At 49.3% G+C, this 140,574-nt stretch overlaps 6 protein-coding genes and 2 long non-coding RNA genes across 17 annotated transcripts in view; 6 read left to right on the forward strand and 2 right to left on the reverse strand.

The window, feature by feature from the left end:
- Window positions 1-9,224: 9,224 nt before the first annotated feature.
- Window positions 9,225-11,391, forward strand: MRFAP1 (Morf4 family associated protein 1). 2 transcript variants are annotated; one of them, XM_046657485.1, is made up of 3 exons: window positions 9,225-9,370; window positions 9,489-9,920; window positions 10,381-11,391. In XM_046657485.1, exon 2 carries the CDS (start codon window positions 9,525-9,527, stop codon window positions 9,906-9,908), a length of 384 nt encoding a protein of 127 aa, XP_046513441.1. In that variant the 5' UTR covers window positions 9,225-9,370; window positions 9,489-9,524; the 3' UTR covers window positions 9,909-9,920; window positions 10,381-11,391. The 2 variants fall into 2 exon arrangements, with proteins under 2 accessions (XP_046513441.1, XP_046513442.1); XM_046657486.1 differs by having other exon boundaries at window positions 9,277-9,370; window positions 9,492-9,920.
- A 9,836-nt stretch (window positions 11,392-21,227) lies between these two features.
- On the forward strand, window positions 21,228-50,323 carry LOC124237552 (putative MORF4 family-associated protein 1-like protein UPP). 2 transcript variants are annotated; one of them, XM_046657319.1, is made up of 2 exons: window positions 21,228-22,726; window positions 48,784-50,323. In XM_046657319.1, the coding sequence occupies exon 1, from the start codon at window positions 22,368-22,370 to the stop codon at window positions 22,707-22,709; it is 342 nt and encodes a 113-aa protein (XP_046513275.1). In that variant the 5' UTR covers window positions 21,228-22,367; the 3' UTR covers window positions 22,710-22,726; window positions 48,784-50,323. The 2 variants fall into 2 exon arrangements, 1 of the variants encoding a protein (XP_046513275.1); XR_006888031.1 differs by lacking the exon at window positions 48,784-50,323 and adding an exon at window positions 23,754-24,278 and having other exon boundaries at window positions 21,805-22,772.
- On the forward strand, window positions 47,069-50,323 carry LOC124237551 (putative MORF4 family-associated protein 1-like protein UPP). Of its 3 annotated transcripts, none has more exons than XM_046657316.1 (3): window positions 47,069-48,756; window positions 49,270-49,298; window positions 49,647-50,323. In XM_046657316.1, the coding sequence occupies exons 1-3, from the start codon at window positions 48,140-48,142 to the stop codon at window positions 49,748-49,750; spliced, it is 750 nt and encodes a 249-aa protein (XP_046513272.1). In that variant the 5' UTR covers window positions 47,069-48,139; the 3' UTR covers window positions 49,751-50,323. The 3 variants fall into 3 exon arrangements, with proteins under 3 accessions (XP_046513272.1, XP_046513273.1, XP_046513274.1); XM_046657318.1 differs by having other exon boundaries at window positions 47,087-48,778; window positions 49,647-49,757; XM_046657317.1 differs by having other exon boundaries at window positions 47,077-48,756; window positions 49,270-50,323.
- Window positions 50,324-67,603: 17,280 nt separating this feature from the next.
- On the forward strand, window positions 67,604-70,361 carry S100P (S100 calcium binding protein P). Its single transcript, XM_046655708.1, has 2 exons — window positions 67,604-67,829; window positions 70,083-70,361. The coding sequence occupies exons 1-2, from the start codon at window positions 67,692-67,694 to the stop codon at window positions 70,230-70,232; spliced, it is 288 nt and encodes a 95-aa protein (XP_046511664.1). The 5' UTR covers window positions 67,604-67,691; the 3' UTR covers window positions 70,233-70,361.
- An 8,845-nt stretch (window positions 70,362-79,206) lies between these two features.
- On the reverse strand, window positions 79,207-84,997 carry LOC124237392 (MORF4 family-associated protein 1-like). Of its 4 annotated transcripts, none has more exons than XM_046656954.1 (6): window positions 84,861-84,997; window positions 83,050-83,209; window positions 82,333-82,387; window positions 80,578-81,937; window positions 79,580-80,173; window positions 79,207-79,479 (listed from the first exon to the last, which is right to left on the reverse strand). In XM_046656954.1, the coding sequence occupies exon 4, from the start codon at window positions 81,127-81,129 to the stop codon at window positions 80,746-80,748; it is 384 nt and encodes a 127-aa protein (XP_046512910.1). In that variant the 5' UTR covers window positions 81,130-81,937; window positions 82,333-82,387; window positions 83,050-83,209; window positions 84,861-84,997; the 3' UTR covers window positions 79,207-79,479; window positions 79,580-80,173; window positions 80,578-80,745. The 4 variants fall into 4 exon arrangements, with proteins under 4 accessions (XP_046512910.1, XP_046512913.1, XP_046512912.1 ...); XM_046656957.1 differs by having other exon boundaries at window positions 79,580-79,859; window positions 80,085-80,173; window positions 82,333-83,209; XM_046656956.1 differs by having other exon boundaries at window positions 79,580-79,859; window positions 80,048-80,173; window positions 82,333-83,209.
- A 60-nt stretch (window positions 84,998-85,057) lies between these two features.
- Window positions 85,058-86,398, forward strand: BLOC1S4 (biogenesis of lysosomal organelles complex 1 subunit 4). Its single transcript, XM_046656953.1, has one exon. It carries the CDS (start codon window positions 85,119-85,121, stop codon window positions 85,764-85,766), a length of 648 nt encoding a protein of 215 aa, XP_046512909.1. The 5' UTR covers window positions 85,058-85,118; the 3' UTR covers window positions 85,767-86,398.
- Window positions 86,399-101,237: 14,839 nt separating this feature from the next.
- LOC124236930 (uncharacterized) lies at window positions 101,238-107,166 on the forward strand. Of its 3 annotated transcripts, none has more exons than XR_006887886.1 (3): window positions 101,238-101,373; window positions 101,470-101,624; window positions 106,852-107,166. It is a non-coding gene; the product is annotated as an uncharacterized LOC124236930 (long non-coding RNA). The 3 variants fall into 3 exon arrangements; XR_006887887.1 differs by having other exon boundaries at window positions 101,262-101,373; window positions 101,487-101,624; XR_006887888.1 differs by having other exon boundaries at window positions 101,263-101,373; window positions 101,490-101,624.
- Window positions 107,167-134,076: 26,910 nt separating this feature from the next.
- Window positions 134,077-140,574, reverse strand: part of LOC124236934 (uncharacterized) — a 9,280-nt gene continuing 2,782 nt past the window's right edge. Inside the window, exons 2-4 of the long non-coding RNA XR_006887889.1 lie at window positions 138,995-139,073; window positions 137,522-137,757; window positions 134,077-135,974 (exon numbers count right to left, since the gene is read on the reverse strand). This is a non-coding gene — a long non-coding RNA (uncharacterized LOC124236934). The remainder of the gene's footprint in view (window positions 135,975-137,521; window positions 137,758-138,994; window positions 139,074-140,574) is intronic.

Consider the following 140,574-nt stretch of genomic DNA (forward strand, 5'->3'; position numbering starts at 1 on the left):
GTGGGGTGGGCTGAAGAACAGCCCCCAAAGATGTGCCACTCCTAGTCCCCTAAACCTGTAAATGTCATCTCACATATGGCCAAAGGGATTTTGCAGACGTGATTACATTAAGGATCTTGAGATGGAGGGGGTTATCCTGGATTATCACGGTGGGCTCCGTGTAGTCACAAGGGTCCCTATAAGAAGGACGTAGGTGATCAGAGTCAGAGAAGGAGATGGAGATGTGACAATGGAAGCAAGAGGTTGGAGTGATTTGAGGAAGGGATTAGGAGCCAAAGAATGCGGGCAGCCTCTAGAAGCTAAAAAAAGCAAGGAAACAGATACTCCCCCGAAACTTCCAGGAGGACCACAGCCGTGCTGACATCTTGATTTAGATTTCTGACCTCCAGACCTGTAATAGAATGAAGGTGGGGTGTTTTAAGCCACTAAGGTTGTGATAATTTGTTACAGCAGCTGCCAGAGACTAACACGGTATGTAAGCTTCAAATTAGCTCAATCTAAGGGTGTTTTTCCTTTAGTAAACATTTATTCTACATAGAAGTTAATTCAGAGGCTTCCAATTGTAGAGTTGCCCCTGACACATAAGGACTCAGCTCCAGGCATCCTTTTGAGAGTAAGTGCACAATGGCCCAAAGGTATTCACACCGGCTTTGGGCACAGTTCACACCTTCAGTGCTTATCGTGCCATGATTTCTGCATTTAACAAAACAAACAATGACAACCTAGGTATTGTAAAGATGAAGAAACAAAACCTCACGTACTTTTATTCTATCATTCTATGTGACCACTTACACTATTAATTTATGTTTATAATTTAAAACACAGTGAGTTTCTTTTTTGGTAAGTGCAAACTTTAGCTTGTACACTAAATATTTAATTTTTGTGAAATCTTTAAAACATATTCTTTTTTTAATGTTTTAAAACTAAAGAACTAATCAAGAAAATAAAATGTTACATCAGTGGTATAATTTACTGTTTGCCTAAATTGCACCTTCTGCAGAGATTTTGGTTTCATTAAAATTCACTGACTAATTATTAGACACTTAGTTACATAAAATATTATTGTATCAGACTGATGGGCAAAGAAAACCTCACTCTGGTGTTTCTCCTTTGCTTTCACACTAGTGTTACCAGCTCGCAGTTAACATGAGCCCTGATGTTGGTTCCCCTACAGTGAACCCAGCAAATACGGGTTAAAACTAAAAGCACACACTTCCAGGTCCCTGGGTGTTTAGTGACACTCATATGTAAATGCTTCTTTCTTTAACCTCTGACCCCCTGAGCTATAGAGCCAAGCAGAAGTTACAAATTGTTAAAGCACAGATGGCCTCACCCTGGGCTCCCACTAAAGTTGCGGCTGATCCCAGGACCTTGAAGTTCTTTTACAGAGAAACGAATGTCCAGAGAACATCAAGAAACCGAAACTTCCTAGGCCCAGCTCCTCAGCTTCCTGACGTCAGAGTCTGCCTTCCACCATGGAGATGAACAGCCAAGGACACTCATCTAAGAGATCCTTTGTCTCCTCCGCTGGAAGCAGCCCCAGACACAGGCCGATGGGAAAATATGGACCAAGAAGTCCACGGCCCCCCTCCCCTACCTAAAACCCCATATAAAGACCCCTACCAGTTTCTTAACAGGGAGCAAGCAACTTTGGGGACACTAGCCCTTGCTTTGCTCTCTCTGCCTGGTAAAGTAAAGCTTTCCCTTTTCTCCCAAGACTCTATTCTCGTTATGTGGATTGGCATCGGGATCAGAGACCGAACTTTCGGTCACACTTGTACTCACACTCACAACGCCTCACTGCACTTCTGCCACCACTTGTGTGGGTTTTCCACACGTCAAGCAATTCTCTGCGACTCCAGGTGGGTGTCCTATACTTCACTTCGATTCTGACACTATCTACCTAGAATTAGCATCAGATCCCACAAGTGAAAGGCTCAGTGCCATAAGACTGCCCCACTGCAGACAGCAATCAAAAGTCCCAGCTTGTGGGCCGGCCCGGTGGTGTAGTGGTTGAGTCGTGTGCTCCACTTCAGCAGCCTGGGGTTCACAGGTTTGGATCCCATGCACAGACCTACACACCGCTCATCAAGCCATGCTTGGCGGCATCCCACAGGCAAAGTAGAGAAAGGTTGGCACTGATATTACTTCAGGGTCAATCTTCCTCAAGCAAAAAGAGGGAGATTGGCAACAGATGTTCACTGAGGGCCAATCTTCCTCACCAAAAAAAAAAAAAAAAAAAAAAAAAAAACCAGGTTGACCCCTGTACTTCTAACTGGCTGGCTATAAACCAGGGTTCCCTGACCCCCTCCTTGGGTTGGATAATTCACTAGAATGGCTCACAGAACTCAGGCTACTTATGTTACTTATGTTTACTGGTTTATTATAAAAGACGTAACAAAGGATACAAGTGAACAGCCAGATGAGGAGAAACAAGGGTCCTGAGCACAAGAGCTTCTGTCCCCAGGGTGTTGGGAGGCACCACCCTCCAGCATGTAGACCTGTTCACCAACCCAGAAGTTCTTTGAACCCCATACTCTTGGGATTTCTAGGAAGGCTTCATCACGTAGACATAATCAACTATTAACTCCACTTCCAGCCCCTCCCCACTCTCTGCAGAATGGGGAGTGGGGCTGAGAATTCCAAGCTTCTAATCATGACCTGGTCTTTCTGGATGGGTGAACAGCCCCTATCCAGGAGGCCCCCAGAGTCACACCATTAGAACAAAAGGCACCACCTTCACTCAGGAAAGACCAAGGGATCTAGGAGTTTCGCATCAAGAACCAGGGTCAGAGACCAAATATAAGAACAAGAGAGCTCCCAGCGCTCTTATCACTTAGGGAATTGCTAGGGCTTTAGGAGATCCGTGCCCGGAACCCAGGGCAGAGATCGCTATAGATATTTCCTATTATTTCACAAATCACAAGAGCAAAGATCAAACTATTAGGGAGCTATCAAAACTCCTGAATCAATAGGGGCCGGTCCCATGGCAGGGTGGTTAAGTTCACGCACTCCGCTTCGGCAGCCCAGGGTTTCACCGGTTTGGATCCTGGGCGCGGACATGGCACCTCTCATCGGGCCATGCTGGGGCGGCGTCCCACATGCCACGGCTGGAAGGACCCACAACTGAAATATACAACTATGTACCGGGGGGATTTGGAGAGAAAAGGCAGAAAAAAAATTTTTAAAAACAAAAAAACTACTGAATAAATAGTTGTGCTTGTCCTTTAGGAACCTGGAGGAACTCAAAGCCTTTTGTATTGTGAAATCAGCAACTGTTCCATAATTATTGCGAATTTCATTAAGAAATGTGAAGGGGGCACCCTCAAAGACATCGACCCCATGGAGCTTACTTAAAAGAAAAGTGTTAAGTAAAAGAGGAGGCAGTTGAAGAAATATATGAATCTATTTTGAAATGTGAAATGCCTATGACATCACATATCGTTTTATTTCACATTTATTACTGCAAATAACTTGTCATAGAGAGGAGGGAGTATGAGAAAATTATCCCTCCGGGTGTCACATATGGTAGATGCTCCACCAGGAGGGGGAAGGGTGACCCATGAGCCTCCACCCCATTAGCTTCATGAGCCCGACCCTGCCAGGTTTCCACTTTGAAAGGGAGCAAGGCTGGACTTGCTGGTCTCCAGGTTCTCACACTGCCAATGGCTTAGGTTTCCCTGAGCGCCCTCTTCTTCACTGTCCTGGGAAGGAGTTAAGCCCTAGTGTCCTGGAAGTCCTGCTGTCCTTGTGACTTCTCAGCCCAGCACTGAAACAGGATGCAAGAGGAGGAAAGGGAGGCTGGAGGGTCCACCTGCTTCTGGAGATCAGGTGGAGAAGACACTCTCTGATGCTCCTCTGCCACACCCAGAGGCTGCATAGATTACCACACACCGTCCTTCACTTGCATTGCTGAGCTTGCAAGTATGTAAGAGAAACGGCCAAAGGTGGTGAGGAGGGAACTGAACACTGAAACCAGAGAGGTGAGCCGAGGTCAATCCAGAGTTACCAACAGCAGAAACACAGGGGATGCAAGGCTAAGTCTTGGAGGGGTTGAACCAACCCTGCCGTTGAAAATCTTCCAACCTGGGCAGAGGTACCAGAAAGAATCCAGTTTGTGTGTTCTGGTTATACGTGGAAAAAAATAATAGAAACATAAATACAAATTTGAAAAAAGAATTCTGAGAATTTGTAATTGTGGAATCACTCTCAACCGAGTCTAGGAGTTTGTCTGTGCCCAATAGGAGCATCCAGAGATCCCTGTTGGAGAAGCTTTCTCAACCAAGCCTCTTAGGATTCCCTCGAAGTAAGTTCAGGCAAATATTACACACACACACACACACACGCAAAGAAACAAAGGGCCATGAGTGAGTCAGCAGAAACAAAAAGCAACTGATATTGGAATTATCTGATATAGAATATAAAAGGACTATTTATTAAATATTTAAAGAAATGAAAAGTAATTGAAGAAAAAAAAATCAAGAAACAAAATACTATCAAAATTAGCTAGGCAGTGTTAGGAACAGCTGTGGCCCCCACCCACTAGGTGCCAATAGCAGCCCTTCCCCCCAAGCTGACAGTCAAAAGTCTCCAGATATTGCCAAATATATCCTGGGGGACAAAATCATCTGCAGTTGAGAACATCCTGTTCCAGGGTAAGGTACAAGATCAGATACTATACAAGCAAGTTAGACAACTGAGAAAGCAGCAAAATAACATTAGAATTTTGAAATAATACAGGATTTTGTAAAATCTAAGGATACATCAATTTTAAGACTCACCATTATTCTAGATAACGCTAAGAATGAGAATACACTACAATTAAAGTGTAAATCAATGCTTATTTTCACAGCAATTGAAAGGTGCAGCACAATTTCAGAGAATTTAAATGTGAAAAAGGTGCAATGAGAATCTATGAAAAATATTACTTTAATAAAACAACAACAAAAAAAATCAGCCAGGCAGACTTGAAAAAAAAATACAAATTGAACTTCCTGAAACTTCAAGTGATAAGAAGTATGTAATGATTCTACTCTCTGTGCACTGAATATAATTGCTATATGTGTAAGTTACATGTGTGCAAAAAAGTGACAGAATTACAAGGAGAAGTTAACAAATCCATCAATATAATAAGATAATTGATAGGTCAAGCAGACAAATTAACATGGTTATAGAAAATATGAACAAGACTATTAAGTTTGGGATTTTCACTTATTCAGCAAATGATCAAAGATTTTAGGAAGCTAAGAGTAGAAATTCATGTTGATATCTGGGAGAAGAGCCTTTCAGGCAAAGGAAATGGAAAGTGCAAAGGCCCTGAGGTGAGAGGCTGCCTGCCATGTACCAGAAATAGCATGGAGACTGATACAACTAGAGTGGAGTAAGTGAGGGGAATGATGGTAGAAGACATGGTCAGAGGGGCAGGACTAGGACCAGGATGAGGCACAGCAGGCACTCAATTTCAGGGTTGTGCAACTGCTGAGCCTGCAGAGAGGAATGTGGGTGGGCAGAGCAGTAGGATCATGTAGACCGTTGTAAGGACCTGGGTTGTTTTGTTTTGTTTTTTGAGGAAGATTAGCCCTGAGCTAACATCTGCTGCCAATCCTCCTCTTTTTGCTGAGGAAGACTGGCCCTGAGCTAACATCCGTGCCCATCTTCCTCTACGTGGGACGCCTGCCACAGCATGGCGTGCTGAGCGGTGCCATGTCCGCACCCGGGATCCGAACCAGCGAACCCTGAGCCGCCTAAGCAGAACGTGTGCACTTAACTGCTGCGCCCCCCGGCTGGCCCCAGGACCTGGGTTTTTACTCTGCTTGAAACAGAGTAAAAAGTATAAAGTTCCGAATCCAAAGAGTGACATGTTCTGCTTTGTGTTTCAAAAGACCCTCTGGAAGCTGGGCAGAGCTTAGACTGTAGGGGAACAACAGCAAAAACAGGAAGCTATTGCAGTAACAGAGAGAGGAGTCCGCAGACACGTATAAGATCCTGCTCCCAACAATGGGAGAATGCCTGTTCTTCTCAAGCACACACACGAAATTGACAAAAATTGACCAGGCCATAAAGAAGTCTTAACAAACTTTAAAGAATTACTATCAAACAGAACTCCATTTCTAAGCAAAATACAACTGTTGACACAAATAATCCATAACCAATCTATAAATCGCAAGTGGGGTGAGTTTATTATGAGCCAGACATGAGGACCAGCCCAGGGCCTTCCTTCCCCAAGGAGGGCAGGGCACCAAAGAAGTGGGGTGCACAGAGTGGTTACATACCGCCAAAGAGCATGTATCACATATGATTGGAATGTCCCTTTTACAACAGTCACAAGATTGCCTAGCCGGCATAGCGATTCACCCAGCAGGTAGCAGGTCTCTTGTCTTGAGCTGGGTGGGCACAGGTGAGCACAGCAATCAGTTCCTAGCCTAGGGAGAGATGCTTATCCTTAAGGAAATGCCAGTGTGGGGGAAGTTGCACCTTTATCTTAAGGGCATTTGTTCTTGTCTGCGGGACATACTAAATACTCAAAGCAGACATACAGTTCATGCTCAATGGCCATGTCAGGCCCTTTTGGGAAAACAAAGTCAGGCTAAATTAGTTTTACACCAAATGGCTTCCTCATATACTCCACTATATGCTATTGCTTGCCATTTATTTATCACAATTAAGTTAGAAGTCAGTAAAAGACGAGCATAGCAGCCCCCAAGTGGTTGAAAATTTAAAAACATAGTTCTAATAACTTATGGATCAAAAAATCATAGCTGGAATAAGAGTATACATAGAACCAAATAATAAGGAAACTATAAATACTGTATCAAAAGTTGTGGGATGCAGCTAAAGCCACACCTGATGGGAATTTAAGATCTTAAATGCTTATATTAGGAAAAAAAAGGAAAGTATTAACAGGTTACAACTATAACCTAAGAAGTTAAAAAAGGAACATGGAATAAATCAAAGAAAGTAGAAGGAAGGAGATAATAAAGATAAGAACGGAAGCTAATAGAAGAGAAAACAAGGAAATGCTCGGGATCAGGCTTCCAAATGAAGGTTAGGCACCCTGGGCTTTCTGCTCTGCCCAAAAGCACCTGGCTCAGTGGGGCCAAGCTAATCTCATCGTAGAAACAGGCAGTGCTTTTCAATTCATCTATCTAGTGGGAGCCATTTACTTTTTCCCCCTTTAAATAGACTTGATTTTTTAGAGCAATTTCAGATTTGTAGCAAAATTAAGCGGAAAGCAGAGTTCCCCTATACGCCTTGCCCCCACACTTGCACAGTTTCCCCCACTATCAAGCACCAGAGTGGCACGTTCGTTACAATCAATGAATCTACATTGTCACATTATCCTCACTCAAAGTCCATAGTTTACACGAGGGTTCTCTCTTGGTTTGGTACATTCTATGGGTTTTGACAAATGTATAATGACACGTATCCATCAATATAGTATCACACAGAATAGTTCCACTGCCCTAAAAAGCCCCTGTGCTCCACCTGTTCACCCCTCCCTCCCCCTAACCCCTGGCAAGCACTCATCTTTTTACTGTCTCCATAGTTTTGCCTTTTCCAGAATGTCATATAGTTGGAATGATATATTAAGTAGCCTTTTCAGATTGGCTTTTTTCACTTAGTAAATATGCATATGAGCTTCCTCCATGTATTTTCATGGTTTGATGGTTTATTTCTTTTCAGCAGTGAATAAAAATCCATTGTCGGGATGTTCTGCCGTTTATTTATCCATTTACCTACTGAAGGATATCTCGATTGCTGCCAAGTTTTGGCAATTATGAATAAAACTGCTATAAACATCTGTGTGCAGTTTTTTGTGCAGATGTAAGTTTTCAACTTATTTGGGTAAATATCAAGGAACACAATTGCTGGATCATACAGGAAGAGTATGTTTAGTTTTGTAAGAAACTTGCAAATCGTCTTTCAAAGTGACTGTGCCATTTTGGGTTCTCCCAGGACCGAATGAGAGTTCCTGTTGCTCCATATCCTCCCCAGCATTTGGTGTTACCAGTGTTCTGGATTTTGGACATTCTAATAGGTATGCAGTGGTATCTCATTGTTGTTTGGCCATTTGTTTTTATTCATACAAAAAAATTTATGAGCTCTCTGCCTCTGACATATCAAGAAAGCCCAAAAGTTGGATTTTTACAAGAGCAACCAAAATATTAAGAACTGGAGAAAAGTCTAAACCAAAGATATACATTTTGCATATGTCTAAGCTTGGTATTTACAAAGCATTGTCATAACTATTGTTTTTCTTAATCCTTCACTCTGCCATATTCAAAACTAAGACTTGTATCCATTTAACGGACTGAAAAACAGAAGCCAAACATGCGGCATTTGTGCAAGCAGGAAGATCGGCCCTAAGCTAACATGTTGCCAATCTTCCTCTTTTTTTTTTCCTCCCCAAAGCCCCAGTACAGAGTTACATATCCCAGTTCTTCTCGCGGGGTGCCACCACAGCATGGCTTGAGGAGCAGTGGGTAGGATCGGAACCACCGAACCCCAGGCCACTGAAGCAGAACGCGCCAACTTAACCACTCAGCCACGGTCGGCCCCCAAGGACTCCTGATGTTTTTATTGTTCTATTGTGATTAGGTCAACAGGCTAGAAAGTTAACTCATCTTCTTTAAAAGCTTATGTTGAGTGACTGTTAAATCTAACGCGTGCCAAGCTCTGCTCAGGGCATTAGGGTAAGGAGACTCCAGGACCCCTCGCTGCAGTAAAAGCTGGGAAGGGTAGTCAACAACGCCTCTTTCAACATCAACTGAGCCTGGGGTCTGGTGGGGCCTCAAGAGGAACCAGACCAGACCTTTCCCCCTGAGGCATGGGGGGCTTGGTCTGCTGGAGAGACACGCAGACACTTCTGACTGTAATCCAGGGAAGAACGGAAATGAGGCTTTAAGACGGCTGAGAGGGGTCCAGTCACGTGCTCAAGAGGAACGGGTCATTAGCCCGGGGATATCATGGACTTTCAGTCCATTATGACGTAGGATCTTCCCCGTTTGGCGTAGGAAGACCGCATCTACATCTTAAAAATACGTAAACCCGGCACTCGACAAGTTCCCTAATAGGAGGATGCACCCACAAGCGCTCACCCCAAAAAGCCAAACTAGCAGAGGGGCGGAGCACTGGAGGGTGAAGGGCGGAGCAGAGGGAACCACGGCGAGCGTGCGCGCTCGTGCGTGCGTGCGTGCGCGCGCGCGAACGCGGCCGAGCTGTTGTGCGCTGCGTTGACGTGCGCGCGCTCGCAACTTGATCTCTCGGCGGCGTGACCGTAAAGAGTCACGGCCGTGTCGTGAAAGGGGCTGCAACACGCAGGGCGCTGGTTGACGGCGGGGACTCCATTTTGTTCGCCGCTTCTCTGCTCGTAAGTCGCTTGTTTCAGTGGCTTCTCCGACGCGAAAAGTTTAAAAAGGGTAAAAGTTTTCAGGAATATTCTGGAACTCTGTTGATAAGCCTAGCGAGTCTCCATTTTGTCTCCGCAGCAGACGTCGGTCGTGCGGTTCCGGAGAGCGGGCGAAATGCGGCCCTTGGACATCGTCGAGCTGGCAGAGCCGGAGGAAGTGGAGGTGCTGGAGCCCGAGGAGGACTTCGAGCAGTTCCTGCTGCCCGTCATCCACGAGATGCGCGAGGACATCGCGGCGCTGAGCCGGCAGCGCGGCCGGGCGCCCCTGCGGAACCGCAGCAAGCTGTGGGAGATGGACAATATGCTCATCCAGATCAAGACGCAGGTGGAGGCCTCGGAGGAGAGCGCGCTGAACCACCTGCAGAGCGCGGGCGACGGCGGCGAGGGCCGGGCGGCCAGGCGGGGCGAGCGGGCCGAGGAGAAGGCCCGGGAGGTGGCGAAGATGGCCGAGATGCTGGTGGAGCTGGTGCGGCGGATAGAGCGGAGCGAGTCGTCGTGAGGAGCGGCGGCGGTGAGGCGGCGGGCGCCGTGCGCGGGGGGACCTTAGAGGGGCTCGCTTGACGGCGGGCCGCGCGGGAGGAAGCGAGGGGCAGAGGGTGGAAGCGGGCTCGGCTTCTACCCCAGGAGGCGTTAGTAGCTCCCGTTAAGGGTTCTTTTACGTTGGTAATTAGGGAAAAATAGGTTGGTGTCTCTGGGTTGATACGCGTGTGTTTGTAACTGGCGTCATGGGCCAAGGGGTAATCGTGGGGCAACAAACCTGAAAGTGGCTAAGGGAGCAGCGTGACAGCGGGCCGTTGAGCAAGCGCGGGGAGAATGAGCGTTTTCAGAGGGAGGGTCGTTAGGACGATGACGGCTTTGCTCGATTTCTGGCTGGGACGAGGCGGCGTCCGTACAGTTGCCTGTGAGGGGTTTGGTTTGTTCCCCCCCAGGACTGATGTCTTAACGATGGGTTTCTCCCGCTTGCGCTTCAGGTTTACAGCCAATGGATTCGGGTCCACTGGTGGAGATTGGCTGACACCCTGGAGAAGCTGAAACCGGAGAGCCTTTTGTTTTCTCTTTTTCCTCTGTCTACACTCTGTCCTCACTTACACTACGTTTCTGCTATGGTCTGTGGTTGACGACCTCAACATGAGTTCCGACTGTTCAATGTTTTCGTTTCGGGAAGTTACTTTTATTTGGGGAACGCGCTCACATACGGGAATTAGGGCCCAGATTGTAAGCTCTTGCGGCAGTCACTCGTGTTCCTGGGTTTTGGTTGTTTCTGGATTTTGAGATGCTTTGCTCTTTCTTGTGTGACCTGATAGCTCCCTGGGACTTTGGGTCCGTGTGTGACACGGGACTCGGAGTTGGAGTCTCCGCTCTGGAGGTGCTGGAGGAGCTGCACTGCTTCTGGAAGACAACTCTGCAGCAGCTGCCGGCGAAGCTGAAGAAGGGACCCGGCGTCAACTGGAGTGTGAACGGGCCGACCTGGCTAGGACTGATGAGTCAGAGGGCTGGAGGGTGGCATTGCCTGTGTGTTGGGACTCTAATTTCTGTGTGAGACCAAAGGAGGAGAGACGTATTTTGTTCAAACTTTAAATGTTATGTGGCACACTATCTGACGTAACCTGTCTGGTCAGTCTGTTTGGACAACCTAATTCAGTTTTATTTGACCTGGAACCTAGGATAGGAGATGAGATCTTAGTATTTTCTACAAGTTGATGCAATACCCTGGTACATTTCAGGGGATTCTGGGCATAAAGTGAAAGGTATCTGCAATGGCCCTTGAGGGGTTGGGGAAGGAGAGCAAGGACTGGCTGCATTGGACCCAAAACTGGACAGAGGCTAGGCATCTTCAAGGTTCATGAGTTGTCCAGCTATAAATTCATTTGAGTAGCAGACCTGACAAGTTTTTGAGGTCAAAACCCTACCATGTGTAAAAAAAGAAATTACCATGTTAATAAAAGTATTCATTTCGCTTGGAAAGACAAAAGACATAAGAAGTTATTGGTTAAGTTTTGTTTCTTTCAGAATGAGATCTTTCTCCTTGAGTGTCATCATTGCCAAATGGAAGATGAATTTCTTAGGGTTTTTGAGGCCCTCAGTAAGCCTCTAGTCATAGGGAAGACTTACCTTTACATGCGCCTGTGGAACTGGGTGAGGAAGGAACATCCTCAGTTCTTAGTGCAGGAAGGGACTTAAACAATCCTGTGGTCCAGGCCCCGGCCTTCAGGAGCAGAAGGACTTCAGCCGTTCAACCTAGAAAATCGGAACACATTCTCTAGTCCTTGCACTAGGAACGTAGTGGTAAGACATAATTATGGTGGGGTGGCGGACCACTTCCCTTCAGAAATGAAGGACTGTATTACTCCCCTAGCTGCTGGAAGTGTTGGTGACAGATGGCTCTCAGTTGCTCTGCCCTCTGAGAAGTGCCTCTGCTTAAGAGCTGCCTTAGCCAAGGTCACACCCCCTTTGGTGGCCCATATCCTGGGAATAATGGGCTGGGGGTCTAAGGGCCCCATCCCTCTCACTGCAGCTTGGAGCAGCTTTGAAGGGCATGTCAGCTTCAGAGCTCCCTGCGGGGTCTGCTGAGACTTTTGCTAGGACTTTATCATAGCCCTGCTTTTCCCTCTGCTCAGTCTTGTGTCTCTTCCACAGGGATTCATCCCTAATCAGTTTATTTGCAGTGTAATTTTCTGCTACCCGAGGAACCCAGTTGATAAATGTAAAACAGTAGAAAACGGTGTCACCAGCTAGATCCCATGTCTTAGAGCACTGGGTGGGGGGGGGGGGGGGGGGGGGGGGGGGGCGTTTCAGAGCGGGGGGGGGGTGCGGGACGCATTTCAGAGCAAGTAACTGGTGAACTTAGCCTTGAAGGGTGACTGTTCCTTGTTCGAAGGACAAGGAGAGAATAAGGGACATCCCGGGCACACAACAGTGAGAAAATGCCAGAGGTTCAAAAATCTGTGTGTGTCTTGCAGTAGTAGGGCAAAGTGGGTAGGATGGAGTTATGAATCGGGAAACAACCACCAAAAAAGCTACATTTGGTACATGTGCCCAAAGTGGAAAATTGACACGCGTACAATACTACTAACTAGACTACAGACTTTATTCTGATTTCACCAACTTTCCACTAAGGCCCTTTTTCGGTTTCGGGATACCACACTGCATTTGGTAGTAGGTTTTTAAAATAGGTGATAGAAATGGGAAAATTCAAAAGAGAAAAGTGATTCCTCTCTCCAGCTTCCCAGTTCCCCTGGGATGACAAGCATTTACCAGTGTCATATATCCTTCCCAATACTATGCATGTTTGAGCATATACATGTATCACTCTCCCCAACCTTTTTTTATGTAAATGGTAGCACACTACATAACCTGAGTGTCCTTTGTGTGTTGTTTCTTTGAAAGTCTTACTTTATCTAAATATCTAGATCCGTGTTCCTTTTTTTTTTTGAGGAAGATTAGTCCTGAGCTAACATCTACCGGCCAATCCTCCTCTTTTTTTGCTGAGGAAGACTGGCCCTGAGCTAACATCCATGCCCATCTTCCTCTACTTTATATGTGGGACGCCTACCCACAGCATGGCTTGCCAGGCAGTGCCATGTCCGCACCCGGGATCCAAACCAGCGAACCCCAGGCCGCTGAAGCAGAACGTGTGAATTTAACCACTACGCCACCAGGCCAGCCCCTAGATCCACATTCTTAACGGCTTTGTAGTACTCATTGTTCATTATACTGTAAGTTGTTAGAGGTGATTCTTAAACAAAAGTTTGAGGACTATTGTCTCAAGTTCTGTTCAGTTACTCCTTAGTTCCTCTGGTGATTTCAGTCACAGTTGCAAAGCCACCAATTCTCAATTTCCCTAGTTCCTGAGGTCTGTCTTGGCTTGTTAGCAATTGGAGGAGCAATCACATCTTGCATTTTCTAAGCAAAGAATGTGATAAGGAGCCGTTCTGAGAGTCAGCCTTACTCAGTAATCACTAAATTGAGTATGGCTAGAGTTGCCAGAATCTTTTACTATAGATCCATATGTCTCTCCTGAGCCCCAGGCGGTCTGTCCCTTTCCTGGCTGGCCTTCAGAGGTCAGGTCAAGCACGGCTGTGCAGAAAGGCCTGCTGGGGTTCTTAGACGCGTTCCTGACACTGCAGACGCCACCTGAAGCTGGGACCTATCTTTGCTCAGTTGTGTCAAGTGTGACAAGTGTCCCTTCATGTCAAAGTGCTATTACAGAAAAGCATCGGGGCTGTGGGAGCATGGAGGATTATACAACAAGCTCTGATGAAAAATGGAGGCTAATTATGCAGAATGCTCAAAATCCAGTGGTCCCACACTTGGTCAGTCAGGCTGGGGAGACGGCAAAGTAGTAAAAACGGCAAAGTAGAGGCTTTTGTGAAAGCCTCTGCATCTGGATGTTTCATCAGCTGAGGTGACCCTGGGGAAAAGCAAACTGAATTCCAGTGGACAGCATGGTAGGACCAGCAACAGCCAAGGACACAGTCAACACTTGGGGGAGCATTAACGAAAGTCTCACTCCAGGTGAAGGTGAGGACAGTCCAAAGAGCTCTTAACCTTGCTGAAGATGAAACCTCGGAGTCCAGGCTGCCATGGAACAAGGGGGAAAACGAGACCTGGCTCCCAGTCATCCTGCCACTGTCATTGTGTGATCTTGAGCAGACACTGAGTTGTCCCTGAGGTTCTTTCCAGCCCTGGCCTTCTGTATGACTTTAGAACTAAAGCTTATCTGAGATAAACTGATCACCAGATTCAGTTCTTCAGCATCCAGGCGCATAGTAGGCTTGTACTTCCTAGGCCTCTGGTGGTGGTGGTGATGGTGGGGTGGGGGGGTGTGTGTGAGACTAATTCTGGCCAATGAGTTGTGAGAGGAAGTAATATATGTCACGTCCAAGCCGGAACCTCCAACTGAGACCCTCCAGGGCTCTCTTTCCTCTGGCAGAAGGACCAGCAACATCCAAGATGGTGGTTCATCATCAGCCTATTCCTCTGATGAGCATAGTTCCCCGCTAACCTACGATGAACATGTAGCACAAACAAGGAAAAAGCTTCGTTATTTTAAGCCACTGAGATTTGGGGATTGCTCGTTATGATGACATAACCTAGACTAAGATGACTGATACTTTCATCCTTTCCTTGTCTTTTGATGAAAGCGTTGTCCTTCCTTCTCGCTGAGGCCTATATCCTCATTTGTCATTGCATCCCTCTCACTCGCGCAGGGCATCGTCCAATAAATGATCTCCGTTCTCATTCATTCACTTTCCTCTGCCCTCTGATGACTCCAAGGTGAAAGCAAGCCCAAATTCCAATGCCTGGCCCTGGACACCCTCCCCCTTCCAGGCAGCAGATAAATATGGAATGACTTGAGTTTCCATCATCTTTCAAAGATAAGTGGGGATCTGTTTTCTGGCTACCACTGTGACCAGATAAATCCAAATCCATCCATGGCTTGCTTCAGCCACTGGAAAATAAGACCCTCCCCTGGTCAATTCCATGTTCCCCTTCTCTGATCCCCATAATGTTATGTAGTTCCTTTATCCTGATTTATACCCCCGTTCTTCCTTCAAACTCTCCATTCCTAGATTCACAAAATCCTCCATTCTATTATTCTCAAACTCATCCATATTATTCTTTGCCTCTTCAAAGAACGTTTCTTTACAACCTGTAACAGCTGGGCTTTCCTGCAGCCTCGTTGGTGATGGTCCCTAGCAGCACTCAGCTGACAAAGGGCTGCATTGTTGAGAGTGGAGTGAAGGAAAAAAAGGAAACAAAAGAGGAGTAAGAGGTTAGGGTTTTGACAAGGGCATTATTGCAGTAATGGACCATGTACACTAAATGGATAAGTGGAGAAATGAAGAGTAGGAAAGCTACTGGAGAAAGTAGCTGTTAAAGTGAATTGAGGGGTCAGTGAGTGCTAACAAGGTGTTAGTGACTGTAGTGCAAGTGTCACCTGGAAGGATGGGGATGTGGTCAGAAAAGAGGAGGGCTGAGCAATTTTGAGGCAGCAGCAAGCAAGCCCCAAGTCACCCTTGGGAATGAGTGGCCAAGGGGCATGGAGGAGCTCCTAGGATATGAGGAGGCCAAGGGCCTGGGGGCTCAGGTGTGGGATGGTAGCCATGTGAGCATGGAACTTACCCAGGATGATGGCAGAACAAGAGGTGGAGAGGAAGGCCAGCAGCCAGGTGCCAAAACCTGCAATGAATGAGGGCGATCCAGTGGAGGGGGTTAGAGGATGTCAAAAGTGTGGGGGGGGGGGGGAAAGTGGTCAGATGAACAGCCAGCACTCCAAGGAGGGCTGCTTTAGACAAGAGGGAGGGCAAAGAGCGGTGTAGCAATGGCCAGAGGAGAAGGCTGGCCCAGCTCCTGACAGAGGCACGAGGGACGTGGGGAAATGAGTGGCTTTCCCTTCCCAGACCTGAAGACAAAGTGGCACAATTCTCTGGGGACAGTCTAGCAAGGGCAAAACAGAGGTAGAGGCCAGAACTTTGCCAAGAAGTGGGGCACGTGCTGGCACTGGCTCACCAGTTCCTACAGGCCCAGGAACGGGTTACGGGGTAGAGAGGAGTGGAGAGCATTACGGGAAACTTGTCATAAGAATAGCACCGTAGGCTCATTTCTACTTGGTTCATCAATGGGAGAAACAGCTGACAGGCATGGGAAAGTTAGTCCTGAACTTGGTCTCTCTGAGGGAGGCTCGGCATGACCTTGGCATGACCACGATGGTAGAGCCAAAGAAGCGGCAGCTGGAGTTGTCACTCAACTATGCTTCCTGCAGTAGCTTCTTTGAAGATCTGAGAGGCCACCAGTACCGATCATTTGGGGTTGAAAACAGCAAGAGTTTCTGCATCTCAAACTGAAACAGTTATAAGAGATGGCTCCAGAAGAAGCCTTCTCAAAGATAAAACTGAGGCCCCCAGGTCTTTCTCAAGCACCTCCTTTAAGAGTTCCTCCTCAATAGTGGCTGCCAGTCAAGCAGCAAAGACCAGATTACAACTGTCACCTTCCTATTCAAAGCAACTTGTTCCACATGGACACCACTCAGTTGAGAGAGTAGAGGAAGGACCGAACACAGAGACCAGTGAATAAAAACTAGAGTCTTCACGAGATTTTTGGCTATGATTACCTACACGTTGGAACTGACTGAAAGTAAACAGGAAGCATCCCAGGGTTTTGAAGAAATTATACTGCCAAAGAAACTCCAAGCCGGGGATGCTAAATCCTGTGGTTGTTCAACCTCTGGAGGAACTCCTGAGCCCAGCGCCTGCAGCAGCAGGAGGCAGGCTTCAGAAGCTGCTTTGCCCTCAAAATGGCGCCCTTTCCAAGGCATATTTCCTATGTGGCCTGGGAGGATAATAGACAAGGAAGTCTCCCTGAGTAGGTCCTCCTCCTGGCGGTTCTAAGCGGGCGCGGCTGGGAGCGCTGCACTCCTGCCTGTGGCCTCTGATGCCTCCTGCAGGCCAGGGGTGCTGTGTGCATCCCATTCTTCCCTTTTCCAAGTGGGAGTTTTATACGGTTGTCCTATACCAACTCCTTGCCACATGGACCTCTCCTTAGGGAAGCTCGAGACACAGCAACTGGCTTCCCCCAGAGGGAGTGATCCAAAAGAGACGGAGACAGCGAGGGTGACAGCTGCAGTCTTCTTACACCTCAATATGACAAGCAAGACGCTTCATTTCTGCTGTAGTCCATTTGTTAGCAAGTCCAGCCCACATTCCAGGAGAGGGGAATCAGGTTCCAACTCGACAAGAGAAGTAGCAAAGAATCTGTGGACATGTTTTTAAAACCCCCACAGCTATTCTCATTACATTCCAATGATAGGATGTTTTTGAAACATCATAGATTTGAAAGAATCTAAAGATAAATCGTCAGCATTAGTAGTAGAGTTTAGCAAGGTTTCTAGAAACAAAATACATAAAAGTAGTGTTTCTATTCACCAGGAATAAAGAGAAAATATATTTTCTAAAAGCTATCGTTTCTAATAGGACCAAAAACTTTTTAAATTCTGTATTATTTTCCTAGGGATATTGTAATTTCCACAAACTGGGGGGTTTAAGACAAGAGAAATTTATTCTCTCCCAGTTCTAGAGGGTAGAAGTCAGAAATCAAGGTGTTGGCAGGGCCGTGCTCCCCTGAAGGCTCTAGGAAAGAATCTTTCCTTGTCTCTCCCAGCATCTGGTGATCGTGGGCAATCTTTGTCATTCCTTATCTTGTAGCTGCATCAGCCCCATCCCTGCCTCCATTGTCACATAGCCATCTTCCCTGTGTCTGTCTGCACGTGGCCTTCACATACCATGTCGTTGGATTTTGGGTCCATTCTAATCCAGTATGATCTCATATCAACTAATGACATCTGCAAAGACACTATTTCAATAAGGTCACATTCTGAGGGTCAGAGTGCACATGAATTTGGGTGGGAAGGACACTATTCAACCCAGAATAAATGGTAACTAGGAACATTTTAACATAATATATGTAAAAGATTTATGAATAAAATTATTAAATTATATTGAAATACATTAAAGAACAAGTGAATAGATTGACAGAATTAGTATTGTAATTGTTCTCCGAATCAATCCAATGAGTCAATTCAATCCCAATAAAAATCTCATCAGGTGGGTCTGTTTGATCACTTTGGTCAAACTTAAAAAACTAATTGAAAATTTAGATGAACAAGCAGAAAAACCAGGACATTCCTGAGGAAGGACCAGGTGGGAGGACTTGCCATACTTAACCAGATATCAATACTCACTATAAAGCTAATTTATATATTAAGTATTAATATATAAATTATATATTATTATTAATATATTAATATTTATATATTAAGTGATTAAGTCAATGTAATATTAGCCTAGAGATGGTGACCAATGGAAGAGAACAGACAGCCCAGATAGAGACACAAGCAGATACAGAGACACGACATATGGCAGCTGTTACATTGCAGACTAGAAGGAATGGATGAAACATTCAGTAAGCAGGGCTAGGATACCTAGCTATACATATGGGGGGAGTGCAATTAGACCCCTGCCTAAAACCTCATTTCCAGATTTATCATCCACAAATATGAAAAACAAAACACTAAGTATTTTAGAAGAAAATATAAAGGAACATTTTTTATGACCTCAGGGTAGAGAAGGATTTCTTGAAATAAGACAAACAAAAAAAGCATAAAAGGAGAGTATGATGTTTTATTTTCATCAAAAATAAAATATTAACTTGTATAAGAATGTTTAGGGCAGCATCATTCATAATAGCCAAAGGTGGAAACAACCAACCCAAATGGCCATCGATAGATGAATGGAAAAACATTGTATATCCATACAATGAAAAAGGAATGAGGTACAGACACATGCTACAACTTGGATGAACCTTGAAAATATTATGCTAAGCGAAGGAAGCCAAACATGAAAGGCACATGTTGCATGATTCCTTTTACATGATGTTATGGACTGAACTGTGTCCCCTAAAATTCGTATGTCAAAGCTCTAACTCCCAATATGACTGTATTTGGAGATAGGGCCTTTGTCTTAGTCTGTTCAGGCTGTTATAACAAAATACCACAGACTGGGTAGCTTATAAACAACAGAAATTTATTTCTCACAGTTCATTGATTTGAGAGAATCTAAAGATAAATCATCAGCATTAGTAGTAGAGTTTAGTAAGGTTTCTAGAGACAAAATTGGCTAGAAGTCCAAGATCAAGGCAGCAGGATGGTCAAGTTCGGGTGAGAGCTCTCTTTCTAGTTCATAGCCAGTACCTTCTTACTGAGTCCTCGAATGGTGGAAGGGGCCAGGAAGCTCTGTGAGCATTAATACAAGAGCATTAATCCCATTCATGGAGGCTCCTCCCTCATGACCTAAGCACCTCCCAAAGACCCACCTTCTAACTCCACCACTTTAGGAGTTAAGATTTCAACATATGAATTTGAGGGGAGAGGGGACACAAATATTCAGACCATAGTAGCCTTTAAAGAGGTAATTAGATTAAATGAGGTCATAAGGTGGGTCCTAATCCAATATGACTGATGTCCTTATAAGAAGAGGAAGAGATACAGGGATGCTCAAGTACAGAGAAAAGTCCACGTGAGGACAGAGTGAGAAGGTAGCCATCTGCGAGCCAAGGAGAGAGGCCCAGGAGAAATCAAACCAGCCAACACCTTGATCTTGGACTTCCAGCCTTCAGAACTATGAGAAAATACATTTCTGTTGTTTAAAACACTCATTCTGTGGTATTCCATTGTAGCAGCTGTAGCAGACTAAAACCTATGAAATACCCAGAATAGGCAAATTCATAGAGACAGAAATTAGATTTGTGGTTGCCAGGGGATGAGGAGGGGAGGAATGTGGAGTAATTACTAAATGGGTAATGAGTGTTTTTATGGGGTGATGAAAAACTTTTAAAACTAGAGAGAGCTGGTGGTTGCATAACATTGTGGAGACACTAAATATCACTGAATTGTACACTTCAAAGTGGTTAATTGTATGCTCCATGAATTTCAGCTCAATTTTTTAAAAAAGCTAGAGCATTCAAATTCATAGATACAGAAAGTAGAATAGTGGTTGACAGTGGCTGGGGGAGAGGAGAATGGGGAATTATTGTTTAATGGAATGGGTACAGAGTTTCAGTTGAGGAAGATGAAAAAGTTCTGAATGTCAACACAAATAATCAATAATCAATCTATAGGAAAGAACAGAAGAGAGTTTTATTCTGGCCAAGCTGAGGACTAGCCCAGGAGTGCAGTCTTCAGCAAGGGAGGAAGCTCCCCAGAGAAGCGTGGTTATCAGCACAGTTTATATACCATTTCAGAACAAAGAACATACACTGAGCAAGACAGGAGAACATTCTTTCAAGGTTTCAAGGAGATATTTTTGTTATAGATTAGCACGTACTCAGCAGGCTGACATGATGACTGTGGGAAGGGAGACCATAATCAGGCTTCTTTTGTTCACGTAAAGTTCAGGCCAAATCAGGTATAAACCAGAAGGGCTTCCCCATAGACCTCCATGTGTGAACATTTCTTGTATTGTGAAGTTGGATGGTGGTGATGTTTGAACAACAACGTGAATGTATTTAATGCCACTGAACCATACACTTTTAAATGGTTAAAATGGTAAATTTTACGTCATGCATATTTACAACTAAAAAAGAATTTTTTTAAGTAAAATCTTGTGTTTATCAAGGGAACCAGAATCAAAGTGAAAAGGTGAGCCACACACTCTCCATACTATCTTCTCAATTTTTCTGTATACCTAAAACTGTTGTAAAAAAATAGAACAGGTTGGCTTAGCAGGTTTCTCTGCTCTGGGTCTGACCAGACCAAAATCAACACGTTAGCTGGCTGGGCTCTTATCGGGAGGTTCTGGGAAGAATCTGCATCCAAGCTCATTCAGGGTGTTGGCAGAATCCAGTTCCTTGGGATTGTAGTACTGAGGTCCCAATTCCTTGCTGGCTGTTGGCTTGAGGCTACCCTTAGTTCCTAGAGGCCTCTCTCTTGTCCTTGCACAGGGTCACCTGCATCTCTGAACCAGCAGTAATAAGTCAAGTCCTTCTCATGCTTTACATTTGCCCAAAGTCTCCCAGCCAAATCCCCTTACATCTTAGGGCCAGCATGGGGCTGGGGGGTGAGGGGCTGGGGCTGGGGTGGGGGGGGGGGGTGGCGTCCAAGCATCTCATGCTTTCCTTTTCTACTACACCTCTCTAAATCCAGCCCAAGAACATTCTCTGCTTTTAAGGGCAGAGATTACACCCACTTGGATGATCCAGGTTAATCTCCTTATTTTGAGGCCCTAAAATTTAATTGCATCGGCCATCTTGGATGTGGCTTTCACTATTTTAAGGCAAAAATTACAAAATATGTTATGTAATTCATAACATAATGACAGGGTCCAGGGATTAGGATGCAGACATCTCTCAGGGCCATTCTGCCTATTACAGCTCCCTCGAGGTCTTGGTGCTCAACCCCACTAAACACAAGTGGGGACAGTGAGGCCCAGAAAGCCAGCTTCAGGCTGTTTACCCAAAGTCTCCCAACCAGCATGTTGTGAAGCTAGGAACAAATGCCAGATCTAATTGCAATATTTTGCCGTCCATTACCAGATTACACACGCTAGTAACACCGGGATCTGCCCGGAGCTCTATCAGGTCTACAATGCACTTTCGAGCCCGTTTTCTCACTTTATCCTCTCAAAATCCCGGACAGGTATTCAGAAGTGGAATTACTGGGTCTCCTTGATCCACCAGAACACTGAGTCCCAAACTGCAGCACTTGTGCAAGCAGGATCTCCCCAGTCTTTCCCGTTAGAGTGTCTACAACATAAACCTACCCACTTATCCCTTCCAGACAGCACATGTCAGGGTAAAGTAAAATGTCTCGAGGCCTTGCTGGGAGGCAGGCCCTGGGAGGGACGTGGGGACCCAGGGAGGCGAGGAACTGTTGTCTCGTGGCCCTAGATCACGGTGTTTGGTGTAACTGCATTTCTGGTAAAAGCCACTTTTGCAACTCTGTGTTAAAACCCATGCCCTGAAAACTTGGTAGGCATGCCGGCCTCCGCCTGAAGTACCCCTGAACACTGGCAAAAAGGTGAGCCAACGGGAAGGACGAGGAGCGTAGACAACTGCGCATGCGCGACCCCCGAAACCCGGCACGAGACCCGCAGGGGCGCGCGCGCGCGCGCTCCAGCTTGAGGTTTTTCCACCGGGGGCGTGAACGTAAAGGGGTCCCGGTCTGTCGTGAAACGGGCAGCAAAGAAGCAGAGCGCTGGTTGACGGCTAGGGGGCCATCTTGGACGTGGCTTTCACAATTTTCAGGCGAAAAGTTTTGGAAAGTAAAGTTTTATTAAAAAGTGGACAAAACTCAAGAACTGTTGCTCGTCACGGTGGCCCTTCCGCCGCGCTCGGCGCTCGCTGCCGGCCGGCCGGCCTCTCGGGCGCGCTGACCGGGCCGCGGGGCGGTGGCGGCGGCGGCGCGATGCGGCCCGTGGACGCGGACGACGGCCGGGAGCCCGAGCGGGAGTGGGAGACGCTCCCGAGGCCCCCGCTCGACGCCGCCCGCCGGGACGCCGCCGCCCTCGAGCGCGAGCACGTGCGCGCGCACCTGCGGGCCCGCCGGAAGCTGCTGGAGATCGAGAGCCTGCTGGACGCCCTCAAGAGCGAGGTGGAGGCGTCGCAGGAGAGCGCCGTGGGCGCCGGGGCGGAGGAGAGGGTGATGAGGCTGTGCGAGAAGGTGGAGAGGAAGGCGGCGGAGGCGGCGCTGATGGGGCAGAGGCTCGTGGAGCTCCACCGGCAGATCGACGGCTGCGGGTGCGGCTGAAGGACGGGGCCGGTGAGGCCGCGCTCAGCTTTTCGCTTGGACGGTTTCCCTCCTTTTACGTTGGTAATTAGAGAAAAGTAATTTCAGTTTTTTTAAAAAATGAAATGTAAAAGTTATTAGTCGAACAGTAAGGGGTGTAGACCTGTCAAGTGGCCAAAGGGGTTGAACCAAAGAAATCCCTAGGCCGTAGAATAAAATGTGGGGGGAGGAGCGCAAAGTTTAAAGGTGTGAAACAGAGGACCGTTATTGGATATTTTTAAATTTTGCTGGGAGTTTGGAGAGTTTCACTTGCCCGTTTCTGCAGGAGTTGGCATTCTGATGCCTGACTGCAGGTTTAACCCCGGGACAATCGGTTCTCGCTCACAGGTGTCCGAGGTAAACGAAGCCGGGCGCTAGCGTGGTAAGGATGGGTTTTACTCAGGAAGCGCTATCGCAGAGGGGAAGAGAGTCCAGCGTGACCTGAGCTCGGCTTCGCCAAAACAAAGGGCACCAGACTTTTTCAAGGCTTCGGTGCGGGGGCCCGGGCCCAGGAGGGCAGAAGGGCGTCTGGGCCGCGTGACTAGGCCATCTGGATTTGCTAATTGGAGCATGTGCAGGGGAGAAACAAGCGTCTATCTTTGCCATAGGAGCGAAGGTACAAGTCGCACCAAGGCGCCCACCGGCTCTTCCCACAGAGACGAGGAGTGAGAGGCCAGAGAGACGCTTGCAGGGCCTTGAGACAGTTTCGGGTAGTAGAAGATTTGCATTTCAGGGGGCAGAGAGAGGACTTATAATTGCAAGCTTTTTTAAAGTAACTGCTCCATGAAGGGGTTCAGGGGTCTGTCCTCCTATCATCAGGTTTTGGTTGGAACAAACAGTAAGTTTTCCTGGCAACCTTTGAGCTTTCCCGGGCAGGCACTTTAGAGGGTGGTGCTGGCCGCTAAGCTGGACCGTTCTGGCTTGGTCCAGTCTCAGAGAGCCAGGGTTTGGACAGAGCAATTGTGTGCTGAGGGTTCTTTTGCAGTTCTCACAGGTAACCTCTTGCTAATAAATTCTCCCCATTAGGTTCACTGTCAGGCTCTGGTTGACTGGTTGGCTGACGCCCTGGAAAAGCTGAAACCTGAGAGCCTTTTTTTCACTTTTTGGTTTGCTGCCTGTATCCTTTCTGCGTAGAACTCTAAGACCCATGTGGTCTGTGGTGACACTGTGTGGATAATGATTGCCAAATGTATTCGGTTCTGGAAAGAACTTTTACTTGGGAAAGGCTCTCAAGGGAATTTGAAACTACATTGTAAATTAATGAGTGGTCATGTTTTTTATTCTTGGAATTTCTCAATGTTTTAAAATGTTGCTGCTTCTGTGACCTAATCACTGCTGGAAACCTTGGGACAAGCAAAACACGTGTCTGTTTTCAAACAGTGGAGTTATCAGAGGAGCTCTGCCTGCGTCATTGGAAGATGCCCCTGGAAAAGGGCTGGGAGATGGTTTTGTGTATTAAGTGTTTGCTTAAGATCTAAGACCCATATATATTGATCCAGATAAACCGAAGCCCTTTAACTTTGCTAGGAAAAAGACAATAAAAAATCTTCCTCAGGATTATAGTTTGTGCTTCATTGCCATCGTCATCAAATGTGGTAAATTGCTTGTGGCTTATAAGGCACTCAGTAAGCCCAATATTGGGAAGGACCAGTAATCCCCTGACACCATAGTGGGATTGGGGTGAGGAATGAATGGGCACAGTTCTTACAGCAGGAAAGGTCCTCGTGGAACCTGCTGGTCCAGGCCTCTGACTTTAAGCCCTGAAACACATATGATCAAAATCATTGACTGCATGATGTGCTCCAGACCCTAAGGTAGGAATATGGAGATGAGACCTGATGGGGAAGACACGTAACAAAATAACTCAGGTACTGTGTGCCAAGTGTCATACGTGCAGGCAGTAACTCTTCTGGGCATACTACGTGCCAGGTGTTGTTCTGAAATAAAACAGTAGAACAGTGTCCCTGCTCTAATGAAGCTTTCATTTTAGAGTGGGGAGGCTTCAGAAAACATATGAATATATCATATGGTGATATGTTCTGTGGGTAAAAAAAATGCACGGTGCTGGTAGGCATGTAAGATGCAAGATTTTGGTGGACAGTGAGGATGCCCTGGACCAGACTGCAGTTGGGATCCCAGGTCCACTACTAACTGACGATGTAAGCTTTAGCAAGTCTTCACCTCGCTGTACCTTTTCTGTAAAATAGGTATACTTATGTTACCCTCCTCATGGGGATGTTGTGAGAATTAAGTGATTCGATACTATGTAAAGCGCTTACAACAGTGCCTGACATAGTAAGGACAAGTACTAGCTGTTATTGGAAATGGAGTGTGAGGAAAGGGCTCACCAATGACTTTAAGGTTTTTAGCCTTAAAACTAAACTAAAAGGTATTTTAAGATTTTTGGCCTCAAGATCTTTTATGAAGTTTCACAACTGTATATGTCATGTCTTTTGGAAGCATTGAGGAGGCTGTCAGCTGTGCAGGGGTGCAGACACCTGGAAGCCTTGTCAGATAGCTGCTTCTTGAGATGGGCTCTTGGAGGAGGAGCAGAATCTCCCAAGGCAAAGGAGAGAGGAAAGGGTGTTGTAGGCATAGGGAACAGCATGAGGAAAGGTGAGGAATTCATAACTGGTGTGATGGGTTTTTGCAATGGGACAGGTCTGGTTGGATCGTAAACCATGAAACTACAAAGATTTGTTATTTGTAAAGTTTGCCTGTCACCCAGAATTCTTGTTTTAAGCTATTTGGCATTGAAATCCATTGATGAAAAAGTTAAATGAACTGTTAAATGAGTTAAATTGGGATCCATGGAAAGGTTTTGAGCAGGGAAATAGTAGACATATTCACGTTTGTATAGCCTTAGGGGTAGCAGGTTTGTGTGGCTATCTTCTTCTTCTAGTTTTTTTTTAAGGCATAGTTTTACTTTTAAACTTTTTTTGCTGCAGAAGATTAGCCCTCAGCTAACACCTGTGCCAGTCTTCCTCTACTTTATATGTGGGTCACTGCCATAGCATGGCTGATGAGTGGTGTGAGTCCACGCCCAGGATCCAAACCTGCGAACCTAGGCTGCTGAAGTGGAACCTCAGTGTGCCGAACTTAACCACTAGGGCAGCCCCCTATGTGGCTATCTGCTATTAGACCTAGGATCAGCAAGTTTTTTCTGTAAAAGGCCAGATTATAAATGTCTTAGGTTGTTAGGCCATACAATCTCTCTCGTAACCACTTGTTTCTGCCACTGTAGCTCGAAAACAGCCAGATAATACCTAAACAAATGGTTCTGGCTGCATTTCCAATGAAACTATTCATGATAACAGGAGATGAGCTGCATTTGGCCCTTGGGGTGGGCATCAGACTCCTGGTCTTAGACTTCCACTGCAGCAGAGCTTTCTGTAAGGTGTTTGGTAGTTAGCAGGACATTCATTAGTGAGTGCTCTTGGGAGCAACACCTGTGGAAGGGAAAGAAGTGGGATAGGGCAGAAGGGAGAGTAGGGTTGTGATGAAGTCTCAACAGGAAACTTATCCAGCTCTTGAGAGTTCTGAAGACTGGTAGGCAGCCTTTAAGATGGCCCTCAATGATCCCTGCCACCTGGCATTCCTGCTTTTGTAGAATCCCTTTGCTTTGAGTGTGAGCCAGACTTACTGACTTGCTTCTAATGAATAGAATTCCGCAGATGTGATGGGATGTTGCCTTCAAGGTTGCGATATGAGAAAACCATAGTTTCCATCTGGGACACTGTCTCTCCCTCTTAGAATTGTTTATCCCAGGGAAAGCCAGCACCATGTTATGAAGCAGCCCTGTGTAGGGGCCCATGTGGTGAGGGACTGAAGCGTGGCAACAACCACAAGAGTGATCTGGGAAACAGATCCTGCTCCTATCCCAGTCAAGCCTTCAGATGAGACTGGAGCTGCTCAGCCAATAGCTTGACTACAACCTCATGAGAGACCTTGAGCCGGAGGCATCCCACTAAGTTATACACAGACCCCTGACCCACAGAAACTGAGAAAGTACATGTTTGTTGTTTTAAGCTCCTAAGTTTTATGGAAATGTGTTATGCAGCAATAGATAACTAAGACAGGTTTGGTAACGCTCCAGAGCTCTCCCCCAGTTGGGATGAGAGGACCAGGCTTTATATCTCTATGGATCAGCCATTGAATGCAGGTGCCCCAGGAGGAGCATCCTGACATTGGGTGAGACAGAGCCCTTCAAATGAGGCAGCACCCTTCAAATGAGGCAGCCTCTGAAGATGACTGCCAGCTTAGGGCTGCCTCCTAGAAGCTGTCACAGCAGCTAGGATAATAAGATCTTCATTTCTGAAGGGAGATCAAGCCATGTGCCCCATAACTCCCAACTTTATGAGGCCCTAGACCGGCCCTGTCAAGTTCGCCAAGGCTTATAGATGCCTCCAGAGCCAAGGCTGGCTTGTATGTTCACATCCCTGGGTTACCTGCTTTTCCTTTTCCATTTTTAGCCTCTAAGGATTCCACACTTTTTTTTCCAGCTCAGCAATGCATTTAAACAGAAATCTTTATCTTAAAGTTTTATTCAGTATTCTACATGTTTTCAGAGGGAGGTTCTTTTAGGATGTCTAGTGAGTGAGTCCCACTAAAATGTAAGCTCTGTAGTGGTGAGAATTTTGTTTGGTTCACTGCTTTATCTCCAGAGATTAGAGTATCTGTCAAGTTAATAACTTGCTTTACTGCCCACAAGTGAAAATGAGCAGATTGTTGGAAATGGGCCCTGAAGAGTCTGAGGTGCTGTGATTTTACTGTAGACCCATGTCCGTTCATAGAGAGAGAACACCCTACTCTGGGCCCTTTTTTTTTTTAAGGATCGCCCTGTGCTAGCAACTGTTGTCAATGTTTCTCTTTTTGTTTTCCCTCCCCAAAGCCCCAGCACATAGTTGTATATCCTTGTTGTAAGTCCTTCCAGTTCTATGTGAGCGGCTGCCACAGCATGGCTGCTGACAGGCGAGTGGTGTGGTTCCGCACCTGGGAACCAAACTCAGGCCGCCGAAGCAGAGAGTGCTGAATTTTAAGCACTAGGCCATCGGGGCTGGAAGTCTGGGCTCTTTAACTGTCTCTGCATCTCTCAGCCTCCAGGAATCCATCAAAACTGGCTGGTGGTGCAGTAGTGAAGAGAACCAACCAGGAGATGTCTTGCCCTTAAGTACATTCCAGTGGATGAGACAGATGACAAGCAAGGGAATCTGTGCCATACTGTCCAGTTGTGCTACATGTTCTGAAGAAAAGCGAAGTGGGGTCAGAGATTTGAGACAGTGAAGGAGAGTGCTGTTTCAGGTCTGACAGTCAGAGAAGGCAGGCCTCTGGGGAGGTGGCATCTGAAGTGACCTGAGTGATGTGAGGAATGACAGGAGAGGGAGGATGTGATCTGATTTGTACTCTCAGGGATCATGCTGGCTCCTGGTGGAGAGTGTAGAGGCGAGCAGGAGACCAGGAGGAGGTGCTGCAGTGAGAGAACAGTGGCCCTGGGTGGATTTGAGAGTGATTGGGAAGTGGAGTTGACAGAGGATGCTCTTGGACTGCATGAGGGCAGCAAGGGAAAGGGGTCAGTGAGCTGGCTCACCGAGATGGGTATTGGGACAGATTCCTGGGAAGGGGAGATGCAGATGGCATATTTTCTCTCTACCCTTGACCCACCCAAGTCAAGTAGGGAGGAGGCTCCTCAGGTACAGCCCCTAACTACTACTTCTCTTCATATACAGACCTGTGAACTAGTAAGATGTGTTATCCACCCCTTACACCCAATGTGCAGTGGTGGGACCAGCATCCTCTAATTGCTGTAGAAACTTTGAACCAAAAAGAGGGAAAACAGAAAGCATATAATAATCACTTGTCTGTAGCAATTCTGAAACCCAGCTGGGCCGTTTCCAGTTCCTTGATTAGGGCTCATTCTTACTGCTTGGTAACGATTTTCTATGAATCTGGCTCCATTCTGGGCTCTCAGTTCCAACCTCCGAATTAACTTTTCCATAAAATGAACCTTGGAATTGCAGCTGAATAGTTTTTTTTTCAGCCTGCTTGTGCCTGTAAAAATTTTGGTTTCCAAAATTCCCCTTTCATTTTGTATTGTGTCTGTCTCCTTTAGGTTAAACTGATGTAATTCTTTTTAAAACTTTGTGAGTTTCTTATTCATTTATTTATAATTGATTAACAGATATACCCACAAAAGCCACGTTCAGGAAACTCATTGAGATAAACCCTTCTCTACCTTGGGCTTCCAGTGATAGTTGCAGGGACAGTGCCCTTGAGATTCTTAGGAACTCTGTTGTTTAAAAGAGATCAAGAGTAGTGTCAGCATCATGGCAGAGTGAGTGATTCCCTTTGTTTCTCCTCTAAGTTATAACCAATCAGACATCCGTTAACCAACACAGGACTCCCTTCCAACCACAAGAGGATGCCTAAGAGATCTATGCATCTATATGTCTGAAGATGGGTGGACTGGACCTTTGGGAGGCAGTGGAGCTAGGGGAGCAGCCTCCTCCCCCTCCCTGGGCAATCCAAGGCCCAAATCCTCACACAGCCATGTGCACCTGCAAACAGGCTGCAGGGGCAGGCACGGCAGGTGTGGCTTAGCCCCCCACCCTGCAACTGGCGGTGGTAGGTGGCACACATGCCCTGAGAATTCAGGACACAGAGTGGAGCTGGTGACCCAGTCCCTTTCCCCCTCCCCCTCCTCCAGCAGTGGCCTGGTCTTTCCAACAGTAGGGACAGTATACAAACCTCAGATTTTTCCAGCTAGGGCAAGGTGCCCTTCCCTAAGTTTTCAAAACACATTGGTTCATGCCAGAGACCAGAGGCTGCACAAGCAAGCAGCAATGGCAGTCTCTCACTGCTTAGCCCCTGCCCCCCCCCCCAGGAGTGACAGCTGGAACCTGCGACCAGAGGCTTTGAGAACCGCAGCAGAACCAGTGACCCAGCCCACAGTGCTGGCACCCCCAACACCAGCTCTACCAGCAGTGAGGGCTGCATACAATTTCCCAGGTCCCCAGGCCCCTGGAGATGACAGTGACACCTGTGAATCCAGTGCCACTCACAGCAGTGCAGCCAGCACCCCCAGACAACCCAGAAGCAGCAGCACAGGTGGTGCACAGGGCAGCAGCATCCAAGCCTGTGGAGAGCCTGTGGCGAGCCAGTGAGGGAATAGGAGACCCTGAAAGCAGCAGAAGTGCTGCATCCTGGTGACCCTGGTGGCAACACCTGAGACTGCAATGAGATCGTAAGCAGCGAGGCACCAGCAATCTCAGAGGCATAAGCAGCACAAGGAGGGCACTGATGATGCCTCTAGCACAGGCAATACAGGGTGGAAAATGCAGACTCTCAAACAGAACGAGAAGCAGCTCAGAACCAAAGTAACCAAAGCTTTACCCAAATAAGAAAGGTGGTTACTACCACAAATGCACTGGCAGAGGATAAACTCATCAGTACCATGAAGAACTGCAGTAACAGGGCAGAACAGAAAGAAAATTGCAACTCTCCGGAAACCAAACTGAAGTCACAGGAGATTACAGTCTGACAGGGAATTCAATAACTGTAATGGAGAAACTCAACAAGTTACAAGAAAGCTCAGAAAGAGACAGTTCAATGAACTCAGGAATAAAATTAATAAACAGAAGGAGTACTTCACCAAACAGATTTAAACTCTAAAACACCAAAGGAAACAAATTCTGGAGATGAAGAACACAATTAATGGGATGAAAAATAAAGTAGAAAGCATTAATAATAGAGCAGACCATATGGAAGAGAGAATTAGTGAGCTCAAAGGTAGAAATCTAGAAATTATTCAGGTGGCAGAGGAGAGAAAACTAAGACATTTTAAAAATGAAGAAATTCTATGGTGTCTGACTCAGGAAAAGTAACATAAGGATCATAGGTATCCCAGAAGGAGAAGAGAGGGAGAAAGGAGCAGAGAGTCTATTCAAAGAAATAATAGCTGACAACTTCCAAATCCTAGGGAAGAACTGGGTGTTCAAGTACATGAAGTTAATAAAACTCCTAAGTATCTCAATGCAAAAAGACCTTCCCCAAGGCATATAATATTAAAACTGTCAAAACTCAATGACAAAGAAAGAATATTAAGAGCAGCCAGAGAGAAGAAGATAACTTATAAAAGAACCCCCATCAAGCTTTTAGCAGATTTTCTCAACAGTAACCCTACAGGCTAGGAGAGTGGAATGATCTGTCCAAAATACTGAAAAACAAAAACTATCAGCCAAGAATATCCTACCCAGCAAAATTGTCCTTCAGATATGAAGGAGAAATAAAAGCTTTTCCAGACAAGCAAAAGCTGAAGGAGTTCAGTGCCACTAGACCTGACTTATAAGAAATGTTGAAAGGCGCCCTTCTACCTGAAACAAAAAGGCAAAGGTTTACACAGCTTTGAGCAGGCTGATAAATAGAATCAGCAAATTGCAGCTCTATATCAGAATAGGTTAGTAAACAACTATCAGGACAAAGGGAAAGAAAGCATCAAAAATAACTATACCCACTTCAATTTGGTCATGAACTCACAACGCAAAAAAGAATAATTTTCAACAACAAAAACAGAAGTGAGGGTGCCAGCCCCATGGCCTAGTGGTTAAGTTCTGCATTCTCTGCTTTGGCGGCTCAGGTTTGATTCCTGGGCACAGACCTAAATCACTCATTTGCATCCATGTTGTGGTGGTGACCCACATGCAAAATAGAGGAAGATTGGCACAGATGTTAGCTCAGGGCAAATCTTCCTCAAGCAAAAAGAGGAAGACTGGCAACAGGGTTAGCTCAGGGTGAATCTTCATCAGCAAAAAAAAAAGGGGGGGGAGAAGAAAAGACACAACTCGCATAGGCTAGTCGAGATAAGATGCTATCAGCAGAAAAAGGGCTATCACCTATGAGATCTTCTATACAAACCTCATGGTAACCACAAAACAAAAATAGCTGAGTCACACATTAAAGAGAAAGAAAAAAACTAAAAAAAAATCACAGAAAACCACCAAACTGAAATGGCAGACAGTAATACAAGGAAAAAGAAACAATGGAAATAACAACCAGGAAACAAAAGATAAAATGGCAGCATTAAGCCGTCATATATCAATAATCACTCTAAATGTAAAAGGATTGAATTCCACCATCAAGACACAGAGTGCCTGGATGGATTAAAAAACAACACCCAACAATATGCTGCCTCCAGGAGACACATCTCAACTCTAAAGACAAACACAGGTTCAGAGTAAAGGATTGAAATGATAATTCAAGCAAATGGCCACAAAAGCAAAATGGGTGTAGCATTCTTATATCAGAGAAAACAGACTTAAAGACAAAAAAGGTAACAAGAGACAGAGATGGACATTATATAATGATAAAAGGACATCCCACAAAGAAGACATAATTCTTATTAATATATATGGACCTAACACAGGAGCACCAAAGTATGTAAAGCGACTATTAACAGACCAAAAGGGAGAAGTTGACAGCAACACAATACCAGTAGGGGACTGTAATGCCCCACGTACAACAGTGGATTGATCATCCAGACAGAAAATCAGTGAGAAAACAGTGGCCTTAAATGAATGAGACAAGATGGACTTAACAGATATATATAGGAAATTCCATCCAAAAGCATCATAATATATATTTGTCTCAAGTGCTCATGGAACATTCTCAAAGAGATCATATGTTGGGAAAGAAAGCAGGCCACAGTAAATTTAAGAAGACTGAAATCATATCAAGCATCTTTTCTGAACACAATGGTATGAAACAAGTCAACGACAAGAAAAACAGCTGAAAAGTCACAAATATGTGGAAACTAAACAACATGCTATGGAGCAACTGTTGTGTCAATAAATAAATCAAAGGAGAAATCAAAAAATACATGGAGACAGATGAAAATCAAAACACAATATACCAAAACTTACAGGATGCAGCAAAAACCATACTAAGAGTGAAGTTTGTACTAATAGAGGCCTACCTAAAGGAATAAGAAAAATCTCAAATAAACAGTATAACACTATACCAAAAAGAACAAAGCCCAAAATCAGTAGAAGGAAGGAAGTAATGAAAATCAGAGCAAAAATAAATGAAATAGAGACTAAGAAAATAATAGGATCAATGAAACGAAGAGCTGGTTCTTTGAAAAGATTAACAAAATTGACAAATCCTTAGACTCACTAAGAAAAAAAGAAGGCCCAAATAAGATCAGAAATGAAAGAGGAGAAATAACTACAGATATCACAGAAATGCAAAGGATTATAAGAGAATAATATGAAAACCTATATGCTAACAAATTGGACAACTTAGAAGAAATGGATAAATTCTTAGAATCATACAACCTCCCAAAACTGAATCAAGAAGAAATAAACAACTTTAATAGACAAATCATAAGAGATTGAAACAATAATCAAAGAGCTCCCAAAAAACAAGTCCAGGACCACATGGTTTCTTTGCTGAATTCCAGAAACATTCAAAGAATACTTAATACCTGTCCTTCTCAAACTCTTCCAAAAAATTGAAGAAGACAGGACACTTTCTAACTCATCCTATGAGGCCAATATTACCTTGATACCAAAACCAGACAAGGACAAAACAAAAAAAGTAAATTACAGGCCAATATTGCTGATGAACATAGATGCAAAAATCTTCAACAAAATATTAGCAAATCAAATACAACAACACATTAAATGAATCATACACCGTGATCAAGTAGGATTTATTCCACAGTTGCAGGGATGGTTCAACATTCACAAATCAATCAGTGTGATAGACCATGTTAACAAAATGAAGAATAAAAATCACATGATCTTCTCAATAGACACAGAGAAAACATTTGACAAGACCCAACATCCATTTATGGTAAAAACTCTCAATAAAATGGGTATGGAAGGAAAGTACCTCAACATAATGAAGGTCATATATGACAAACCCACAGCCAACATCATACTCAATGGGGAAAAACTGAAAGCTTTTTCTCTGAGGACAGGAACAAGACAAGGATGCCCACTCTCGCCACTCTTATTTAACTTAGTATTGGAAGTTTTGGCCAGACCAGTTAGGCAAGAAAAAGAAATAAAAGGCATCCAAATTGGAAAGGAAGAAGTAAAACTGTCACTATTTGCAGATGACGTGATTCCATGTATGAAAACCCTAAGGAATCCACCAAAAGCCTGTTAGAAATAATTAATGAATACAGTAAAATTGCAGGATACAAAATCAACATACAAAAATCAGTTGCATTTCTGTGCACTAATAATGAACTTGCAGAAAAAGAAATCAAGAATACAATCCCAGGAGCTGGCCCTGGCCCAAGTCATTAAAGTTCTGCGTGCTCTGCTTTGGCAGGCCAGGTTTATGGATTTGGATCCCAGGTGTGGACATAGTCCACTCATCAGCCATGCTGTGGAGGCATCCCACATACAAAGTAGAGGAAGATTCGTGCAAATGATAGATCAGGGCTAATCTTTCTCAAACAAACAAACAAAAAAAGGATTGGCAATGAATGTTAGCTCAGGGCGAGTCTTCCTCACACAAAAAAAGAAAAGAATACAATCCCAACAAAAATAGTAAAATACCTAGGAATAAATTTAACCAAAGAGTTGAAAGACCTATGCACTGAAAACTATAAGATGTAATTGAAAGAAATTCAGGAAGACATAAAGAAATGGAAAGCTATTCCATGCTCATGGATTGGAAGAATAAACATAGTTAAAATGCCCATGTTACTTAAAGCAATCTACAGATTCAGTACAATCCCAATTAGAATACCAATGACATTCTTCATGGAAATAGAATGAAGAATCCTAAAGTTTATGTGGAACAACAAAAGACCCTGAATAACCAAACCAATCCTGAGAAAAAAGAATATAGCTAGGGCTCTCACACTTCCTGAATTCTAGATATATTACAAAGCTATAGTAAACAAAGCAGCATGGTATTGGCAGAAAAACAGACACACAGATCAGTGGGACAGAACTGAGAGCCCATAAATAAATCCACACATCTGTGGACCACTAATCTTTGACAAAGGAGCCAAGAACAAGCAATAGAGAAGGGAGCGGCTCTTCAATAAATGGTGTCGGGAAAACTGGATAACCACATGCAAAAGAATGAAAGTAGACCATTATCTTACACCGTGCACAAAAATTATCTCAAAATGGATTAAAGACTTGAAGGTAAGACCTGAAACCATAAAACTCCCAGGAAAAAAAGTAGTACTCTCTTTGACATTGGTCTAGCATTGGTATTCTTTTTGAATACCATGGCTCCTCGGGCAAAGGGATAAAAAAGAAAAAATAAACAAATGGACTCTATCAAACTAAAAAACTTCTGCAGGGCAAAGGAAACCATCAACAAAACAAAAACACAACCCACCAACTGGGAGAAAATATTTGCAAATAATATATCCAACGAGGGATTAATTTCCAAAATATATAAAGAACTCATACAACTCAACAATAACAAAAATGAACAACTCAATCAAAAACTGGGCAGAGGAGGAGTGACATCAGCATCATGGCAGAGTGAGCTCTCCCTGTAAACTCTCCCCTCAAAGATACAACAAAAAGGACATTCATCTTCCCACAGAGGACATCCTGACAACACAAAAGACGTTGAGACACCCATACAGCCATATGTTGGAAGGTGGAGATGCTAGAGCCCCTCCCTGCCAAGGAAGTGGAAGGAGGTAAAAGAACACTTCTGTTCCTCCCCAAAGGACAGTGACTCAGGGAGTGCAGGTGGCCTCCAGGAGAAAAGCAGGGAAGAAGTGGTGGCCCTCTGCAGGAACAACGTAGATCTCTGAGGTCCCTCACAGAGCAGGGGAAAGACCACAACAGAGGTGACTGGCTATTGCAGGGGTGTCTTCACCAAGCAACACCCCAGGACAGCAGATAGCGAGGACAGAGTGAGAAGCCCCCAAGATCGCACAGGAGAAGGAAAGTGCCCCTCCCCCACCCAGCTCCCTAGCCCAGCACCTGGGAGCTGTCCCCACAGATTGCAGTGGGCTCAAAATACACAGCTCTTGACCCCCACCCAGTGGCAACAGGTGGAAACAACAATCAAATACTACCACAGTGCAGATGCACAAATCCACACTGTCTAGTAGTATGAAAGAAGACATTAAATTTCCAGACCAGAAGGAAAATGACAAATACCCAGAAATCAGTCCCGAAGACACAGAAATCTAGACCTAAATGACAGAGAATTCAAAATAGCTATCATTAAAATATTCAGCAAGTTAAAAGAGAATGCATATTGACAATTCATTGAGTTCAGGAGGTAGTTCACAAAAGAGATTGAAACTATAAAGAAGAACAAATAAGAAATATTGGAGATGAAAAATACAATGGATGAGATAAAGCAGAATATGGATTCCCTGAATGGTAGACCTGATAGCATGGAGGAACAAATCAGTAACATTGAGGACAGAAATATAGAAATGCTTCAGATGGAGGAGGAGAGAGAACTAAGACTAAAAAGAAATGAAGAAAGTCTCGGAGAGATATCCAACTCAATTAAGAAATACAACATAAGGATTATAGACACTCCAAAGGGAGAACAGGAGGAGGATGGAGCAGAAAGCTTGTTCAAAGAAATGATAGCGGAGAACGTCCCAAACCTGGGGAGAGAGATAGAAATCCATATGAAAGAGACCACCAGATCTCCTAACTATAACAATGTAAAAAGACCTATTGCAAGGAATATAGTAGTGAAGCTGGCAAAACTCAGTGACAAAGGAAAAAGCACAAAGGGCAGCAAGGCAGAAGAAAATAACTTACAAAGGAACATCTATGAGACTTTCAACGAATTTCTCAGCAGAAACCTTACTGGCTAGGACAGAATGGAATGATATAGCCAAATCTTTGAAAGACAGAAACTTTCAGCCAAGAATACTCTATCCAATGAAAATATCCTTCAGATATGGTGGAGAAATAAAAACTTACCCAGATAAGCAAAAGCTAAGGGAGTTCATCGCCCCAAGTCCCGCACTACAAGAAATCCTCAAGAAGTCCCTCATACCTAAAAAAAAAAAAGAAGAAAGGGGTTACAAAGCCCTGAGCAAGGAGATAAATAAGTAGACAGAATCAGAAAATTGTAACTATCCATCAGAACAGGTTAGCAAATACTCAGGTAAAACATTAAAGATAAAGAGAAGGAAAACACCAAAAACAAAGGTAATCTTGTCATTTTAACCACAAACTCATAACACAAGATAGAATAAAATGTGACCCAAAAAACTTAGGAGGGGAAGAGGAAAGGAACTGAATCAGCTTAGTCAAAGGAAATGAGGTCATCAGAAACTGGACTATCTCATCTATGAGGTTTTGCATACAAACCTCATGGTAACCACTAAACAAAAAGGTAGAACAGAGACACAAATAATAAATATGGAGAATAAAATGGGAAAAAAATAAGGAATCCAGCATAAAAAACTACAAACCCAAATTGATAGTCTGAAAGACACAGGACAAGAAACGAAGGAAATGCAGGAAAACCAGAAAACGAGTGATAAAATGGCAGCATTAAGCCTTCGTGTGTCAATAATCACTCTAAATGTAAGTGGATTGAATTCTCCAATAAAAAGACACAGAGTGGTGAGATGGATTAAAGAACAGCACCCAATAATATGGTTGCTCCAGGAAACACATCTCAGCTCCAGTGACAAACACAGGCTTAGAGTGAAGGGATGGAAGACGATACTCCAAGCTAATGATAAACAAGAAAGCAGGTGTTGCAATACTTATATGAGACAAAGTAGACCTCAAGATAAGACAGGTAAAGAGAGACAAAGAGAGGAAGTATATAATGATCAAATGGACACCCCACCAAGAAGACATAACACTTATAAATGTCTATGCACCCAACACAGGAGCATCAAAGTACATAAAGCAACCATTAACAAACCTAAAAGGAGACATTAACAACAACACATTAATAGTAGGGGACCTCCACACTCCACTCACGTCGATAGATAGATCATCCAGACAGAAAGTCAACAAGGAAACAGTGGAATTAAATGAAAAGCTAGAACAGTTGGGCTTAATAGATTTATATAGAACACTCCATCCAAAAACAGTAGAATACACATTCTTCTCAAGTGTGCATGAAACAGTCTCAAGGACAGACCATCTGTTGGAAAACAAGGCAAGCCTCAATAAGTTTAAGAAGATTGAACTGACAATAGCATCTTTTCTGACCACAGTGTTATTAAACTAGAAATTAATTACAAGAATAAAGCTGAGAAATGGACAAAGATGTGGAGACTAAACATGCTACTGAACAGCCAGTGGATCACTGAAGAAATTAAAGTAGAAATCAAAACATATCTGGAGACAAATGAAAATGAAAACATACCATACCAACCCATGTGAGATGCAGCAAAAGTGATACTGAGTGAAATTCATCGCAATACAGGCTCACCTTAACAAACAAGAAAAATCCCAAGTAAGCAATCTCAAACTACACGTAACTGAATTAGAAAAAGAGCAAACAAAGCCCAAAGTCAGCAGAAGGAGGGAAATAAAAATCAAAGCAGAAATAAATGCAACTGAAACAAAAAAGAAAGTAGAAAGAATCAGTGAAACAAAGAGCTGGTTCTTTAAGAAGACAAAGAAAATTGACAAACCCTTAGCCAAACTTACAAAGAAAAAAAGCTCAGCTAAATAAAATTAGAAATGAAAAGGGAGAAATTACAACAGATACCAGAGAAATACATAGGATTATAAGAAATTGTAAGAAAAGATTACTATGAAAAGCTATATGCCAACAAATTGGACAATCTAGAAGAAATGGATAAACTTTTAGACTCTTACAAACTCCCATAACTGAATCAAGAAGAAATGGAGGGGCTGGCCCCATGGCCAAGTGGTTAAGTTCACATGCTCTGCTTTGGCGGCCCAGGGTTTCACTGGTTTAGATCCTGGGCATGGACATGGCACCACTCATCATAGCACCAGAGGCGCTCACAACTAGAATATACAACTATGTACCAGGGGGCTTTGGGGAGAAGAAGAAGAAAAAAAGAGAAGATTGGCAACAGATTTTAGCTCAGGTGCCAATCTTTAAAAGAAATGGGGACTCTGAATAGACCAATCATAAGTAAAGAGATTGAAACAGTAATCAAAAACCTCCCAAAAAATAAAAGTCCAGGACCAGATCGCTTCTCTGGAGAATTCTACCAAACATTCAAAGAGGATTTAATACCTATCCTTCTCAAACTATTCCAAAAAATTAGGGAAGACAGAACACTTCCTAACACATTCTACAAGGCCAACATCATCCTGATCCCAAAGCCAGACAAGGACAACACAAAGCAGGAAAATTGCAGGCTAATATCGCTGATGAATGTGATCCAAAAATCTTCAGCAAAATATTGGCAAACTGAATATGGCAGTATATTAAAAGAATCATAAATCATGATCAAGTGGGATTTATACCAGGGACACAGGGATGGTTCAACATCTGCATGTCAATCAAGTGATATGCCACATTAACAAATAGAGGAGATAGAAACCACATGATCATCTCAGTAGACACAGAGAAAGCATTTGACAAGATCCAGCATCCATTTATGTTAAAAACTCTCAAGATGGGTATAGAAGGAAAGTACCTCAACATAATAAACGCCATATATGACAAACCCACAGTCAACGTCATACTCAACAGGGAAAAACTTAAAACTATCCCTCTGAGAACAGGAACAAGACAAGGGTGCCCACTCTCACCACTCTTATTCAACACAGTACTGGAGTTTTTGGCCAGACCAATTAGGCAAGAAAAAAGAATAAAAGGAATCCAAATAGACAGTGAAGAAGTGAAACTCTTGCTGTTTGCAGACAACGTGATTTTATATATAAAAAACCCTAAAGAATCCATCGGAAAACTATTAGAAATAATCAACAACTACAGTAAAGTTGCAGGATACAAAATCAACTCATAATAATCAGTGGCATTTTTATATGTTAATAACAAACTAACAGAAAGAGGACTCAAGAATAGAATCCATTTACTATCGCAATAAAAAGAATAAAATATCTAGGAATAAATTTAACCAAGGAGGTGAAAGACCTATACAATTAAAACTTAAGACATTATTGAAAGAAATCAAAGATGACATAAAGAAGTGGAAAGATATTCCACATACGTGGATTGGAAGCATAAACATAGTTAAAATGTCCATACTACCTAAAGCAATCTACAGATTCAGTGCAATCCCAATCAGAATCCCAATGACATTCTTCACAGAAATAGAACAAAGAATCCTAAAGTTCATATGGGGCAACAAAAGACTCTGAATAGCTAAAGCAATCATGTGAAAAAAGAACAAAGCTGGAGGCATCACAATCCCTGACTTCAAAATGTACTACAAAGCCATAGTGATCAAAACAGCGTGGTACTGGTACAAAAACAGACACACAGATCAATGGAACAGAGTTGAAAGCCCAGAAATAAAACCACATATTTACGTTCAGCTAATCTTCAACAAAGGAGCCAAGAACATACAATGGAGAAAGGAAAGTCTCTTCAATAAATGTCGTTGGGAAAAATGAACGGTGACATTCAAACAAGTGAAAGTAAACCATTATCTTAGGCCATACACAAAAATCAACTCAAAATGGGTTAAAGACTTGAAGGTAAGAGATGAAACCATAAAACTCTAGAAGAAAATATAGGCAGTGTGCTCTTTGACATGGGTCTTAGAAGCATGTTTTTGAATACCATGTCTACTCAGGCAAGGGAAACAAAAGAAGAAATAAGCAAATGGGACTGCATGAGATTTAAGAGCTTCTGCAAGGCAAAGGAAACCAGGAAAAAAATGAAAAGACAACCTGCCAACTGGGAGAAAATATTTGCAAATCATACATCTGGCAAGGGGTTAATCTCCAAAATATATAAAGAACTCATACAACTCAACAACAAAAAAACAACCTGGTCAAAAATTGAGCAGAGGATATGAACAGACATTTTTCCAAAGTAGATATACAGATGGCCAATAGGCACATGAAAAGATGTTCAACGTCACTAATCATTAGGGAAATGCAAATCAAAAGTACAATGAGGGGCAGGCCCCGTGGCTGAGTAGTTGAGTTTGCATGCTCTGCTTCAGCAGCCCAGGGTTTTACCAGTTCGGGTCCTGGGCACAGACATGGCACCGCTCATCAAACCATGCTGAGGTGGCGTCCCACATGCCACAACTAGAGGGACCCACAATTAAAAATATACACCTGTGTACCAGGGGGCTTGTGAGACAAAAAGGAAAAATAAAATCTTTAAAAGAAAAAAAAAACTACAATGAGAAGTCACCTTACACCTGTCAGAATGGCTATAATTAACAAGACAAAAAATAACAAATGTTGAAGGTGTGGAGAAAAGGGAATGCTCATACACTCCTGGTGGTAATGTAAACTGGTGCAGCCACTATGGAAAACAGTATGGAGATTTCTCAAAAAATTAAAAATAGAAATACCTTTTGACCCAGCTATTCCACTACTGAGTATTTATCCAAAGAACTTGAAATCAACAATTCAAAGAGACTTACACACCCATATGTTCATTGCAGCATTATTCACAATAGCCAAGACATGGGAGCAACCTAAGTGCCCATCAACTGATGCGTAGATAAAGAAGCTGTGGTATATATATACAATGGAATACTACTCAGCCATAAAAAAGAACAAAATCCTCCCATTTGCAACAACGTGTATGGACCTTGAGGGTACTATGTTAAGTGAAATAAGCCAGACATAGAAAGACAAATACTGCATGATTCCATTCATATGTGGAAGATAAACAAACACATGGATAAAGAGAATAGATTAGTGGTTACCAGAGAAGAAGTGAGGAGGAGGGTGAAAGGGGTAAAGGGTCACATATATATGTGACTGACAAATAATAATGAACACCTGAAGTTTTGCAATGGTATAGACTATTATGACCTCAGTAAAATCAGGAAAGAAAATTACTATGAGATATCACTTCACCACCCATCAGAATGGCTCTTATTAAAAAGACAAGAAATAACAAATGTTGGAGAGGATGTGGAAAAGAGGAAACCCTCATACTGCTGGCAGGAAGGCAAACTGGTGCAACCACTATGGAAAACAGTATGAAGATTTCTCAAAAAAGTTAAAAATAGAAATACCACATGATACAGCTATTCCACTTTTGGGTATTTATCCAAAGAAAATGAAAACACTAATTCAAAAAGATATATGCACCCCTATGTTCATTGCAGCATTATTCATAATAGCCCAGACTTGGAAGCAACTCAAGTGCTCATCAACAGATGAATGGATAAAGAAGATGTGGTGTGTATTTATACACAATGGAATGCTACTCTGCCATAAAAAAGACAAAATCATGCCATTTACAACATGGATGGACCCTGAGGGTATTATGATAAGTGAAATAAGTCAGACAGAGAAAGACAAATACAGTATGACTTCACTCATATGTGGAAGATAAACAAACAAACAAACACATAGATAAGGAGAACAGATTGGTGGTTACCAGAGGGGAAGACGGTAGTGGGAAGATGAAAGGGGTAAAGGGCACATATGTATGGTGACAGATGGAAACTAGACTTTTGGTGGTAAACATGATGCAGTCTGTACAGAAGCTGAAATATAATAATGTACACCTTAAATTTTCAAAATATGACCTCAATAGAATAACTTTTTTAAAAAAGAGAAGATGAGGCATGCTTTTAAGATCCTTGGGCCTTTTGTATGTTTCAAAGGTTCTATGAGGCAACATGATCAATCTTCCTGAGGTTTTAACAAATTTACAATCACCCGTTTGGGTCTTATCTTTAAGCCATGTTTTCCTGACAGCAGCCTGCATTTGCGCTCTGGCTGGAAGCCCTTTCTTAGTGTTAGCATTGTTTGTCATCGAGAGGCTAGGAATGAGAAACAATTTTGTTTGCAAACCCAGCAAGTCCTGGCTCTTTTACGTCTAACGGTTTTTTCTGTAGCTTCTCTCTCTGGGATTTTACTACAAGCAACTGGAAGAATCCAGGTAACACCATCCACGCTGCCCTCGAATCTCCTTCGTTCCATCACCCAGTGCATTAGGTGCATATCCTCTTTTTCACTTTCTGCAGGTAATAGTGTCACCAAATTCTCTGCTGCTGTATTACACGGATCTCCTTTCCTCCCGAGTCCTCACTTTTCTTTCAGCCTTCACTGAAAGCCTTTTCAAAGGCCGTCAAGCTTTCTCTGTCTCTTCAGTGTCCTTCCATCTCTGCTTACTGCCCAGTCCCGGTCACTCCCGTGTTTTAGATTTTGTTTCAGCAGCACCCCATTTCCAGATGCTGGTATATCTTCCAGTTTTTCACTGCTGTGTGAAAAACCACTTGAAAACTTAGTGGCTTAAAACAACCACCGTTTATTTCTTGCTCTTCCTGTGGGTCAAGAGTTGGGAGCAGCCTAGCGGGGCAGTTCAGGCTCAGGATCTCCCATCAAGTTGCAGTCAAATGGTGACTGGGGTCATCTCGAAGGTTTCTCTACTCACATGTCTGTTGTTTGACCAGTTATTACAGGAGAAAAGTGTTAAGCGTTGATTGTGTGGAACTTACCCAAATTTTCTACATTAACTCTGATAGAAATAAATGCCCCTTTATAAGTCTTTACACTGTTGCTTACATAAACCACACTCCCTGTGCCGTAATTAATCACTTGGTGGAAGACTTCTTCCAAGTGGGTTTTAAGTTCAGAGACTGGGGATCGCAATAATTAACAGGAACTGAATGGCGTTGGGAAAAGCTAGAATCAAGGACTTCTTTTTCCTTTCTCTCCTGTTAGCTCTGTCCATCTCCCATTTCCTCATAGTCTGATGTCGACAGCTGGCAATAGCAATGTCATCTTGATTGTAAAATGTGCAAGGTTCTGAGAACATAATTTTTGCTTGTGGTGATATTTAAAAGTGGCTGTAGTGGTGGTTGATTTTTGTTTTCTAAAAATTGTGAGTCTGGTGCCACACCATCCAGAAAAATAGGACACAGAAGAAACTTGTGTTTGGGGTGAAAGTGAGATCAGAAGAAGCTTTCAAAATGGGGTGACAATGAGATACAGAAGCAGCTTTGGAAGTGCAAAAGGGCTAAATACTGTTTCCTGAAGAAGATACTCCAGGCTGAAGTTCTAAAGAAAAAGAGTGAGAACCTCTGGGCATCAGGGTGAGATTCCTCCATCTGAGACTGAGCTAAATAAAAACACGGAGGAAAGGAGTTTGGCATTTTAATTTATCTGGGCCTCTAATTTCACCTAGAAAGGCTGACACTAAGTTTATCATTTATCTTTTGATGCAGAAGCCACCCTAAATCCCAGTAACGCCAATAAACACTGCCCAGGTGTCTGCAGCCTGGCTGCGAGCAGGATGATCTAGACCGGCTCCATAATGTGTCTGTGGGCCAGCTGATCTAGGCTGGGCATGGCTAGGGCAGCTTGGTTTAATGTTTCTCTCATTTTCCTCCTCAGACCAGCGAGACAACCCAGCATGTTCTTCTAATGGCAAAGGCAGAGAGCCACAAGAGTAAGAGGGCCCACGGTGTCAGCATGCTTCAAGCGTGTGCTCGTGTCATGTTTGCTAACATCTCATTGGCCAAAGCTAGATACATGGCAAAGGACATGGATACAGGAAGGGATGGAGAATTGGGGTCATTTATACCATCTACTGCAATATGCTCCCACTGCCCCCAATTACTCATGTAAAATTTCCTCATGTTCATCTGAGGATCCCCGCCAGATTTCTTCCAATCATAGTATCAGGCCAGAAGTCCAGATCTTGTGATCCACATCAGGTTTAAATATGGCATTTCATGGTCTGGGGGCCTCTGAACTTTTTCAAAAACAAGTTATTGCCCACTGTCTTAGTTCAGGCCACTGCACAAATACCATAGACTGAGTGGCTTAAAACAACATTTACTTCTTGCAGTTCGAGAGGCTGGAAGTCCAAGATCGGGGTACTGGCAGATTTGGGGTCTGGTGAGAGCCCTCCTGCTGGCTTGCAGATGGCTGCCTGCTCCCTGTATCCTCACATGGTGGAGAGGTGGTGAGCTAGCTGGCTCTCTGGCGTCTCTTCTTTTAAGGGCACTAATCTCATAGGAGCTCCACCTTCATGACCTAATTACCTCCCAGAACGCCCCACCTCCAAATATCATCTAATTGGGGATTGGGGTTTTAACATATGAATTTTGGGGAAATACAAACATGCAGTCCATAACAGCCACACGGTAGTGAGACAGGCCAGGATAATGCCCATTTGGAAGGGAAAGATGAGTTCATGGAATTACAGCAATTTTGACATTCTGTGGGGCGAATATTGCCAGGCCTCTCTACTTTAAGAATAGGGAATATTTCTCGATTAGGCCTTGATTTTGCAACCTAGAAGTGGTTCACTAGTGCGGGTGGGAGCAAAGATTTCCTGTAAAGGGCCAGAGAGTTTCAGCAGACTGTCTCTGGAAATACCCGTCTCACTACTAGGGTATTGGGAGAATTTAATTAAAAATGTACATAAATGCAATTTGAAAAAAAAATTTTAGGCTTTGTGGGCTACATGCAGTCTGTGTCACATAATCCTGTTCTTCGTCTTTTTTTTACAACTCTTTAATAATGTGAAAACCATTCTTAGTTGAAGGGCTGTAGTTTGCAGACCCTTGCCCTTGTGCGTTGTTCTCCGCAATGCTTGTCTGTGATGTTCTTCCTTTTCCACCACACTCCTTGGCCACTTCTGAGGAGGGCATTGAAAAACATGTTAGTTTTGGCTACTGAGCCTGCTTTCTGCTGGTAGAAAATTGAGAGTCTAGAAGTCTTTCTACATTTTGAACAGTCTCAGTCTCTTTTCATCCAGGCTGGCAGTATTTTTGCTAATATGGCTGCCTCAAAAATTTTGTGGGGTTCCTATGTATTTTATTCCATTCCACTCATGTACCAAAAGCCAGACAATTCTTGTTGAGATACTTTAGCTCTCTAGACTTAATTAATGCTACTTTTGTCATATCAGGCTGCTGTGAGAGCACTTTCTTAGGATTCCTAGGAGCCTGTGGTAGGCAGAATGTTAAGATGGCCCACCACAGAGGGCTGGCCTGGTGGCATAATGGTGAAGTTTGTGCACTCTGCTTCTGTGGCCTGGGGTTCACAGGTTCAGATCCCAGGCATGGACTTATGCACCGCTCATCAAGCCATGCTGTGGCAGCGCCCCACATACAAAATAGAGGAAGATTGCCACAGATGTTAGCTCAGTAATAATCTTCTTCAAGCAAAAAGAGGAAGATTGGCAACAAATGTTAGCCCAGGGACAATCTTCCTCACCATCACCACCAACAAAAAGATGGCCCGTCATGATCTTGGCTCCTTGGTATTATTCCTGTGATTATGTTACATTATATTGCAAAAGGGAGATCATTCAGATACATCTAATCTAATCATGTGAACTCCTTAAAAGGAGAATTTTCTCTGGCTAGGAGAAGTAGATGTCAAAGAGAGTCAAAGGATGAAAAGGATTTGACATATGTTGCTGGCTTTGAAGATGGAGGGGGTCATGCACAAGGAACAGCCATAGGAGCTGAAAGTGACCCCTGGCTAACCAACAAGGAGGGTATCCCCAATATTTCCTGCTAGAGTACACAGTGTGAACAAGCATCATCCAGCCACAATAACAAGATAGGGGGTGCCTAAAAAAATACCTGTTGGGAAATAATGTTAAAGCAACACTTACTGAGCTCTTGCTGTATGCCAAGCCCAGTGCGGCTTGTTGGGAAATAGAGGACTAAGGACTAAGTACCTGCCCCCAGGGCCTGTTTTCTTATAGAGGTGCTAATATAGCCCAGTAAAGAATGAATTATTTCAAAATTATTCCCCAAAGACATACTCGGCGCTAGGTGGGGCTGAGGAAACATGACTGAATCAGACCTACACTACAGTCTGGTAAAGCGAGCTGCAGACATGCAACCAAAATCCAAGGCAGAGTGAAACTTACCCTTTAGACAAAAGGAGAACAGGGCCATTAGCATCAGCACTGGGACATCCAAGTTCTCAACTAGTGTTTGGGGAAGGTAACTGCCCAAGAGGCAAGAGTGAGTGGTGATTAAGAGGATGGCCTTGTTACTGCACAAAATTGGGGTTCTCTGCCAATTAATTATGGCATCAGCCTTGGAGGGGAGAAATCAGCTTTTATTCTGCAAGATGGACCTGCGGGGAGACAGGGGGCGTATGCCCTCAGTTCTGTCTCCCTGATTCAGGATTTGGGGCAAAGTGTACGAGGTTAGGGAGAACAGGTTGGCACCCGGAAACACTGGTGGGACAGGTTTTGATTGGTGGGCTTCAGGCATTTACGGTGAGGTGTTAACCATTTATGATGAGGTTCTGAACATAATGATGGCATTCTAAAAATTTTGCATGAGGTGGGGAAGGAATTATAACACTGGATCTTCCTGAATGAGGGACCCCTCGCTTCTGAAGAGTCCAGCTTTCAAGTTCCGGTCGTCTCCCGGTCCTTGGGTTGCGGGGGAAGGAGGATCTTTGGTTCTGAGGTCGTTTCGGGCCACGATTTCTTCTTCTGCGCATGCCCTGGCTAGGTGACTTTGCAGCTTTTCTAAAAGACAATCCTTAATCACTGTGTTGATAAGAGATGGGATCTGTTCGAACTGGCTCTAAATGGGCCGGTGGGTACAGCCTTGGCCTAGACTGTCGACCAATTATGAGGTAAATTCTGACAGACTTTAACAAAAAGAAGTTTATTTGGGGTTTGTTGGGACTGCAGCTCAGGAAAAGCACAAATTCAAGTAGCCCTTGAATTTCTCTTTCCTCTGCTGAAAAGGAGAAGGAAGCTTTCATAGTCGTGGCTAACAAATAGGCAAAGGAAAAAGGAGCGAAGGAAAGTCCGTTAACAAGCTCCAGGTACAAGGTACTATCAGAGTGAGGGTCGGCGGAAACAAGCCACTAACCCTAGGACTGTGGGAGATGCCTCCGACAGGAACGAGGGCTCTGTCCCCATCAGCACGTCGGCCCTGAGAACACTCGCACATCGTTTCACACATCGAGCGAGTTCAGTTCGTCCTGAAGGAGGAATCTGTTCCTCTCCTCTTCACGTCCGCACGGGTCCATTTTAGCGCCTCAACGCGAGAGACCATCTGTTTTCAACTGCGCAAGACTGAAATCCTGACACTGGGCAAGCCACCTCGTTTCTCGGTGCGCTAAAAGATTCGGACATACCACGGTAATTCCGTGATTTATGCTTTAGAAGGTCAAGAGCTTAGAGCACTGCGCAGTCAGCGCTGTGCTGATAGTAAGCTACTTTATTTACTACAGCAGAGAAGCCGACTTTAAAATTCAAGAAGCCTTACAACCTCTACACTAAGCCCGCAGGGAGCCGGCCGCTGGAGCAGAGGGACTGCGCGAGCCGGTACGGGGTGCGCGCGCCTGCAGATGTGTGCGCGTGCGCGCACGGCCGCGGCGGGCGGGCGTCCGAAACTTTGGTCCCACCAGCTGCGTGGCCGTAAAGGAACTGTGGCGTGTCGTAAAAAAGCCGCAAGTAAGCCGAGCTTTGGTAGAGGGCTGCGAATCCATTTTGGACGCCGTCTCTGCTGCGAAAAGTTGGGGGAACCTGTTGCTCGTCACGGTGGCGCTTCCGCTGCGCTCGGCGCTCGCTGGCGGCCGGCCGGCCTCTCGGGCGCGCTGACCGGGCCGCGGGGCGGTGGCGGCGGCGGCGCGATGCGGCCCGTGGACGCGGACGACGGCCGGGAGCCCGAGCGGGAGTGGGAGACGCTCCCGAACCCCCCGCTCGACGCCGCCCGCCGGGACGCCGCCGCCCTCGAGCGCGAGCACGTGCGCGCGCACCTGCGGGCCCGCCGGAAGCTGCTGGAGATCGAGAGCCTGCTGGACGCCCTCAAGAGCGAGGTGGAGGCGTCGCAGGAGAGCGCCGTGGGCGCCGGGGCGGAGGAGAGGGTGATGAGGCTGTGCGAGAAGGTGGAGAGGAAGGCGGCGGAGGCGGCGCTGATGGGGCAGAGGCTCGTGGAGCTCCACCGGCAGATCGACGGCTGCGGGTGCGGCTGAAGGACGGGGCCGGTGAGGCTCGGTCGGCGAGGGGTCGCGGGGAGCTGGCCTGCTGCGGAGTCGTGTGTAGTGCCCTGCGTCCAAGTGCATCGACTCTGGGCGGTGGGAGGCGGCTGGGGGATGAGGGGACAAGACAGCGCTAAGCCTTTAGGTTAGACGACGTGTTTTAAACGTTGGTGATTGGAAGACGGTAGTTTGTTATGTGGTAAAAGCGTAAAGATCACTTATGGGAAAATATTTGCAGAATGTGGACCAGCTCAGTCACTAGAGTGAAACTCTAGGCCGTCAGGCCAAAAAAAGGAAGAGGGTGTGCTTTAGAGAAGTGTTGAAGCAGAAGTACAGGATGGAAACGTGTAAATGCTGTGATGAGATTGGAGCGTTTCAGACGTCCTTACGGCAGGGGGTGCCATTTGCACGGGTGGTTGGGTCTATTTGTTTGACCCCAGGACATGAGTGTCATAGAATTTACTTTAAGATGATGAATTTCCCCCACTTTACCCCAGGTTACCCACTCATGGACTCCATTCAGCTGGTAAGGAGGACTGACTGCTTGGAGAGGCTGAAACCGAGAGAGCTTGTCGTTTTCTCTCCCGTGTTTTTCTGTCTACGTTTTCGCCATGTGAAACACTGAATCTCCAGTACTATTCTGGTAGATGATTTTACTATTGTTCTCAATCTGGATTTCGGTTACTAGGTGCGTTCAGTTTGGGAAAGACAGCTTTTAATTAGATATTCTCACATAAAGGAATAGGGCCTAGATTGTAAACCGTTGTGTAGCCGTATTTGTTACTGTCACTTAATTGTATTTTTAAAATTTGGAAGTATATTGTTGTGCTTTGCTCTTTTTTTATTCTTACTGGAATTTGGGGACCCATGAGAGACTTGAGGTCAGAGTTCTGCAGGAGAGAAGACACTACTTGGCTGCAGCTGCTGTCGCAAGAACCCAGACCCCATCCAGGGGGCAGATGCCACTACTTTGGATGAGGTTGAGAAGGCCCAAGGGACCGCTGGGCATGGAGGGTGGAGGGTGTATGCATTCTGGGGTTTTGCAGTCTGTCAGATCTGAGGAGGAGAGCTGTGTTCTTCTGGCTTTCTTTGTTTCTTTTTTTCAGAAATGTAGTTTTTCTGTGGCATGTTAACTGGTGCACATCATGTAACCTGTCTGGTGAGTAACTAGGACAAGGGATGAGTTCTAGGTGCTACATGTATTTGCTGACTTGGGGTAAACTGTTTAAATGTAATACAGTAAAGCACTTCAGGAGCTTCTCTGGCAAAATGTGCACGACCCCTGCAAGGGTCTGGGGGGTTGGGGAGGACAGCGTGGAGCTGGCCACTGTGGGCCCCAAAGTGATAGCACGAGGCACCTTCAGATGATGCTCGCCTTTGTCACCAGAGCAGACCTCATAGGGACTGGGATCAGAATCTAACTTGTTATGATGAAATTCATTTGCCTGGAAAAACCAATGCTGAAAGCCAGTTTTTAAAATGTGCAAATGACGGAAGCCATTGACTTGGCCAGGAAAAGGTGAGATAAATAAACTTTTTTCAGAATAAAAATTTCTCCTTGATTGTCATCATTGTCACTTGGAAGTTTAATACTTATGATTTAGGAACGAGTTCAAAAGCTGTAGCCCAGAGGGAAGTCTGATCTGCAGTGCCTGTAAAAAGAGCAAGGAGGAGGCAGGAGGGTGCCTCAGGAAAGCGTCTGGTCTTGCCCCTGCCTGCAGGGAGCTAAAGTTCATTCAGTCACTCAGCCTTCCCTGGGAGCACATGCTACTCCAGACTCTGCTGGGTGTTAGGAATTTCCAGGAGAGGCCATCTAGTGGGTCGAGACACACCTGTAAATGCAGAGTTACAGTCTGGTGCCGCTAGTGCTGGTCTTTGATTTGACGCATGAATGGAGTGCCTTCAGATGCTTGGGCACATCAGGGGACAAAGTGCTGGGACACGCGGATCTGATGTTTGTAAGAAGCTTCAGAGTGCCTGGCTGCAGGAAGGCAGGAAAGAGAATTATATATATCAGATAGTGGTAAGTTCCATAGGAAAAATGGAGGTGTTGGAAGATAGGGTGTTGGGGGGAGGCGTTGCCGTTCTATAGAGGATGGTCAGGTGGTATCTCTGGTATAGTGACATTTGAGCAAAGATGGATGTGTGAAATATACACAAGCATATCTAAGGAAGGAATATTCCAGGAGGTGGAAGAAACAGGATAAAGAAGTGAGGAGCAGCATGAGGCCCACGTGGTAGACAGTGAGGTCAGAAGGAGGAACAATCGCTCTGCCTCCAAATGACATGGAAAGCAGCTTGAGGGTGTAAGCAGAGGAGTGACAGGATCTGACCACATAGGAAGAGGCTGAGGGGCTGCTATGTTTAAAATTGACACTTGGGGGCAGAGCAAGGATGAGAATAGGGGAGCAACCCGCAGACAGCTGGGGGCACTTGGGGCAAAGTGGTCACTAGGTGCTGGTGAGTGTGGCCTGCGTTAGGTGCTGGCGGGATGTGGATGTGTAAGGACTCAACCGTGGTTCTGAGGCTCGTGACCCGAGCACCTGTTTAGTGTAGCCACATCATTTGTCAAACAAACCAGGGCAGTTGTGAAAGTGAAAGGTGGCCCTGGTGATTAGTCTGGGGCCACAAGTGTAAACCAGGACTGCCACAGGCAGATGCGCATACCCTGTGCTTACACTTGTGGGAGTCGCCTGAGCGGCAGGGAGTTTGACAGAGCCTTTCAGACCTAGCGACTCGTGTGGACCTGGACGCATGAGCACAGCTTCCTGAACAGCACTCCAGGCACAGGGAACAGTCCGGAACTGACCCCGGAGTCTGTCAGCAGGTAGAAATGTGGCGCGGTGGAGACGGTTTGTGGATGTTGGAAGGGACAAGGAGGTAATGAGGGAGGTAGGAGGTGTGCTTGTGGAGATCTTGGCATGACATTGAGGAGTGTAGACTTGATCCTGTGCGTTTGTGCTCCTCCAGCTGGGGTCTCTGTGCTCCGAGCTGTATCTAGACATGCTGTAGAGTACCTGATGCCAAGGGATATGTTGGTGCATGCTGAATAGTCAGCTTTTTGGATGCTTGACAGGAAAAATGTTTTTTAATTTTTAAAATGACGTACCACTGGCTGAAGAAGTCTCCCACTTGAGGCTGCTTCTGGCTGTCCTGAGCCCTGGAGCAGTGCTGTTCAAACTTACAAGTGCCTGTGAACCCCTGGGGTCTCATTAAAATGCAGGTTTCGATCCTGTAGTTAAGGACCTGACCTGCATTTCTAACAAGCTCCCAAGTGATGCCTGTGTTGCTGGTCCGGGTACCACACTCTGAGCAGCAGGGCCCTCTGAGGTTAAGGGTGGTTTGCTGAAAACTTTTGGGAAGCAGAGTACTGGGGAGCCATGGAACGGTTTGAGCAGCTACACTTTCATATTTGTGGTTTAGGAAATGCATGTGTCATTGTGGAAGATGGTCCGGGCAAGGGTGTGAAATGAGGTTGGCAGTATCACCGGTGAAACTACAGAAGGGACACGAGGACCCGACTCCCCTCCCTGCCTCAGCTTCCTTTACTTGCTCGTGACATCTGACAGTGTTGGCATTGCAGCCACCAATTTCAGATCCGACCCCCACGCTCCCCTTCAGGTCTATAGTCCTTGCTTATTAGAAGGCCGATTGTACCTTGTGCCATAGCTTAACCAGCGCATAATACCCAGGACCATTGTAAACGCAGCCTAACAGGGCTGGGGGTGCCAGAGTTGAGGACTGAGGGTCTGCACATCCCCTGTCTAGGAGTGGCAGCCTCTGAGGTCCCTTTCTTGGCTGTACCCAGAGGCCAGACCAAGGGTGACTGCAGCAGCGTCAGATGAAGCAGGGCAAGGAGTGGAGATAGGGAAATTCTTTGGGAATCCCTTTCTTTGAGTATGGTGTGTCTGTTAAGGTGAACGTGATTTTAGTTCAAAGAAATACATTTCCTTTTTAAAATAATTATCATTGGGATAGTTACCTTTGCTTTCGGCACACTCCTAAGAGGAAGGTCACTCTAGGATACGAGTGGGATGGAGTAGGTCAAATTCTAAGGTCACGCAAGGGGCCAAGAGCAAACCCGGCATGCGTTGATCCCGTTTCTGCTGTTGCCCCACAGCTGAGTTCCTATAGCTCCTGGCCAACAGCAGGACATTGGGTGTGTGAAAATGAGAAAACAAACATCTGAATTACAAGAACCTACTCGGGATTAGAAACTTAATATACCTTATCTAATTTTCCCAAATTTCAGAGGTCATTTTATCCTCATTGTTCAGGTGAGGAAATCGGCTGAAAAAACGCTCAGAAACTTGCCCGGGAGCATTGGACTGAGTGGTGCCAGGGCTCTTCCCACAACTTCAGCCAGCGCCTGCTGTGCCATCTGCCTCTTCTCTCAGCAGCCAAGTCCTTGGCAGTTTTCTAAATAACAGTCCACAGTGCTGAGCCCTCTAGAGAGGGATGCAGCAGCAAGCACAGGATTGAGTTTCTGGCCTCTAGGATGTTCCAGGAAGCATCGGCCATGACAGACCATCTCTAGCCCGAGGAGAAGTGTGAGGAGTCCCGCCAGGCTGGGTGGGATTAGGGAGCCCAAGTGCAGGCATCCCACATTCCAGATGTCTTCTAAGTCTCCAGCAAGCACTGTCCAGCCGATTTCATAGAATGGATTCGCGTATGTGTTTGTTCACTTATTCATTCAACACATATTTTGCTGGTGATGTACTAAGTCCTTGGGACACAGAAGAGCAGCTGGCTTCCTTGTGACAGTCACTGACCCATTCATTCACACATTTGAGTATATATTGAAGGGTTAATCTGTGCTAGACCCTGGACTAGACATTGTAGCCACACCTCTTCCACGGTCACTGCCTTCAAAGGGCTTGCATCCTAGTGGGTGAGGTGGCCAGCTTAACAGGCCCCACACACTGAGTGAGAGGTGCTGAGACTGAGGAAGTACAGGGGCTGGGGGCATGGAGGCGGTATTTAACCCAGCCAGGGAACGGGGAAGGCTGCCCAGAGGGATCGCAGACCATGTGTTAGATGACTGAAGCTATATGGAGAGACGGGCAAGGGGGAGGAGAGGGTCTGTGCAAGTTTCCATTCCGACTGGTACCCGTCCTGCGTCAGTATAGAACTGAGGTCTCTCCATCTGGACGTTTCCTCAGCTAAGCTAACCCCTTGGATGAAGGCATTTTGGATCTTGGGCACTATGATGGTAAACTAGTGACAGCCAAGTGCGTGAAATATGCGCCTTGGGATCCAAAGTGCAACATCTGCTGTCTGAGCCCAGAGAAGGGGAAGACGCCAGGGAGAAAGAGCTCCTGACTGTGCTGAAGTTAGAACAGACAGTGGATGGCACGGAAGGCATGGGCTGCGCTCAGGAGGGCCCGTTCCACTCCTGGCTCTGTCGCTTGCTCACTCTGTGCCCTTAAGCAAGTGACTGTCTCTTTCTGGGCCACCATAAGAGGACGGTTTTGCACTCTCTTGTCTTTGAGCTTCCTTGAGGCTTTGACATTCCATTTGTCTCAGATTCATAAAAAGTAACCAGCCACCTCTTGGACAATTTCAGCCCTGCCCCTTGAGGCAGAGCTGTGAGGACAGGTGTCCCAGGCCCTCTCATAGTCTTTCGGAATTTAATGTTATGGTCCAGCTACACTGGGACTTCCAGTTCGGTCCTGTGTTTGGACTAAGAGTCTCATTAGGCAGCAGAAGATGCCTGGGTTTCAGAGAGAGGCCCTGAGACATTCTCTACAACTAGAAAGAGGCTACTGAACAAATGAAATTCATCTTTGATCTTTGTCCCCATAGTCGTGTGGTAACACCCACAACGGAATTCTTGGGGATCAAAGGCGTTCTGAACTTGGGTTTTGCAAAGAGTCAGTCTTGTCATTTGTTCACTGTCCGGCAAGTCACACACATTTCACCCACTTGGCTTAACTCCCACAGTCATGGTTGCAGAAGTACTGAGAATCAGAAAAGAATGAATGAGGGGTTCCTTGATGTGGCCCCTGAAGTCACGCCTGGCTGACAATGCAGTCCTTTCGTGTGCTCAAGTGTCAGTCGCCCAGAGAGAGGTTTGTTGAACTCGATTCTGGATTGAGACAGTTTGAAGCTACGTGATTAAGTGCATGCAAGTTTAGAAATGTACTCTCTTCCTGTTGAATTAAAACTTGTCATTATGTAGGCAGCTATTTCTAGTACTACTTTTTGTCTGCTCCAATGTAAGCTACCTCGGCTTTCTTTTGGATAGTATTTGCCCTGTAATCATTTACCATTTTATTTTCAATTTTTCTGAGCCCTTATGTTTTAAGTATGTTCCTTGTAAACTACATACAGCTGGATTTGGGGATTTTTTTTCTTCTTTATCCAGGTCAACAGTCTGTCTTTTGACATGAGAATTTAATCCTTATACATTTATTATAATTAATAATATATTTGGATTTATTTTTGCCATCTTATTTTGACCTATCCCACTTTTTCCATTTCCTTTTTTTTCTTCCTTTCTTGCCTTATTATGAACTAAGAGTTTTTCATTTCTCCCCCCCGTACTAGTTTAGAAGTTGTGTATTCTTTTTCTATTCCTTTATTATTCTCAAAATTTTAACAGGCATAATTAGGAAAAATTTAAAGTTTACCAATATCTTTACCCTCCTCCCAGAACACGTAAGGATCTAAGAACTTCTGATATGCTATAGTTTTTTTTTGAGCTGACACCTTGGAAACAAGTATTGTTTTATTTAATCCATTTTTGTTTCTATTTACCCACACATTTGTCGATCTCTGCTCGCGGCTCTCCCTTGCGTGTCTTCCTCCCTCGGAGGTCGTTGGGCCCCCCCGGACCCGTGTCCCAGGGTGACCTGTGGGGAGCGATGATGGTGAACATCCCTGGCTTTACTGTGCCCTTTCCCTTGCAAGACAGCTGTGAGGGTCTATAATTTTAGGTTGGCAAATGTTCTCTCTCGGTGCCTGTAAGATACTATTCAGTACCTTCCTGGCATCTATTAAGAATTCAGCTGTCACTCCCTCTTCTGGCCCTCGGAACAAACTCCAGAGTGTGGGCTGCAGACTGCGAAGTGCGGAGTGAGCAGACCTCTGCAGCCTCCCAGCCTGGTTTCCTCAGGGCTCCTTCGCTGCTTCTGGCCACAAAGGCTGCCTTGCTGTTCCCTGACCGTGACAAGCACATGAGGGCCTCAGGGCCTTTGCCCATGTTGATTCCTTTGACTGGGACGCTCCACTGTACCTGAAAGGTGGTAAAAATGGAGAGAAAACCTGCAGCATTCTTTGAAGGAATACTGCTGTGAAGTAGAGCACAGAAAGGAGGTGCCTGGAGAGGTGGCCGGAGGGAGTTTCTTCCTCAGTTTGATGATGTGTGATATGGAGATAGGCACCCACTGATGGGACCAACCTGGTGTGGCATGACACATGGATGCTGCAGGCCGGGCACAGCCCTGGACGGCAGTTTGCCCCCCGGGCTCTCCATGCCAGGTTCCCGCCTCCCTCTTCGCCCCCTCAGAACTCAAGTGTTCCAGCCGCCTCTGGCTGTCAGTTAACGTAAGCTTCCCCCGGTTTGCTCTGAAGCCAACAGCCAGAGGCGCACCAGCTGACACCCCATTTCTAGAACATTTCCTTTGGGAATATTCCAGCCACAGTCCAAATGCCTCTTCCCCAACACCCAGCACCCTCCCTGCTTCCCCCCAGGAGTCCTGAACTCCAAGTGCTAGTTACCTCCAGCCCAGCTTAGGCACGCCTGGTGTCCCTCATTCGGTGCACCCCAGGGTGGACCCTGTCCTATCCCACTGACCCTTCCATGGCCCCTGGGTCCCTCTCCCTCCTGGAGCAATCTCCTTTATTCTCAGATTCTGTGTTGGATAATAATGGGTTTAAAAACCAAGATCCACAGGCCCTTTCCCCCCAGGTCTCCTGGGGCGGTGGCCTAGAATGCTCACACAAGAAGGCAGCGCTGCAGATTTCTGGTCAAACAGCCACTCTCCTGAGCTCCCCAGCAGTGCTGGTGCCCCCTCAGAGCCACCGCCAGCCCCTGAGCAGCCCTCTGCCGACAGTTCAGAGCCTCACCCCATTCAGCGGTCTCAGGCTGTAACGGCCCCAGCGATGCCCAGCAGGCGTGCTGGCGGGGAAGTATGTGGGCAGGTCCAGCACGTAACGGCAGGGAGGTCGCGCTGTTAGCCGAGCTCCCAGAGTCCCGTGTTCGCTGCAGAGCTTGTCTGTGTAGAGTCCACATCCACGAGTCTGTCCCTTCCCATCCTCCCACGGAAGGGCAGCCCCTGGTGATAGCCACGTGCTTGCCCCGTGTGCTCTGAACCCAGGCGGCCTGCCTCTCAAGGCGCTTCCCAGGGAGCACAGACTGGTGGTGAGGACTTCCGGAGCCTTCTCAGTGCCCCGTCTTGGAGAGAGATGCTTGGTGCACTGGTGTTCTGGAAGAACCATTCTATGTGCTGCTTAAGTTCCGCGAAGGTTGGTTCAGAGGACTGTGGCCCCCGTGTCCCACTTCACCAGGACGAGGAGCCAGAGTTCTCCTCAGTGACCAGTCAGGGGAGTTTCCCCAGCATTTTCAGTAATCTGCTTAGGACGCTCCAGTCAGGCCCCCCCAAGATGTCTAATTACTGCATTATTAAAACGTTTCTTTTGTTACTGGAAGAGGGGAAGAGCTCGCTAAAAGGACACGTTCCTGGCCGTCATCCCAGACGCACTTACACACATTCTCCTGGAGGCTCTGGCTCTGGCCCTGAGGGGTTGGAGGAGAGGAGTCTGGTTCCAGTCGTGGCTTCTGCATCTGTGTGGCCCTGGGAGAGGCACCAGACGTTCCTGAATCTCACTTTGCCCATCCCTAACGTGGGGATGCTCAGCCCTGCCTGATTTCCAGAACGGCTGGGAGATCTGTTCAGTTGGAGGGAACTTCGCCCTAGGCCGGGGTCAGCAGGCGTTTTTTGTAAGGAGCCACACAGTAAACAGCAGTCCATTACTGCAGTTCACCTCGTTGGCAGATTAGGGAGGAAAAAACACACGAAGGTCTTACAAGACGCAGAAGCAGCATTTCATGCATTCCAGTGCAACACCCATTAAAAACGTGTGCTTACAGTAGGAGGATAAAGGCATCCACTTAAAATCTACAGCAAACATCTTCCTTAAGCTGGAAGACAATGAAACGATGTCAAATATGGAAGAAGGCCAAGACATTTGCAGCTGGAGCACAAGGGTGGAGGATGGGAAGTGGTGGGACAAGGAAGTAGTTTGTTGGTTTTAAATCTTTACAGCCAAGTACCTGGGGAACCACTTTTAATCGCGGAAACACTAGCCAGCTCGCCTCAGCTAGTTGCAGAGAGCTCCGCAAGCCTGGCAAGGGCAGCAGAATTTGACAGGATGCTGGCCCTGTGGCTCAACCTGGCCCTCACCTTGACCCTGATCCCTTCAGCCTTGGCTTCTGATGTCAGTCTCCAGCCCTGCCCTGACACCACCCACAGCTCCAGGAAAGGGGGCCCTGCCCTGGGTTGGGCTCTGGCACTCAGAGGAGGGCTGCACCCCTCACCCCCAGCCTTTGCAGAGCTCCCAGGCCACGGGTGGGGCAGTACTGTGGCACGAGCGACAGTGGAGAAGGAGGCTCTCCAGGGAGGCTGGAGAAGCTAAGGAGGCTGCTCAGAGAGGTGTTCTTGCCAAAGGGACCGAGAAGAAGGACGAGGTGGCCTTGTGGTGAAGGGGAGCGTGCCGGGAGGGGTTAGGTGGAAAAGCAGGCTGCAGAGAGGGGTGATGGCGATGGCTCTCGCGGACCTGACAAGGAAGGAGATGCTGCACATACGTATGCCGATTCCTAGAAGCTGGGGCCCACGTGCACATTCTTCTGGAAGGAATCGCAAGCAGCCATAGGTGTTTCCCTTGGAGTAGGGGCTGGGTCGGGCAGTGGTTGTCAGTCTCATCATGTGCCTTCTAGTCTTGCTGGAATTTTCTAAACCTACTCAGGAGCCACTTTATCTAATGGTTAATGTCACAATTAACAATTGAGTGGGAAGGTCAGGGTCCATTTTTTGTTTTGTTTTTTACACTTCCCTATATTTAAAAAACTAATAAAATAATACTAAAATAATATAAATATTTTTAAATGAAATAATTAAAAAGTGAAGTGAAGATTAAAGGTAAACATTAGCAGTCTTGAAAACACTCAGCCCCTTTGGCGAGGGAGTCCTTGAAGGAGGGAGGGAGGGAGAGGGTACCGGTTGTGGCTGTGGCGGAGCGGCTGCTGCACTCCTGGGAATAAGTGAAGTGCTGAGCTGCTGCGTCCCTGCTCACAGTCCCGGCACTGACTTTCACTGTGTCTTCACGAGGCCTGTGAGGCAGGCGCCGGCCCCATGGGTGAGACCGGGGCTGCAGACAGTAGCGGAGGTGCCAGCCCCTCCCGGCGCTGCCCTGCGCACACTCCTCGCATGAGGAGGACAGGGCAGGGGCTGCTGAGGACACTGGGCCTGGGGTCGGCGGCGCGCCTCCTTCCTCAGCCCCTCTGTCTCCCGCTGGAGGGCTGACCCCTGGAGAGTCCAGGGAGGAGGAGGAGCGAGCACAGCGTGGCCCCAGCTCCGAGGTGGCGTCTCCAGTGCAGCCCTCCCATGAACAGAAGCTCCGGTCCCTGGCTCGGTGTCCCCAGGAGGGGCGGCAAGTGCTCAGGGCACCCCAGGCCTCACTTGCTTCTCTCCCACTCTGCCCCCATTCTGAACATGGCTGATGTGTTGGTCCTCCTGACAGGATGCCATGCCACCTCCTCCAGGCAGGGACCAGATCTGATGCTCCATGTGGCCAGCACTCAGTGGGAGGATCTGTCTCTCCAAAGGTTACGTGGACTGGGCCCGGAGCTGGCCTGATCCTGGGAAAACACAATGCCCTGGGGCAGGCGGGGGGAGCGGGTGGAGGCTGGGCTGCTCAGCTCTGCGTGCCCGCAGTCCTGGTCTCGTTGTCTCGTTTCCAAGTTAGGAGTCCACATTCTTTTTGATGAAATCTCCCAATTTTAAACATTAATAACGTTCTTTTTTTTAACACTATGTTGGCCAATAAAGTCTATAGGCTGGATTCAGTCCACTGGCTGTTGTATTAATCAGGCTTCTCCAGAGAAACAGAACCTGTAGAGGGAGGGAGAGACAGACACACAGACTTTACGGAATTGGCTCCCATGATGGTGAGGGCTGGCAAGTCCGAAATCTGCAGGCCAGGCCAGCAGGCTGGAGATCCAGGAAAGAGCTGATGTCACAGTCTTGAGTCCAAGTTCTGAAGGCTGGAAACAGGAGGGTTTCTATGTTGCCGTCTTGAGGCAGACTTCCTCCTTCTGGAAGCCTCAGTCGGTTCTCTTGAGGCTATCAACTGATTGGATGAGGCCCACCCACGCTATGGAGAGTCATCTGCTTTACTCAAAGTCCACTGATTTAAATGTTAATCACATCTAAAAAAAATATCTTCACGGGGCCAGCCCGATGGTGCAGCGGTTAAGATCGCATGTTCCACTTCGGCAGCCCGGGGTTCAAGGGTTCAGATCCCAGGTGCAGAGCTATGCACCACTTGGCAAGCCATGCTGTGGCAGGCATCCCACATATAAAGTAGAGGAAGATGGGCACAGATGTTAGCTCAGGCCAGTCTTCCCTCAGCAAAAAAAGAGGAGGATTGACAGCTGATGTTAGTTCAGGGCTGATCTCACTCAAAAAATACGTAAATAAAAATAAAAATAAAAACCTCTCTTCACAGCAGCATCTAGACTGGTGTTTGACCAAACACCTGGGCCGATAGCCTAGCCAAGTTGACATGTAACGTTAACCATCACAGTTGTCAACGGGCAGCCTGTGCCTGGGACACTGTTCCTCCTCACCGCAGCCCTTGGCGTGATACTTCATCCTATTTCACAGAGGACAAAATTGGGCTCACGGAGGCCCCCAGGCAGTACATGGCAGAACCGGACTCAAGCCCAGCGGCTCCTCCCACCCCACCCCAGGGGGCTTGGCCCCAGTGAGGCTGGGAGGCGCAGTGAGGGGAGAGGCAGCGAATGCAGGACTTGCTGACTTCAGACGCCACAGGACTTCAGCGAGCTCCCAGCCTCCCTCCCTCCACCTCTCAGCTCCTCTTCCTCTCTGTTCTCACACTGGCCTCCCCTCTGGTCACCCAAGACCCACAGGGGAGGGGACTACGGAGACTAGCTCCCACTGGTCCTGCAGAGCACCCGGCCACCTGGCAGGGCTGGCGAGGACTGTTTGCCGGGAACCGACTGAATGGGCCCGGGAGATGGGGGCTACAGACAGGCGTTCACTACAAGGGCTCCTGTTTTAGCTTGAAAATTCCTGTGAGTTCTCAGTCTAAACAGAAATGTTTTTCAAATCCTGAGTGTTCCAGTACACCCAGCGTGCATCGTGCACCCCAAGGAATGTGGGCACCTCAGCTTGAGAATGTGGTTTTGGGGCTTCAGGGTCCTGGCGGTGGTCTAATCTGAACCCCTGGTTTCACAGATGGAGAAAGTAGTCTGACAGGGGGAAGGGACTCACCAGGGTCACTCTGCAGGTCAGTGCCCAGTGGGCCAAGGCCAGGCAGGCCCCAGGCCCCCTGCCCCAAGCCCTGCACCAGGCAGCCCTGCACCACGGGCAGGGGCCGGGTTCCTGCCACCATTGGGGCACTTTTTTGGGACCCCCTGTGCTGCTTAAAATGCAGATCGTGGGGCAGCCTTCCTGCCAGTGTCAGGAGTTTTCCCATGAGAGGAGATTTCGAGGATAACACGTTAGTCTGGAGTCAGCCAGGCCTGGGTTGGAACACATGGAAAGGGGTCCTCAAAGCAGAGTGCTCTCCGCTCCAGCCGGCCTGGCCTCTTATTCTGAGCTCCCCACATTGTCATGGGTTTTCCGAGACCCTCTCGCCTGGAAGTCTTGACTCGCAGAACATTCAGCAAAGGTTTCCTAAGGCGTGGCTCGAGCAGGCCGGCAGCGAGGCCCCCGCATGTGGGCTGCAGTGAAGCTCCGGGCCCACAGAGAGAGTGGGAAGCCACTATCCAACCTGCATCTTCTCGGAGAGGGCGCGCTCCTTTCCTCCATCAAGGCCCTTTGCCAGCGTTTGAGATTTCACTGCCATGGCCGAAGCCACTCTACCCACGACTCAGCTCAACGAGGCCAGAATCGCAGACCTCCAGCTTCAGGTAAAATGCAGATTCCTTACTCAGCTCTCCTGACCACCGGCCAGCCTCACTGCCTTCCACTCAGCTGCGTCCTTGTAGCTTCTGCCCCTGCCTCTGCTCTGGTCTGCAGATGCGCCATGCTCTCTCCCAGCTCCGGTCCTTTGCACAGGCTGGTCCCACTCGTGAGACTGTCCTCCCTTTGTCTGGACAAGTGGTTCCACACTGGAGCATGCATCAGAGTCACCTGGAAGGCTTGTCCAACCCCATCTCCCAGCCTGCCCTGCGGCTGGGCCCTGCCCCAGGGTTTCTAATTCAGAGGATGCTGATGCTGCTGGCCTGGGGACTACACTCTGAAGACCACTCATCTGAATAAGCCCCTTTGTCTCATCAAGTCTCATCTTAAGTACTGCCTGCCCCACAAGTCTTCCTGACCTTCCTGGCTGGGTTAGCCCCTCTGTGGGGCCCCCACAGGCCTCTGGCACATCACTCACCGCTCTGTACTGTCACTGTCTGTTGCTTCTCAGTGTCTAGATTGGGGGGACCAGATGCAGCTCTGCCTTAGAGCATCTGGTAGAGAGAAGGCAGCTAGGAGACGTGGAAGGAAAAGGGGAGAGGGCCAGAAGTGAGTGCTGCGGGTGGCCGACACCCTGCCAGGGGTCACACGCTCAGCTGCAGCTCAGCCTGCATGTGATGCACCTTAGAGTCTCCTCCCACCTCTGAGGGCGGCGATGATTGCCACCATTTCACAGAAAATTGATGCCAGGTTACAGAACTCACCCAAGACGTCAGAGAGCAAATAAAAGACAGGCAGGAATCAAAGTGAAGTAAGCTGTGGCTCTGCAGCTGTCAAGCGACTGCATGGCGTAACCGAGGCCTGCGCCAGCCTGCTGGATTGAATGGTGTGCCCCAAGCTCATGTCCTTCCCAGAACCTCAGAATGTGGCCTTATTTGGACACAGGGTCACTGCGAATGCAATACGTTACCGTGAGGTCATGCTGGACTAGAGGGGCCCTTAGTACAACATGCTGGTGTCTCAAGAATAGACAGACACAGAGAGAAGAAGGCCGCGTGCCAGAGAGGCGGAGCGTGGAGCGGTGCAGATGCGAGCCAAGAACTCGAAGGATCTCGGGCCACCACTAGAAGCCGGGAGAGAGGCATGCAACAGGTTCTCTCTCTGAGTCCCCGAAAAGGAACCAACCCTGCTGGCATCCTGATTTCGGACTTAGAGCTTCCAGAGCTGTGAGAGAACTAATTTCTCTTGTTTTCAGCCACCCAGTTTGTGGCAATTTGTAGCCCCTGGAAATTCACACAACCAGTTTGGAATAACGCTCTCAGTCACAAGCAACAATCCATTACGGCCACAGCCACACGGTTGCAACATAGCCGCTGCTTCTCTGGACATCGTTTCCAGGGTTCTGGAAGGAAGAAGCAGAAGGGCTAACGGCCTCTTTGTATTCAGCAAGGCCAGCCTCCCGTAGCCCCAAAGAAGCATCATTTGACCAGAACTGTGGTGTGTGGGCGCCCCTAGCTGCCGGGGAGACTGGAGATGGAGCCATTAAGCCTTCTAGCCTGGAGAAAGTGGTTTGCGAGTGGCCACTGCTGGGTCCAGGGCTCACTGCCCCCATCCCCCAGAGCTGTGTGCCCAGGGTGAGACGACAACCCTGCCCTCACAGCTCTGTGGCACCTGCCCTCTGACATCCAGCTGGTCCCTGAGAAACTAATTTCCTCAGCTCTCAACCTCCTCCCTCATCAAATATTTGTCTGAGGCATTATCAAGGACAAAACCAGTTTGATCCCGGAGCTGTTTGTGCAGCGAGCGTGGAGTCAGCGAGCCTGGGCTTGTTCACCCACGTCCTTACTCCGAGCCTCAATTTCCCCTTCTGCAAGGAATGGAGGTTACATCGGATGGTGAGGCCCCCTCCTCTTCCTTCTCTTTTCTGCTCCCTGGCGAGGCCTCCACCAACTCCCAGATGTCCTTAGGTGGCTGCAGGAGCCCTGAAGTCGTGTGGCCAGAGGGCTCCTTACCCTGCAGTCTCCTTGCTGGCTCGCTGCCTCCAGCCTCACCATCCTCATCCATGTCTCACACCAGCTGCCGAGTCGACCTCAGAAGGCGAATCCAACCATGTCTCTTCCCAGCCGAAACCCTCCGGACCACTGGGCTGCACGGCAGGGTCGCCCGGGAAGCTTCGGGCCAGCCCAGCTCAGGGAATTGGCAGCTCTGGGTGGGTGGGCCCGGACAGCTGGCATTTGAGGAGCCCAGGGGCTGGGCTGGGCAGCCAGGCCTGCGAGGCCCAGGCCTAGGAGAAAGGCCCCAGGAGGCCAGCCTTCAGGGCCTCTCCTGGTCCCCGCCCTTCTCCCCTCTCTAGCCCACCCCACTTCCCATTTCCCCAGATGTCAGGTCCTCCTGCCTCTGCCCCCTCGCTGCCCCCTGGCCTGCAGCGCCGTCTCCTACAAGCCCACCTACCTCTCCAGACTCGGCTTCAGCTTTCAAGGCTGTTCTGGCCCGGGGTCTCCTTGCCACTCTGCCTCTCCCCTCCCTGTCACCTCCCCTTGCCGCCTGTCTCTGGCTGGCCCCCAGAGGTCAGGGCTAAAGTCTCTCCCATGGTGCACCCCCCAGCCCAGCGCAGGGGCCTGGGTGACTCACAGGAACTTGTAGCACACTGTGGTTTGGGGCCTGTGCTTGCTGGGCTCTCTGTTGCGGGGGGCCACACACGAGGGGCCTTCTCTGTGCTTGCTGAGCACAGACCTTCTCAGAACGCCTCCTCCCACGCAGACTGGAGAGGAGAGAGCTGTTCCCAGGGCAGGCCATGCCCTGCCTGCCCCACCGCACACTGTGCCTCTCCAGAAACCTCCCAACCCCCTGCAGGCCTGGACCCCCAAGAGACATTTCCCCCCATCCCCCTTGGCCAAAGTAGAGCAGCGCGTGGGCTTCTGGTGGGGCGGTGGCCTTTTGTCCAGTGGGCAGGGCCTCCTGGGGGGTGATTCCCGGGCCTCTTTGCCTTTTCTCTTTACCTGTTTAATGCACAGGACACTTGTCCTTAGAGTTCTTCACCTTCCCTCTGATGTAAGGGGGGCCCACACCCAGATGTCTGTGGGTGACGGAGCAGGAGCTTGCAGGGGAAGGCCGGAGGCCCTCCTAAGATGCACAGCCCTGGATGGGAACCGAGGCCTCCATGTCCTCCGTCCCTCCTGACCGCAGCCCTCTGCCCTGTGTGGTAACACTGACTGCTGGACAATCACCCTGGGAGCCCCAGAATCCCCCTGCTATAAAGGGGTCCCTAGCCCCAGCGACCCTGGGGTGCCCAGGTCTGAGGGTGGGAAGAAAAATGACCCCAACCTGGTCAGGGACAGAAAAGAGCGTTTTTTGCATCATGCAATTCATAATCTCCTTCTGGGAAGAAAATAGCTTTCCAGATAAGTGGACTTTTTGCTAAATTTCTACAAGAGTTAAGGCCTGGTCTAGGAAATCGCTGTCTGCCCACAGAGAGGCTGTCTGATGATGCAGGCCAGGCGCTTAGTGATCTTCAGCCGGCCTTGGTTTCCAGTTGTCAGGCTAACAATGGTGAAAAGGGCACCTTTTTTTTTTAATCCCTACAAAGATGTCCACCTAACGAGGTCTTTGAAAGGGCCTGCTTTGACTTTTGCAACAAGTCTGAAAACGAAACTTTGGAGAAAACACACATTCATAGGAAAACTTTCTGGAAAAATGCATCCTTTTTTTAGCAAAGAGGTGGGAGTAGGTTGTGAGCATGCCTGCCGTGAGTCAGGTCCCTGCAGGCGTTGCCCGTCCCCTGGGCCGCCCCGGGCGTCCAGAGGCCCTCTCAGCAGCACCTCCCCTGCGCACGCCAGCCACCCTGCCAGGCCCAGGCGAAGCAGCTGCCACGATGAAGGCAGCCCCAGGCCTGGCCCTTCTCTGTCCCGGTCTTCACCCAGAGGGCCCGGAAGCTGTCCTCCGGGTCTGACGGACTGCCCTTGACCAAACCGCAGTCAGGCTCCCCCAGCCCTCTTTACGATTCAGCCTCATCCTCCAGCCCTGGGCCGTCTGCAGCCTGCCTAACCCAGCCAAGGGAGAAGGAAGTGAGAATTGCTAAGTCACCTCCCCACTGCCCGCCTCCCCCCCCCCCCCCCCGTAGCTGACCAGGTTGCTCATCCTCCACGTTTGATGTGTAAGTCCTGGGCCTGCCTTTAGCAAGAGTCCCCCAACCCTTGAGGTCTCCTCTTAGTAATTCCCCATCCACTGACTCCCTCACTCTGCTCCTTGGCTATAAATGCCCCGCTGTCCCTGTCATATTCGGAGCTGAGCCTCGTCTCCCGCCCCTATTTCGAAGGTCATGACTCCTGCTGCAACAGTCCTGAATTGTGTTCCTTTCGTTTTAACAAGTGTCAGAATATTTTTTCTCTAACGGGGGCTCTGACACAAGAAATCGTCTAGAACCCTTTCTCGGCAATGAGGCCCCAGCCCCTGAGGAGGACCCAAGGGGCCGGCACCCATTCTTGTAGGGCTTGCGAGTGAGACACTCCAGCAGGGGCAGCCCTGGCCTGGTGGGAGACTTCAGGGGCTGGGGAGCGGCTCCCACCTGATGTCGAGGTCCTCCTCCCACAGCTGTGAAGGCTTCAAGTGCCTGACACCTCAGCAGCACTTCAGCCTGCCAAGGTGAGCTCTCCTTTTGTTGTGCTGATGAGGTCCCTATTAATGGAGTCCCTTGGGGGGCTCCGTGGGGACGTGAATCATGGAATCTTATCCTAAAATGAAACTGCCCAGCACCCAAGCAAGTGGAGCTGACCTTTTCCTGCTCCCCAAATGGCCACCAGCGGGGCCACACTGAGCCTCCCCTGCAGGAAACCTGGAGAAAGGCAATGTGTCCAAAGGACAGTTGGCTCTTGTAAGAGCGGCTGCCCCTGTTCTGTGCCGGGCTGGTGCTGAGCGCCCTATGTACGTGGCTTGATTTCATCTCCGCCCACCCTGACCTCAGGGTTCAGGCCTGGCTCTCCCTCGGCATCCACACTGGGCAGCCAGGGCCCTGCAGGCCCTCCCAGCGACAAACACTCCACCTCCACGTGCCCACCACTTGGGGGAGAGGAGAGAGGGAAAGGGGTACGAACTTGACTTAGACCCCAGGCTCAGAGCGATCCTGACACACGCGGCCCCCCAGAGGAGCCTTGGCGTTGTCTAACGCCCGTAACTGCGGCGGGGCTGGGGAGCCGGGCCCGGGCAGAGGTATAAGCTGGGTGCTGAACCACACTAGCTCAGCTGCTCATTCCAACACTCATTCACTCAAATGGCATTTTCTCACGTCCACCCACTGAGTGCCAGAGGCCCATCTGATATCCACACGAACAAGGGCCAGATGACGGGAGGGGACAGGTCCACTCATTCATTACTCACTCAACAAACACTCACCAGGCACCCACTTACCCCAGAGACCCGACTTGTCCGCCACAATGGGGGACACCATTGTAATTCAGTGATGACCCCAAGACATGGGGAAGCACAGTAGAGCGTGGGTTCACCCAAGTATCCTGTACCCCAGCCTGGCTGGGGGAAGGTTCCAGGAAGTTGCAACAATGCCTTTCATCGGAACTGGGCAACACAGACTGGGGAGGGGTGGGGTTTCTCGAACAGTCCAGCTGTGTTTGTCCCACCCTCTGTGTCAATATGAGGCTGGGCCTTATAAAGGCCAAAACGCCTCCCGTGGGACATTTCCTCAGCCACGCCAGCCCCCAGCAGGAAGGTGGGTCCACGCCAGCCCCCAGGAGGAAGGTGGGTCCAAATCCAGCACCATGACGGAACTGGAGACAGCCATGAGCATGATCATCGACGTCTTTGCCCGGTACTCGGGTGCCGAGGGCAGCAAGCAGAGCCTGACCAAGGGGGAGCTGAAGACGCTCATGGAGAAGGAGCTCCCGGGCTTCCTGCAGGTGAGGGCCCACGGGCACAGGGCCCTGGGGAACGGGATGGGGGATAGGGTGGGCTTGATGGGGGAACATGCAGAGGGTCAGGGAGCATGGGGGGAGAAAAAAGGAGGGTGTGGAAGGCAGAAGGGACGGAAAGGGTCAACACCCAGATGCTCTGAAGAGTGGCCTCAGGGGTAGAGCAGGCGGGCTGAGGCTAGGAGTGGATCTGCTGCCCCAGGGGCTGGGGACCCTGGGGCCTCTGAGCAGGGAAAGGATGTGGCCAGGTCAACCTTGAAGCATGGACCTGGAGCCCCAATTTCCCTGTGACCCAGATTCTCTGCGGGGGCCCACGGGGAGAGTGGGGTTAGAACCTGAGTGGCGGGGGATGGGGCACAGGGACCCAATCCAGGGCCGTCTCTGAGGCCAGGTTTGCTGGTCCCTGGGAACTGTCCCTCTCTAAGGCTCCAGGCCACAAACATCCCGGCTCCACTTCCTGCTTGCCTCCTTCCTTCCCCTGATCCCCAGGTCGTCCCGCGTTACCTGGCCTTAGTGGGACTGACCAGAATAGGGACGGGAGGAGGTCCCGTCCTGGCATCTGTCTGCCTAGAGCTGTTGGGCCTGGAGGCTCACAACGGAGTCTCCCCAGGGACCTGTAAGCAGAGGCCTGCCCTCCTCCACCTCCCCCACGTTCCTCACTTCCCTTTCCTCACTTCCCTCCTCCTCTTCTTCTCCCCTCCTCTCACCCCGCCCCCGCCCCGGCCCCACCAAACTCTGCCTGCCTGCTTGCCTGCCTGCCTGCCTGTCCCTAAGGGGTCCGGGCTGGTACTGATCCTTGAGTATGGAAGCCTGACATTTTCAGCCCGAAGTATCACTTCACGGATACTGAGCACTTCAGTATATTTATCTTTTTCTAGATATGAATGCAATGAAGATATATTTTTAAAAATAAAGTTCATTTGTTCTCTATTATAAATATATGTTTGCAGTAGAAAATGTAAAAATACAGAAACGTGGAGGGAAGAAACCCCCCAACACAGACTCCCCCCTCCCTCTGCCGCTCAGCCTTCTCCCCAGGGCAAGGCGGATGTGAATGAAGGGCGAGCTGACATGCAATTTAGTTTCTCTGTGAACTTACTATTACAGCAGACATTCTGAAACTTCGTTGCTCATTGAACACTCCCCCTCATGCAGGGGGTCCTCGGAACACACTTGGAGAACCCGTGGCTAAGCCAGGGGTTCTCAAACGGGTGAGGTCAGAATCTCGGGGAACTTGGTGGAAGTAGCGGCTGGGCCCTCCAGCAGATGCTGCAGCCCAGCCAAGCTGGAGAAGGACTCGCTCAGCAGTGTCCCCAGCCCCGTGCCAGGCACACTCAGAGATTCCTAAACGCTGGGCGGCGGACGGGCTACAAGCCTCCTCAAGCTCACTTTTGGCAGCTGCAAGGTGTTCTGCCGCGGGACACACTGCTGCTCGTTTACCACTGAATGTCGGTTCCCGGGCTGCGCCGCCGGCGCCCCTGCTGCTGCTTCTCGGATGTGCACGGTGGTGGCACTTGGTCCCTTCTGAGGACGGTGCTCTCGTCTGACACACAGTGGGCTCAGGCTCTCAGAGACCCCCACCGGCCCTCTCAAAGAAGACCTGGGGCCCCGGGGTCCCGAGCCGGGTGCCCGAGCAGAGGGGAGAGTGGGGACTCTGTCCCTCCAGGCCTGGTCTCCCCTACGAGTCCCCTTCTCCCAGGTGTCTCAGGCCCGTCTCTCGGGCCCTCTGGGCCTTATTTCCTCCATCCGCACCCAGGGCGGTGCATCTCCTGGCCTGGTGGGCGCGAGGCCTGCAGGTGTGTGTAAAGCAGCTGGCCCGGGGCAGCATGAGACATGAGACCGGCGTTCCACAAACGTAACGCGAAGAGCTTTGGAGCCAGCAGCGCACCCGGGACAGAGCAGCGAGTGCGTGCGTTTCCGGGAATCATCGTCACTTTAAAGCAATGATACGATGATCCAAAGACAATCCCCTTCGAAACTTACACGTAAAACCAGCACCCGCTCCCACACAGCATCCCGCAGTTCAGAGGCGGCCTAGACGGGCCCTCAGTTCGTTGGCGTCCCGTCACACGCATTAGGGCGGCTCCCAACTGCTTGGAGCCCGAGCCTCTTTCCAGGGCCGCCGCCTGTGCGGGCGCGGGAGGCAAGGGCGGCACCCACTCGGCTCCCTCCCTCTCCTGGCTGGGCCAAGGCCCCATGCAGGCACCCCGGTCGCTGACCCTGCGCCTCTGTTTCTCCTAGACCGGAAGGAACAAGGGTGCCGTGGACAAACTGCTCAAGGACCTGGACGCCAACGGAGACGCCGAGGTGGACTTCAGCGAGTTCATCGTGTTTGTGGCCGCGCTCACGTCTACCTGCCACAAGTACTTCCAGCAGGCGGGCACCAAGTGAGGCCCCGCAGCCCCAGGTGCCTGCAGGGGCCGGGTGGGCCCCTGGCGTCCAGAAAGCTCTTGTTGGCAGTCGTTTCCCTGGGCGGAGCCGGCTGATGGCCCTCTGATTAATAAAATGCTTGTGAAATGACCCTGGTCTCAGAGAAACTGATTATTATTTCTTAAAACCTCTGTACCCCACACCCACCCACACGAAACAATTCACTAATTTGTCAGTTAATGCTCACTGCCTGCCAGTGGAGAGATGGAGGTGGAAACGACACCAGTCTGCTGGTAAGAATCTACTCACAGGCCATGTTCCGAGTGTCCACCCTGCGCTAGCCCGATGGCTGAGGCACAGTCCCTGCTTTTGTTTATTGTCAGCACAAGGTGAGTGCCACCCTGTCCTGGACCCAAGGGAGCCTAGTGGGACCTGCATCCGTCCATCCGTCCATTCATCCAGTCAGTCAGGCACGTAGCCACTCAGGAAACCCTGGCTCCTCCACCTCTCCAAACATGTTTTTTCAAGTAGCATCTTCTTAATGGTACAATACTTTCCTTTTTTGCCACAAAGATCAGAAAACACAGTAAGAGACTTAGAGAAGAAACGAATTACAAGTGAGGACGGGAATGGCCAGTGAACAACTGCCCACCCACCAGTGTTTACAGGTTTATGAAACCGTCTTTAGGAAGCAGCCAAAGCGACTCCCAGTGAGTCGTGGGTGTCAGGCCAGTAATCCGCCTGGTTTGGGGTCGCCTATCACTGTTTGAATTCCCAGCAGTCGAAGCCCCTTCCCCTGTCTGAAGACACTTCCACCGAGCAGAAATGGGCATGGCTGGGGGTCCTGCACTTGGTGGTGAGACGCTGATACGAGGCTGGGTTTCTCCCTCGCTGGGGAAGGGATGGCACAGGGTTTTAGGGAGAGTGGCGTTAGGTTAGACAGGAGCAGATACACACTTTGAAGCAAAGCGTGAAAAGTCAAGTTAACGTGACTTGGGGGAGCTGAGAGTGTGACCAGAGTGGGAAGCATCTTTTCTTTTTCTTGCTACTTTACAAGTTAGTCACCATCCTGTGAATGACAGATTGCCCAGCTTATTCGTGGCAGGAAGCAGGGCCTATAGAGGCGCTGCGAATGCAGAGCCCTCGCTCCCGGCCTCGCTCGCAGCTGGGCTGCGAACCTCCTGGGTTCCCCAGACCCCCCCAGCCGTGGCGTCCGGCAATCGACGCAAAGAGGGGCACCGGGAGAACTCTCCAGGCCTGTGCAGCATGGCCGTGGGAGAGTGTCCAGGCACGCAGCCCTGAACCCAGCCCTCCAGGGCTCTCGGCGCTTCTGTACTGCTCACTATCTCAAAGCAGAGAAGTCTTTTCGGAATCACCCCCAGGGCAGGTTTCTGTGCTTTCCCACCAAGAACCCAGACCACAGGAGCAGCAGAAGAGCAGCGCGCCCCTTCCTTCAAGCGTCCTTGGTCCTTCCAATACCCAGCCCCTCCTCATGGAGACAACGGGGCCCACCATCAGTCAGTCTTTCTATTGTCATCCCACAGCATGGCGTCCATGAAATACCCTGCTTTGGAGAAGGTTCCTTTTCTGGCAAGTGCACGGTCGCCCTGGAACTCTTTCCACCTCATCACGGCTCCCCGCCTTCCCCCAACGGGGAGGTTATTTCTGTTTTGGAGAGCAGATCCCTGCTCCAAGAGCCCAGCCTCCTGCGGTCTTGTCAGCCCATTTCCGTTCAGGGGCCCCTGAGGAGGATGCAGAGGTCCCGGCATGGTCGCCGCTTGAGTTCAGCTCCCTGGGGGGCACCTGGTTTCAGATCCTTGTGAAGCAAAAGCCACGTCCAACCGGCATTTTTTCTCTCTGGAGTAGCCTTTTATACCTTCATTATTTCTGCAATGCCACACCTCTTGTTCCAAGAAGAAAACAGGGTAAAATCAAGTGTAGAGGCCGGCAGCCCCTCCGTCTGTCTGGATGTCTGGATGTCGGGTCTCCTTGCTCCCACTTGCGGAGGGCGGTCTCCCCCCGTTGGCCTGACCGCTGTCCAAGCAGCAGGTTTCAACGGCTGCACGGAGCCCACGGGCGCGAGGGCGCCAACATTTGCTCGTTGTGAACAATGCAGGCCTTCCTATTTTTGTTTTTAAAAAGTATGCTACAATTAATAGTTTCATGCCCAAAGCTTTGCCTTAAGATCAGATAATTTTCCAAAAGTAGATGCCATTTTTAACCTAGGATTGCTGGGTCAAAGGAGAATTTTTTTTTTTACTGTGGTAAAAACACATAACATAAAATTTACCATGTTAACCATGTCTAAGTGTACAGTGCTGGTATTAAATATATTCACACTGCTGTTCAACCAGTCTCCAAAACCTTTCCATCTGGCGAAAATGAAGCCCCACATCCATTCGACATCTCCCCAGCACCTGGTGACCACCACTCTACCTTCTCTATGAATGTGGCTACCGAGACTGGCTTCTGTCGCTCAGTACAATGTCTCTACGCTCCACCCGTGTTGCAGCATGTGTCAGAATCCCCTCCCTTCTTAAAGCTGAAGAATATCCCATTGTATGGACACACCATGTTCTGCTTATCCATTCATCCATCAAGGAACACTTGGGTTGCTTCCAGAATGTTTTTAAAAAGTGAAATATTTAACCCAAGTCAAGTATTTCTCCAAATCATGCTTGGGGAAACAAGTGGCGGCCGTTTCCCAGATGAACCCAGCAGTCTTGTTTGTGACTGTTGCCAGCAGGAGAAGCAACCCTGGAGCCGGTGGCTGTCCCAGCCCTCAGGCTGTGGCCCGCACCCCTGCTGCTGATTTGCAGAATTGCTCCCTGCCTAGGCTCTGTCCTTGAGCAAGGATGGTGCATTTGCACCTCCTCCAGAACGTCAGCACCTCCTCCAGAACGTCAGGGCCTGGCTGACTCCTGGCTGAGCACAGCAAGTCACGAGCCTTGTCCACTAGGCTCTGCCTAAAGGCAGGAGTGAGTTCTCTGGCCTGTCACCTGCACTCTCCTCTCAGTGTACCGAGCAGCAGGGGCCTAAAGAGCTGCTCTCTACCACGGCTTCCCGGAACGCCGCTCCTTCCCCGCTCAGACACAGCGCTCTGCCCTGCCCGCAGGCCCCAAACCTGCCTCTGGTTTGGCAAGGGATTGGCGAGCCGCTGTCCGCACGTGCCCTGCCCTCGGCCCACACTGCTCCTTGCCTGTCCCCCGAGGACAGTGCCCACTTCTCCCGCAGGCCTGTCAAGGGAAGCCACCTCTCTCCCCACACCGCACGTGCTTTGGTCCATGTTCTCTCCAGGGCCCTTTGCTCTTCCTCTGGCCAAAGCCCCGCCCCTCGGAAGCGCCTGTTGCCCAGCTACACGCCCCTCCCACCTCATCGGACTCTGACACCTGTCTCCTTCCTCCCCATCCCAAGTCCTTCCATCGTGCTGGGTGCTCATAGGATGACCTAGTCCACACCAGGGCCTCCCCATCCCCGACTGCCTTGTCTCCAATGGCTGCTCTCCTCACCTTGGCCACCAGGAGATCTTGTCATCACACCGGGGCTCCTCCGTCTCTGAACCCCTCCTTTGAGCACCCTGCCCTCTGACCGCGCCTCCTGGTTTCCATGTTGTTACTGGGGCAGACACCGTGGCCACCCCTCCAGCTGCCATCTTCTTCTTCCTCCCTGGTCACGGAGCCCTGGTTTTGTTCAGGCATGCAGCAGAAACGGACTCAGGGAATGTGGGCTCCTCGCCTGATCCTTGCTCCCTTTGCCACTGGGACTTCTGAGGAGATCTGCTGGTGGCTTCTGGGAACAAGGCCTGCCGGGGTCCCGCCCCGGCGGAGTCCAGATTCCTGAGGGATGGACGGCGTCGGCACAATGAGGGGAAAATAAAGGGGACGTGAGACTTGGGTTGGTGTTAGCAAGTCCGACTTTACTGTGCACAAGTATCGTTTATATATTTTTCAGGATTAGTACAGAAACAGTTCTACAAATATTCTCAGAGAGATAAGGAAGTAAAGAACGAGCACAAGAATATTTATTAGCATTCCATTCTATAGAGCATAAGGTTAATGATCGTCTTCTCCGCAATTAACTAGTGTTTGTTGTCTCTAAGCTAAAGGAGATAGGTACCTAGGCGTCTGCTGTGATTCATGGTAAAGTTAAATCAAAGAGAGAAGGTCCAGGCCTCCGGACAGGACAGCAGTCCGTCTGGTTGCATCCTGGTGAAGCCATCCCTGCCTCCCTCAATCATTTACGCCATTAGTGTAGACGGTTAATGGGAACAAAAGGCGACTCCAGGGTGTCTTATCCCCAGGGCTATCTGCATTCTCAGCGGGCAGTTAAACATCTTTACCTTTTCGCGCCCTTTAGGGGGTGGAAGCATTCCTTTGTCTTTTAGATTGTAGAGCTAACAGTCCCTTAAGCACACTGCCGGAGAAAGTATCATTTTGTTAGTAAAGTAAAGGGCTGAAAAGCTAAGCTAAAGTATATATCTTCAAGAATGAAAAACAGAAATAAGTATAGACAAACTTGCTAGAAAGCATGCATATAATTCAGAAAATATGAAGGGTGTCGGCCAGCCATTCTTCACCGAGGGGCATCCCTGCACCCCTCGGCCCTTCTACTCATCAATTATTTATTATTTATGGCTTTTAGGAGAAAACTTCTATAACATTTTAACAGAAAGCAGAAGGTCAAGAATAATATATAGATACTTCTTGATCATCCAATTAACCAGCAAACTTAGAAGGACGATGCATATATATATTTAGACAAAGAACTGGAGGGAGAAGGAAACATTAACCAGACGGAGGCCATAAACCTAATTCGACATCTTATCTGGGCAGGATTCCTTTCTGCTTGTCTCAAATGGGACTGTGTGCTCCTCCGTTAATTAACTGAAAAATATCTTGAAAGTTACCTGCAGGTGGTCACATTCTCTTACCATATCTAATTTTCCTGGGAGGTAGTGCCTCCCAAGCAGCCACCCAAAGGAGTGAAAACTGGAGGTTAAGAAAGGAAAAGGAATGAAGGGCAATTAGAAGCAGCACAGATTTCAGAACTGTGTGAGGGGCTGGCCGGTTATTCTTCACCAAGGGGCGACCCTGCACCCCTCGGCGTTAATCGACTGGACCCTGTCAAACAGCCAATCAAATGATGTAGCCACGGCTCCCAGCAAAGGCCAAAGCCAACCCTCAGGGTACATTCCTGCAAATTAGGAAGAGATGCTGTTCCTCAAGACCCAGTAGTGGCATCTGCAGGAAAACTGTCCTGAGAACTTTATCGAGGCACAATGACTTTAACATGAATGGTATCCCCCGGAGCTATCAGTGCATAAACTGTACAACTGTAAATGATGTAAGTATATGATGACCTTAGCTAGGAAGGACTTTCCTCGCTGATTGAAAAAGAAGACACCTAGCTGTGGAAACCCACCCTCCCCATCTCCTTTCAGGACTTAGACATTGTTGTGTGAGGATGTGATGCCTGGAGCTGCAGCAGCCATTGTGCAATAAGGAGGACAAAGTGAAGAGGATCATAGAAGACCTTTGACCTCACTGAGTGGCTGGCAGGGTTGCCCCACTGCACACCTCCAGGGAGTGCTGCTTACATCATAGCCTATGTGAATGGTATTTCAAATCCCTGGCTGCTGAAATGACTCAGATCCACGTGCCTCTAGAATTATGGGAGATACAAAGCCATATTGTTTAAGCCATATTTAGTCAGTATCTGCCTCCATGACCACAAGTGATGGATACCTGTCATTCGTTTTAGCCATTCAACATCTGTATCCCTTTTTTGTTTGGGGAATTCATCACTTATGCATCTGGATGGGTGGCAAGACTATCAACCCCTGTTTAAGTTGAAAATACTAGATGCTTTTGCAGCTAGAGTACTGTCATATGACCTAGGACCCCTCAATCCCAGGCATGGGCATCTCGATACATCTTGTACTTTCCTTGCCCCAGCTCTGGAATTAACTGTTTCTCCAAGCACTTCTAGTTCCTTCTAGTGGAAAAGGGTATTTAGAAGCCAAGATCTGAGAACTAGGTGTGCTCATTACTATTGGGGTGTCACTGCTTCTAGCCCCTCCCAATGGACAGAACTAGGGAAGATCTGTAAGTACATACATAAATTCATGTAGAGATCTATACCTATGGTCACACACACACACAAAATCACAAGTTTGCACAGATACCTCCAATTTCAAACCAATACCATGGTGTGCTGGTTCGTTCTAGTGCTCTTCCTCTTCATATTTCTCTTCCTCTGCCGACAGCCCCTCTCCTGCATGGAAACCTTTTTCCCTGCTCATGCTGTGACTCCCTATGCCAGTCTGCCCCGTGCCTGTGCACTCTCCTCGCCTCTCAGGCTGTCACCTCGCAGGACTGGCCTCCTCTGGATGCCCTCACCATGCTGCTCAGGCTCTGACAAGTTGCACCGAGTTGTCCCCGTGTGGATGCTCTCCTCTCCCCAGTTGGGCTCTGACACCCCATGGAACCACAGAGCAGTAGAGGAAGACCTCGCTGGTGACATAAAGTTTGAGCAGGCTTCAGCTCGCCTCTCCCCAGCTGGGCTGGCAGTGCCTACAGCTCGGGAGAGGCTGAAGCTGCAGCTGATTTCTTTACTTGCTGCCCCCAGGTTCTTTGTTCTCTTGTTGGTGCGTCCATGTGGCCGTGCCCCACACACCCAAGTGACCTCCAATGCCCCTAATGGGGCCCTCCAGGCTCTTCCCACACACCCAGCCACACCCCTTCCCCACTGCCCTCTGTCTTCTCCCCACAGCCTTCCTGCCTGCTTTTTCATGGACCCCCAGGGGCCCGGGCAGCATCTAACTCACAGCCAGCCTTTCTAGAATATCCCGAGCTTAACTAGGTCCTCATACATGCGTAATGCTTCAACGAGCTTGTGCATCAGTGTGGGTGAGGCTTCCTACAAAGAACGCGTACTTGCTGAAAGGGACTGGATATACAGGAGAGAAAGAAAAGTAGCGTGGTGAGCCACGTAAATACCTGGCCTTCAAATGCTTTCAGAAAAAACAAAACTCCGTGAGAAGTACTGAAACAAAACATTATTGAAGACGCAGGCATCACAAGCCAGCCAATGCAAGTGAAGGTCATAGAATTTCTGAGATCTTTTGGAAGAGAACACAAAATTTCAGATTTCACAGCAAGAGGCGTCTGGGCACGACTGGCTCATCCATGACAGACTAATGACTTTCTGAGCTACTGAGAGAAGCCAATCCAAACCTTCTAGCTAACTGCGAGGCTGCATAAATTCCACTGGTAGGTAATTCAATTAGGGGAAATGCATGAGTTCAAATGAATAGGAAATACAAACTCCTGAGTGCCTCTAAATTAGACTTTCGTCACAAGCACCGGTTAAGACAATGCTCTGAGTAACGCCGAGGACCAAAACCGGTTCACAAGACTCTTAAGACTCCGAATGTGAAGGAGGCTTAGAATCCAGCCCTGGGATACTGACGAAATGAAATGCAACCCCATGGATGAATATAATCTCTGGTCAGCTAATCAAGGGGAAAAATACATGTATATACTATATACACACCATATGTGTATAGCAAGTAAAGTATAGATATGTGTGCATATGTGTGTGTATTCAGCTTCTTCACCCCAAAACCATGTTTCTAAGTCAGTGAAGTAGTTTATAATGAACAGTTTCTTGAATCAAGATTCATAATATCCCAAAGAGGGGATGCTCTAGCCAGGCCCTGGAATTACAAGAACATGGAGCAACTAACCTGCAGTGTACATAAACACGAAGGAGATGTAAACCTGGCGGTCTTAAGCCACTAAGACTCTGGGGTGAACTCCTCACAGTAGTTTAACTTAGTCTGGCTGACTGATAGAGAAAGATACCACGCCCTGACCCCAGGACCCTAAGCCTAGCTGGCCCTCCCCACCCCTCGGCTCCAGCTCAGGCACTCGGTCCCCCTCGGTACTTCTGCAGCGCCATCTTCTCGCCTTCACTCGAGCTCCCACCAATCCACACACGGCACGCAGTATGAGTAACGTTCCCCAGCTACAAATGGGTCCCTGCCATTCCCCAGCGCATCAGAGTCTCCGTGGCTCAGCATGTCTCTGTTTCCACTGAAGAGCCCAGAAAGGCAGGCGCATGAACAAGGATGCTAGAGTCCAAAGCACAGCCAGAAACAGCCTCTGTAAACACGACTTTTCTTTGCGCCAGGAGACTTTATTATAAAAATGCCTATTTTACACATTAATCCAAAATATGTATCTCCACTTGTCATTACAAACTCGTGTTTGTTCTTGTCCAACTACACCGAGCAGTTCTGGAGATGGCCCCAGGCCCGTGCTGTGGCTTTGAGTCTCCATTAGCGCTCAGTAAGGACACTCGGGGTGAAGAACCTCCCGGAAGAGAGGCTTACAAAGAGGAGCGAGCTCCTTGTGAAGATCTCCTCCCTCTTCCAGCGCCTCCGCACTCTGCAGTCCAGCGCCCTGGCCGTCTCCCCAGTGCTGGAGCTCAGCAGGCTTCTGCTCCAGTTGTCCCTGAGCCTCTGAGCTCTTTGCTCGTTCCTACTTCCAGTTGTGCCCAGCTTTCAAGGGCAAGCCAAATCATTTGCTCTGACCAGCTTTCCCAGACTCCCCCTGCAGTGCTGGGGGGAGTCTCCCACAAAACAACGCTCCCACAAGACACTCAAGCTCAAGTGCTGCGGTGGCTTCTTTCCATTTCTGTCCCACCTCTTCCCAATCCATGTCTCACCCGTATGTCCCTAGTGCCTTGGACCGCATATGAAGCTCACTATACCCCCAGAGTGACTAAACATACTTCAGCTGCCGTCAGGCAGGGGCTTAGCCCAGAGGACGGGCTGACGTTTGTTTCTGGTAAGACGGGGGCGTTCTGGCATCTTGTCCCCAGAGCACCTTCCATAGGTAGCTCTCCCTCGCAGTTCAAGGCTTGCACAGAGCCTCAAACTACAGCAGCTCATTCCCACCTGGTGATGGCGACACCCAAGGAAGGACAGACATTTTAAGAGAAATTTACTCATGATTCTTTTATTAACACACACAGGGGCTTTGGTCATTCGAACAAAAAATTTATTTTAACAAAGGTTTTTTAGGTCTTTGTTTTTCAAAGCAAATGAATACTGAGAACACGTCTGACTTTCGTCTCAAGTCCCTGTCGGGTCTGCCACCCCAGTGAAGGAGAGGGCACTTGACGCGGCCTGATGATGCCCCTTCCTTCCCCGGCCTCTCACGGCTCTTTGCAGATCGTCTCCCTGATGCGATGCTCTGAAGCCCTGTATGCATGAGGGGATGACAAGAGTAAAGCACACTCCGCCACTCTCCATTTAAACTTCTCTGTCATTTAGGATCCGCTAGGTTGTCTAAAAAACTCACCTGACAGATTGCAAAATGAACAGCAGACAATATAGGCAACAAAACATAACTCTCCTCCTGTGTGTCACAGATGACTCAAGTTCCAAATGGATGCACGACCATCTTCCCTGTGCAGCTGTCTGCTAGTTCTTCGCAGTCTTATGCAAGGCGGTCTTGTTCCCACACTCTCCCCCAGCCACATCCAAGCAGTGCCTTCCACTGCACCTCTGACGCTGGAGGATTCCAACCCCAAGGCTTCACGTGCCTCACACTTCCAGAAAACAACCAGGTCCCGGGGTAACTGCGAAATGAAGACCATGCCCAACATTTCAAAAACCCAGCAGAGTAACAAGAACAAATGTGGCCACTGAAACAACCTTTGATGAAGGCCCATTTCCCTTACGAGAGTATTTCTCAAACAAAAGTCATTTTTCAGGAACCAAATACATTTAACAATCTAAACCCCTATCAAGGTCACCACACACTGACCTTAAGGCAGACTGTTAGGTGGGGATAAAAAACATACAAACAGAGTAGAGAAAACGAGAGCTGCTTCCGTTTCCTGGAGGGGTCAGCCCATCCTCACCAGTTGAGCAGAGGCCACCAGCTGTGAACCTAAAGCACAAGTGCAAGAAATTTACCATCAAGACATTGAGTCCCAAGACTGCCGCGTCCTGATGTTTAAAAGAAAAAGTTAACCGCCCACAAGAAGGCCACTTCCTTCAGACAGGGTCCTGACACACCTGCGTTCAAGAAAAACCTGGAAATTACTAGAAAAGGCCCAGAGCTTCACACTTTTCTGTTCCCTTTCCCTGTGTTCTCACCCTCCCCTATTTTGCTCTATGGCCTCGGTTTTCTTTGGTTTCCCCATCCTCCGCAGTGCCTAGACAGGTCTACCTCCCGCAACCGTCTTGTTCAATTGACTTTCACGTTTCACAAAAACAAACCCCAAGTTATTTTAAGTTTTCTCTAACTACGAGTGGGGACAGGTGGGGCCATGAAAAACAGTATCTACTAACCCCCATCCAAACAAGCACGCGTTCATTTTCCTCTCGACCCCAACTTTCCGCCCACTGCCGAAGTCTGGACGCAGGAGGATCGGGGCTGCACTCCTGAGACGTCACTATCACCCAGGAAGCCGTTCGATCACGCTCGTGGGGCGCCCGCCGCCTCACCGCCGCCGCTCCTCACGACGACTCGCTCCGCTCTATCCGCCGCACCAGCTCCACCAGCATCTCGGCCATCTTCGCCACCTCCCGGGCCTTCTCCTCGGCCCGCTCGCCCCGCCTGGCCGCCCGGCCCTCGCCGCCGTCGCCCGCGCTCTGCAGGTGGTTCAGCGCGCTCTCCTCCGAGGCCTCCACCTGCGTCTTGATCTGGATGAGCATATTGTCCATCTCCCACAGCTTGCTGCGGTTCCGCAGGGGCGCCCGGCCGCGCTGCCGGCTCAGCGCCGCGATGTCCTCGCGCATCTCGTGGATGACGGGCAGCAGGAACTGCTCGAAGTCCTCCTCGGGCTCCAGCACCTCCACTTGCTCCGGGGCGTCCGCCTCGTCCGGGTCCACGGGCCGCATGCCCCCGGCCCCCGCTTCAGCCCGCACCTCCCGGGGACGACTGATCACGCCTACTGCGGAGTCGAAGCGACCCGCTCCCTTGTCAGTACTATTCCTGAATTATCTTTAAAACTGTTTCCCTCTACGCCTTTTCGCTTCACAACTGCTGTGGGAAGAAAAGCAAACAGCGGAGCAACGAACAACACCGACTCAAGAGCCAACCCGCGCGTGTTTGCGGCCTTTTCACGGCAGGCCGGGCTCCTTTACGGTCACGCCTCCGGCAAGACCGAGGCGCGGGCGCGCGCACGCAAAGGGGCCTCGGCCTCGGCCGCGCGCACGCCCTCACCCGCTTCCCGCGCCCCGCCCCGCCCCCTTCTCTCATATGCCTTTGAGGGATAGAAGCGGTTTTCTCGCCAGCTCCGCGAAAGCTTACAGGCCTTTTACTTTTTTTTTTTTTTTTTTTTAAGTAAAAGCGATTCTCTCTCCCTCCTGTTTGAATACGACAGGCTACTGTTCAAGCGTGCACTGCTCTAAGTGCTTGGGTTAACTTGTATCAATACACAGTGAACCTATGAGATAGATGAAGAACTGACTAAAGGCGGTGCTTGTGGTCAGAATTTGAACCTGAGCGATTTGGGTCCACATTCCCTGCTCTTTACTACCGCACATGCTCCCTCTCCTGCGATAGGCCCTCGAGTCAAGCACCGCGGATGCCCAGGGCCCTTCCCTCGTACTCCGCACCCCTCACTCCTATACTTTCATTCGGGGGGGATTTCTCTCTCCTACCTTGGGTCGTTCTGGTCAGAAGTTTCTTGATCTCTTCACGGGGCTGTAAGTAAACCAAGGTGAAGGGCCACTTTTGATTGGGCTCTGTTGCTGCCGAGACCAGCTAGGCAGCCAGCCGAAGGGGCGGACGGAATTAATAGACAGAACGCAATCTATATTATTCAATGGGACAGGGGACCATCAGCCTCAAGGACTGAGGTGAGGTCCCTTGGATCGCCACATATTTATTTTCGGGTAAAGAATCTCAAGCATGCACAATAGCAGGAACTCATGGCTGCAGGGACATGCAAGCCAAAGTCCAAAGGTTCTGTTGTTCACCCCCAGAACCACACCAGCCCATCTCCAGTCATTCACTTGGGGAGCATCTTAAGGACAATCAGCAAGGTATGCAGGCGGTGTTCCATTCCTGCAAGGGCCCGGCCTTCCTAAGCCCCTTACCTTTATGCCTGATAACATACTCCCCTCCAGCCTGAGATTCCACAGCACAATCAATCTGGTATAATGATTATGAGAATCAGCAGATCACATATCTCCCAGTCACCCATTTGGAATTTATCTTCCCTACGCTTAAAGCCTAGCAAGAATGCTGCTATGATCTCCTGCAGCACTCTGTCCCCAGCCTCTCCTGGCAGTCTGGCTTCTAGCAGTGTGACCGGGAACCAGGCAAGGAAAGAGTTACTGAGAATCTGATCAATAACAAACGGGCTGTCAAACGTTTTCCAGATAAGGAGAAACTAAATGTTCTCTTTTTCCGAAGGTGATGTTCCCGTTTTTGCAGATGTTGCCATCTTACAATGAAAAGTACAGGGTTGCAGCAAGACCCTTGCAAATTGCTCCAGAGCCAAGTGTCCAAAAGTTGCCATGGACCCGTTACATAATGACCTGTTCATGTTCCTTGAACTCATTGTGTAATAGTTCCTTGAACTCGTTGTGTAATGGCCTGCCCACCTGCTGCACATGTGCCCTGATTGAGCACAGTTGTTACACAATTGTAACATATCCTCCGTGCTCTTGTGCATAACGTCTCCTGCAACACTAAGTTCCCGGAGACGCTTCCTTGGGAGCTGTACTCGGTGTTCTCTATTGCCTGCGCAAGCAATAAAACTTTTCTTCATTTCCTTCAGCCCCAGTTGTGCTTTTCAGCTCCGTACTCACCAAGAGACGAGCCCCTTGAGTTCAGTTACAGTAGGACTTTAGGGAATGTTTTAGAGGCGAGGCCGTCTTCCCTAAAATATAAGCACGTCTACCAGACTGGAAGCTCCTTGGGGGCAGGTTCTGGTCTTGGTCATCTCTATGTCTCCACCACCTACCGTGCCTGAAAAATAGCAGGGGCCCAGTAAATGTTGCTTTAATATTCATTTAACAAAATTTTTTGCACTAAATTTTCTAATAATCCAATATTGAATTCAAACAATGCCCAACTCTTGGCCCATTTTCCTATGAGAGCAGCAATAGTGTGTCATTGTGGAATGGATGGAGTCTACTTCTAGGCTTGGTCTGTCAGTGCCACACTAGCAGCAGTTTGGAGGGATCCTGCTTACACAAGTGCCACACATCAGAGCTTCAGTGTTCCAGTCTGACAAAGACCAGTGGTCCATGCCTGAATATCTGTCACAGGGAAGAGTGAGTGAGATAGAAGAGTGAAGCATAAGTGAGATGATACGGATGAAAGTGTTTTGCAAATGCCAAAGTGCCAGTAGACATAAGTGGTGATAGTATTATAATTATTACCAGACAGTATATGGAGGTATTTGATGCCAAAGATTTTGGAGTCAGACAAATCCAGAATTAGGTCCTAGCTCCTCCAATTAGTTGCTCTGTGGCCTTGGACAAGATGGTTAACCTGAACACGTGACTCTGGGTCTCAATTTCCATCTGTTACCCAAGGGTTGGCATTGGACATATGATCCCTAATGATCAGAATATGATCCATATGGTCCATAATAATCATATGACACGGTTTACCCAAGATTTTACATCTCATGTCTTGATGTGATTATTGTGTCCCCTTTCACTCTCAAAACTTTCCTGGTTTAATAAATTGGACTTTATTAAAATTATCAACTTCTATTCATCAAAACTCACCAATAAGAGAGGGAGAAGGCAAGCCACAGTGTGGGAGACGATATTGTCAACAGATATATCTGACAGAGAACTCATATTCAAACTATTGAGAACTTCGATAGATTAATAAAAGACAAATAACTTAAAAATGGGCAAAAGACTTGAGCTGGCACTTCACAAAAGGCGATAGCCAAGTGGCCATTAACTATATTAAAAGATGCTCAACTTCATGATTCAACAGGGAAATGCAAATTAAAACCACAATGATAGCACTACACATCCACTAGAATGGCTAAAATGTAAAATACTGACAATACCAAGTGCTGAAGAAGACGTAGAACATCTGGAACTCTCATACATTCTTTTTTTTTTTTTTTTTTTGAGGAAGATTAGCCCTGAGCTAACTACTGCCAGTCCTCCTCTTTTTTGCTGAGGAAGCCTGGCCCTGAGCTAACATCCGTGCCCATCTTCCTCTACTTTACATGTGGGACGCCTGCCACAGCATGGCGTGCCAAGTGGTGCCATGTCCGCACCCAGGATTCGAACCGGTGAACCCCGGGCGAGAAGCAGAACGTGCGAACCTAACTGCTGCGCCACCGGGCCAGCCCAAAATCTGTGCTTCTTTTTTTTTTTTTTTTTTTTTTTATGAGGAAGAGTTCCCTTGAGCTAACATCTGTTGACAATCTTCCCCTGTTTTGTATGTGTGATGCTGCCACAGCCTGGCTTGACAAATGGTGTGTAGATCTGCACCCGGGATCTGAACCTGTGAACTCCGGGCTACTGAAGCAGAGTGTGTGAACTTAACCACTATGCCAGGGGGCTTGGACATGTTCTAATCTTGATCTGGATGAAGGTTACACGGCTATACGGACATGTGAAAAACAACGAACGTGTACACTTACCATGTATGCACTTTCTTGTACTTCAGTTACACCCTCGGATTTTAAAAAGGGTTTTGAGTCACGGCGCGCGCGCGCCAGTGCGTGACTGTGACCGTTCCGGAGGCAGATCGGTGCGCGTGCGCGTACGTGGGCGCGCGGAGACCGGAAGCAGGGGCGGGTGTGCGTCCATGAGCGTGTGGAAGCCGGAAGCGGGGGCGTGCGTGTGCGCGCGCGCGCGAGGGGCCGGAAGCGGGGCTGGTATCCCGGCGGCCGCGGGCCATGGAGGGTCGGGACTGCGGGCCGCCGAGCGAGGAGCCGGCGGAGGAGGCCGAGTTCCAGGGCGCCGGCTGGAGCGGGGACAGCGGCACCGTGTCCCAGAGCCACAGCAGCGCCTCGGGGCCGTGGGAGGACGAGGGCCCGGAGCTGGGCGCGCCGGGCCGCGACCTGCCGCTGCTGCGCCGCGCCGCCGCGGGCTACGCCGCCTGCCTGCTGCCCGGAGCCGGGGCGCGGCCCGAGGTCGAGGCCCTGGACGCGAGCCTGGAGGACCTGCTCACCCGGGTGGACGAGTTCGTGGGCATGCTGGACATGCTGCGCGGCGACTCCTCCCACGTGGTCAGCGAGGGCGTGCCTCGCATTCACGCGAAGGCCACCGAGATGCGGCAGGTGTACAGCAAGATCGACAGACTCGAGGCCTTCGTCAGGATGATCGGCGCCAGCGTGGCCAGGATGGAGGAGCAGGTGGCCAGGGCGGAGGCCGAGCTGGGCGCTTTCCCCAGTACGTTCAGGAAGCTGCTGCACACGATTAACGTGCCCTCCTTCTTCCACAAGGCGCCCTCCAGCAGGCCCCAGCACACCGGCTACGAACCCCCCGTCCTGTTTCGGACCGAGGACCACTTTCCCTGCTGCAGCGAGAGACCTCAGGTCTGAGTCTGCCGGACGACGCTGCGAGAGGACGCTGAGATTATCTCGAGTGTTAATAAATCACTTGAAAATCCTGTCACTAGACAGACGTGATGCTGGAGTATGGAATTTTAAAGTTTCTTTTTTGCACACTCTTTGTCACTACTTGCATTATTTCACGTAGGATGCGTGATTTTCTGTCTCTTCCAGTTCTAACCTGGAAGCTGCTTGCGGGGGTGGGAATCGGGGAGGCAAAATGAATGAACCTAACTGCGCTGTGGCAGAACTGTTATTTTTACGGCTTTTACAGGTCAATTACCTTTTCAAGCTTTATATATTTCTATACTCTTAAGAAAAACTACTGAGCCCTTCAAGCGTTGTTACTATGCTGTCCTAATAGTGATTCAGTTTTCTATTGTTTATTTTTAGGGTAGAAGGAAAATTCTTTAACATCATATTAAACTTTCCATATCATCGATTGTAAACCAAAGGCAATTATACATCTGAGAAAACGTATTGGTTTATTGCAACTAATTCTGAAGCTGTATTTGAAAGTACGAGCTCACAATCTTAATTTGTCCATAGCAAACATATCTATGTATATATGGGTGCCAACATTTGGTTTAAATTTTAAGGATTAATAAAAAATTTAAATTTTATTGGAAAAGTTTTCCTTCTGTAAAGGACTTCACAGACACGCATGCGTCACTTAACGACAGGGCTGTGTTCTGAGAGATTCGGCGTCAGGCAGTTTCGTCATTGTGGGAACATGGGTGGACTTAGACGAACTTAGTACAGCGTACTATGCCCTGAGCTCTGTGCTGCTAATCTTAGGAGACCACTGTGATGTCTGTGGTCTGTCATTGACCAAAATGTCCTTATGCAGTGCGTGACTGTGTTTCCTTTTTTGTTTGTTTGAAAATAGACATGTTGCTCACGTGGTTTTAGGAGTGGCATAAAGAAAAGTGGACTGGGAGCGCCGCCTCTAGAAGGTAACGTGAAGAGCCGACCATACCTGCTCTTGCGCAGCATTGTGTTTCTCCCTCAAAGCGAAGAGTTCAGTCACTTGTGTGAGGATTTTGTTCTTTCACTCCGACGATGTGGACCGCGGAAAGCTCCCTTGTAGGTACAACACGCTTGATCTTGATTTTAACGTTTCATGAGGTGGTCCTCCTCGATAGCAGACCTCAAATAAGCACACAGCCTCGGGTGCCTTGGGGTCGTTTATAGATAGATCTTTGAGATTGATAGAGTGGGCCTATTCTGACTTCACTGTGTATTAGGAAAAGTCTGTAATCTTGCCCTGTGCTTTCCTGGACCTTACACGTCACACGTTGACGTTTTTTGTTTATTGATGGCAAATTAAGGAACTCCTGAATTTAGAAGCTGGAAGAACAAGTAAGCTACAGTGAATATCTGGCAGCTGCTGGGCGCTGCTGTACGTGGTTCGTATGTCCCTGTGACGTGGCCTCGGTCACTGACGTGAAAATAGCTTCCTTATGGAACATCTGTGTTGCTAAAATGGTTTTTTAACTTGTGGTTAATATTAAAAAGTAGGTAGTAATTAGGACATTATGAAAAATTAGAATAATTTTAAAGCTGAAATTTAATATCTGTTAATAGAAGTCCTAAATCCCAGAAAGCCAAAGTTAGCAAGTGTGCTATAAAGTAAAACTTGCTTTATTGGGTATATGTAATGTTTAGATGTTTACTTCTGTTATGTACAAAAAAGCAAATTGGATTGATAAAATTAAAAGTATAATAACCAGTAAAAGAATGAAGTTCAGCTTAACAATTTTTAAAGCTAATCATTTATAATTTCCTGGCAATACATTAAAAAAAATCCTGGTTTAGATGACAACTTACGTGAATATATCTGCAGCTGATCACTAAGGGACCTTGCGTTCTGAAATTCCCTTGGTCACTCGGTGTTTTTCCTGAGGTTTCTAGGTAGGAGTTAGTGCAGGGCCTTGTTGGAATGGGGACTCGGTGCTGGTTTGCACAGTACGAGACAGGTACTAATGAAGGTCATTTGTCTGTCTCGAGAATTGGGGTTGGGAGAGCCAGGCACACCCCTGCTCTCTGGCAGTGCCCCCTTCAGACCTCCTGGCTCCCTCCTCTCCCACCCCTGACCAGCTGGAAGTTAGAGGGCCCTTCTGGCTCTTGGAAAATTGGTCCTTCCACCTCTTCATAAGTCAATAACAAGTTGGGAGGGGCCCCCCCCCTCCCGGAGCTGAAGGGGGAAGCACAGTTGTCATCCTGGGTGATCCCTGCAGACCATCTCTGCTGCTGGGGTCTGGAGCTCCCCCACTTTCTAGAAGAATCAACAAGGATGAGGATGGGGTTTAATAAAGCTTGAGAGGGGCACCCCACCAATCACACTGGAGTCACTTAGCTTGTTCTTCATTCCCACACCCAAGAGCACAATAACCACTTAGAGTTTTCAGGAGTCCGTAGGACATCGCCTTAGTCCAGGGGCGGCCTCGGGCATCCAGCAGTCAGTTTATACACACACAATAGTATCAAGTACTATTAAGCTAGTAAGCACCTTCTGGCTGCTTTCTCCCCAAGCTAGAACTTTGAGGAATGTGGGTCTTGGCTGTGTGTGAACAGGTGGGTCCATCATAGACTCAAGAGTGCGGGTCCTGGAGTGAGACCGCCTGGTGTGAGCCTGCTAACTGGATGATCTAGGACAGGGGTCAGCAAAGTCCCTGCAGGGCCAGACAGTGAATAGAATGCAGGCCGTGTGGCCTCACAACTGCTCCGCCCTTATAGTGCAAAAGCAGCCGCAGACGATATGTAAACAGATGGGCAGGCTGTGTGCAAATAAAACTTTATTTGTAAAAACAGGTATTTCTTGAGACACAAGAGACATCCTGAGAGGGAAAAAAAGTAATAATGGTCTGGAATTTACAGGTTAAAACTAGCTTGGCTAAACAGCCGTCAGAAGGGGCAGCGTGGGAAGGTTAAAAGCATTGGTTCCCAAGGATTTTTTCCTGCTGCTGAAAGTGAGTAAGGAGGAAGACGGGCTCAGGATGGCAGACCAGGAGTCCGGGTCACCAGCTCTCTTTGGACATGAGACACAAGTCATAAGCAAGCGGAGCCCAGCTTGGTCGTATTTGCCTCATCGCCCCCACTTTTTTTCCAGAAACTTCGCCCCATGGAGTCTTTCACAGCAGTAGCTTCTAAAGACATGGACTTAGAGTGATCTGCTGTTAGTGGTAAGAGCTAACATCCAATTCACCAGTATGACTGCAGGCGCCCCCCAGTAAAACCCCCTCTGTCCAGTCCACCGCTGCCCCATCTTTCTCCCTCCCCTCTCCAAGCCCCTCTCCACACAGTACACAGCAGCCGAAAGGCTCTTTAAAGATCATAAATCAGAGGCTGGCTGGGTGGCGTAGTGGTTAAGGCCACACTCTCTGCTTCAGTGGCCTGGGGTTTGCGGGCCCAGATCCGGGGCATGGACCTACACACCGCTCATTAAGCCAAGCTGTGGCAGCATCCCACATAAAAAAGAGGAAGTTTGGCACAGATGTTAGCTCAGTCTTCAGCAAAAAAATACCACACCAAAAAACATAAACCAGATATATTGGGCTTTGCCAAAAACCCTCATTAGCTTCTCATTACATTAGAATAAAATCCAAATGCAGTCCTATGGCCTGCCAGGCCCTACAGGATCTGGCTTCTGCCCCCTCACTGACCTTGGCTTGGGCCTCTCTCCCCTTGCTCACAACCCCTCCAGCTTCGCCTTGATCCTGGAAGATGCCCGGCGTGCTCCCTTCACAACGATCAGCTCAGTTGTGTCTGAGCTGTCATCTGATTACTGTCTGCCTCCCCCGCCTCCAGGCGAGCATGGGCTCTGTCCCTCTCACTCCATCTCGGCTGTTTTCTCCGCAGGTAACCTGTGCCCGGGACACCCGGGTATCTGTTGAATGAATGACTGTCAGACTGGAGGAATGAGTGAAAGACTAGACGAAAACTAAGCACCCCATAAGGAATAGGAGCCAGACAGGTCAATACAGTAATTTAACCAAATGTTTGCTGAGAAATCAAGCACCGCGGGAGATCTGAGGACACAAAGAAAAATAAGATGCGGTTCTTCTCCTAAGAGCTCGACAGGCTGCTGGGAGAGAAGGTCAGACGCCAACTTAGGCCAACACCAGTTTCAGGAACTGGACTTCTTAAATCCTTACAAGCATTCCTGCGGGCTCCGAGAAGGTCTTGTTTTCAGTCGTGCCTCGGCGATGTGATAGAGAACGTAGCACTCCCTTTCTAAAGAGGCTTCTTTCACCTGCCGAAAGGCTAAAAATCATTTGTTAAAAAATATTTTCCCAAGTGACCTAAATCGTTCGTGCCAGTAATAGAGAAGGAAATGCATTTCTTCTAGAATCAGAGACTCTTCTTTATGATCTTCATTCTCCGAGGGGAAGGGTGAGTCTGTGGTCACAAGGCGAGCAGGAGGAAAGGAATCTTGAGGTCCCCAAGGCCCCTCCTGTGGGAGTGGGCGCATCCGCATGGCCTCAGGAACAGCTCTGCCCCAGCAGGGGCCGCTGCGGGAGCAGGAAAGGCCGCCTGAAAGCAGCCGGTCCAGCCCAGCCTCAGGAACTAAAACACACCAGTACCCGGCCATCGCTAGCCCTGGGTGCTGGAGATTGGAGCCACCAGGCCCTGTCCACCCCCGAGGGGCTCACAGTGTGAGGACCACAGCTGTACCCCAAGGCACAGCTGGCTGCTCTTCTGGCACGGGGCATGGGAGGGGAGGAAGGAGGGATGGGAGTGCCCAGCCTGACCGGACGGTAGACAAGGGCCATGTCACTCGCTCTGTTTGCTGTCCTCCTGACTTCCCACCACGCGGAATGAGCATGCTCCTTTCTTTATTTGCCTGTTGTTTTTTTCTATCTCCCCCACTGGGCAAGGAGCATGGACTTGGCCATTTCGTGCACCGCAGAATCCATGGCACCTGGCACAACACCTGGCACAGAGCAAGCACTCCAGCCTATCTGCTGAATGAATGACAGGGGACACGAGGATGAGCAGGCAAGTCAATAATGAGGACCAGGGAGGGCGGAAATGGTGAGAGCTGTATCCTACAGGCTTCCGTGATGTTAATTCAGCTCCTTGGCCTGGTGAAACCAGAAAACCTATTTTAGTGTTTTCTCAGGGAAAAAAGAAAGGCAGCCTCCTCTCCCTCAAAATATCTGTCACAATTTCCAGATTATGGAAACACGTACTGGTAGACTTTCTCAATAGCATATTCTTCCTTGTGACACTATCAATTCAGATAAGAAACAGCAGGATGGGAGGTGTTTTGGGAGCAGGCTGTTAGTGATATGAGAATTATGAGGCGTTTGGAACGTGTTGAGTTTCAGGTGCCAGCCACTACTGTTCTGTAAGATTGTTCAGGAAGGCACGTAAGTTGGAAATGTAAGTATTCTTTTTTTACTGATTTTTTTTTTAGTTCAATCATTGTCTTTATTCTTTTTTAAAAAAAAATTTGTGGTAAAACACTCATAACATGAATTTACCATTTTTCAGTGTTGAGTTCAGTGGCATTAAGCACATTCACTTTGTTTTGCAACCGTCACCCACATCCATCTCCAGAACTTTTTCATCGTCCCAAACTGAAACCCTGTCCCCATTAAACATGAACTCTGCCTTCCCCTCCCCCAGCCCCTGGCCCCACCATTCTACTGTCTGTCTGTCTGCATTTGACTGCTCTGGGGACCTCATGTAAGTGGAATCACACAATATTTGTCTTTCTGTGACTGGCTTATTTCACTTGGCATAATGTCCTCAAGGTTCATCCATGCTACAGCATGTGACAGGATTTCATTCCTTTTCAAGGCTGAATAATATTCCATTGTGTGCGTATATGACAGTCTGTTGATCGGTTCATCTGCTGTTGGCACTTGGGTTGCTCCCACCTTCTGGCTGTTGTGAACCACACTGCTAGGAACACAGGGGTGTAAATATTTCTTTGAGACCCTCCTTTCCATTTTTTTTAGATATAAACCTGGAAGTGGAATTGCTGAATCATAAGGTAGTTCTATTGTCAACTTTTTGAGGAACTGCCATCCTGTTTTCCACAGTGGCTGCCCCATTTTCCATTCCCGCCAACAGTGCACAAGTGTTACAAGGTCTCCATATCTTTGCCAACACTTGTTATTCTGGGGGTTTTTTGATCATGGCCGTCCTAACGCGTGGGAGGTGGTAAGGAGGCAGAGGTTTTCCAGAGCAGATGATGACAATGATGGAGAAAATGCCGACAGCAATAACAACAACTGTAGCAGGCTCTCCATTTTCCAGCCTTCCTGCATCGTTATTGGGCTCTCCTGTCCACCCCTCCCCCCTAATCCCCCCAGGGGAAGGAGTGATTTATCTGGGTGCTGGGCACCAACTCGGGCACCCCGGTCCTGTTTCGTGGCTGGGTGGAGGTGCGGAATTATAGCCACTGCCCCCAGGCGGTTTCCTCCTCTCTGATGGCTTTGGCTTGGTGGGCATGTGGGCGGTGGTCCCTCCAGCTGGCCGCTGAGGTCTCCTCGGGAAACCCAGTCTCCCTGGCCGAGGGCAGGAGGCCCAAGTAGAAGCTCTATTGCCCAGAGGGATAAGCCCATCTCCATCCCAGCACACAAGCAATGAACTCAGAGCACAGGAAAGAGTGCTGTGTATTGCCCCTCCAGCAACGGCTCACCTTTAGGTGATGCTCTTACCTATGCAGCGCCAAGCTGGACCCTTGCCTCACAGTGTGCACAGGTGAGCCCATCGAGGCTCAGAGGGATACGCAACCTGCCCAACCCACTCTGCCAGTGCGAGGCAGAGGTTGGGTGCAAACTCCGACTTCAGAGACAATAAAAATTTCAGAGACTCCAAAGAAACCAAAATAGGTGCTCTGGCACACTCAGGCTGCAGACAGGCATTGATTGACGCCTAAAGCCAAACATGCGGCCCTATGGGAGGCGTGCCACCTAGAATCCCAATGATAAATTGCACACAGGCCACTGAAACTGGGAGCAGGGCCCTCCCAGTGTTTTTCGTTTCTTCTGCTTACTTCAGATTTAATTTGCTCTTCTTTTTCTAATTTCCCAAGGTAGAAGCTTAGATTATTGATTTTAGATCTTTCTTCTTTTCGAATAAATGCATTCAATGCTATAAATTTCCCTGTAAGAACTGCTTTTGCTGCACCCCACAAATTTTAATAAGTTGTATTTTCAGTTTCATTTAGCTCAAAATTTCTTGAAATTTGTTTTGAGATTTCTTCTTTGACTCATGTGTTATTTAGAAGAGTATTGTTTGATCTCCAAGAATTTTGGGATTTTCCAGCTATCTTTCTGTTACTGATTTCTGTTTTAATTACACTGTGGTCTGGGAGCATACATTGGATGATTTCTATTCTTTTAAATTTAAGATACATTTTACAGTCTATCTTGAATATGGTCTATCTCGGCAAATGTTCCACGTGAGCTTGAGAAAAATGTATATTCTGCTGTTTTTAGATGAAGTAGTCTTAGTGTTTTCTGGGCTTTTTTTAAACTTTTTATTTTGAAGTAGTTTTATACTTCCATAGAAGTTGCAAAAATAGCTCAGGGAGCTCTCGAGTGCCCTTCACCCAGCACCACGCAACAGCAGCATCTTGCATAACCATCACGCAATGATCAAGACCAGGAAACTGACATTGGCACGATACTCCTAACTACACTACAGGCCTTATTCGGATTTCTGCTGTTTTTCCATGCACTCACTTTTTCTCTTCGTATACTGTTCTGTGAGTTTTATGGCACATACAGATTTGTGTAACTACCACCCAGATCAGGATACAGCACTGTTCTGTCATTCAAAGAAACTCCCTTGCACTATCCGCTTGGTGGTCGCCCCTCCCCACTCCAACCCCTGGCAACCGCTGATCTGCTCTCCATGGTCGTATATTTTTAATTTCGAGTGTTATATAAACAGAACCACACAGCATGCAGTCTTTTGAGAGTGGCTTTGTTCACTCAGCATAATGCCCTTGAGGTCTGTCCAGGTCGTTGCACGTGTCAGGAGCTCGTTCCTTTGGTTCTCGGTATTGACTATCTTCCCTGCTAGGGAAGAGGCCTGGACTGCCTCCCTCCTTCCTCCTGGGCTCCTGGCTCTGTTCAGGCTGGATGCTCTGCTCCAGGCAGCGGGACCCTGGGCTCCGAGGCCCAACTTGCAGGCACCCTGGGCAGTGGTTCCCTTTGGCCTCAGTTTCCACATTCCACGGTCAGCATGAACTCAGCCTTATGCTGAGCCCTCTGCCCACATTCTCCTGCTCTGCCCTGCTAGGTGAGTACTGAGAGGCGATCCCCACTTTTCAGATGGGGAGCAGAAGCAAAGAGAAGATGTCATTTGCTTCTAATCTGGCCGTGAGCAGGGGTGCCCTAGATGCTGTGGAAAGCCACTCCAGCACACACACACTGACCACTACATCATCTCACTCCCCATGCCTATGCTACCCGGTCCTGCTTCCAGGATGGTCCAGGATGGAGAAGGCAGGTGGCAGGAGGTGTCATCCATGCTGAGACATGAACCAAGAGAAGGAAGTGGCTGACTGTGATTGAGGGCACAGCAGCTAAGGCAGAAGGGGACAGCAAGTGCAAAGGCCCTGTGGTGGCAATAGGTTGGAGTGAAGACAGGGAAGGAAGGCCCTGGTGTCAGGTGTTAAGCATTCTATGTGTGGGGGTTCCACGTCCTGGCCATTCGTCCTGACTTCCGCTGGATTAATCTGGGGTGGTGAAGCGGAGCTCATACAGGACCCTAACATAAGGAGACAAAAAGCCACGCTCTTTCAGGTGGAGGTCTGTGCACACATGTGCATGTGTGTGCATGTGCGTGCATGCATGCGTGTGCATGTATTGAGACAGTTCACTAAATACTACAGCAGAGAGAAGCATGGGGGCTATGGGAGACCCCAGCCAGGGGTGAGGAGGGGGCGGCTGCATCTCTTGAGAAGGCAGGAGCAACAAATAAGAGGTGGGACGGTGAAGCCATTGAACCAGACCATGTGGGGTCAAAACCCAGCTCAACCACTTTCGGCTGTGTTGTCTTGGAAACATATTTGCTTTATCTGTTCCTCAGTTTCCCCATCTGTAAAATGATGGTGATCCTACTGAAAGGCTCACGTGAGGATTCAATGAGCTGTTCTAATGTGCTAACAGCAGCATCTGGCAGTCCCTATATTTACGGGAAGGGGGCGTTCGGGGTGGGGACTTCACCTGGTGAGGGCGGTGATGCAGCTGGAGCAGACAGAGCGAGCAAGAGGAGGCTGGGAGGCCTCCTTGAGAAGCTGGTGTGGACAGGACCCTGGGGGCCTGAGGCAGGAGGAGGAGAGACTGGGCTAATGCACGGGGCAGGTGACAAGCTTTTTTAGTGATGATTCATGACATTTACACTCGATCCCATGGCTGGTGGCCTGGTGAGGGGAAGAGCAGGGCCTTGGGCATCGGCAGGCCTGGGTTCAGATCTGTATGTCTCTTCACCACTTCCCTTCGGTTTCCTACCTGGGGAACCGTGGACGCGTCCCCCCCACCCCAGCCTCAGTTTCTTCATGTGTGAAGTGGGTGCAACCAACCCCCGCCTCCCGGGGTTGCCGTGGGGACTCAGGGAGGTCAGGGGCATTTTGGGTCTGGCACACAGCCGACGCTCAACAAAGACGGGCGGCAGCAGGTGACAGCAGGTGTGAGCTGGGGATGGATCTGTGACTTTAGACAAATCACTCTAGGGTAGGTGGCATGGGGGTGGTTTGCAGGCCTGGAAGCTGGGCGACCAGGCAGGAGGCTCTGGAAACTGACTTTAGGGGAGCCATTTTACGAGTTGCAGCTGCGTCTCCAGAGGAACTGCCCGGCTGTCTTGAACCTTGAGCTGGGCCGAACCTTTGGATTGGGCCAAAAGGGCAACTGTTTACAAGCAATTGTGTGAGAGGTCAGCAGGAGAACGGACATCCTGGTCACAAAGACTGAGGATGGTGGGCTTTCCGAAGGTGGAATCAGCTGTCAATCAACGTTCAGCCGAGACTAGCTCTCCGCCTCCACCTCCAATGAGCGTTCTCTGTGATACGACCCCCCTCTTTCCCTTTAAAAGCCCCTGACTTTTACCCCCTAGCGGGACCCTATTTGGGTTTCTACCTGAATCTGTGCTCCCCAAATTGCACCTTTCAAGACCCCCAAATAAACTTTTTGCTTCTCTTGCAGTTTATGCCTCTTATTTGCCAACAAGGCTGTGCTGCAGTCCAGGCGGGCGGGAGAGGGGGTGCACCTAGAGACGCAGAGGAGGAAGAAGGGGCAGGACTTGAGGACCGGCCTCGTGGGGCGGGGGAGGGGAGGGGAGTCCAGGCTGAGCCAGGTCTCTAGTCTGGGCACTGGGAGAATGGAGCGCGGTCTTGGATATGGGCCAGCTGGGCCAGAGGGAGGCTGGCTCGGGGAGGCTGAGGGGCATTCAGACCGCAAGGAAGCTTCTGGACCTTTGGGAACTGGGACTCGACTGACCTCGGTCCTCAGCTATCCTCTCTCCCTGAGCCCTTCTGAGCCAGCTGCAGAGCCGGGCCAGCATCCACCCCCCATCCTCCACGGGCCTCCTCTTTCATAAAATACACCACCAGTGAATTACTGGGAGACTGAGCTGAGAACGCAGAAGGCTACAACCAGGGCCATATTTTCTGTTGTTAGGTCTAAAAGATGTCACACAGCTCTGTCAGGCGGTCAATTCTCTGCATCTTACTCTCTTCCTCATCTTGCTGTGGGCCAATAGGCCCCTGGGGAAGCAGCCCTGGGTCAGGTCCACATGCGGTCCAGCTCCCCCCTGCCACCATGTGACAGACAAAAAAACGGAAACTGAGAGTCAGGACGAGACTCGCTCGCTGCCACGCCCATCGTTACCCAAGGTTCCCACTCCAGCACTCTTCCCCGTCTCAGAGCATCCTCTGAGGTTGATCTTCTCTTCTAGTCTTCGAATCTATTTCCTTCTAGTCTTAGAATTAGCTGAGACTTTAAAAAAACAACAAGCTCACTGCTTGGTGAAATTCATGGATAGGAGCTGGCAGACCCACATAGCTTTCCGACTGTCCTAGCCTTTGAGATGACTGAGGCCCAGAGAAGCCAAGAAAACTATCTAAGTTCACACAGCCTGTCAATGGTGGAAATGGAAGTAGGACCCAGGCAGGCTGGCTCCAGGTCTGCACTCTTAACCACGCCCCTGGACGGCCTAATCTATACATGCATTCTTTACTTCTTCATTCAACAAACATTGTTTGCAGTATGTAGCATATGCCGGACACTGACCTGGGCATGGAGGACACAGACGTGAATAAGACCCAGTCCCGTCTTCAAGGGACAGCAGGAGTGAGAGACAGCTCAAGAGTCATCTAGGTGGTCACAAGAAGAAACATTGGCTTTCTATGTGAGATCCAGGGTTGGGGTGGGCAGTCAGGAATGGCTTCCTGGAGGAGGCGATGACTGGGCTGAACATTGCAGGATGAGTAGAAGTTTGCCAGAGAGAGATGGGTGGGGGAAGGGCACTCCAGACAGAGAACAGCATGTGCAAACACCCAGGGACAGAGAGAGCACGAATAATACAGCAGAGTCATCACTGTGCAATCAACTTATAAAAATACAGTTTTACGTTTTTGAAAAGAAAAAAGCAGGCTAGCACAAGGTGGGTGTGAGGCACCTGCAGCTGGGTGTTGCTCTGACTCCCACAGGCCTGCAGAGGGTGGGTGTCTTGTCCAGCTGATGGTTGCCTTCAGGTAGCAGAAACCGGTGGGGCCTTGACAATTTGAGGCTGGTGGGTGGGGGGCACAGGGAGCAGGTGGGGCCCCAAGCCACTTCAATGACTGTGGCCCTCATCCTGGGGACCATGGGAGTCATTGGATGGCTTCCCTGAATAACTCAGAGAGGAGTTACAGCCAGTGGTCATCCGATAGCCCCATGGCCCCTCCGCAGGCAGCAGGTCCCGTCTGTCCACACAGCCCCCTTGTGACCACAGAGATACCTAAGGGCATCCTTGATGGGGGCTCACCAGAACGACGGAGAGAGACAACACAAATGTGCGTGATCCCACTCTGTGATCCCACCAGAATTTGCCAGTGTCCAAGAGTTTGCCCACGTGTCCCAGGAGGGGCAGGGCCAGCTGTCCCCTCCCCCCAGCCCCCCAATGCCAATGCAGGTTCACAGGCCTTGCCTTCCTGGACATCCCACCTCTGGTCACTAGTGGGAAGTGTGGTGCAGCTGGACTGGTGCCCCCGGAGCTGAGGGCCTTGAGTAAGTTGCTGCAACTCTCTGGGTGTCAGTTTCCTCATCTGGAGACTGTGATGGGGATATGTGAGCTCAGCCAAGTGACAGAAGTCTCCTGACTACCTGCTGGGGGCCGGCCCTGCGCTGGGCTCAGGGGGTGCTGTGTGCAGCAGACGATCCCACTTGCCCTCCTTACACCATGACTTGGACGTCTCTCCCACCAAGCAATGGCGGGCGTGTCTCTCCCCTTGGAGCCCAGCTCCACCCGCCTCCATCTTTGGGGATGCTCACCCTGGGGGACGCTGGCCACTGTGCTGTGAGGAAGCCCCAACCAGCCCACACGGCGATGAGGTCTCGGGGAGAGGAACTGAGGCCCCGGGTGGACAGCCGGCATCAACTGCCTGGCATGAACGAAGCTCCAGATGATTCCAGCTGAGGCCCCAGGGGCCGTGGGGCAGAGATGAGCCTGAATTCCTGACCCATGGAATCTGAGAGCTTAAATGGTTGTGGGGGGGCACGATTTGCTCCCTAAGCCAGAGTAACAAGACCACACACCCTTCCGTTGAGAGGAGAGCAGCTCTGGAGTGGGCCAGACAGTCGTCTGTCTCCACTATGACCAGCGCTGGGCAGGGGACGCTCGGGGGCTGGGGGCCCAGAGAGGCGCCTTCACCAGCTTGGGTGTCAGGGCGGAGGCCTGCCCGAGTCCTGGAGCCTTGGGGTGAGGGGGGATCCTGTGGTGGAACAGTCAGGGGAAGGCTTCTTGCAGACAAACCGCAGGCACAGGGGCAGGAGGCGTGCCCAGGACCTGTGTACTCAGAGAGCTTCCTCAGAGGGCCAAGTCCAAAGTCGGAGAGGCAGGAGGTGAGGGCCCAGAAGGGGCCGGTCCTGGGGCCTCGAAATCTGTCCCCAGGAAGGCCCAAACAAGGCAAAAGGCGGTTTGATTGAGAGACCCTTTGGGGCTCCCCTGGGGGACAGTGGGAGGGAGGGTCCAGTCAGAGGCAGGTGGACAGTGAAGAGGTCACAGCATCATGAACAGTAGTCTCCTTTCCCAGGCAGGTGGCCAGGAGGGCCAGCATACCCCCGAGCCTCTCTCCTGAACGCCCCCTCCCCCCGTACCCTCCCCCTGGGACTCTGCTCCTTTTCCTGCCCTCCAGCCTTCCAGGGCCTGACCCAGCTCCCCAAGGCCCTGAGCCCATGAAGGACATGCCCTAGCCTGCAGGGCACCCTGAACTGCCAGGGGGGTACTTTGGGGCCCGTTTTCCCAAAAGTAGCTGCCAGTAAGCTTGGCCAGTCCGCACAGCCAGCCCACCCTGCGTGTCCTGACCAGGTCAAGTTTCTGGACGTGTCCTGGAACAACCAGACCACACACACACACACATCCCGTGGGGTGACATGCACAGGCACGGGGCTCAGGCACATCTGGACTCCATCCCTGTTCCATTATTTACCGGCTGTGAACACGGCCAAGTTGCTGATGCTCTCTGACCCTCAGTTTCCACATCTGTAGACGGGATTACTAGGGGCACCTACTTCACAGGATTGTGGGGGAGCCATTCAGCTCAGCTGAGGAGAGAGGCGCCTCACAGGCCACAGGCATTGTTCACTGGCCATCACCTTGCATTTACAATTTTTTTCTGTCCTGGGGGAGGGAGGAGGAGAGAAGGGGGATGAGGGGCGTGCGTGTGTGTGTGAATTCCCCCGTGTAAGACATACTGTGGACTATAAGGGTAGACTTGCTGTGTCTGTACACACTGTGGCCCTGCTTCCAGCCCGCCACCTCTCACGAAGCCTCGAGAAGGCCACAGATGGATGGCCTGGCCTGTCCTCCGTTTCAGGCCGTGCCGGGCCTCCCTTAATAAAGACCTGTTTCTTCCTGGCTGCACTCTTGGCCTGGTGACCAGGGGCTCAGTGAGCTCCTCTGAGCTCCCGCCTGTCCGCCTGGACACACTCAGGGCTTCTGTTGGCCCGCGCATCCTGGGGGCGCTCACAATGCAGCCCTGTTCTCGCCCTGCCATCGCCCGCCGCTCAGGCCTGGAGGCGGAGGCTGTGCCAGCCGCGGGGCCGCACGCTCTGCTGGTTTCCAGGAAGACGCAGGCACTGTGTGTGGCCAGAGACGGGGGCACCTCTTCATTGGCAGCCCCTTTGAATTAGGGGGGTGATTTGTTAAGAGCAAAACACGTGTTCAACAGGCAGAGCCGCTGCTCAGCTCCCTTGAGAGCAGGCTTCCCTCTGAGCCATGGACAGGCCGAGCCCACTCTGGCACTGGGCCTTTGCACGGACTGCTCCTCTGATCTTTGTGGGGAGGTCTCCTCCTCCTTCAAGCCTGAGCTTCAGTGGTTCCTCCTTGGACCGGGATCTGCCGCCACTGGCCGCTCTCCGTCTCACGGACCTGTTGATTTTCCCCATATGCAGCATTTATCTCGGAGATCCCAGAGCTGTCTGTCTCGTTCATGCCCGTTCCCCAGAGCCCAGCACAGCGCCTGCTCACAGAAGGCCCCAGTCAAGATTTGTCAGGTGAATGAATGAACGAACCAACACTTTATTAAGAAGTCAACCTATGAACCCATGAAGCCGCAGTTCAATGGGCCAACTACCAAATTAATGAGATCAGGGCACACAGGCAGGAATCATGCTACATTTTTTGAATCATCTGCTCTTCCCCACCGACCTCTAAGCTCTTTCAGGGCAGTGGAGGGGCCAGATTCCTCGCCAGGGTACCCGGAACCCACAAGCAGCCCGAGCCTGGCACACCCCGTTGCTCTGTGAATGTTGACTGAATGAACAAGCCAAGGCCCTTTGCATGACCTCTGGCCAATATTTGGGTGGCCCTGGCTTTGACCTATCTCAAGACCTTTGCCCCCGCTGTCCCCTGGGCTTGGAATTCTGCTGCACTCCGCCCCCTTCAAGTGAGGGTCCTCCTCCTTCGGGTCTCAGCTGGAACAGCCCCCTGTCAGGGTGGGCTGCCCTGGCCACATGCTCCTAGTGCTCCCCGGTCTTTCTGCCCAGCACCCGTGTAACTCCTTCCTAGACTCATGGAGGTCATGTTCGTATTTCTGCTACAGTGGAAGCGCCGTGGAGGCCAGGACCCGGCCTGTCTTGTTCACCCCTGCGTTCCCGGTTCTCAGCACAGGGCAAGAGTCATGGTATGTGCCCAGTGAACACTTCTCGCACACCAACAACCCAGGACACGGACTTTGTGCCCACTTTACAGCACAGGGCAAGGAGCCAAGGTCCAACACGCGCTGTGCTGAGGTCACAGAGTTTGTCCAAGATACAGGCACTGGAATCTCACCCTCCATTTGTTTGTTCAACAGGTTTTTATCTGGCGCCCACTGGATGCAGAGATGGAGCTGAAGCCGCCCTGCGAAGGAGAGAGGCAGTAAAAGCGACAGGTGCTTCCATGGAGGGGGCGCAGGGGCTCCTGGGGGAGGGCTGGTCAGGGAAGGCACCCCGGGGGAGGTGAAGTAATCCCTGGGTGGTGTCCCAAGAAAGGAACTGCCATCAGCAGGGAGCGGGAGCCATGGGAGCTGTGCACGTGCAGGACGGACCTCTGAGGGGACGTGGAGCTGGCCGCAAGCTCAGCAGGGTCTTTGCAAAGATGAGGTGGGGCCTGGATTTGCTCTGCATGGTCTCAAGAACCAGGGTGAGTGGTGGAAGCCCAGGAGGACCAATTTCTTTTCAGTATAGGGGAACGTTTCCCAGGGCAGAGGCATGCAGGGGTGGAATGAACCCCCTGAGGGAGAAATGAGCTCTCTGTCCCTGGGGGCATGTAAGCTGGATACTGGAGCGGGATGAAGGGTTAGCCTAGACAGGAAGGCTGCAGAATCCCTTCTGTTGCAGAGAATCTCTGGGCCTGTAATTGAGAATTGTCTAATGCAGGCAGAGAAAGTATTTATCAGATAATATCAACACAATATTAACACAAGTATGCATAAAGATGACCATCGCAGTTTTTTTTTAATAACACGAAAATCGCTGTCTCATAAATTCCAATGATAGAAAGTTATCCTGATGCAATCAATATGTGTGTTTTCAGACACTTGGCTCTCACAATGCCCACTGCACTCTTGTTTGTAACAGGAAAACTGGAAACAACCCGAAAGCTCATTTATATTTGATTTTCTGTCTCCCATGTAGACAGTGAGCTCCAAGAGGGTGGGCCTTGTCTGTCTCGTGTACAGCTCCATCAGTCAGATCTCGTGGGTGTGAGACATACCAGGCAACCTTTTTTTTTTTTAAGGTATAGCCCCATTGAGAGAGAGAAATGCAAGAAATGCATCAAAGTGTTAACAGAGACTGTTTCTGGTGACAGAAGTAAAGATCATTGTTTTCTTCTTTATGTCGTACCATATTTTCCATACTGTCTACAAGAAACACGTATTATGTTTGTAATGTGAAAAAAATTTTAAGGAAAAATAGAATGACGTCAGGGTAAAAAAAAAAAAAAAAAGGCTTCATTTGCTGAGCTCTGAGAATAGATTTTAAAGCCAAACTGAATCGTGTAAGACTTTATCTGCATGTCCCTAGTGACACCCTCTCGCCATCTGGCTGGGGTCACACAAGAACAATCCAACTCTTTTGGGTGGGGAAGAAAATAATTTCCAGTTTCGAAGTGGCCACCCCTAAAACCATCCCCTCCTCCCAAAGTGGCTTTTTTATAGGCTCCTTTGGGAGCAGACGTGACATTTATCTGGGCAAACAAGGCGTCGACGTTGCTGGGGTGGTCCGAAGCCACCGCTGCTCGAGGCCGATAACAACATACAGACGACTCCACCAGCGGAGTCTGCCTTTGAATTTGTCTCCCAGGACAAGCAAGCTCTCTTGCCGTTTAGGGAGAAACCAACCTGTTTTGAAAAGTTCAAGACTGTGAAATGGCCTTCTCCATTTCTTGGGGGCCAAAAGGATCCAGCCTCCACGTGGGACACTAGCCACCCGCTAGAAGTCACTTTTATCATCTTGGGAGGTACAGAGCTCTCTGCCACCGGAGGTGTGCAAGCCGAGGCTGGGCGGCCCTTGCCAGAGGCATCGTAGTGGGATTCAAGTGTCAGATTAGGGGCAGTGCTATGGGCTGAAGTGTGTCTCCTCAAATCCATATGTTGAAGCCCGAACCCCCGTAACCTCAGGACGTGACTGTATTCAAAGATGGGGTCTTTAAAGAAGTGACTAAGTTAAGATGAGGTCGTATGGGTGGGCCCTAGTCCAATATGTCTGGTGACTTCCCAGGGAGTCGGTGCACCGAGCTGGGGACAGCAGAGGCCTGCTCAGATTCCAGGGCTGGCAGCCCGGGCCTGGGTGACTCAGCCATTCCTGCAGCTGGGGGTGGGAGACACGGGAGCCCCGAGGGGAGCCTGAAGCTGAAGCTGGGCCCGGCCGGCCGTGGGAAGGCAGATGGGAGGAGCCCACCCAGCTGTCTCTGGGTTCTCGCGTTTCTTTCAAAGCCTCCAGCCCACCGCCAGGAAGCAAGGTACACTCAGCCTGTTGGGAAAGTCGGGCATCCTTTCCTGCCAGCCACCTCCGCCTCAGAGAAGCATCAGTCATGGGGAAAAGCCAGAATGCTCAGAGCCAAAGATCAGCCCAACCAATGCCGATTCAAGTCCTTTGCCCATTTTTTAATCAGGTTGTTTGCTTTTTGTTGCTGTTGCATTGGAGGGGTTCTTTAAATATTCTGGGTATTAATCTCTTATTAGATGTACAATTTGCAAATATTTTCTCCCATTCCATGAGTTGCCTTTTCACTCCATTGATAGTATTCTTTGATGCACGAAAGTTTTTAATTTTGACGAAGTCCAATTTATTTTTTTCTTTTGTTGCCAGTGCTTTTGGCATCATATGCAAGAAATGATTGCCAAATTCAGTATAATGAAGTTTTCCCCCCAATGTTTTCTTCTAATCGTTTCATAATTTTAACTCTTATGTTTAGGTCCATTTTGAGGTGATTTTTATATATTGTGTTAGATAAGGGTCCAACTTCATTCTTTTGCATGTGGATATCCAGTTTTCCCAGCGCCATTTGTTAAAAAGACTGTCCTTTCCCCATTGAATGCTCTTGGCACTCTTGTTGAAAATCATTTGCCCATATATGCAAGGTTTTATTTCTGGGCTCTCTATTCTGCTCCATTGGTCCATATGTCTGCCTTGGAGATGACTGTGGCTTTGCAGGAAGTTTTGAAATCAAGAACTGTGAGAGCAACTTTGCTCTATTCAGGGTCCCTTGAAATTCTATATGAATCTTAGGATGGATTTTTCTATTTCTACAAAAAAAGTTATTGGGATTCTTACAGAGATTGCACTGAATCTGTAGACCACTTTGAATAGTATTGACAGCTTAACAATATGAAGATGAATGTTTTCTTTTCTAAATGACATTTAGTCATGCAGTTGCTGTGAAAAACAGTTTGGCAGTTCCTCAAAAAGTTAAACATGAAATTACCAGATGATCCAGCAATTCCACCCCTAGGCATATACCCCAAAGAACTGAAAGCAGGACTCAGCAGATACTACATACCAAGGTTCAGCGTTACACAATAACCGAATGACGGAAGCAACCCAAGCCCACATGGACAGAGGGAGGGATAAACAAAATATGGTATATCCATACAGTGGAATATTATTCAACCATAATAATGAACTTCTGACACACACCACAACGTGGATGCACTTTGCAAACATGATGCTAAGTGAAATAAGCCAGACACAAAAGGACAAACATCGTATGATTCCACTTGTGTGAGGTCCCTAGAATGGGCCAATTCATAGAGACAGAAAGTAGAATAAAGGTCACAAGTGGGGAGGGAGGAATGGGGAGTTCTTGTTCAATGGGCACGGAGTCTCTGTTTGGGAAGATGAAAAACAAGTTCTGGAAATAGACAATGATGATGGTTACACAACATCGTGAATATTCTTTTTTTTTTTTTTTTTAAAGATTTTATTTTTCCCTTTTTCTCCCCAAAGCCCCCCGGTACATAGCTGTGTATTCTTCGTTGTGGGTTCTTCTAGTTGTGGCATGTGGGACGCTGCCTCAGCGTGGTCTGATGAGCAGTGCCATGTCCGCGCCCAGGATTCGAACCAACGAAACACTGGGCCGCCTGCAGCGGAGTGCGCAAACTTAACCACTCGGCCACGGGGCCAGCCCCCATCGTGAATATTCTTAATGCCACTGAATCATACACTTAAAAATCAAGTGGTAACTTTTATGTCACACAACATAAACATATATTTTACCACCATAAAAAATATTTTAAAAATGACATTTAGTTTCTAATTACGAAAGTAGCACATTTTCATAACAGACAACTTGGAAATACAGAAAAAAAATGTTTTAAAACTACTGTGTGAGGAAGATTATTGAAATGCAGGGGGGGGATGCCAAAGGAAGAGAGATATCAGATTTATAGGCAGCGGTCCAAATTGGCTGTGGTTTCCCCTGGGACATCGATGAACTGGCTTCCTTGAGGATTTCCCAGCATGCATGCTGAGTCTCTGCCGTCTGGGGGTTGTGCATCCACCTACCTGCAGGCGTGTAAGTGCATCCTCAGCTTCTGATCCACTTGGGTGCGCATTTCCTTCTGCCACCCCTGCATGAGCTTTTCTCTTTCCCCAGAAGGTTTGGTGGAGACGCCTGCGATCCTAAGACTGCATCTTGCAGACAGGAGGCCCTAGGGCTTGTCTGCTGCTTTGTTCTACTTATTTATTTACATATATCTGTTGAATAAAGTTGTACTTGACTTTCCAGTTATATGTCAGAAGAATGTTGATTTCTGGTCCTTTGCACACCTACAATATTATGAAGGCAAATTCTGCAAAATTACATTTATATACAAGCTTAATACTATTCTCACTCTTTTACCCAGTAAATCCATTTGTTGGAACCTATCCAGGGGAAACTTTTGACTTACAAAAAGATATTTCTAAGCATCATTAGAAATCCTGACCTGTCCTCAGGAGGGTACCAGCTGAGTGAATTATGATTCTCCACTTGACAGATGTATTTGCATACGACAGTCAGCAATGAGAGCTGTGTCAAAGCTGCATGATGACCCAAAGGATGGGAAAGATATGACAAGTGAAGAAGTCAATATACAAAATTATTCACACAACGTGTTTAAACTCTATTTGGATGTACCGCATTAAAATGTTTTCAAATATTTTTTACAGCTTGAAGAAATTCAGTCTATGATTTTAGGTGAAAAAGACTACGAAACTATGAAAATTGCTACACTATTGTGTATGATCCAATTATGAAACATATAATAGCTTAAAAAAAGAAAGACAGGAAGGAAATACACCAACATCGTAATAGTGATTGTCTGTAAGTTGTGATATAATGACTCACTTTTCTTTTCTCCCCCTTTTTCTTTATATTTTTACTACAGTGAAACTGTACAACTGTTATAATCAGAAAATAGTGTTTTTTAATCCTTTTTATGTTTGGGCAAATTGAAAGTTCATCAAAATGTGAATAAGTGCTTGTGTAGGGATGAGATGAGAGGTGATTCTTTCTTTCTTTTCCTGTTTTTAGAATTTTGATTTGCTTTATTATATTACTGTTGTAACACAGTCTGTGTGCACGTAATTTTTAACACGTCGAATGGAGCCACTTTCCTTATCACCTTTCCGCCACCCCACCCCAAGCCCATTTGCAGATGACGGGGTCCTAAGCTTATCTGGGAACAACAGTGTGCAGTCAACTGTCCTTTCTTGTTCTTCTGAGTCGACACCAGGGAGCAAGGCACACACAGGAAATGGGCAGGTCTGACCCCCCCACACAGGGCGGTGACTCAGTTGATGGAATCTCGGACCCTCCTCCGCCCCCTCCCCTGCACAGGGCCGCCCGGGCAGGGAGGATGGCACAAAGACCTATTTCCCCACAGGCTGGAACCGCCTTCTCCACCTAGACTCCGATTCCTGCAAACACAGGGGTGATGGAACCCTAAGGAAACGTGAAAGCACCTGCCTTCTGCTCTCAATAACATCGCAGCTGATCAAGCTCTGCCAGCTCGCGGCCCCATGGCTCCCGGAAGAGAGTAGGAAATTCAGAATTGCCAACTCGGTTTTCCCCACCAAGCACATTTTGTTTAAAATTTTCATCTAGAGTCACCATAATTTCTTAAAAGAAAAAACATTTTTTTTTTTTTTGAAGATTAGCCCTGAGCTAACATCTGCCACCAATCCTCCTCTTTTTGCTGAGGAAGATTGGCCCTGAGCAAACATCCGTGCCCGTCTTCCTCCACTTTATATGTGGGACGCCTACGACAGCATGGCGTGCCAAGCCATGCCATGTCCACACCCGGGATCCAAACCGGTCAACCCTGGGCTGTCAAAGCAGAATGTGCGCACTTAACCACTGCGCCACCGGGCTGGCCCCAGAAAAAACTTTTAAACACAGAAAGGAGTTAGTCTCAGAATAGGGAAAATAACCAGAGAGTTGTCAGTTCACACTGATGCTTCCAAATTTATTTTGTAAATAGCGTATTTGAAAAGTTTGTTTGAAACAACACAAATTATCTTCGGTGATGAATGGGTAAACCGAATGTGGTCCCTCCATACGATGGAATATTATTCAGCCATGAAAAGGAATGAGGGACCAATACATACCACAATGTGGGGGAAGCTCAGAAACGTGATGCTAAGTGAAGGAGGCCAGACTCAAAAGGCCACCTATTGTACCATTCTGTTTATGTAAAATGTCCCAAATAGGCAAATCCATAGAAACAGAACGTAGACTGGTGGTTGTCAGGGGCTGGAAGGAGGGAGGAATGGAGAGAGACTGCTAGTGGGTAAAGGTTTCTTTTGAGGGTGATAAAAATGTTCTGAAATTAGAGAGTGGTGATGGTTGCACGACATTGTGAATATACTAAAAACCACTAAATTGTATACTTTAAAATGACAACTTTTATGTTTTATGGATTATAGCTAATTTAAAAATACAGTTAAAAAACATAAATGTAGGAAAAAAATTTGTGAAAGCATGAAAATGACGGCCTTAAGTCGTCTTGACATCCCCTTGGCGAGGGGCTGTTTGCATCGGGAACCCTCCGTTGACTGTGTGTCACGAACTTTTCTGCTCCCGTGGATTTTGCAACTATTACAAATCCGTTTTCACAGAGCTGGGTTGACCGAAATGGAAGCAAAGAGAGCTCACTTATATGCTCAAGGCAGAATATTCTGAGCCGTCACTGGCTGAGGGATGCTGGGGTGGGGTCAACCCTGGCCCTTCACATCTGCCCTGGACCTGGACGGAGGGCAGCGTGAGGTGGGCCAGGCTGCCTGCTATGATGGTCGTCCATGTCTGGACATCTTCAGCATGGGGGGTGGGGCCGGCTCCCTTGGAGATGCCTGGGCTGCTGTCCTGTGAAGCCCCCTCCTGTCTCCCCCTCCCTCGGTTCCCTAACCCCTGCTCTGTTCACGATGCTGGTGGAGAGTGGATTTTTGGTGTTCAACATGAACTGGAAGCTCAGTGTCACACGAGGACCAATGGGGAGCAGCAGGATAGCACCGAGGCAGTGGGGCCCATGACTTGGAAACCCCTGTGGGGATCTCCAAGGGCGGGGCCCCAGCCGCTGTCTGGGTTGGGGAATGAATGCAAGGTGGGCAGGATCAGCTCTGAAGTGGGGACTGTGGGGTCCCTGCAGGTAGAAGTCCACCTCTGCCAAAGCTCCAGGAGGTTCCAGGACAGTGCCAGGTGCTTCAGGGGAGTCTGCGGGCCCAGGGGACACACAGCCGCAGGGAGCAAGGGGTACACCTGCATGCCAGGGTCTGTTCTTGCCTCCCCAGCTACGGGGAACCCCTGGGTCATGCTGACCGTGTATGCACGCAGCTGAGCATGAATGAGGACACACGTGAAGTTGTGAGCACTGGTCAGTGACGTTGAGCGTGTGTGTGTGCAAGTGTGTTTGTGTGTGTGTGAAGGTGTGTCGGTGGGCACATGTGTGTTTGCCTGGGAGTGAGAGAGCATGTGTGGGTTGGCCACTGCTGGGAGAGGGGAGGAGGGAACTGTTGGTGGGCTGTGGGCGGCCTTCCCAAGCTGGCCGCGTCCCCCTCTCCAGACTGGGCCCGCCCAGGCCTCTGCATGCTTTGGCAGGGTGGCCAGGCCCAGGGGCACTCCGTGTCCAGGCCACGGCTGCTCTGTCCAGGCTGCCTCCCACGAGACTTCCCCTCCCTGTCCTCCTGCCCTCACTGCCTCCCTCCTTCCCACCCTCCTGGACTCCACGTCTCTCTCATTCACCTCCCCTCTAGAGAGGGGCTGGCCCAGGCCCTGCCTGGCGCACAGGAGCACCGGCCTGCCCTCCCGGGTGCCTGTTTGAGCCAGGAGGCCTCTGGGAGGCCTTCTCTCCTCGTCTCTGACATGGCTCATTGTCACCCTGCTTTATGGGGCCTAAATGAGTGCATTCAGGCAGACAGAGCTGAACCAGGGCGTGGGGACAGACGTGATAATTAGAGAGGGTGCCAGTAGCCAGCATGGCTGGCACCAGGGGGCCTGGAGCACGAATGGAAAGGGAGCTGCCCGCTCCGGATCTCCACAGGCCTCCCTGCAGAGCCTGGGGGGCTCCAGAGAGCAGGGAGCCCCGACTGACAGCCCTGCAGGTGCACAGCCTCGCTGTCTGCTAAGCCTTGCCAGCCCCGCACAGCCCTGGGCACACCGCCGTCACGATCTCATTTCACAGATGGGAAGAGTGAGGTCAAGGGGAGTCAGTGGGTGACCTGGAGTCACACAGCACAGAATGGGCTCCAACTGTCAGGACTTCTCCGCCCTTGGGCCGTGAAGGTGGGGAAGAGCCCTACTCACCTCCTGAGTGAGGAGAAGGCGTGGGAGGGGGGCCTGGCCCACCATGCCCGGGAGCCACTGGGGTCTGTCCACCATTCAGCCACCAAATGGCCCCTGACACTCCCATTGCCACACGAAGAGGCTCTGTCGGTAACTTCCCAGAGCCGAGCCCTCTCCCTGAGAAGAATCCCAGGTCTGACATAAAGACAATAAAATCTCCGCCTCGACTTGTCCCCTCATTCATTCACTCCTGTCCACGCACTGGGACCCCACCAAGCCCCGGGCGTGCGTTAGGCAGTGGGAGCCAACAGCAAACCTGGAGTTACGGAGCGGTGTGGGGCCGACGGCGCGGCCGCAGGGCCCTCCAAGGCCCGGCCAAAGGCCGCCTCCTCAGGAAAGCCTTGCCCGACCCGTCCCCAGCCCCCGCCCCTCAGCCTGTGTTTCGGCCCCATTGCAGAGGAAGGTGGCTGTGGTTGTCTGTCTGTCTCTCTCTGCTGGCCCTCGGCTCACGCGGGCCAAGCATGGGGCCTGCCCACAGCAGCAGCTGGACAGTGTGTCTGCGTAAGGGGACACAACCCGGTTTAAGTGAAATGCCCCAGAAACGGCGAGGGGTCACGCACGGGTGGGGGGTTATGACAGGTAGCCCTTCGGGCAGGCCGGGGGCAGAGATGGGTAGGAGGGAGGGTCAGCCTGGGGCAGGGCCGGCCTCAGCAGGCCAGGGCAGCAGCCTGACCTTGGTCCAGCTTTGGAACTGCCCGAGCTGGGCCCTGCCCTCCTGGGCTGACCTTGGCCGTTCCCGGAGGCCGGCCATGCCCCCTGCAGAACCCAGGGACACACCTCCCTAGATGTTTACGCCCAGGACACTGAGGTTCTAGGAATCGATCTGCCCAGATCCACGGCTTCCTAGAAGCAGAACCGGAATTCACTTCCGGGTCTATGTGGCTTCTCCCACGGAGTCGAGCAGTCTCCCCTGTGTCAGCACTAATAACAAAGTAATAATAATCGTGTAACAACAACGCTTCTCTGCAGATGAGCTTCCCTGGTTTCAATGCACCTTCTCCAACATTGTCTCCCTGGATGCTCTTGAGAGCTGTGAGGGAGGCATTCTTATCCCCATTTACAGATGGGGAAACTGAGGCTCAGAGTGGTTGCACGCCTTGCATGCCTTGGCCAGGTCCCGCTTTCTGCTAAGAGGCCATCCCACCCAGAAGAGGCTGGGCCGAGTTCCTGGGCGGAGCTGTGTCAGGACAGCTGGGCGGGTTCAGGGCTCCGCCCCCCCTCCCCCACCCCGGCCAGGCATGACTGGCCTACAAACTCGCTGGGTGGGCTGGACATCAGGGCATCAGGGTGGGAGTGACAGCCCCAGGGAGGCAGAGGGGCCAGCCCAGTGGCTCACCCCTGCCCAGCCCACCCACCCTCCTCTGCTCAAGCTGCGTGCCCCAGCCGAGCTGGCGTGCAGCTGGCGTGCAACGCCGTCAGGATCCGTCCCGCTCTGACCTGTTTTCCTGGCAGCTGCTTTCAGGGGTGGGTCGGGCCAGCCCTGGGTGTCCTGCCAAAGCAGAGGTGGCCGTGCCGTCAGATGCAGCGTCCCCTGACCTCCCGCCTTTGCACACACGGCCCCTTCCACGCCTGAGAAGTCCTTCTCCTCTTGGTTTGTCGGATTCTGACCCAGCTGTCACAACCGTGCCAGAACGGCACCGCCTCCAGGAAGCTTCTGGACTGCCTGAGCCTGAATTCGTATGGCTGCTCTGCCCATGCTGCGTTGTCATTATGGGTTAAGCTATCTCTCTGGCAACTCTGACTGCAGCAGAAATCCCCAGCCCTGTCCACGGGGCCGTGACTCCCCTTTTCCTAGGTGAGGGGGGTCACTTTAAACCAGGACAAGTCGGGGCGTGGGGCCCCAGACTCAAGTGTGTGTCAAACAGAGGGAAAGGGAGCCACGGAGACCTCCAGTCAGGGTGAGGGGCTCCATGTCCACGCCAAGCTGGGGGAGAGGCCTGGCTGCCACCGCACCGCCCAGAATCCACCAGCCTCTGCCATGGTGGTTCAGGGCGCCCTGCAGCTCAGTTGACCCGCTAAGAAGTTCATTTTCTTTAACCTGCAATTAGCAGGCGTGCTGTGCACCAGGCACGGCTCTCTTACTCCTCACGGCAGCCATGCAAGGAGGGCACTCCTGTTGTACCCATTTTACAGGTGAGGACACTGGGGCACCAAGAGGTGAGGAAGCTTGTTCAAAGTCACACTGCTAGTAAGTGGCAGAACTGGGATTTGAACTCCGGCCATCCAGTGCCAGAGTCCAGGTACTCCTGCCTAGCTCCTTCAGAGAGGGCTCTTTGCTCATCACCGAGGACCGGCTCCCACTGGTAACCAGAACCCTGAGCGGGGAGGGCTGACGTGGAGCAAGAGCACTGGTACAGACTCTGACAGATCTCCAGGGACCACACTCCTCCTGGCTGTGTGGCTTTAGACAAGTTACTTAACCTCTCTGGGCCTCAGATATCTCCATTCTAGAGTAGGGATAGTGCCAACACCATCCATTCAGCATGTACTTAGTGCCTTCTGTGTTCCAGGCCCTGTTCTAGAACCTAGGAACACAGCTGTGATCAGGACAGGCAATCTGCCTCACAGGGAGGTGGGGAGGACCACTGGACACAAGGGGTGGAAGTGCCTTGTACACTGCCACTAGGACAAACACCTTCTTCTAATCAGGGTTGGCTATTTGTAACGCTCCCCTGGGCTCCACTGATCGTGCCTGAGGGTGGTGAGGATTGGGGACGTGCACACCAGGGGTGAAGGGAGTTCCAGGAGGAAGGCAGTGCATGAGCAGAGGTGACGGGGCTGGGCAGGGTGGGCGGCACAGGGACAGCCCAGGGCCGAGGTGCCCCTGCTCCAGGTGCTGTGCTGGAGGCCCTGAGCTTGGAGTGTCCTCTCTGTCCTGGGGTGGCAATGGGGTGACAAATGGCAGTGTCAGGCCGGCAACCCCTGGGTACGTCCCTCAGTGCAGGAACGTTCTATCTGACAGCTTCAGCCTGAGCTCCCCGGCCTGTCAGCAGGTCAGACTCACCCGCCCAGCTGGGCCCAAAGCAGAAACAGCCGTGGGTCTGAGCTGGCAATGTCTGTCTTTTGTTTTTAGAAACACTTTATTTCTGAATATAAAAGTGGTACTTGTTTGTTGTCAAAATAAAGTTGGAAAAGCTAGAAAGACTCCAAACTTATATGAAAAATCACAGAGTCACCCCATGTGGCTCCCCAGGGACAAGCCTTATTGACATGTTGGTGAACAACCCTCTGGTGTTTTCTGTGTGCTTTTTGACACGTTGGGATCAAGCTGTACCTGGAATTTAACGTATAACATGCCATCATCCAAAATCCTGTCTACTGCTTCTTTCTGATTACAAAATTATTCTCTGCTCATTGCAAAAACAAACAGTAAACAATGACGGAAACGTAGAAAAGAGAAAGTCCAGGGGGGAAAGACAGTGCAAGTCCCCTCCTGTCTCTGGCCCAGATTCAACTCCCACTGGCATCACTGTGGATGGCTGTGTGAACAACCCCCATGAGTGTAGACCAGCAGAGGCATGAAGAGCATGGGCTTCGTGATGAGGTGCGCTGGGTTCACATCCTGTCTCCACAGGCATCTCGTGAGCTGGCGGCCCTGGACCGAGATTTTGTATAAAGTGGAATTGATCACAGCAGCACCTACCTCATGAAGGTGCTGGAGGAATTAGCGAATGCATACAAAGCGTTGCCATAAAGCACTTAGAATAGCATACAGTAATTGCTCAATAAATGTTAGGTTGTGCAGTGACCACCCAGCAGAAACAACAGTGGAGTGCCCACCTTCTGCCAGGTAAGGGCGCTACATCTGTAACTCATTCGATCCTCCCAATCCCTCCGCGAAGTGGGTGCTTCCATTGTCCCCATTTTACAGACGTGAGAACTGAGGCTGAGAAAGGTTGAGTGTCACAGTGGCACAATAGCCAAAAGGTGGAAACAGCCCAAATGTCCACAGACAGAAGAATGGGCAAACACAACGTGGTCTAGTCATGTAATGGAATGTTATTCAGCCATCACGAGGAATGAAGTACTGAGACATGCTACAACATGGGTGAACTTCCAAGACATTCTGCTAAGTGAAAAAGCCAATCACAGAAGAGCACATGTTGTGTGATTCCATTTACATGAGATGGCCGGGATCGGTGAATCCACGGGGACAGAATGCAGATGAGTGGTTGCCAGGGGCTGGGGCGGGGGGAATGGGGAGCACCTGCTTAATGGGTATGGGGTCTCCTTTGGGGGTGATTGAAAATGTTTTGGAACTGGAGATGGCGGTTGCACAACATTGTGAATGTACTAAATGCCACTGAATTGTATATTTTAAAACTGTTAATTCTGTGTTATGCGAATTTCACCTCAGTTTTTAGAAAAAAGGAAAGAAAGGCAAATGACTTGCCCAGGCTCAGGGTCACCTGGCCAGTGACACCCGAAGCAGCCGCGATGATTCCCCTGTTGTGCCCACCGCAGACCACAGCGCCGAGCTCTTTGTCCTTCAAGGTGTGCAGCCACCAGCATGACCCTGATTTCCAGGAGTGGAGTCAGGAGTCAAGGTTGCCACATGACACAGTTAGGGGCACAGCCTCCTCCTGCATGGGCACCTGGGTGGGTGGGAATGCAGGTCCCCCTCTTGAATCCTGAGAGACCGGTCTGAGCGGTTGTTCCCGGAGCCCCGCACCCGGAGGACGGCGCTGCCCTTTGGCCCGCACTTTTTGGCTGAGGTTGTGCTGTCGACACTCGCCTCCTGCCTGCCTGGGTTATATTTAATCCTGCTCTCTTCCAGAACCAGGGCTGGAGGACAGTGTGCCCTCCCTGTGGCCCCAGAGTCCCATGTGGTTAGTCATGGCACAGAAATGCCTCTGGTCACTGTGCGGCCTCAAAACCCTGCTGGCTTTCCTGAGCCTCAGTTTCCCCATCTGAACACAGACGTAACACAGCTCAACCTCAGGAGGTTTCAGTGGGAGCCAGGCATATTCTGACAAAGGCCACTGGAATGTGTCCTGCCCCCTAGTCCACGCCAGGCTTCCTTTGCAGTATCTTGAAAAATTGATTGCAGATGTAGAAATATGTCCAAGAGAGGTTGTTAAGTGAAAAGAGTGAGCACCATCGGTGAGCCTGCACCAAATAAACACTCAACAAGTGGGAGCTGTTATTATTATTTATTTGGGCTGGTATTGTTTTGCCCAGACAGATTTCCACGCACAGAGAACATTTCTGGAAGGCCACGTGAGGAACTGTGCACAGTCGTTAGTTCCTTCTGGGGATGAGGAGGGAAGGAGACCTCACCTAACACCTTCCTGGGCTCTTGAAAATTTTCCCCAGGAGCATGTATTACTTTTTGTAATAAAATGGTTTAAAATAAAATTATACTCTGAAATAAAATGTTAGTTCTTATAATCCTCTGAATTAACAGAAGAGGAAAATGGCACCCAGATGTCACCTCCTCCAAGAAGCCCTCCTGACGCCCAGGCACACTGCCTCTCGCAGCCACGGAGAGCACCCACTGCCTGTCACTCTCTGTTTCCTTGCCTGCCTCTCTCACGAAACCGGGAGCACCGGGAGGGAAGGACCTGTTGACCCATCCCTGAGTCCTCGGTGCCCAGCCTTGTGCAGGGACAGGCACAGGGCTGGGCGCAACTGAGTGAAGGAATGAAGCTCAGAGAGGTTAGGCCAGCTGCCTGAGATGACAGAGTAAGTAGTTTTTCAGGGTGAGGCCAAGGTCTCTGGGCTCCAACTCCACCGCCCCCACGACACCCTGACTTCTTGAGGATTTGCCTCACCTTCCAGGTGGCAAGAATGCAGCTCCAGCCCACTCCCCACGAATGTCCAGAAGAGGCCACCTGGGAACCGTCCAGACGGCCTCCATCCCCTGCGCAGCTGCTGTGGTATTTGGGGTTGGAGAGGAAAGGTTTCTCAGGGCTCGAGTGGCAGCTGGGGATGCCCCAGGCGTGGAAAATGCCAGACAGTGCTCCAAGCAGAGCCACCCAGAAAAACCACAAAAATAAGAGTGGTTTGTCCTGCGCTGTATCTTATCTGACACTTCAAAATTGAGATTCCAGCCTTCTAAATTTAGGTACAAACTTTTCTGATGATGGCAGAGTCCTTCCAAGGCAAAGCGCAGTCACCACTGCCTAGACAGATTTGGAGCCCCAAGGTCCGGTAAAGCAGCTCTTAGGAACCACTTCGGCGGATGAGAAAACTGAGGCTCGGAGAAGTTCAGTGCCTTACCCAAGATCACAGAGTTGTAAGCAGAAGAGCGAAGTGTCACATCAACACTTTGGAGTCTAGAATAAGTCCATGTTCCCACCGGTGCCTCGTACACAACACGGCTGGGAGTCAGGCTGCCTGGGTTTCCCGTCACTCCTCACTCACAGGCTGTTTGAGGACGAGGTACAGAAGGCACTGAGGCCAGTGCCCGGCACAGAGTAAGCAAGAGCTCAGCCATAATTACCATCAGTGGGGTGTGCCTGTCCTTCTGGGTTATCTTCCCAACATGTGCCCGCCTCCCCTTTGGAAAAGATCAACGTCTCACCCCGAAGAGTTAGGGCCAGGCTCCAACCTTGCCCAGAAGAGCGGGGCCTCCGTGAGCTCCGGTCCTCTCAGGGGCAGCACCTGGTCCGGCTGCAGCCCTTCACCCTGCACTGGCCAGCCAGCCGGCCCACCCAGAGGCCAACAGCGAGCCCGTGGTCCACCAGTAGTCAGAGTGCCAGGTGTGTCCAGAGTAGGCTGACTTCGGTCTCCACCCGCGCTTAGCAGATGTGTTCTCAGCTGACGCCCAACGGCAAGCACCGTCTCTGTGCCTTAAAACGAAGGGGCAGAAAGCACAACCCTACATGAAGGGACTTCAGAAAAGTGAGCTCCTCCTGCTCTGATCTGCTTTTGAAGAGCTGTCCTTGGAGTCACGATCTCCAAGCTTTTTGCTCACGTGGCCCTTAAGAAAATTTGGGGAAGACCCCTGACTACTTCCTTGTAGTATATTTTTAAGTTGACACTCAATTTTTCATCCTAAATGTACACAGTTGCAAATAATGTAATTTGCAATGTATTGACAATATTGACATTTTAAAATAAAATTGTTATGTCACTCAAATATAAGGGATGAAATCTAAATTCCATACCATCTGATGCTCACTTTCATCTGCTTAAAACTTTCTGAACAAGCTCCTTGACAACTGAACAACCTTGCATTGTTTCTTTTCCTCAGTAACTTTATCTTTCCATTCTACTCCCCCTTGCATTTTATTCTAATTTAGTAGAATATATTTTTATGCTGAAATGTACTGTGCTGTTATCCAATCATTACTTTCTCTCGCAAAGATGCTTATATAAATGGAAATTAACTCCCTTTGAGTGCAAGGCTCTGTGGGTTTCAAAAACTTAAATTGGGTGGAGTTCTCCTTATCAAAATACTTGGTAAAAGTGTCTTATGTTGTACAGTTTGGTAAATAATTATCAAACATAAAAGTAAAATTTTACTAGAAATTTGTTAACTCCACATGTAGGCTTTGTTTTCTGAATTAGCTCACGGTATCCACACGTGAATATCGCTTATAGCTGGAAAGACATGGTTCAAGGCAGGTTTTATTCCTCTTTTTTGTATCTAGAGATATAAGCATGGAAATAATTTATTCATATAAATACCTCGATGGGAAAGGAAGAACTCTTGCTAGAGACATGTCACTTAATCTTTTAAACTCCTTCAAAGATATGTGACCCAAGAAAAATGGAATAATGAGGATCCATCATCCAAGCTATTTTTTTAAAACTTTTTATTAAGATTATGATAGTTTACAACCTTGTGAGATTTCAGTTGTATGTTATTGTTAGTTATGTTGTAGGTGCACCACTTCACCCTTTGTGCCCTCCCCCCACCCCCCCTTTCCCCTGGTAACCACCGATCAGTTCTCTTTGTCTATATGTTAACTTCCACCTATGAGTGGAGTCATACAGAGTTTGTCTTTCTCTATCTGGCTTATTTCACTCAACATAATAACCTCAAGGTCCATCCATGTTATTGTGAATGGGACGATTTTATCCTTTTTTATGGCTGAGTAGTATTCCATTGTATATATACACCATATCTTCTTTATCCAATCATAAGTTGATGGGCACTTAGGTTGCTTCCACATCTTGGCTATTGTAAATAATGCTGCGATGAACATAGGGGTGCATGGACCTTTTGGAATTGCTAATCTCAAGTTCTTTGGATAGATACCCAGTAGTGGGATGGCTGGGTCATAAGGTACATCCAAGTTATTTCTACTGATCAATTAGTGGACAAGGTGGTTATGATCTTCTCAATTTGTTGATTTTTCTTTAATTTGTTGGAAACCACCTGGCTCACACAGGGATTTGTTACCCGGTTGTTAGAATCCTTTGCTTTCTTATTTCCTAGGGAAGGAAATGAGAAAAGAAGTGACCAACTCCCAAAAGGGAGCTGTTCATCATACTTGTCACTTTTTCATTTAAAGGCACCTTGTTTAACCTGACACACCTGACATACCTGACACACCTGACATACGCAGAAAAAATAGGAAAATTAAAGGATTGTTAGTTTCAATACACCTTTTCCCAAATTGTTATTAAATGCTCCCATCATATGCTTTATGTACATTTTCAGCAAAATGTTAGAGCTATACTAAAGACAAACACAGGCTCAGAGTGAAGGGATGGAAGATGATGCTCCAAGCTAATGGCAAACAAAAGAAAGTAGGTGTCACAATACTTACATCAGACAAAGTAGACTCAAGATAAAACAGGTAAAGAGAGACAAAGAGAGGCAGTATATAATGATAAAAGGAACTCTCCACCAACAATACATTATGCTTATAAATATCTATGCACCCAACACAGGAGCACCAAAGCGACTATTAACAGACCTAAAAGGAGACATTAACAACACCACAATAATAGTAAGGGACTTTAACACTCCACTCACATCAATGGATAGATCATCCAGACAGAAAGTCAACAAGGAAACAGTGGATTTAAATGAAAAACTAGACCAGATGGGCTTAATAGATACATATAGAACACTCCATCCCAAAACAGCAGAATACACATTCTTCTCAAGTACATATGGAATATCCTCAAGGATAGACCATGTGTTGGGAAACAAGGCAAGCCTCAATAAATTAAAGAAGACCGAAATCATATCAAGCATCTTTTCTGACTATAATGCTGTGAAACTAGAAATCAACTACAAGAAAAAAGCTAGAAAAATGACAAATATGTGGAGACTAAACAACATGCTACTAAACAACCAATGGACCATTGAAGAAATTAAAGGAGAAATGAAAAAATATCTGAAGACAAATGACAATGAAAATACACCATACCGACTCATATGGGATGCAGCAAACGTGCTCCAAAGAGGGAAATTCATAGCAATACAGGCTCACCTTAACAAACAAGAAAAATCTCAAATAAGCAATCTTAAACTACATCTAACAGAATTAGAAAAAGAAGAACAAACAAAGCCAAAAGTCAGCAGAAGGAGGGGAATAATAAAAATTAGAGCAGAAACAAATGAAATTGAAACAAACAAAAAAACAGTAGAAAGGATCAATGAAACAAAAAGCTGGTTCTTTGAGAAGATAAAGATAATTGACAAACCCTTAACCAGGCTCATTAGGAAAAAAAGAGAGAAGGCTCAAACAAATAAAATTAGAAATGAAAGAGGAGAAATTACATGGCTATCACAGAAGTACAAAGGATTATAAGAGAGTACTATGAAAAGCTACATGCCAACAAATCAGACAGTCTAGAAGAAACGGATAAATTCTTAGACTCCTACAATCTCCAAAACTGAATCAAGAAGAAATGGAGAATCTGAATAGGTCAACCACAAGTAAAGAGATTGAAACAGTAATCAAAAACCTCTCAAAAAATAAAAGTCCAGGACCAGACGGCTTCTCTGGAGAATTCTACCAAACATTCAAAGAAGACTTAATACCTATCCTTCTCAAACTCTTCCAAAAAATTGAGGAAGATGGAGCACTCCCTAACACATTCTGTGAAGCCAACATCACCCTGATACCAAAGCCAGACAAAGGCAGCACAAAGAAGGAAAATTACAGGCCAATATCGCTTATGAAGGTAGATTCAAAAATCTTCAACAAAATATTGGCAAACAGAATACAGCAATACATTAAAAAAGTCACACCATGATCAAGTGGGATTTACACCAGGGACACAGGGATGGTTCAACATCCGAAAATCAATCAATGTGATACACCACATTAACAAAATGAAGAATAAAAACCACATGATCATCTCAACAGATGCAGAGAAAGCATTTGGCAAGATCCAACATCCATTTATGATAAAAACTCTCAATAAAATGCGTATAGAAGAAAAGTACCTCAACACAATAAAGGCTGCATATGACAAACCCACAGCCAACACCATACTCAGTGGGGAAAAACTGAAAGCCATCCCTCTAAGAACAGGAACAAGACAAGGGTGCCCACTCTCACCACTCTTTTTTTTTTTTAAGTAATTTTAATCAGATTATAATGGTTTATAACATTGTGTAATTTCTGGTGTGCATTGTTTATCAGTTCCTGAATACACTCCATCGTGCTCACCCCCAGTAGTCTAATTTTTATCCATCACCATACATATGTGCCTCTTTGTCCCTTTCACCCACCCCCCAACCCCCTTCCCCTCTGGCAAGCACTAATCTGTTCTCTTCATCCATGTATTTGTTATCTTCCACTTATGATTGAAATCATGCAATATTTGTCTTTCTGTGTCTGCTTATGTCACTTAACATCACACACTCCAGGTCCATCCATGTTGTTGCAAATGGGACCATTTTGTCTTTTTTTATGGCTGAGTAGTACTCCATTGCGTATATATATCACATCTTTATCTATTCACCTGTAGAAGGGCATCTGTGTTGTTTCTACATCCTGGCTATTGTGAATTGTGCTGCATGAACATAGGGCTGCATAAATGTCTTTGGATCATTGATTTCAAGTTGGATAAATACCCAGTAGTGGGATAGCTGAATTGTATGGTATTTTTATTTTTAATTTTTTGGGAAATCTCTATACTGTTCTCCATAGTGGCTGCACCAGTATGCATTCCCACCAGCAGTGTATGTGGGTTCCCTTTTTTCCACATTCTCTCCAACATTTGTTGTTTTTCGTCTCGTTAATTGTAGCCACTCTGACCAGTGTAAGATGGTATCTCATTGTAGTTTTGTTTTGCATTTCCCTGATAGTTAGCGATGTTGAGCATCTTTTCACATGTCTGTTGGCCATCTGTATAGCTTCATTGGAAAAACGTCTGTTCATATCCTCTGCTCCCTTTTTGATTGGTTTTTTGTTGTTGTTGTTGAGTTGTATGAGTTCTTCATATATTTTGGAGATCAACTCCTTGTCTGATAAAGGATTTGCAAACATTTTCTCTCAGTTGGTGGGTTGTCTTTCCATCTTGTTCATGGTTTCTTTGCTTTTCAGAAGCTTTTTAGTCTGATGTAGTCCCAGTGTTAACTTTTTCTTTTGTTTCCCTTGTCTGAGTAGACATGGTATTCAAAAAGATGTTGCTAAGACCAATATCAAAGAGTGTACTGCCTATATTTTCTTCTAGGAGTTTTATAGTTTCAGGTCTTACATTCAAATCTTTAATCCATTTTGAGTTAATTTTTGTGTATGGTGCAAGATAATGGTCTACTTTCATTCTTTTGCATGTGGCTGTTCGGTTTTCCTAACACTATTTATTGAAGAGACTGTCCTTTCTCCATTGTATGTTCTTGGCTCCTTTGTCAAAGATTAACTGTCCATGGATATGTGGTTTTATTTCTGAGCTTTCAGTTCTGATTTGTTGATCTGTTTGTTTTGGTGCCAGTACCATGTTGTTTTGGTTACTATAGTTTTGAGTATGTTTTGAAGTCAGGGATTGTGATACCTCCAGCTTTGTTCTTTTTTCTCAGGATTGTTTTGGCTATTCGGGGTCTCTTGTTGTTCCATATACATTTTTGAATTCTTTGTTCTATTTCTGTGAAGATTGTCGTTGGGATTCTGATTGGGATTGCATTGACTGTAGATTGCTTTGGGTAGTACGGACATTTTAACTATGTTTATTCCTCCACCCATGAGCGTGGAATCTCTTTCCGTTTCTTTGTGTCTTCTTCAGTTTCTTTCAGTGATGTCATAGTTTCCAGTGCACAGGTCTTTCACCTCTTTGGTTAAGTTTATTCCTGGGTATTTTATTCTTTTTGCTGTGATTGTAAATGGGATTGTATTGTTGATTTCTCTTTCTGCTAGTTCATTGTTAGTGTATAGGAGTGCAACTGATTTTTTTAAAAATTGATTTTGTACCCTGAAACTTTGCTGTAGTTGTTGATTATTTCTAATAGTTTTCTCGTGCATTCTTTAGGGTTTTCTATATATAGAATCATGTCACCTGCAAATAGTGAAAGTTTCACTTCTTCCTTTCCAACTTGGATTCCTTTTATTTCTTTTTCTTGCCTAATTGCTCTGCCCAACACCTCCAGTCCTATGTTGAATAGGAGTCCACTCTCACCAACTCTTCATGGACAAGTCATGCTGATAAGATGTGCTGCCTCTGGTCTTTCTCATGATAAGCTTTTTGCTGCTCCCACGAGATTCTTGCTCTGATAGCAGAGGGCAAAGAGTCATGTGCCTTAAAAAACAAAAAAATCCTCACTCCTGCCCCGTGCTACAATATGTGTGAATTTAGAACATCCCAACATGAGCCCACATCCACGATTCCATCACCAGCTCTGCCCATTCTAGAAATGTGTAGGGACAAAGACGAGAAGGCCTATCTCTGCCTGGATTAGAGAGGCTCTGCCAACACCGTGGTCTGGACTCCAGTCCAGGATGGGTGAGAGCGAGCCTTTCCCTCACAGGGTGGGAGAGGCAGGTTGTGGGGAGGAGCATCGCCTTGAACTCTCACTAGGGGATGACCTGGAAATCAAGGTCCTTAAACTCTCTGCCCACGTGCCACTTGGAAAGCCTTTGCAGACCCCCAGAGTACACACACTCCTATGAGGTCCCTCTTAGAACTGGAGGGACCTCTGGGTCACTTGCCCAAGGGAAGTGGAGCCCTACCCAGAAACATCCTCAGCAGCAGAGGATCAGGAGTGGCAAAGGCCCCATGTCTCTCCCACAGGCTAAGACCTTTCTGCTACCCTCCAGACCCTCCTGGTGATTCCTCCTGGGATGTCTCCAGGCACCTAACACAGCACGCCCAACAGCCCGGGGGTCCCAACCTGCTCCTCCTCCCCAGCTCCTGTCTCAGGGAGGGCACCACCTTCCACCAGAAATCCAGACACTGACCTTTAATCAAAGGCCCCTGGCCGGGCTGAGACCCTCATCACAGCTCTCTGGGACCCAGACCTCCATCTTGTTCCTCCCACTTCATCCTCCTCCCAGATGCCAAGAGGCCTTTCCCAGCCTCATGGCTCCTCTGCTTAAAGTCCTTCAAGGCTCCCACTGCTCCAAGGGTCAAGTCATCCACTCAGGCTAAGCATTCAGAACCTGGACCCCCTACCGGCCCCAAGTCCCGGCCTCACACCGCACACTGGGCACACTCAAACCTCATCAACGTTCTCTGTACATGAGTGATTCCAACTCCACCCTCACTCTGCGTCTGTAAAATGGGCTGATAGTGCATCTGCGTATCCTAAGGCTGTTGTTAGAATTAAGTGAGATAAGTGCCCAGAGTGCTGGGAGAGAAGGAACTGTGCAGTCAGAGTTCCCACCCCACCCTCCAGCGGCTGACAGCTGTCCCCATTGTATCAACCCCTGTTTTGGGCCTTGAATGGTGGGCTTGCAAAAATATCCCACTGTCCCACTCCCACACTTAGACACACATACGCGCCCGGTTGGATCAGCAAAACCGTTCACTCCAGCCTGCAGCCCTGTCCTCCTGCCTCTGAGGGAACGTCATGTCACCAGCCTCCGAGGAGCAGCATCCCCCGGCAGGCCAAGGACAAAGACGGCTCTGTCCCCCAGCGCAGTGGTTACTCAGTGTCGCCGTGCGGCCCTGACCGCTCACCGTGCAGTCCTGCCCACTCACCTCCCTGTGTGAGGGGTGGACTGAGGCCCAGGTTTGGGCAACCAACCCATGTTCCTGCCACAGAAATGCCCCGAGGGCCTTCAGAGGCTTCCCATCGCTGTGCGGGAGCCCTGGCCTGGCGGTCAGCAAGGAACGGGCAGGAGGGTTCCACTCACAGACTTGGGCAGCCCGTCCATCTGGAGCAGAGAAGCTCGAAGGCCTGAGTGCAGGGTGGGAGCAGCCAGCAGCTGGCAGCGGTGGGGGCCAGCTGGGCGGCCTGCCTCGGACAGGGGAGTGTGGGTGCCCGCGGGCTCCCCGACCACCACCATCACCACGGCCAGCACAGCCCGTGGGGGAAGCACAGCCCCCATAACTTTTATCTGCATGGTTTCACTTTTACACTTATTTTAAATGTCAAATAGAAAAGTATATTTCCCATCATATTATCTGTATAAGTAGATTTAACACAGTACTGGCTCTGAGTAAGCACTCAGTAAATTTTAGATTTTTTTTGTCATCAATCTAATTATTTATAGCAGTGGCTTTAAAACACGGCCCCAAAATTCCTTGATACTTCTTGCACTGGGAGGTGGGGTCCGCGTGTCACTGCCTCTTGACTCTGGGTGGGTTTGTGACAGCTGCAATGACAACGTACCTTCCTCACCGGGTGCCAGCAAGGATTTAAAGGGTGCACACAGGGGAAGCATGTGGGCCAGTGCCAGGCTCGAGAAACCCCATGTTGGGGTGCCATGCCCCCACCTCCCCAGGCAGGGCCACCCCTGTGCTCCTCCACGCTCCTTGGTCCACACTCGACTTTTCTCTCTCCCCCACACAGTCCTTCCTCAGACACACGCATACACACACACCCTCTTTCTCCTACAATCAATTGTCCAACAATTTACCGAGCATGTCTAAGTGCTGGGGCAAGCTACACCTGGGAATGTGATGTGACCGCCACACACCCGGGCATGCCCTGCAGGCTGACCGCGTGCAGAGGTCACAGGCCTCTGAAGAAAAAATAATATGACCAGTGATTTTATCACAACTGTGCCGAGGGCTATAAGGGAAAGCTCTGGGCGAGGGGGGCGCACACAGCAGCAGGTGGCCTCCTGGAGAGAAAGCAGGTCAGCGTGCTGCGCAGAAGCAGGGAGCTCGGCTGGCGCAGGAAAAGAGGAGACGATGGGGATATGCACGCCCTGCTCGTGGGAGCCGGACCTGAAGGACACACTTGGTGGAAAATGTTCCCTTAGCTAATCAACCCCAGCCACAGCCCCTCGATTCCGCAATTAAAGCAGAAAAAGGGCCAGCCCGCATCCACGTATCTGAAGGTCAAAACAGGCAACTCCGTGGGGATAGGAAGCAGCCAGGGCTGCTTTTGGAGGTGGGACGTGGAGGAACATTCGAGGGATGGGAATGCTCTATGTCTTGACTCGAGTGATGGTTACAGGAGTGTACACACGTGGTGAAACTCATCAAATGCTTAAGATCTGTGCATGTGACTCTGAACTTACTCCTAAGGAAAGAGAGAGAAGAAGGGAGGGAGGGACGGATGGAAGGAAGGGAGAGAAAAAGGCAAAGAGGAGACAACACGAGAGGCAGTGTCAGGAAACAAATGAAGGAGGCAGCCTGGTGACCTCAGCCGGGTTGTTGAACCTTCCGAACCCCAGTTTCTCCATCTGTAAAACTGAATCCTCACCTGCCCCAGCGGGCTCTGTGGTCCCAGAAGTCTGCGCACAGTGCCTGGAGCTCAGGGACGTGCTCGGCCCTGCTGGTCCCCTCCCCCATGCCCCTCTGGACCTCAGCATCCGCCCCCATGAACAGGGATGAGCGGCTGATGACAGCTTAGAGAGCCCCCTGTGGGCCCTAAAAGGATCTCTGCCCAAGGCTGGCCCCGCCTTGTTGCCTTGTCGCCTGCCTTGGCCATGTCAGTCGTTAGGACATTCCCTTCTGCTTGCTTTCTAAAGCACACGTTACAGTGTAGAGCTGTCTGCAGCCCGGTTGTGTTCACTTCTGTCTCACCTGGGGACCACGCCGCCAGCAGCCCCTCTGTCGAGGGATCGTGCCCAGCGCGTCCACCCCGAGCTCTCAGAGCCCTCTGGTTGCTTCCACCTGCAGGGGGAGGACTCACAGGGGCAGCGACAACAACTGAAAGATGATGAACAGACCTCTCTCAACTGTCACTAATCACTAGACGCTGGGAGCACGCACAGCCCCGGAGAGCACCGCACGCAACACTGTTCCCTCCGCGTGCCTTGGTCTTTGCCTGATGTCAGGCCCCGGTCAGGGCACAGATGACACACCGAGTGACCACGACATGACTTTCACCTCAGAACAAGAATCAGGTCTGCGGGCTGGAAGACGGGCACAAAGGAGGTAGAGGCCTGGGGAGACGTCAGATGGGGTGGTAGGAGCCGGATGGTAAAGGGCTTGCAGGTCGTAGCAAGAAGTCTGAGTTCTGTTGCAGACAACATGGAGGGCCCAGGAGATTGTTAAATGAGGCAGCGAGAGAGCAGTGGGGAAAAGGCAGGGGAGCAGGGACTGCTGCCTTCCCACTCTCTAGTCCTCTCTTCTTCCTTCCCAAAGAAACTGATTTTATTCAGGGCAGAAATGTGTGCCATCAAAGACCACATTTCCCAGCCTCCCTTGCAGCCAGGTGTGGTGTGTACCAAGTCCTGACCAGTGAGGCATAGGAGAAGTTGGTGAGGGGCTTTGCAGAAAGCTCATTAAAAAGGGGATGGAGAGCTGGTGAAAGCTTATTTTGCCCGTCTCCTCTTCCTCCTGCTTTACACCTGAGATGAAGACATGATGGTTGGGGCTCCAGCAGTTATTTTGGACCATGAGGTAACCTGCAGGTTAGAGGCCAGGACACTGGATGACAGAACAAAGAGATACGTTAGTTGTTTCTGATCCCCAGCCAGTGGTCAGTAGTCCAAGGCTGTCCAGTAGACTGGTGGCTTAACCCTCTATCTGCCCCAAGCAGAAATACATTCGTCTTTTCACATCTCATTCAGAATTCTTGATGCCCACCCCCTAATGCCTATCCCCCCACATCCTCCTCATCTCTGTCAAGGTACCACTGTCCCCCTGTTTCTTAGGCTAGAAATGTGGTGTCATCCTCCATCCCTGTCTTTCTCATCTACAAGCCCCATTAGCAGTACCTCCACATATATCTCTAATCCAACCACTTCTGTTCATTTCCGTCATGGTCAGTCTGGTCACTGTCCCCTCCCACCTGGGATGCAGCCAGTCTCTTAGCTGCTCTCCCTGCTTCCACGCCCCTCCCAGTAGCCTCAGTCATGTTTTAAAAATATAGATCAGATCTGCCTCCACCCTGTAGCTTCCCACTGAGCTTAGAAAAGAATCTGCACTCCTTACCTTGACCTCCAAGCCCTCCCCCCACACCCTCAGCCCCACCACCCTCCCCCAGTTTTCAGATGAGGAAACTGAGGCGTGGTGACGAGCCCGAGGTCACACAGCTTACAGAGTGGCTCTGCTGGGCGCTGCAGGTACGGAGATAAACAAGACATGCAGATACACCCTCTAGGAGCACTCCATCTGGTGAGAATCCCAGACAAGTGAGACAGTGAGGAAACAACGAGGCTCTTTCTCTCCTCGGGGCCTCCTCACATGCTCTTCCCTCTGCCTTGTCACTGTTCCCTTCACTCCCCAACTAGCTAAGCCATGATTAGTCTTTGGGCCTCACTCAAAGAAGCCTTCCTCTATTCCTCCAACCCCCACCCTAAGTTGGTCCCTTGACATATTCTTACAGCTGAGTGTGCTGAGAAGCTGGGGGGAAAGCCCTGATTTGCCAGTTTCCAGGGTGTGAATACTCCCACCACTGCCAATGTCAGGCTACCAACATGACATCCGTGAAGCCAAGTCAGGAAGGGATGTGCACGATGGGCTCCTGTGAACCAGCCGAGCCAGCACCGTGAGCCACAGCAAGCCGGGACGAAGGCATGGCCGCTTACCCCGGTGTGTGTGTGTTTCACGCCAGCCTCCCCGCGGGTCTGTCAGCGTCTGCGTGTTCACAACCACATACCTGGGGTCTAGCACAGGCGCTTTATCACGGGCGCCGAGTCAGTGCTCAGAGAGTGAGTGGAATGAACGAGGTGGGAGGGGCAATTGGGACTGGATGTCTGTTTCCTCCTTGTGGCAGCCAGGGCTCCACCAGAGAAACAGATTTATTTTAAGCAGTTGCCTTATGTGATTGTGGGGTCTGGCTGGGCAAGTCAGAAACCTGAAGGACAAGCCCGCAAGCTGGAGACCCTCAGGCAGGAGCTGTCTTCCACAGGCACAATTTCTTCTTGCGTGAAGAAACCTCAGTTTTTGCTCTTAAGGTCTTCAACTGATTGGATGAGGCCCACCCACATTACTGAGGATGCTCTCCTTAGTTAGGTTAACTGATTGTAGATTTGAACCACATGGACACGATGTGTTCACAGCAACACCAGGAGAGGGTTTGATTGAATAACTGGGGACGGCATCCAGGCCAAGTGGACATGTAGATTAACCATCCTGCTCCTCTTCGGTGAGAGTCTTTCCTGTCTCTGTGAGGTCCCTGCTGTACTAATTTCTTCTTAGAGTGTGCCCAGTGTCTTCAGAGGGAGTGTCTGGGATGGCCGGTCATCCCACGTCCAGAGCCTGACGCACAGTGGGGCCTGCGTCCTGACGGCACGCCCATTCTTTCCTGGCTCGCGAATCTGGTGGGAGTGGCCCATCTGGGCAGTCATGACATGGGATTCTGAAGTCTGGGCACAGAGCCCCAGCTGGGAGCCCCTGTGCTGAGATGTCCAGACAGACTCAGCTTCATGGCACCAAAGCAGGAGGCCGGTGGGCTGGGGACCCTGAGGAGGCTGACAACTGTTAAGCCCTGGAGTACTTCCCAGGCCCCTCTGGCCATCCGGAGCTCACTTTCCTCCCACTGGCCCAGGGCTGGGCCCCTTCCTTTCCTCCTGAGCCAGCCACTGCCCACTCCTTCCCCTGGGACCAAGGACACCTGCCCTTCTTGTTCTAAAGAGACACAGGCAGAGCCAACAAGGAGCCGATGTGGACAGAGTCCAAGGGTCAGGCCTTTAACAGTCATTGTCCCCACCCTCCGCTCCTCTCTGAGAGGATCCTGGGCTCCAAAGAGACTTCTGTCTTCTCCTTCTGCAGCCCTGAGCTTGTCAGGCTTCCCCATCCTCAGGACTCCTGCCCTCGGAGAGGCCCAGGGTGCCCTCCCTTCTCTAAGGCCCTCCCCTGGGGCAGGAAGGGCTCACTGGCACAGAGTACAGTGTCCCCAAGTCTATGTCTGAAGCGTCCTCACCAAGCAACTCTCGTTTTCCGGGTGCTCAGCCTGCCATCTGGGGGTCCCCTCCCAATGTCTTGGGCTTCTGTCCTGGGTGGTCCTCGGGCCCTGGTACCCAGAGTCGGATGAGAAAGGGCCCCTCCTCCTCGGAGATGGGAGGAAGATGTTCTTCCCGTGTTGAGCCGGTCACAGACACTGACTAAAGTCTTCCAGAGTGACGCATTACGCCTTTTTCCGAAAGAGGAAACAGTCTCAGGGAGAGTGAGGAGCCTGCCCAGAGTCACACAGTGCAGTCAGGATTCAAATTTAGCTCTGACGCTTGGGCCACCTGTTTAGCACCGACATCTGTGGCGGGTCTGCTCCATGAGGGAAAGAGGCGCGTCAGACCGGCCCACGTTGGGTGTGAGCTGTGCACAGAGCCTGGACCCTGCAGCAGCGGGCAGGGCTACACCGGGCTCTGTTGCACCGGGCGCTGAATCAAAGGCGGACGGATACGAGAGCCTGATGGGCCGTGCAAAGTCCTGAGGATGCTTCGGCTTCCCAGTGAGTTGCTCTAATCAAGACGAGTAACTGTAGCAAGTCAGGATCATTGTGCACCCACGGCAAGGAGGAGGTGTTCCCAGCCCCCTGGGGAGGCCTGAAGAATCGCTGATCTGCTGTCCTTGCTGAGAAGACGGTTTTCTGGAAAGAAGGGCTTTACATGCTCTTTCTCCCTTAACACAGCTCTGAGAAAGAACTCTGAGGAAGAACTGCCATTATGCCCATTTTACAGATGGGGTGAGTCGGGCTGTGGGCAGTCACTGTTCATCCAATGTCACACTAATGGTAAGTGGCAGACACAGGCCTGTCTGGCACCAAAACCCTCGTTCTTTGAGCCACATCATACAAACTCCTTGCAGAAGTTTGTCCCAAGCCCCCAAAAGTGATCTTAATTCCAGAGGGGGCCTGGAAATCGACGCCCAAGCTCTTAACCAGAATTCAGTTCTGTCCTTGGGGAGAGTGACTGTGGATGTCATCATTCTTTTTTGCTAAACAGGCCCGTGGCTCATTGTAAATCGACATCCTGGCATCTAGAGCTGCCTTCGCATCCCCGTGAGTCTGGTCAAGGAAGTCAGCCCTCCAGAGCAGAATGGGGGCCCCCTGGAGCTCAAGCCTCTAACAGGATGGGGTCCATGCACAGGCGCTGGGGAGGCAGCGGCAGGCTTCCAGCAACAGGGATGCCCCTGTCTCTCCCCTGCACGCTCCCCGCCCCCACCCCTGGCTCCCTGCCAGGCCTGCAACCGGCCCGCGCCCCTCCCCAACCCACCACCCACCCCCCAACCCCCTCTGCCTCTGCTCCCTACTCAGCCCAGGCCAGAGAGCTGCGGCCAATATGGACCAATGTGGGCCAACGTGGGCGTGCCCATTCCCAGGAGCTGAATGCGGTGCTGATAACAGAGGCCCCAAGCTTGGCCCTGCCCAGCATGGAGCACCCCAACACCCCAACTGTCTCGGGAGCCCATTGCTCAGCCTGGCTCACTCCCCAAGGGCAGTCAGTCTCCAAGTGCAGCTGGTGGAGCGTGTGTGGAGGGACGGGCAGAGCCTGGGGTTTAGGAGGGTGACTGCGGCTGAGTCCCCTCTCTCTGGACCCGTTTCTTCTTAGTGTTACAGGTGGTGGTGTTGATAACTGACATTCCTTGAGCTCTTCCTCTCTGCCCTGCACTGAGCTAATCACTTTATATTCATTGTCTCGTTGATTCTCACAAGAACCCCATGAGGCAGTTACCATTATCACCTCCATTTTACAGACAGGAAACTGAGGACCAGAGAGCTCAAGTGGCTTGCCTTAGGTCACACAGCTAGTAAGTGGCTGAGCCAGGTCTTGAACCCAGGCAGACTGAGCCCCTCCACTCCCTGTAGCTCCAAAGACAAACTGTTGTGGGAGGATGTGCCTTAGAGAGCAAGCCACTCCTACCCGTCTGTGCCTCAGTTTTCTCTTCTGTAAGATGGAAAAGAGGATGCCTCCCTTACCCAGCTGCTCTATCCGAACTACACAACTTTACCATAGACAATGAAGACAGTAAAATCATTGAAGCTTGTGTACCTTGGTTCAGTCTCAACTCAAATGGAGATTGCAGCCAAGAAATGAAGAGAAGACCAAGACTTGGAAGGAAGCAATGGAAGAATTAGGAAAGATCAAGGGTAAGGAAGTGTCATTAGAGACCAAGGCCAAGTTTATCCACATGCCCATCTTCCCAATTACTGTGTATGAGTGTGAAAGCTGGACAGCGAAGAAGACAGGGAGGAAAGAATGGATTCACTTGAAAGATGGTGTTGGAGGAGAGCTCTGTGGATGCCCCGGACTGCCAGAAAGACGAAAAGTGGGTCCTGGAGCAAATTAGGCCTGAACTACCACTGGAGGCAAAAATGACAGAACTGAGGCTGTCCTACTGTGCGCCCATCACGAGAAAGCAGGATGCTTTGGAAAAGACAACAATGCTGGGAAAGTAGAAGGCAGCCGGGAAAGAGGAGGACCAAATATGAGATGGAGTGACCCCATAAAGGAAGCCATAGGCCTGAGTCTACAGGAGCTGGGTAGGGCTGCTGAGGACAGGACACTGTGGGCATCACTCATTCACAGAGGACGGGACACTGTGGGCATCACTCATTCACAGAGGACGGGACACTGTGGGCGTCACTCATTCATGGGGGATGGGACACTGTGGGCATCACTCATTCACAGAGAACAGGAATTCAAAGAAACCCCCTGATTCTAAGTCCAGGAACTCCTATTCCTGAGGAACCACAACATGTAAGAAGTTAAATACACTGAGAGTTCTTATTTTACGCGTATAGATCCGCATCAGTAACAACCTAGAGGAGAGGTGAAGAATTCTCTCGTGCGTTCCTCTAAGCTTGTTCCAGGCCCTCTCCCAGGAGCCCTGGGGTGGGAGAGGTGGGGACAGGACCACGGAGATGACTAAGCTGTGAGTGGTCCTGCCCTCCAGGAGCTCAGAGTTTGATGAGGGCGCCCCAGCCCCAGAAACTGGAATCCCAGGGTTGCTTTGGGGTGCCCTGACAAGGTCCGGGTGGAACACCCTTTCCAGACTGGCATTGATTAAACACTTCCTATATGACAGGGAAGGGCAGGGCTGGCCTTGCATTCTGGTTCTAGGCCTGTCATTCCCTTGCTGTGTGACCTAGGGCAAGGCTCTACCTTCTCTGGATACTGGGGCACTATTCAGGGCTGACACTGACCGCCTGACACTGGTCACTCCAGGAGGAAGGTGGGGCCCCATTGGATATGTGGGAGGCTGGGCAGACACATTCCTCCTGCTGCTTGTCCAAAGGATGCAGGGCCCTCGCAGGTGCACCTGTCATGCCCGGGAGCATGTGTGGAGAAACGAGGCAGCTTCTTTGGGGTCAGGTCATCACAGTGGCCGCAGACTGAAGCCTAGTGGCTCTGAGCACAGGCTTTGGGGTCTGAAGACCAGGGCTTGACTCCTGGCTCTGCCACCAGCCGGCTGTGCGACCTTGGCCAAGTCACCCAGCCTCCCTGAGCCTCAGGTTCCTCATCCATAAAATGGGGCTAATATTTGCAGGGAACCTAGCCTAGGGTGTGGTAGCTGCTCATCCAGTGAACACTAGCTGAAGCTGATGATACGAAGCTGTTGATGACAGAAGGTGTAACATGAGAGCTACCCTTTATAAGCACCTACTATGTGCCAGAGCATGTAGCACAGAATAAGTACTCCATAATGGTGATATATGTGTGTGTGTAAGAAGATAAATACAAATATATATATTATAACAACCTCAGGCAAGAGAGAGAGAGAGAGAGGGAAGGAGGGGAGAGAGGAAAGGCCACACTGGCTGACTTGAGGGCAGACAGCTGGCTGGCTGCCTGGGGATGAGGGCTAGATCGGCACTGAGTAAATACCCCTTTCTGTATTTTCAATTTTGAAGCATGTGACTGTTTTACGTATTTAAAATGACATTCCAATTAGACTTACTGATTTACCATTTGATCCTCAGAATGACCTGCAAGAGAGAGCTAGACTCCCAGCCATTTGGCTGACGGAAGTATCGTGACTTGTTCAAGGTCACACAGCAAGAACGTGGCAAAGCTGGGCCCTGAACCCAGGGGACTGTCCCCAGGCAGCGAGTCGGTGCCTGCTGTCCCTCGTGGCTCTGAGCCTGCAGCCCTCCGGCCAAGGTCATGGGGCAGCTCCTCACGCAGCAGGAGGAGCTTTGAGGAGGAGGAGCCCTCGCGGCCACTCCCGGGGCCTTTGGGCAAGCGCCAGCCGGTGTCTTCACTTCGCCTGGCAGGTCTCACTGACTGGGTTTGAGAACCTGCCCTGCAGGCCTCAGCTCTGCAGGGGGAAGAAATAAAAATAGTCAGCGCACCCAGCCGAGAGGCCAGCAGCTGGGCTGTGGGCAGCAAGGCGTGCCTTTCCCATGACTCGTTCTGCAGAGCAGTCCTTCCCTGAGCCTGTCTTGCGTGCCAGGCCCTGAGCCGGGTGGCCGGTGCAGAGAGCCAGGTCGGGCACAGCTGCCCTGCCGGAGAGAGCTCGCAGCCCGGCGGTCGGGACCTGAGCAGCGCAGTGCGACCCGAGAGGGCTAGTGAATGCTGAGTGGAGTGGAGGGTGCAAGAGAGGCCTCTCACCCAGTAGGAGGTTGCGTGTGTGGAGGGTATGGAGAAGGCATCCAGAAAGAGGTCACATGACAGAATACAGTAGTTAAGAGGTGCAGGGTCATTCCAGGTAGTGGGAACAGCGTCTGCAAAGGCAGAGAGGTGTGACAGATATGACCCACGGAGAAGTGCAAGTAGCTGGGCACATCTGGAGGGCGAGGTGCCTGTCGGGGCAGGATGCAGGGTTGGGCTGGGGAAGCAGGCAGATCCCATTACAGGGGAGGCAGGACGGGACGTGGGGTAATGGGGAGCCAAGGGAGGTTGCAGAGCAGGAGGTGACATCTTGGATCAACATCTTAGAAAGATTGTGGATCCCTGAACTCAATGAGAGAGTCACACCAAGGCCTGGACTCCACCGTCTGGTCCCTGCGCGCTCCTGCGTGGGTGCTGTGGAGGCCTCTTTCACCCATGTCCAGGTTCCAGCAACTGCAACTCCTCCTGAGGGCTTTCTCTGGCTGCCAGAATCAATGCCTCCTCCCCACGTCCTTCCACTCTCACCAGGAGCCCTGGCCCCTCAGGTGGGGTGACTCTGGGGCATGTGGACGGAGCTCCAGGGGCCCCCGGGCCACTGATTTGATTTGAGCTCCAGGGGCCCTATACTGGCTGCCTTCTCTTCCACCTCCGTTCTCTGCCTACTCCGCTGCCAGCATTTCCTAGCATCACTGCGTTAGTTTCCTGTCGCTGCTGTAACAAATGACCCCAAACCTAGCAGCTTAAACAACACACGTTTATTCTCGTACAGTTCTGGAGGTCAGAGTCTGACACGGGGGCTCCGGGCTAAGTCAAGGGGTAGGCAGGGCTGCGCTCCTTTCTGGCATCTCTGGGGAGAATCTATTTCTTGCTTTTTCCAGCTTTCCGGGGCTGCCTGTGTTCCTTGGCTCTCGGATCCCTCCCACCATCTTCAAAGCCAGGGAGGGTGGGTCAAGTCCTCCTCACATGTGTCTCTCGGAGCCATTCCTCTGCCTCCCTCTTCCACTTAAGGATGCATGTGATTAGATTGTTGGCCAGGCAATCCAGGATGACCTCCCCATCTCAAAGTCCATAACCTTAATCACACCTACAAAGTCCCTTTGGCCACATAAGGTAACAGATTCACGGGTTTGGGGGGTCAGGAAGTGGACACTGTTGGGGGCCATTATTCTGCCATTATTCTGCTGACCTCACCTCTGTAATAAACCATTTGCACTGAATCCTTGCCTCAAGGTCTGCTCCTGAGGGCCCCGAACAAAGAACCCCAAACCGTCATCCCGGTCCTCTTGCTCCCCTGCACGTACCCCAGCTCCTGGTCAGCATTGCTCCCCCTCTTCTGAGGGTCTTGGCGGTTTAGCCTCCAAACATTGGTTATTGCTGACCTTTCACCCTGAGTTACCTCCTCCAAACCCACGCCCCCCGGCCAAGGCCCCTCCCACTGCCCCTCAGAGTTTCTCTTAAGCCAGGACAGTGGAGGCAAACAGCCAGACAGAGAAGTGAAGCAACACTCGGGACGGAGAAAAGGGCACAGCTGAGCTTCATGACAGAATCAGGTTCGAATCCTGCCTCTGCAGCATCCTTGGTCAGCGGCCTTGGGAGACTCGCTGGTCCTCTCAGAGCCTCGGTTTCCTCACCTGACAAAGGGGGCCAGGGGCCTGGAGGGATCTCTCAGCAGGTAGGAAGAGCCTGGCACACAGTAGGCTCTCAGGAAATAAGAGGTGTTGTCAGGGACCAGTAGCTCCCTTTGTTCCCTCCTCCTTTATAGACAAGAATCAGAACAATAAAGACACGCTTTGCCACCCACCCTGGACTGCCTGCCAGCTCAGGGCAAAAGAAGTTTGTTTGTTTGTTTGTTTCCTGGATGCAAAGAACCAGCTGTTTTCTCCAAGCCTGGTGCACCTGACACTTGTTCCAGCCAATGCTGACGGTGCCTGGAAGGAGGCTGAAATTTCTGGGTGGCATGGGAGAGGGGTCTTCTGAGGACCCACAAGCTCCTTTGACTCATTCAAGAACAGCTTCAGGCCCTGTGCCAGCCATGGGGGTAATTAGGCCAGATGGTCTCGAGGCAGAAATTCCAACGGTCCCGCGATGCTGTAAATCAAGCCACAAATGAGGAGGCGGCCGATGGCCACGGGGTGTGTGATTTCATGGCAATTTCCCCTTTAGGCAAGGCTTCCGGGGCATCGTACGCAGCCCTCCCGCCATCGGACTGTGGAGATAAGTCAGATGAAGGATTTTGATGTTTTGTCATTCAATTAATGTAGCCCCTGTGAACATTGTTTGATATTCCTCTTGATCATGTTACTACAGAGAAAGTGGGATTTTTAAAGCTTTTTTTTTTCCCAAAAAAAACACGTGAAATAGTTTTCACGTAATTCCTGAAAGGGTTTTGTTTTTTTGTTTTTCAAAAGATGGGTTAAAGGAACATCTCCTTTGCAGGAACAACTAGGCACCTTTCGGCCAACTAGATGGACTGCAGGGCTGGCTAGTATCTTTCTCCATCCTCCCCAGGACAATTCACTCCCTGCCACTGGGAGTGCTTGAAACAAGCCAGGGCTTAGTGGCAGTGGGTCATGAGAACCGTCCTCTGTGAACTCACAAACACAAGCACTCAGCGCCATGGATGGGAGAAGCCCAGTCACGTGGGACAATATGTGGTTGAGGGTGGCTGGGCTTTGGAGCCAGTGGCCTGAGTTCCTCTCCCTTCTTCGCCATTTCCTGGCTGTTGGACCTTGGGCAAGGTTGCTATTTCTCTCTGCTTCTGTAAAATGGGATAGCAATGGCACCCACTTCATCAGGTTGTGAGGGTTTGATGCACAAGCACGTGTCAAGTCCACGGGAGTGCACCTGGGAGCACTCAGCAAGTGCTGGCATTTTCACCCTGCTAACAAGACCTCCACGCCCTGTTAAGCAAATGGCAGGCAAACTAACTCATATAAAATGTGAAGACAAGGACACTATCTTGAAAATGAGGAATGAGGCTTAAAAAGAAATGAACCATAGCAACATTATTCACAATATCCAGAAGGTGGAAGTAACCCAAGTGTCCATCGATGGATGAATGGATAAACAAGATGTGGTCTATCTGTATAACGGAACAGTATTCAGCCTACAAAGGAAGGACATTCTGACACCCGCTACCACATGGATGAACCCTGAGGACGTCATGCTGGCTGAGATAAGCCAGTCACGAAGAGACAAACCCTGTGTGATTGCACCTATAGGAGGACCCTAGGGTAGTGAAACTTAGAGAAACAGAAAGTAGGAAGGCAACTGCCAGGGACTGGGGAGAGGGGCGAACGGGAAGTCATTGTCTAAGGGGGACAGTTTCAGTTTTGCAGGATGAAGAGTTTTTGGTGAAGGTTGCACAACATTATGAATGTATTTAATACCACTGAATTGTGCATTTAGAAATGGTTAAGATAGTAAATTGTATGTCATGCGTATTCCACTAGAATTAAAACTTTTTTGAAAAAAAGAAAAAGAAATGACCCAACTTGCCCAGATCCCTCTGCTGGGAAGCAGGAGGGGGAGGATTGAGACCCAGGTCTGAGTGACTCCCAGCCAGTGGCTCCCCCAACAAACCTCCCTGCTGTGCCTGATGAATGGGTAAAATTCAGGGGAAGGAAGCGGCTTCTAGAAAGAGAGCTGAACACTTTACTGAGGAGAGACAGGAAAGGCGACCTCGGAGAGAGAAGAAATCAGTGGGCGAAGATGGCCATCAGGCAGCTTCTGCTGTGTGAGCACAGCACTCACCCTCTCTGGGCGCCGTGTTTCCACCTCTGTATGAGGGTGAGGTCGGGAGGGCATCCAGCTCTCAGGTGTGGGGAGGGGTGAGATGGGATGCCCAGGTATGATCTGACAGCTCCGCCAGGCCCAAGTGCCCTCACAGCCCCAGATCCTTCGCTGGGTTCTGGACACTGACTTCTCTCTCGAGCACCTACCGGGTACTGAGCTCTGTTCCGGGCCAGGGCCCTGCCGTGAGCTGAGCCCTATTGGGGAGGACAGGCAACAGGCTAGTGAATAAACAGGAATAGATCCGATGAAGAGAGATGGGTAACAGGGAAGGATTTTTCCAGGGGCAGGGCCAGCAGAGTTCACACAGACTGGAAGACTAGGGCCCCAGAAAGGCCCCCTGGAGGCGGGGCATTCAGGCCAGGCTGGACCTGGCTCCACAAGACGTTCCTCCGCAGACTGTGCTGGCTGGGCTGGAGGCACAGGAGATGAAGAACTCAGGGGCTCAGTCTCAGGGGGAAGACAGACATGGCAGAAACCTAGCACAATATAGGAAATACGGGGCAGGAGAGCAGGGGCAGCAGAGCACCCTGAAGGAGATTTTCCTGGACAAAAGGACACACGAGCTGGACTTTGGAGGATAAATAAGTTTGTCAGAGCTGGGAAGTGCACCCCAACCTTGGGGAACAGCACGTGCGAAAGCCTGAGGGCCAGCTGCAGAGGCTACGTGCAGCTTGCGGGGTTGGAAGACTGAGGGCTTTGGAGCCAGTTGGACTGGGATTTGTACGCTGGGTGACCCTGGGTGAGGTGATTCACTTCTCTGAACCTCCGTTTCCTCGCCTGCACGATGAGCGGGAGTAGTAATGCCACCTTGCGAGAAGTGTCATTTTTGTGTGAGTACTTTTGAGTATGAAGTGAGATGATGTGGGGGCAGATGCTCTAGGTCATGGGTTTCCTTTCTCGTTCCTCCCGGGTCCCTATTGCTGGATCACAGTGTACCAACGGGCCGGGGAGCGAGGGTGAATTTGCTCCATTCAGATCCTGGCTGAGCCCCTTCGCCTACAATGGCTGCCCATCCCTCTCAGCAGAGAACCCCCTTCTGGGACCCCAGAATCCCCATGGGGAGCCTATCAGTCCGAAACCTCCAACTGTCTCCATCTAACCCACCAGTAGCACTCTATCCTGGATGGCAGGCTTTGGGGACCGTCTTTCTGCTTCTGAAAATGGTGACCAAGGATGAGCGGAATCCTTGCTCAAGGTTGGGAGGGGACCCAGATCCTCTCCACGTACCTTGTGAGGGATGCCGCTGGGTGATGGACATCCCATGTCCCAGGGGGTCAGTGGAGAAGATGCCTCTGATCATCTCCACCTGGGCAGGTGGTCATTCCTGCCACCAAGGTTTCCCAGTCTGAGCTGAAAGGGCCTTGGGGATGGGCCACCCAATCCAGCTTTTCCACGGAGGAAATGAAGGCTCTGAGAAGCAAAACCACTCACCTTGACTCAGCTCGCTCTGTGGCAGGCTCTGTGCCATGAGCTGTATCTGATGCGTCTCCTTACTTAAAGTCACTTCTTTCTGGAAGATGCCAGCTAAGGATACTTAAGCATTGTCTTCAGACTATGACATAATTATGGCATATAAACATAAATATCATATCCGTTTTAATAAGTAGCAATTATATCCATTTTCCCTGTAAACACTGTAGCATCACAAGCTGTTAGTAGCAATTCTGTCTTTTAGGAGTAACCTAAACAGGGCTGTAAATCTTTGTCATCCTCTGATCTTTATTTATCCATTCAACAAATATTTATTTTGAGCACCTGCCGTGTGTGAGGCCCTGTTCTAGGGGCTGGGGTGCAGCAGTGTACAAAGCAGCCAGAGGCCCGCCTGCCCTCCTGGAGCTCACAGTGAGAGCAGGGAGAAGGGCCGTGGACACACAAATGTACAAGGAAGCACGTGATGACAGTGCTACAAGAAAAAAACAGCAACATGGCAGGAGGAGTGAGGGGTTGTGCTATTTTACGACCTTGGAAGATTTTTAGCAACATAATGTAGTGGGTTGAATGGTGGCTTCCCAAAGATATGTCCACCCAGAACCTGTGAATCTGACCATGTTTGGAAAAAGGGTCTTTGCAGATATAATTAAGTTAAGGATCTCGAGATGAGATCATCCTGGATTAGGCAGGTGGGCCCCAAATCCAATGACAAGCATCCTTATAAGAGACAGAAGAGAAGACACAGACACACAGAGAAGGCCGTGTGAAGGCCCAGCTTGACCACAAAGGCAGAGACCGCAGTGACGTGGCCACAAAGCAAGGAACGTCTGGAACCATCAGAAGCTGGAAGAGACAAAGGATTCTCCCTTAGAGCCTTATGAGGGAGTGTGGCCCTGAAGACTCCTCGATTTCCGGCTTCCAGAACTGTGAAAGAACAAGTTTCTGCTGTCGTAAGTCACCCAGTTGTGGTACTTTGTTATAGCAGCCACAGGAAACTAACACACATAACACGGTGAGGAAGCCACCACATTGCAGGTCGAGGGAACAGCAAGTGCAAAGGCCCTGAAGCTGACTGGGCAGACTTGGGGAACAGCAGAAAGCCGATGTGGCTACTGCACGGGGCATGGGGGTATATGAGAGCAGGTGAGAAGGAGCCTGGCGGGAGGGCCTTGCGAGTAAAAGACTTTGATGAGATAAGACTAGACTGAGGGTGAGGGTGGGGGGTAGGGGGTGGAAGGCCACTTCACATGTTAAGTCCTGTCCCAAAAGCATTGTCGAGCTCACATGTTTTCCTGAAGTTCTGATGGGAAAACAGAAGGGGAAGTTTCACAGCGTAGCACCCAGGAAATGTCGCCCTCCTTCCTCTTTCAACATCTCAGCTCCCTTTCGAACGCATTTCTCCTAGAAGCTACTGGTTCTCTCTCCAGGGAAAGTCTCTTAGAGCCAGACAAAGCCTCGGCAAGCCCCGAGAAGCGACAGCAGCCTTGCCAGTGATCGTCGTCAACATCATCTCCTTATGGTTCGGATTTTGTGCCAGACAGTGAGCAAGCATATTACATAGACTATCTGTCTCCCTCCAA

The sequence above is a fragment of the Equus quagga genome, chromosome 3 (assembly GCF_021613505.1).
Source record: "Equus quagga isolate Etosha38 chromosome 3, UCLA_HA_Equagga_1.0, whole genome shotgun sequence".
Classification (NCBI taxonomy): domain Eukaryota; kingdom Metazoa; phylum Chordata; class Mammalia; order Perissodactyla; family Equidae; genus Equus; species Equus quagga.

Excerpts from the sequence above, each read along its gene's own strand:
- MRFAP1 (XM_046657485.1), top strand. The coding sequence starts at position 9,525 with ATGCGGCCCTTGGACATCGTCGAGCTGGCAGAGCCGGAGGAAGTGGAG.
- LOC124237552 (XM_046657319.1), top strand. The coding sequence starts at position 22,368 with ATGCGGCCCGTGGACGCGGACGACGGCCGGGAGCCCGAGCGGGAGTGG.
- LOC124237551 (XM_046657316.1), top strand. The coding sequence starts at position 48,140 with ATGTGTGCGCGTGCGCGCACGGCCGCGGCGGGCGGGCGTCCGAAACTT. Across the intron at positions 48,757-49,269 it reads CGGCAGATCGACGGCTGCGG|GTTACCCACTCATGGACTCC; the intron begins GTGCGGCTGAAG and ends ACTTTACCCCAG. Across the intron at positions 49,299-49,646 it reads TCATGGACTCCATTCAGCTG|ACTTGAGGTCAGAGTTCTGC; the intron begins GTAAGGAGGACT and ends GACCCATGAGAG.
- S100P (XM_046655708.1), top strand. The coding sequence starts at position 67,692 with ATGACGGAACTGGAGACAGCCATGAGCATGATCATCGACGTCTTTGCC. Across the intron at positions 67,830-70,082 it reads AGCTCCCGGGCTTCCTGCAG|ACCGGAAGGAACAAGGGTGC; the intron begins GTGAGGGCCCAC and ends TGTTTCTCCTAG.
- LOC124237392 (XM_046656955.1), bottom strand. The coding sequence starts at position 81,129 with ATGCGGCCCGTGGACCCGGACGAGGCGGACGCCCCGGAGCAAGTGGAG.
- BLOC1S4 (XM_046656953.1), top strand. The coding sequence starts at position 85,119 with ATGGAGGGTCGGGACTGCGGGCCGCCGAGCGAGGAGCCGGCGGAGGAG.